General features: G+C 42.1%; 1 protein-coding gene across 1 annotated transcript; it reads right to left on the bottom strand.

Moving 5' to 3' along the window:
* Positions 1-47,985: 47,985 nt before the first annotated feature.
* Positions 47,986-107,258, bottom strand: ADGRG4 (adhesion G protein-coupled receptor G4). The gene is given in 30 exon segments (XM_070044654.1): positions 47,986-48,083; positions 50,361-50,563; positions 51,441-51,513; positions 55,576-55,756; positions 55,759-55,827; positions 55,985-56,015; positions 59,105-59,183; positions 62,357-62,625; positions 65,145-65,266; positions 67,318-67,414; positions 69,593-69,642; positions 70,038-70,093; positions 77,138-77,256; positions 79,004-79,136; positions 80,304-80,396; positions 80,399-80,466; positions 81,986-82,031; positions 83,214-83,260; positions 84,718-84,782; positions 85,209-85,263; positions 86,498-86,591; positions 86,943-87,246; positions 87,288-87,814; positions 87,817-88,565; positions 88,567-91,159; positions 91,162-91,487; positions 91,696-91,849; positions 91,852-92,167; positions 92,169-92,311; positions 106,634-107,258. Coding segments are annotated over 30 exon segments (7,785 nt in total).
* Positions 107,259-144,179: the final 36,921 nt, after the last annotated feature.

The following is a 144,179-nucleotide window of genomic DNA, read 5'->3' as shown; positions in this document are numbered from 1 at the left end:
AAAATAGTAAGTCCCTGGCTAGATGCTGTTGGGGGATGGCGAGGTGGAAGAGTCTCACCTGTGCCTGGATCAAGGCTGCTCTCGCTGGCACTGCTGCCGCCCCACCGGGCACCAGACTCTGCCCTGCAGCCCTCTGCCAGGACTAGGGCTCCTGCTTTGGGGAGATACAGAGATAAGTAAAACATAGCACTTGTCCTCAAAGAACTTAATGAGAGAGAGGAGGTAAGGACACAACCAGGAAACCTCAGTTTCTCGGGCACCTACACACACGGGCTCACGCAGGATCTTTTTATTTTTTATTTTTTTATTTTTTTTGCGGTACGTGGGCCTCTCACCGTTGTGGCCTCTCCGGTTGCGGAGCACAGGCTCCGGACGCGCAGGCTCAGCGGCCATGGCTCACGGGCCCAGCCGCTCCGCGGCATGTGAGATCTTCCCGGACCAGGGCACAAACCCGTGTCCCCTGCATCGGCAGGCGGACTCTCAACCACTGCGCCACCAGGGAAGCCCCGTCACGCAGGATCTTTAGCTTCTTGCAAAGTCCTCCACCTCAAGTATTTCTGGCAGCCCCTAAGGATGGGGGTCTTAGCTGTAGTTTGGGACTCAGGTTGTGCTAGAGTTGGTGGCAATCGTTTAACTCTTCAAGGTTTTTCCTAGTGTCTTCCTTGTGCTCATGAACATGTATATTCTCACAGGCGCTGTTGCTGCTCCACTGGGTGCCTTACCATCTCCGGGTCACTCTGCCAGGCCTCGTGGTCTTCTCCACTGCCCCACCGAGCACGGCAGTCCCTCTCCAGGGAGCACCACTGGTCTGCGAGGTTCTGCCAGTATGGTAGGGTAGGATAAGCCTGCACATTAAAAATAAGTTCTCCTATATGTATAACTGATTCACTTTGTTATAAAGCAGAAAGTAACACACCATTGTAAAGCAATCATACTCCAATAAAGATGTAAAAAAAAAATAAGTTCTCCTTGAGTCTTATTATTATTTTTGTAAATTTATTTGGTTGCACCGGGTCTTAGTTGCGGCAGGCGGGCTCCTTAGTTACAGCTCATGGGGTCCTTAGTTGCGGCTCCAGGGCTTCTTTGTTGCAGCTTGCTGGCTCCTTAGCTGCGGCACATGGGCTCCTTAGTGGTGGCATGCAAACTTTTAGTTGCAGCATGCATGTGGGATCTAGTTCCCTGAGCAGGGATCGAACCCAGGCCCCCTGCACTGGGAGTGTGGAGTTTTATCCACTGTGCCACCATGGAAGTCCCAGTCTCCATAAATCTTAAAACTGCTCATCACAAGAAAAAAAAATTTAAACTACACATAGTGATGGATGTTAATTTATTGTGGTGATCATTTCACAATATATCCAAATATTGAAGCGTTCTGTGGTACACCTGAAACTAATATAATGCTGTAGGTCAAAAATACCTCAAAAAAAGTCTCATCTTCCCATATCCAGATTACAATGGCATTGAGACCCCGCCCCCATACACACTCATTTTTTTTCCAGAAAGAATTCTAATGGTTCCCCTCCTTAAATTGACCCAAGCATCTCTAGGGTTGCTTCCACACATGCACGAATCAGTCGTCTACTTTATTTGTTTGGTCTAGTCCGCTGGGTTATTGGCAACCTAATCTTGCCTCTTGAAATGGACTTCACAGCTGTTAACAAGGTGGTCCCATTTGCTGCTCTCGGTTGACCGATTCAGTTCTCCCCATTTACATATGAGAAAGCTGTTGAACCCAGGTAGCTGGTTCCAAAGTCCTTGCTACTAACCACTACCCCCGTTAATCAGAGGTGGCCCCGACCAAACCACCAGCTTGAACTGGTTCCAGCACAGAGTGCTGACTTGGTCCATCCTCATCAAGATGGTTTCTCAAGGTGCCATTTCTACTCTGTCAGACTCAGCTCAGAAGGTCCTAAAGAAAGACTGCCTGGGCCCTGGAGGATTCTAACCCTTCAGCGGCTTGGGTGCAGCTCTTTCCTTTTGAGGAGCATTCACAGGATATCCAGAATGACTGCGTGTCCTGAACCAGATGCCCTCCAATGATCTGGACTCTGAGAGCCTGTCCACATTCCCCTTTTATGGAAAGCCTCCTCTCAGAGCACCCTCCTCGCTCCTTCTCAGCAATCTGACCTCATCTGGGACCACTCCAGGCCATTAGACATCGTTTATGCCAGGGGTTCCCAACCTCCAGGCCGCGGACATGTAGCGGTCTGCAGCCTGTTAGGAACCGGGCCGCACAGCACGAGGTGAGCGGCGGGCGAGTGAGCGAAGCTTCATCTGCCGCTCCCCATCGCTCGCATCACCGCCTGGACCACCCTCCCCATCCCGCCGCCCCCGCTCCCCTGTCCATGGAAAAATTGTCTTCCACGAAACCGGTCCCTGGTGCCAAAAAGTTTTGGGGGCCGCTGGTTTATTCGTTTGAACCTCAGTGGGCTGTGTTAGGAAGAGGGGGTTCGGATCTCATTCCCTTTGCTGCCATGACAAGCCTTCCTGGATACAAATAGGTCCCTGGATAGGACAGAAGCAGGCATCCAGGGAGGCTGGGCTGGGCAGATTCAGTTAAGAGTCTCCGCATTGTACTCCAATTCACGGCTTCCTACTACCGACTTGGCCTTTGTGCCTGAGGCAGCTCTGTCATGCTTGGTTATTTCCTCCCCTCAGGAGGATTTATCTCCTCAGAGGCCCTTAGCCCCACCACCGTTCCCTCAATTTACCAGACTGCCCAGTACGTCTCAACCCCAGCACCTAGGCTCTAGCTAGAATCCATGCCACAAGCAAAATAGAAAGTAAATTCTGTCCCGTTGGAGGAGAGCTGAGGGGTCAGGAAAGGATTCATGGGAGAGTCCATTTTTTCGGAGGGAGTCTGGAGGATTTCAGTAGGTAGTGATGAGGGACGGGAAAGAAGTCAAAAATAAAAATAAACAGGGGAAAGGGGAAAGGGGGAGGGATAAATTAGGAGTTTGGGATTAACATGTATACACTATATAAAACAGACAACCAACAAGGACCTACTGTATAGCACAGGGAACTATATTCAATATCTTGTAATAACCTATAAGGGAAAAGAATCTGAAAAAATATATATATATGTATGTATGTATAACTGAATCACTTTGCTGTACACCTGAAACTAACACAACATTGTAGATCAACTATACTCCAATAAAAAAAAAAACACCAAAACTCTGCAATAGAAATAATAAGATAAACAGCGAAGACACAGGGGTGGGAGTGTACATGGGCATGTTCAGGGAATAAACAGTCCAGTTTGGCTGAAGTGTGAGTGGAAAGGAAGCAAGGTGATAAGCCTGGCAAGGTAGGTTGAGGTTAACTTGTGCAAAACATTTGAATGCTGTGGTCTGAGACTGAACTTAATTTGAAAGGCAATAAGAAGTCATTTCAATAAGAAGTTATTTCAATGTTTTAGCCGAAGAGCGATGGCGTCAGATCCCCTCTCCACAATCTCAGACCAGATACTCCGGGAGCCTTCTTCTGTATTTTGGTTGACAATTTAGGGGTACAGCCACCACACTACACCTGTGGTTGAGAGAATTAAAGTGGGTGTCTGGATTAGCTTGGCTCCTTTAAAAACACCCGAGACACACCTTGTCCCTTAAGAGGTGCACTGAACCACACCTAAGGGGTGTACTAGGGCAGATTGGCTGTGACCCTGGAATCATTTCTGAACATCACCTTAACCTGCCCATACCTCATCTTATCTTTGACCACATTGTCTCCAAGTCTTATTTGGTCTGAAGATCTGGTTTTGTTTTGCTTTTCCAGTTCCCATTTTCCGGGCCCACCCAGTACAAGCAGGGCTGGTTGGAGTGCCGTGGGGGGCTGGAAATAGGAAGGAGGGGCTTCAAAACAGGGTTCCTAGGGCCATGCCAACTTTAAAAAGCCTGTTTGCTGGAGCCGATGCTGGGGGATAGAAGCCACGTGGTTGAGGAGGGAAGTGTTCTAGCTGGAGAGTCGCGAGGTTCAGATATGAAGAGCAGAATATGCACATTTGTCACGACCAGACTTCCGTGAGGCTCGATTGGAGGTGGAATAACAGCCACCATGGACTTGAGCGCCTACTGTGCGCTGGGTGCTGTAATGTGTTCTCCATGTACGTTATCCCGTTTAATGCGGAGCCAGCTCTCAGAGGTAGGTGATAGGCTTTTGCATTTTAGTGGTGAAGAAATTGTCTCAGAAGGTAAAGAAATGTGCTTAGGGTCACACATGTTTGTAAGTGGAAGAGCCAGAATTCAAATCCAGAGCCTCTAGTACCAAGGTCTATTTTCTTTTTATTCATCCCTAAGGCGAGACAGAAAAGGACAAAGCATAAGGACGAACTGGAAGAAAAGAATAAGATCAGATGCAAAGAATGCAGGCTGTTGCCAGTTGAGCATTGCCGGAGCACCCCTCTTCTGGGCAGATCCCTGGGGCATGGTGTAGGGGCAGCTGAGGCTGTTTAGATCTACTCTCTAAGAACCTGGCCTTTTTGATTAGAGACCCGGCTGCTCTTCAGTGGGGATTCCTCTGGCACTGCCTTGGGAACCCCAGGCCCTCGCGGGCAGCTCTGACTTGCGGGATCTAGCCTGGTTTCTATGAGTTGGGTTCATCTGGGAGAAGGAATGGACAATAAAGCTAAGTAGCTAGAGCTTCCTGAGTGACCGTAGGAGGAAGGGGAGGTGTGTAAATTAGAGAAGGTGGGTCCGTGGAAGCGGGGGGAGAAGGACTGGTGACCCGAGCTGTTTCAGGGATTCTTCCCGAACCTCACAGTAACTTCCAACCTGTGAGTCACCCACCTCTACCCTCCACCAAGAAACAAGAGAACTCCCCCGTGGAGGAAGGAAAATGAAGGGTACTTTGTAAAGTATTAAGAGAAGGACTTAGGCCCGAGTTTATATAAGGTAGGAAAAAGGTAACGTGGAAGGCCATCTAAACTAAAGGCAAACGCAGGGCCACAAAAAGTAATAAAGGAGCTTGAAGCCAAGTCCAAAATGCTGGCTGGAGCGCCTTACACACTCCTTTGCCTCAGAGCCAGTCCTCAGTCACATGAACTGGGAGTTGGAACTGAATACATAGTTGAGCGTCCTACAGTCCCAGGAATGGAGGATGTGACAGGATCTGCACTGCCCCTCTCACAGGCCCGAGGAAGTGCTTTAGCGTCTGCTACAACAGTATAGTGACTTTCCTGGGCAGGGCTAACCCGAGAACATCCATCTCTCAGGCGATAGACTTCAGGGTCTAGGGAGCAGGCCCATGGCGGCTTTGCTACTGTTATCCCATGCACCAGGGATCTGCCCAGAAGAGGGGTGCTCTGCATGCACTCAACTGGCAACAGCCTGCATTCTTTGCATCTGATCTTATTCTAATGATAGTTTGAAGCTCTGGAGATGCACGTAAATAACAACAAGAAGTAGACCCTGAACTCCTGACCAGCGAAACAGACTGCCATGGCCTTGTGAAGGCATGATGGTGCTTCAATTCCCGTTTTCTTTCTCTTGTTACTTCTGAGATGCTCTTCCTCCGTTTCAGACTATCCACTTTCTTTCCAGCGGGGTGCTGTGCAAAATAGCTCACTGCCTCACCTGGCACGTACAAGAGCAAGGGGGCCAGCCCCTTCCATGGGGTGGGGGTGGTGGTGGCGGCAGAGCGTATGGTCCTGGCACCAGCAGGGGGCAGTTAGGACGCAGCTGGGCGCTCCCCGCACAACTGGCCTTTCCGCTCCAAAGCCGACCTCACCCAGATGGCTTTCCCGTGCAGTTTGTCAGACGGACCAAAGTTCTCATTCTTCCTCCTTGTTTAGGATTCAAGTACGCCCGACACACCCTCAGAGGCACTGGGCAGGCTTGTTCCTTCACGTGGTGTGAGGCTGGGGAGAAACACCTGTGTCCCAGGCTGCTTATCGGGGTGGTCGCATGGACTTAGGTACCGAGTCTCTGAGTCTCACGGCCCTTGGCTAAGTAGGGGTCCATGATGGACATGAGGTTAGGGAATGAACATCCCCAGATTAACCTGAGGTTGGGTAACAGAGGCAGGATGAGAGAAAGGCTGCCAAAGCAAGACTCTCCTCGACCACCTCGAAGTTTCCTGTCTTTAAGGGTTATAACAAGCCTGCCTTAGTCATTTTTATGGCGGGTAATGAAATGAACTGTTTTATACATCTCTCTCACACACACCACACGTTTGAGTGCACATCAATACGCAGTTACTTACATAATCTCAAAGACGATCTCTTGGAAGACTTTGAAAAGATTATGTGGTGACAAGAATCCTGAGTACGGAAGGGGGAGAAGTCGGAGAGCCTGAAACAATGACTTGCCAACACAGCTGCTCCAGAGTCCTCGAGAGTCAAGACTCCGCTTCTCACAGGCCTGGCATGTGGAGCTGTCCGCCTCAACCCATTCTTTAGCTCCCTTGGAAATAAAACAACTGTGTTAGGGCCTTCACAGGGCTAGGGTAAGGGATTTAGGTAATGCTTTACTCTTTCAGCTGAATTTACTATGGGCAAGGGGACACTATCTCTCTCGGTTTCTAAAACTAATAAACCAAGACTAATCCTTGAATTTTTGGCAGTGACTCAACAGAGTAGAAAGGTGGATTTGTGATCATGGCTTTCAGGAGGTTAAAAGCAAAAGCCAGAAAACAAGGATTCAAACTTTTCCGAAACTGATTGACCCTCTTTACCCAAGGATCAATACACTCTCCACACGTTCTGCTCCACTCTCCTTTCCGCCCTGTTGAGTCTACACTGCCGGCTCTGCTGCCGTCTCCTCTGCCTTGGATAGACTGAGATGGGGCGGCTGCATTTGGGCCTTTACAGCGGCTGGGGCCAGGAAGCACCATCAGCTTTTCTATTTTCCCAGAGCCTGATCTATTTCCAGCAGAAGCAGTTGGGTATTGACTATTAAGGGGATAGGTCAAGAGTCATCTTCCCCTCGATTGATGGGTAGAACACAGACCAAAGGGAGAATTAAAGGGAGCTCTGGTCCAGAGAAAATAACTGACAGTGGAGGAAATGTTGGTGCCCCATGAGGTCTAGCGCCTCCTTCACAAGCCTCTGCTGCCGTGCGCCTGTGGTCTCTGCAGACCCCTCCCCTCTGAAATTGAACAGTTGCCTTAGGGACTCTGCAGGGGCCAGGAACTGGAAATAGCATCAGCTTTTCTGTTTTTCCAGAGTCTGATCTATTTCCAGTAGAAGAAATCATGCACTGGTTAAGGGGCATGGATCAGGAGACATCCTCCCCTTACTAGGCGGCTGGGAGGAAGCCCAGGGGGAGACTTGGTTGGATGGCCCAGACAAGGAGATTTGGTGTTAGTCAAAAAACTGGTGGCAACGGCAGGGACAAATCTGCTGCCCTGTCCACGCTAGCTGCCCCTTCCTAGGTGTTACCCCTATGAGAGGGAGGCTTAATGTGAAGACCCAGACCGGGAACTCTGATATTGGTCCTCTAGACTATGGTAGAAACAGTGAGAACACATTTTGGCCTTGGACCAGCGGGTGTGGGAGATCCCTTTTCTGGGCCACAGCAGCTGTGTGCCTGCCTTTACAGAGGCAGGTGCCTAGAATTACTCATAGCATTTCTATCATGTTTGAGCTTTAACTATGTGGAAGGGAGCAGTGTGGGTGGTGATTTGCAGTAGATAAATTTGCATCAGTAGTGATCCTTTCCTTGTGAGGTGGGCTGGAAGACAGCTCAGGCTGGTTTGCCAGAGCCTGGCCCTGTTTAGGGACCTCTGGAAGTATTCTGTGGAATGATAGGAACAGAAAGGGAAACATCGTTGCCCTGGTCCCACTTGCACAAGCTTTCTGGGCCTTTTCTAATATGCCAACAGACTCACTCACTCTACACCAGCCTGCCTTTCTCCTTTTACCGATACTTCTGGCTTTTCTCCTTATGCAAGTGGGGGCCTGCAGTCCCTAATGCCTGTTCTGCGTTCCTGCTTTACCTTTTCTGGAGGGAAAACTGTGTGCTGGTTCATAAGGGAAACGGATCAGTTAGTAGATGACGTCCTCTAGGGCTTTGAAAAGGGCCCAAGGGAGGAAGGAGCCTGGGGGTAATTGAGTATTGACCTCAGGACTAAATTGGCAGTGGTGGAACTAAAGTACGGACAGGTGGAGAAAGGATGATGGCTCTGTGACACGCAGGAGTCTTTTTAGAGTGCACCTCCAGCCAGACAGCACAGCCGTTTCTGATGCCAGCCGTGCTTAAGGGGGCTGTGCCCCTCCTTGTCCATCCTACCTCCTTCTCTCTCATCTCTGTCCCATTTTAACAGAGTCTCTAAAACTAAAACCCATCAGAAGTGGATGAGACGGGACTTCACTGGCGGCGCAGTGGTTAAGAATCTGCCTGCCAATGCAGGGGACACGGGTTCGAGCCCTGGTCCGGGAAGATCCCACATGCCGCAGAGCAACTAAGCCCGCGAGCCACATCTACTGAAGCCTGCGCTCTAGAGCCCGCGAGCCACAACTACTGAGCCCGTGCCCCACAACTACTGAGCCTGTGCTCTAGAGCCTGCAAGCCACAACTAGTGAGCCCACAAGCCACAACTACTGAAGTCTGCACTCTAGAGCCTGTGAGCCACAACTACTGAGCCCGCAAGCCACAACTACTGAAGCCTGCGCTCCTAGAGCCCGTGTTCCGCAACAAGAGAAGCCCCCGCAATGAGAAGCCCGTGCACCACAATGAAGAGTAGTTCCCGCTCGCCACAACTAGAGAAAGCCTGCGTGCAGCAACGAAGACCCAAAGCAGCCAAAAAAAAAAAAAGTGGAAAAGTGGATGAGCCACCGCTCAGAAGGACCGTCTTCTCTGGTTGCTGGGAAAGTCTCCATCGCCCCCACCCCCTCCCATCCCCTCACAACCCCTTCTGCCTGGAGCCTCCCACTATTTGGTTACTCCTACTTGGAAGGAGGTGTGCCCTGGGGGCCAAGGGCAAGGCCTCCCTCCCCTGATCCTACCCCACCCCTACTCCTCCCTTCTCCCATGCTGAGGCACGGGGGTCAGGAAGGGGAGCATTAACTCGGGGCGCTATGGGGTCAGGCTGAGGGACTAGCCTGCAGGGGCGCTCCTGCCCCCAGGTTTGCTTCACGGCCGCACTGTCTGCGAGAGGGACTCAGCCTCTTCTTCTCAGGGGGCCGCACCTCAGCCCCTGTTGGCTATCCCTGATGGAAGCGTTGGCATCTCACACCCCGCGGGCTGTCCTCCCCCCCCACCGCCCTCCAACAGCTCTTTCCTTCCTCCTGGCCACTCTCCTTCCCTCTCTTGCCTTCCTGCCCTTCTCTTCAGGTCTGTGAAGGTGACTCTCCCAGGAGAACAGGCTGTAGCTCAGGCTCTGGCCCGGGGACCAGCGGAAGGCCCCCGAGAGAGCAGCTCACTTTCCCTGGTAGGGGTGGCATGTGCGGTCTGCCTTAGCTCGGTGTTGGCGATGGCTGGTGGTCTGGTCACATGATCCCAGAGCTGGACCTCCTGCAGGTGGGTGGGGCCTTTATGCTTTAACGGGGGCCTTCTCCAGCTGGTTTCTTGCAGAATATTCTGTGTTCTCAGACTTGGTGCAAACGTGGGTAGGGGGTCTTGGTGGACCTGGTATGTGCTAACTTTCTGGGTGTGCTCTAGCTGCCCTAGGCTGTGAGGGCCTGAGGGGCACCATGAGGGAGACACAGTGGGATCAGGTAGGGCCGGAGGCAGTCAGCAGCAGGTGACACTTGGAAGGGTTTGGTGCCAACCCCTGGGCTTTTCTTTACTTCAGGCCTGGCGTAAAGGCCAGAGCAGCAGGTAAAGAATGACCATAACACGTAACTGGTGCAGGAAGTGGGGTCAGTATCTGTGCCCCTCTCCCCCCAAAACGGGAGGCTCTGGCAGATGGGGGAGGGAAGCACCACAGCAACAGAGTCTGATGACATACAAGAGCTTTCCATTGGAAGGAATAGGCAAGGCAGTGTAAGCAGGCTTAGGACTGGCTAGCTGGAATAATTTCCCTGGGCTCCAGGAGCTGTCCCTGCTTGTCTGGTACCTGGCCCTGGGGCCGTTAGGGCAGGTGGATAGTGGCTGGAGTGGAGAGTTGGGCGAGGGGTACTCTGGAGTGGTTGATTCACATTGAAATGACCTCACTCACAAGTTGTTTGTTATCTCTAGGAATTGGCTATCCTGAGGGGGCAGTCCCTCCAGGGTCAGCAAGGCCCCAGAGCCCGGATGTCAGAGCATCAAAATACAAAAAATAAAAGACCTGGTTATTACACAGGGGACAACAGGTCAGCAACTTAGTGTCAACTGAAGAAAACAGAAGTCTTTGCATTGTACTAGCAACTTTTCTCTAAGTTTATTTTGAAATTTAAAAAAAAAGAAAAGAAAAAGAGAGAAAAGACAAAAAAGGGCCCATCCAGAATATCATAGTCCCTGAAGGAGGACCCTATCTTTCCCTCTCCTACATTCTGTTTCCATGGCCAGACAGACAGCCCAGCCCACCCCACTGCAGTGAGACTCAGGCCTTAGTAACTAGAACTCACTAGAAGAAGGCAGACAATTGTTGAGTAGATTTGGTATGGTCCCATAAGTCTACCATTTTGGTGAACCCCTGGAAGGCAGAAATTGGGGCCAAAACTGCAAGCCCCCCAGCAGACCTGCTGGTACTGGAAACGTAGAGATTCAGCCTTCTGCAACAACTAAATCACAGGAAAAACAATCTTGGGACAACAGGACGTCTTAGAATTGGCCACACGAATAGCCAGAGAGGTGTAGCATCTAACTAAAACTCTTAACAATATAACTAAACTTTTACCTGAGGTGGTGGGAACTCCTACAGACCTTTCTCCTGCGCATCCCCTGCAGCCTGGGCAGACTGGCTGTGCGCCTTGTTCCGGGGTCCCTCCCGATGGCAGGTGGACTTTCCATACTCAGCTGGGTGTGGCAAACCAGCAGCACCTACATGCAAGTATACTTACAAGAGTCCTGGCACAGTGACCTAATGTCAGGGGGGAATTGTGGGAAAATAAAATTGAGCGCAGTAAGTCACTGCTAGCAAGATGACACTTGACCAAACCATTCACATTGGCCAGGTCAGGAACTGTCGGAAGCCCCAGCTCTAATCACTATGTCTGATAACTTCCTTACAAGAAACCTGTCCTGCTTCTTTTGATCTCCCCCCCAAACCCTGCAATGTGATGACTGCCCTGATATTATTAAAAATTCCTGCAGGTAGGCTCCTATCACGTACGTGTTTGTGTGTGTGTGTGTGTGTGTGTGTGTGTGTGTGTGTGTGTGTGTGTGTATCCCCACCCAGGGCCAGGTGTGCTCTCTCTCTTTCCCTCCACTTGAACATCAGAAAGCCCTCTAACCAGTGGGTCCACCCACCCAGGGATGGGCAAAGTGAGAGGAGTCCCTGGGAGAGAGAGAGAGAGAGAGGGTGCGGGTGGGCAGGCACCTGGTTCTGGGGACATATGTATAAAAATAAACCTCTGAATCACTTGAAAACATTGGCTCTGGCGTGGTGTGTTTTGACATCCAATACCTTTACGCAGGAGAGAGCAGCAGACCCAGCACTGAGCTGAGTCAGATCATAATGATGAGAGTCCTAGGTAGAACACTGGGCTTGGGGAAGAAGCATAGATCCAGTAACTAGAGCAAGGGACAAGGGAGCCTGGACCTTGGGACAAGGCATGTGCAAAGTGGTAAAGAGCATGACTTTGCTGCCTTTCTGTTCATTTAGAGCGTCCATCATGCACCAGGTGCAGGTGCTGGGCTACATGCTGGCTATACAGTGACAACTAAGACAGGATTGTCCCAGCCCTGGTGAAGTGGGTGAACAGAAATGGCTTCTGCTCTCCTGCTAGCTATGTGATCTTGGGAAAATCACTTCAGCGCCCTGTGATTTGGTTTTCTCAGCTGTAAAATAAGGATGATAATACCCACCTCACGTGGTTGTTTTGAAGCAGTGGCAGCTCCTGGATTTCCATACAGGAGTGACTCAGGCGCAGTTTAGTTGGAGGGGACAGTTTAGTTGGAGGGGACAACCTAAAAAATAGCTGGGTCACAGTGTGCAAAAAATACCAAGGAATCAGCAGTGTCTTTTCATTCTGTATATAATTATTTGGAGCTGTTTTTCAGAGATATGATGGAGATGGGAGGAAAGCTAAAACTTTCCTTCCCCCTGACATCCTTCAAGCCACCTCCTGACTCAAATACTTCATGAGGACAAAGCAAAATAATGTGTGTAAAGTGCTTACTACAGTACCTGGAACACAGTAAGTGGAACCTTAACAAAATCCAATTATACAATTTGGTCCACAAAGACTGGACTTACACAACCATAATCCAGCAGGTTGGGCTAGATTTACAGTAATTCTTAGTTCTCGCTACACCTCAGCATCATCTCAGGAGATGTTAAGGGATACCTGTGCCTAGGCCCCAGCCCCAGAGGCTCTGAATCAATTGCTCTGGTCTGGATCCCTAAAATCTGTATATATATATATATATATATATTTTTTTTTTTTTTTTTTTTTGCCGCACAGCATGTGGGATCTTAGTTCCCCAACCAGGGGTAGAACCTGCGCCCCCTGCATTGGAAGCATGGAGTCTTAACCACTGGACTGCCAGGGAAGTCCCTAAGATCTGTATTTTAAAAATCTCACAAGGTGATTCCTAATGTATGGCAACGGTTGAGACCAATATTAGGGCCTGGAGATGCTGCTAAGTCTGGAACTGGGGGTCAAATTATCATCTGGGATGATAGGGAGAAGGGAGACCTGAAGACCCTGGGAATGAGTCATGGCCTTTAAAAGTAGGGTTGCGGGGATGGTGACCACATTGATCAAACTACAGGGTGGGTGGCTGTTCCTTTTTCCTTTTCTTTTTGCTTTTATTATTATTATTATTTTAATTTTTTGCTTTCAAAGATATAGCATTATGTCAATAGAACTATAACCACAGTGTTCTTTCTCATGCTTTTCCCAATGTAAATGCCACATCATAAAACACTTTGGGAACTCACTGGCTAATTGAATGAGTAATTCAATCTTCAGGAAATTAGAAGCAGCATAAACATCCTTTTATAAAATTTTGACTTTGAGCTCAAGATGTTGCTTGGCAAATACATTTGAGAATATGTGCATCTTGTTTATTTCTGGGTTCACAGCATCTATTCCAGTGACTTTATACAGAGTAGGCTCTCAGTAATTGTTTGTTGAATGAATGAACGAAGGAAGGAAATTAACATGGCTCCCCAGACTGATCAATGGAACTGAGCTTAGCTGCTAAGACATATTCTAGTTTAGGAATGCATACATGTGAGACAAGTCTCTTGTCTTTATATTAGGAAGTTAATGTTAATTTTAAAATAAATAATTGTAACTAAGGATTCTCATATGTGCTGCCACCCTCAGAAGACTTAAGTGAGTGAAGGGGAGTTAGAGTTATGACTCTGAGCTTGTATATCAATAGTTCTGATACTTCCTCCTTGAATATGTACCACTAGATCACTGCAAACTTGCATCTTGATTATTAAAAAAATAGCTGAGTCACAGTGTGTAAAAAATACCAAGAAATCAGCAAAAAAAAAAAAAAGCTTGTAAAATTAATGAGCTAGCAAGGTTGCAGGACACAAGATCAACACACAAGATTCCACTGCATTCCTATACAGTAGCAACAAACGTGTGGAAGGAAATTAACAATACAACCATTTTAAATCACTCCTAAGGAAATGTAATAATTAGGTATAAATCTAACAAAATATGTATAGGATCTCTATGCTGAAGATTATAAAATGCTGATGCAAGAAATCAAATATTTAAATAAATGGAGAGACATACCTTGTTCATGGATTGGAAAACTCAACATAGTAAAGATGTCAATTCTCCCCAGATTGATTGATAGGTTTAATGCAATTCCTATCAAAATCCCAGCAAGATGTTTTGTACCTATAGACAAGATTATTCCAAAATATATATGGAAAGGCAAAGGAACTAGAATAGCTAAATCGATTCTGAAAAAGAATAAAGTGGAAAGGATCACTCTACCTAATGTTAAGACTTACTATATACCATAAAACCATAGGGAAGTGAGAGGTACAGTGCCCTTACAGATACACTTTCTCCAGCTTACTCCCTCTAGGCATCTTATCTGACCTCTCTCTAGTTTCTCTCTCTCTCTCTAGTTTCTAGATCACATGGTCTTGTTTTTCTAAAGAATGGATAGTATAATATCGCTTATATGCAGAATCTAGAAAAATGGTACAGATGAACTTATTTACAAAGCAGAAATAGAGACACAGATGTAGAGAACAAACTTATGGATACTGGGGGGGAAGGGGTGTGTGGGATGAATTGGGAGATTGGGATTGACATATATACACTACTATGTATAAAATAGATAACAAATGAGAACCTACTTATAGCACAGGGAACTCAACTGGGTGCTCTGTGGTGACCTAAATGGGAAGAAAAACTAAAAAAGAGGGGATATATGTATATGTATAACTGATTCACTTTGCTGTGCAGCAGAAACTAACACAACATTATAAAGCAACTATACTCCAATAAAAATTAAGATAAATAAATAAATAGGGGCTTCCCTGGTGGCACAGTGGTTGGTGGTTTAAATTTGGTGGTTTAAAACAACAGAAATTTATTCCCTCACAGTGCTGCAGGGCAGAAGTCAAATATCAAGGTGTCAGTATCTTTCTCTGAAGGCTGTAAGCAAAGGATTCTTCCTTGCTTCTTCCTAGTTTCTCATGGTTGCTGGCAATCCTTAGCATTCCTTGGCTGTAGATGTATTACTCTAATCCCAGCTTCCTTTGTCACATGGTGTTCTCCTTAAGTGTCTGTGCCCAAATTTTCTTCTTTTTATTAGGACACCAGTCATTGGATTAGGGCCCATCCTCATCCAGTATGACTTTATCTTACCTTGATTATATCTGTAAAGATCCTATTTCCAAATAAGATCACAGTCATAGGTACTGGGGTTTTGGGGGAACACAATTAAGCCCACAACTTAAACCATATATTCAAAAAAGGCCTTATATCCATAATATATAAAGAACTCTCAAAACTCAACAATAAAAACACAATCCATCCAGTTATAAAATGGGTACAAGACATCAGCAGATATTTCACCAAAGAGGAGACATGTGTGGCAAATAAGCACAGGAACAAATGGTCAACATCATTAGCTACCAGGGAAATGCAAATTAGAATGACCAGGAGTTATCACTACACACCTATTAGAACAGTTAAAATAAAAAATAGTAATAATACTAAATGCTGGTGGGGATGTGGAAAAATTGGATCACTCATGCACTGCTAGTGGGAATATAAAATGGTACAGATACTCTGGAAAACAGTTTGACAATTTCTTATAATTTTAAATATACACTTATCACATGACCCAGCAATCCCACTCCTGGGCATAAAGAAACGGAAACTAATGTCCACACAAAAAAGTGTACACTATTGTTCATAGCAGTTTTACTTGTAATAGCCAAACATTGGAAGTAATTCAAATATTCTTCAATGAGTGTTGGTTGCACAAACTCTCATATATGGTGGAACACAGTAAAAAAATAAATGAACTATTGACACACGCAACAATTTGGATGGATCTCAATGACATCATACATAGTGAAAAAAAATCTCAAAAGGTTATATACCGTATTATTCCATTTACATAGCATTTTGAAATGACAAAACTTCAGAGATGGAGAACAGATTAGTGGTTGCCATGGAACAAGGATGGGGGTTAGGTGCAAATCCATAGAGGGAGCACCAGGAAGTTATTTTGTGGTAATGGAAACAGCTCTGTGTCTTGATCGTGGTAGTGGTTACACAAACTTATACTTGGGATGAAAATGCATAGAGCTATACACACATGAGTGAATGTAGGTTTAAAAATTGTGGAAAATGAATAAAGTCTTTAATGATATTATACTAATGTCAACTTTCTGATTTTGATATTGTACTACAGTTATATAAGATGTCACCATTGGGGGAAGCTGGGGGCAGAGTGTGTGGCTCTTTCTACTAGTTTTGCAACTTCCTGTGAGTCTATAATGATTTCAAAGCTTTTTTAATGGTCTGAATGCCAGGTGTGTGTGTGGATTCCATTAAATTATCTTCATCATCTTTGCAGGATCATCAGAGTTATTATAAGCTCTGTGTAGTAATAATAAAGATTTATCAAGTACTTAGTATGTGTGAGCTACTGTGCTAAGCATTTTACATTCATTATCCCATCTGATTCATCCTCTAGCCAGAAGAAATAGGTAGCATTATGTCACCTGCCTTTTATAGATCAAGAAACTGAAAATCGGAGAAGTTCTGTAACTTGCCCCAGGTCACAGGGCTGTAAGTGGCAGAACAAAGGCTTGAACATGGATCTATCTGACTCCAAAGCGTGTGATTGAAAACACAATGCCATAATGACTCCATACTCGGGCAGTTGTGAGGCCAAAATGGGCCATCATATGTCAGTTGCCTAGCTCAATGTCTGGAACATGACTAACACCCAGTGACCAGCATGCTTTTACTATCATCATCTTCATTACAGATGAACCCCAACTTACAATGGTTCAACTTGAGGATGTTGCAAAAGCGATATGCATTCAGTAGAAACCCTACTTCGAATTTTGAATTTGATTTTTTCCCGGGCTAGTGATATGCGGTCAGATACTCTCTCGTGATGCTGAGCGGTGGCAGCGATAGCAGCTCCCCGTCAGCCACGCGATCACGAAGGTAAACACCCGATACCCTTACAACCATTCTGTACCCAGACAACCATTCTGTTTTCACTTTCAGGACAGTATTCAATAAATTACATGAGATATTCCACACTTTATTATAAAATACTTTGTGTTAGATGATTTTGCCCAACTGTAGGCTAATGTAAGTGTTCTGAGCATATTTAAGGTAGACTAGGCTATGATGCTCTGTAAGTTAGGTGTATTAAATGCATTTTCAACTTAATGAGTTTTTCAACTTACGATGGGTTTATTGGGACATAACCCCATTGTAAATGGAGGAAGATACGTATTATTTACTAATTGTGGTCTTAGCCTTAGCCCTGAGGAACATCTGGTCCTTATGCATAGGGCAATGTGAATAATGCTATAAGAGTCAGATTCTCATTTGTAAAATCATAAAAATAACGACCACACAGGGTGATTGTGAGTTTTGAGTAAAATTAAAGGTGATAATATACGTGAAGAGTGCTCTGTAAACAGCAAAGGTCCCCACACGCTAGCTGCAGTGCATTTTATTCTATTACTTAACCTGGAGATTGGCAGCTAAAAAGCTTTTTGCCTCTCAGCCATGCCACAATCCACACGCTCATCACCCTGCTCGCTCGCTATGTGTTTCTATGGCATCAATCACCATAGTTTCTAGATTCTTTGACAGAAATATTAGGTGAAAGGCAGTTTAATGGAAGGAATCTGTGAATCTGATTCAAAGAACTCCATCCTCTCCAGCTTGAAGCAGCGTTAAGCTGAGCAGCAGGTCACATATTCACTGATTTTCCATTCATTGCTTCCAGGTTCCTTTTGCAAAACTTAACGTGATGAACTTAAAGTTTTTAAAATTATTATTATTTTTATTGAAGTATAGTTACTGTACAATATTGTATAAGTTAGAGGTGTACAATATAGTGATTGAAAATTTTAAAGGTTATACTCCATTTATAGTTACTATAAAATATTGGTTAAATTCCCCGTGTTGTAAATCTATCCTTGTAGCTTATATTATACCTAATGATGTGTACCAAACTTAGAGTTATTTTTGAGGGTTTCAATAATTGATAGCTTTCCCCAAAATTGTCTTTCCTCCTGGTGTAGAATTTCATGGTCGTTCCTCTACATCAGGGGTTGGCCAACTATGACCCGTGGGCCAAATATGGCCTCCCATCTGTTTTTGTATGGTCCTTGAACTAAGTGGTTTTGTCTTTATATTTTTTATTGCTTGACAAAAAGTAAAACATAAGAGAATAATATTTCACAGCACATGAAAATTACATGAAATTCATATTTCAGTGTCCATAAATAAACTTTTGTTGGAACATAGATACTCTCATTGTTCAGGCAGAATTGAATAGTTGTAAAGCTGAAAATTTTCTTAGCTGGCCCTTTACATATAAAGCTTGCCAACCCCTGCTCTGCATGATAAGAACATCAATCATCCCAAATGAACTTATCTACGAAAAAGAAACAGACTCACAGACATAGAGAACAGACTTGTGGTTGCCAAGATGGGGTGCGGGAGGGATGGATTGGGGGTTTGGGGTTAGCAGGTGCAAACTGGTATATGTATTCGATTGGCCGAAAATGTTCGTTCGTTTTTTTCCATACGATGGCTCTAGTAGCACTTAGTTGTCTTTAAGTTCATTCCAAAACAATTTTGTTAGATTGTATGTGACAGCTGTCATATCAGCGTGCATTTATAAAAAGACATCAAAATCGGTGAATCTTTGTGTAGCCATTTTAATATTGAAGATGGAAGGAAAAAAGCAACATTTTAGGCATATTATGCTTTATTATCTCAAGAAAGGTAAAAACGCAACTGAAATGCAAAAAAGATTTGTGCGGTGTAGGGAGAAGGTGCTGTGACTGATTGAAAGTGTCAAAAGTGGTTTGCGAAGTTTCATGCTGAAGATTTCTCACTGGACGATGCTCCACAGTTGGGTAGACCAGTTGACGTTGATAGCGATCAAATTGAGACATTTATTGAGAACAATCAACGTCATACCACGCGGGAGATAGCCGACATACTCAAAATATCCAAATCAAGCGTTGAAAATCATTTGCACCAGCTTGGTTACATTCATCGCTTTGATGTTTGGGTTCCACATAAGTTAAGGGAAAAAAACTTTCTTGACCGTATTTCTGCATGCGATTCTCTACTTAAACGTAATGAAAACGTTCCGTTTTTAAAAACAAATTGTGACGGGAGATGAAAAGTGGATACTGTACAATAATGTGGAGCAGAAGAGATCGTGGGGCGAGCGAAATGAGCCACCACCAACCACACCAAAGGCCGGTCTCCATCCAAAGAAGGTGATGGTGTGTATATGGTGGGATTGGAAGGGAGTTCTCTATTATGAGCTCCTTCCGGAAAACCAAACGATTAATTCCAACAAGTACTGCTCCCAACTAGACCAACTGAAAGCAGCACTCAACGAAAAGCGTCCGGAATTAGTCAAAAGAAAACGCATCATCTTCCATCAGGATAACGCAGGACCGCATGTTTCTTTGATGACCAGGCAAACACTGTTCCAGCTTGGCTGGGAAGTTCTGATTCATCCACCATATTCACCAGACATTGCACCTTCGGAGTTCCATTGATTTCGGTCGTTACAAAATTCTCTTAATGGAAAAAATTTCAATTCCCTGGAAGACTGTAAAAGGCACCTGGAACAGTTCTTTGCTCAAAAAGATAAAAAGTTTTGGAAAGATGGAATTATGAAGTTGCCTGAAAAATGGCAGAAGGTAGTGGAACAAAACAGTGAATACATTGTTCAATAAAGTTCTTGGTGAAAATGAAAAATGTGCCTTTTATTTTTACTTAAAAACCAAAGGCACTTTTTGGCCAACCCAATAGAATGGATAAACAACAGAGTCCTACCGTATAGCACAGGGAACTATATTCAATATTCTGTGATAAACCATAATGGAAAAAAATATGAAAAAGAATGTATAACTGAATCACTTTGCTGTACAGCAGAAATGAACACAACATTGTAAATCAACTATACTTTAATAAAATAAATTTTTAAGAAAAGAACATTGGTGATCCAATATGGAGACCAATAAAAGCTAGCTAGTTCGACACTCAACCTACATTGAGCCCTATCCCTCATCCCTACACACCATTTTCCTCTTCCTTCCCCCCCACCCCCCATATTTCTAACCAAATCTATCTCCCACACTATATTGCAAGCTCTTTGGAGGGAAGGATCCATTTTTTTCTTCTTGTATCCTACAAGGTGCCTGGCACAGTGTTTTACTCATAATAGACAAGTGATAAGTGTGTTTTAAACAACAGAGCTGGATCAAATTTCCATAGCAACTGGGTTTCTGAAGCGTCACCATGCAGAATTCTTTATACCCAATCAATCCATTCAGTGCCTGAGGTCAGATGTAGAGATGTTACAGGTAAAATAGTATTTACACTCGATTGCAGGAAGATTCAGGAATCACAGTTCTGTTTCAATGTCTGTTGCTTTTACTCTTGGAGTGAAGACCTTCTCAATATGTCAGAAAACCCCCAAACCATAAAAAGATTGATACATTAGACTACATAGTAATAAAGAATTTATAAATGGAAAAACCACCTAAACAAAGTAAAGAGACAAATGAACTGGGGAGAAGAGGGATTTTCCTTCTAGAACTGGGGAGAAGAGGGATTTTCTTCTAGAGCAAATTTCCCTAAATGAACAGCTTTTACAAGTCAATAGGAAAAAGACCAACAAGCCTTAGAAAAATAGGTGAAGAAGATGAACAAACAGTTCACAGAGGAGCAAATACAAATGGCTATCGACATAAGAAACGATGCTCAGGGAGGTCCTAAGTGCAACCCTCGGTCCCAGCTAGTTCTTGCCCGTGGGAGGCAGTGGATCCCGGGAGAAGTCCAGCACGAATCCCTCCTCCCTCATCTTCATCGCTTAGGGAGCGGTCATCTCATTCAGCAGTCACTTACCACGCACCTGCTACAAACCAGATGCTCTGCGAGGTACTTATGTGCTTATCTTTTTTCTAAATCGAGGTAGCGTTCATACCCATCACCTATCAAAATACAGAACATTTTCATCTCGCCAGAAAAATTTCTTACGCTTCTTCCCAGTCTATCTCTGCCCCAGACCTTTATTTTGATTTCTATTATCAGGGATTAGTTTTGCCTCTTGGAGAACTTCATATAAAGGGAATCATACAGAAAAAATGAAGATGCTCAGCTTCGGTAATAAGAGAAATGCAAATCTAAATTCCACCACGATACCATTTTTCACCTATAACATCGACAAAGGTTAATGACATATTTCACTCATGAAAGTGTGGGGAAACAAGCACCCTCATGCACTGCCGGTAGAAGCATACACTTTCTCTGTATAAAAATACTCATGCCTTAAAAAAAAACAGAAAAGAAAACAAAAAATGCATGCCTTTTGACCAAACAGTTCCACTTCTAGGAATTTATTCTGCAGATATACTCATATATGTGTTAAATAATTTACACACAAGGTTAATCATTGCAGCATTTTAAAAAATAACAGGAAAATATTAGAAACAAGCAAAATATAAATCAGTAGGTGACTGATTAAATAAATGATGTTAAATCTATAAATAGAATACTCTGCAGCCATGAAAAGAATAAGGTATAACTGATTCACTTTGTTATAAAGCAGAAACTAACACACCATTGTAAAGCGATTATACTTCAATAGAGATGTAAAAAATAAATAAATAAAGTATACCGGAGGATGCGCATAAAAAAAAAGAATAAGGAAGGGTTTTACATGAAAGAAAGTGATAGAATTTTCAACGTATGTATACCTTCTTGTAAATTTTGAATTTATAGCATGTAATGCATTACTTATACAAAAGTAAATTTAATTTTTAAAATGTGTTTATTTCTTGTTTCTTGATGGCCGACATTCCGGGTTTGTTTCATAGCCATTCCTTAGATGTATGCTAGAAAATTCTATCTGTTCAGTAGTTAATAAAACCTATTAAATAAATGTTTGTTTGGAAGGGTAAGGATTTGCCGATTTAGGGAATACTTTAGGCTATTGGTCATGAATGTTAGCGCATAAAATTTGAGTCTGGGGTTTGGCAATGAAAATGAAGGTTTATGGAAATATAAACACATGTTAACTTAGTCACAGGCACTGATGGTGATGAATATAGGCAAAACCTCTCACTTATAGTGAATCATTAATTTTGACAATTGAAGTGTAAATAGGACCATAAATAGAATTCCCAATTATCCTCCTATGCCACATGCATCAGATAGGGTTTAGTCATGGCATATTTATAATGAGTGCTACTTCTTCCTTATTTTCTGCACCCTGTTCTGTGCAGTCTAGTATTGATCATGAGAGAATGAAGGACTCTGCCTCTTCCCGGGTCTGTTTTGCTTTGTTATCCTTCCGGACAAATGTCAAACGAATTGGGATCGTTAATGGCTCCTTCATAAGCTAAGCAAAGGAGAAAAATGCTTTCTTCTCTGAGTGTATTGTTTCTAGGGATGAGATTTGACTGAAAGCACGTCCATACACATATCAAATGAACTGTTATAATAGCAATTAATTTTGCTTATACTAACGACTGGATGTGAACATCCTCAAAGTGCAATGTAAGTCTTCAGTATCCAAATAATACACTATATGATTTTAAAACTCTAGGAGTAGTCAATGCTTTCCAACGACGCTAACCATACCACACTCTAGTGCAAGGGTTATTGCTTGTTTGCTGATCTGTCTCCCCCACTGGCTTGGGAGCTCTGTAAAGGCAGGGATCATGCATATTTCCATCCTTTTAGCTTCCTTCTCTAGATTCTCATAATCTTTGTCAGAGAATAGATGCTCAGTTGCTTGTCAAATGAATAAGTCCCCTCTCCCTGTTGTTATCTGCCACATTTAAAAAAGCAAGAGTAGAGACTTTATTGTGTATGTTTTGGGGTCAAAGTAATAGGTAGAGGGCAAGCAGGACTCCCCAGTCATGCTTTACTGTCCCTATGAGCCCCTGACCAACCATGCCCTAAGTCATATGGTCTACAACTACTGGCACTCATAAAGAATCAAGTGTAAGAACCCCGAAGAGTAAAAAAGCACTAACTTGGAAGCACTGTACTCTTGGTCCCCATACTGATTTGTACCTTGTTAATTTTAATTTAATAGTCTCTGCTGCTTGATTCACTTACCAACACGGATAACACAGGTCCAGACAACATCCAACAGAAAAGCTTAGAATTCAAATGAATTTGTTTATGGTTTAAACCTCTGTTCATTCGTTTAATGAAAATTAAATGCTTAAAATTCATTCGAGTACATGTTCCTAACTAGATTTATCGCTTTTATCCATTTCTGTCTCTAAACCTCTGGCTACCCTGTAAACCAGGAGTTGGCAAACTCTGACCCATGCATAGATCAGTCACTTATTTTTGCAAATAAAATTTTATGAGAACACAGACACACCCATTTGTTTATGCCTGGGGCTGCTTTCACAACAGAATTGAGTAGCTATGGCAGAGACTGAGTGGCTCCCAAGCCTAACGTATTTACTATTTGGCCCTTTACAGAAAAAACTTCACTGACTCCTGCTGTTACTGCACGATCATATGACAAAAGATCTAAAGGAGGGTACATTGCCTCAACAAATAACTAATATTTAACTGAACTCGAATGTGTGCCAGACCTTGGGAATTAAAAGACGATGAAGACCCTGAATAGTGTTTGTACAAGATACACTATCAGCACCAAGAAAAGTACATATTCCCATTCCAGGTGACAGGGTAAACAGTGGTGCATTTGTGATCTAAATGTTACAGTGAAAAGCCACCAGACACAAGATGAGGATCTGAGGCAGGCTAATCTGCTCTGCCTTTCACAGAAGCAATTATATACTTTCTAGAAACCTGGAGAAATTCATTCCAGTGGAGAAATACCTACCTCAACCAAGCAATGTGCTAGGAAACAACTTGGACTGAAAGTAGGAAGACTCTCAGCTCTATAACTAATAAATAATAATAGTTAATACATAAAGCACTTATTATATGCCAGGCATATATATTAACTTGTCTAATGCTCATAAAAACTCCATGAGTAAAGAGTTTTATTCATTATCCTCACTTCACACATGAGGAAACTGAGGTACAGAGAGGTAAAGTAACTTGCCCAAATCACACAGCTAGTAAGTGGGAGTAGGGATTTGAATCTATGTGGTTTGGCTTTGGAGTCTGAGCTCTTAACCATCCGTACTGTCTTTAACTGATTTGTGACTTTGGACACCTCACTCAATTTCCCTGAACCTCAGTCTCCTCATCTGTAAAATAAAAATGTTGGTCATAATCTCTCAAGTTTTTAAATTTTTATTTATTTTTTTTCTGTACGCGGGCCTCTCACTGTTGCGGCCTCTCCCGTTGCGGAGCACAGGCTCTGGACACGCAGGCTCAGCGGCCATGGCTCACGGGCCCAGCCGCTCCGTGGCATATGGGATCTTCACGGACCGGGGCACGAACCCGTGTCCCCTGCATCGGCAGGCGGACTCTCAACCACTGCGCCACCAGGGAAGCCCATCTCTCAAGTTTTTATAGCTATACTATTTCAAGATTCGTGGGATTAATAGACATTTACAAGTACCTAACACTGTGGGAATTACAAAAGACTATATAAGACATGTATAATTCATTCATTCAACAAATAGTTAATGAGTGTCTACTGTGTACCAAACTGTGCTCCAGGCACTAGAGATATAGCAGTGAATGAAACAGAAAAAAATCCCTGCTCTCGTAGTACTTGCATTCTATGCCATAATAATATGGAAGAATATTTGTAGAGCAATTGCAATGCACCTGACATTGTGCTGTGTAATTTACGTGGGTCGTTGTCTCCTTTAGTCTTCGCAGTGGTCATGAGCCCTATGGTACAGATGAGAAAACGGAGACTTGGAGAGGGGAGGGGCTTACCAAAGGTCACAGCAGAGCCCAGTTCTGTCTAGTTGCAGAGTTCATTTGTAACTCATGTTGCACTATTTTCCTTATAAGGACTTTATAACCAATGAACTGGCTAACATACAGTTACAGTGAACTCGCTTAAAAAGAACCTCTTGGTATTTTGATAGTTTTTTAAAAGTGAAGCAAGAGTAATGGTAGGAATCTAATTTGAAAAGTCACATGAGAAACTCTGAGCTGACAAGCCAGAACATAAGGATTCCTTATCTGTATGATGACCACTGGGCCTCTTGAGAAGAATCACAAAAGGGATTTAGAGATTGAGTCTCCCATACTAGGATTAAAATTCTGGGACAAAGTAGGAAAACAAAGAGTGCCCTAACCTCTGGCTGAGGAATGGGGGAAGGCCCCAGGATGACGGAAAATTCACTCTAAGGAAGAAGATAGAAAAAGAAGGGAAGGGGGACTTCCCTGGTGGCACAGTGGTTAAGAATCCGCCTGCCAATGCAGGGGACACGGGTTCGAGCCGTGGTCCGGGAAGATCCCACATGCTGCGGAGCAACTAAGCTCATGAGCCACAACTACTGAGCCTGCGCTCTAGAGCCTGTGATCCACAACTACTGAAGCCCGTGAGCCACAACTACTGAAGCCCGCGTGTCTAGAGTCCACGCTCCACAACACGAGAAGCCACCTCAAAGAGAAGCACGCGCACTGCAATGAAAAGTGGCCCCCGCTCACCACAACCAGAGAAAAGCCCGCGTGCAGCAACGAAGACCCAATGCAGCCAATAAATAAACAAGTAAATAAATAAATTTTTAAAAAAGGAAGGAAGAAGGGAAGGAAGGATGGAAGGGAGGGAGAGGGAGAGAGAGAGAATATACTTGTGTCTTTGGTCTTGACTTTGAAGTCATCAAAGAATGCATTTGGGACCCAGAGTGGTCTCAATCAAATGCTCTCTAGCCCAGATCCTAGAAGAACTTGTGCCCCCATAAAGTGTACTGCCAAGCAGGGAATTGACTCTCACAGTTTCAGTAGCAAAACTGTGCAAGGACTCAGAGCCAATTTTTGTGAATGTCCTAAAGTTTGGTGTGACCTTAGGGAACAACGTTTGCAAAACCTGAATGGATTCAACCATTCTAAAGTCCACCCTAAGGAGGTTTTATAAGGTCTTTGGGTTTTTAGTACTTGTGTTTATATAGCTAAAGTCAAGTCAAAGGCTGTATAACTATCCAATGAATTTAGAATATTCCACTGCCTCAACCATTGTACAAATGTCTTAACAATCGATTGCTACCTGGTGGATCCAGTTAGCTGGGTAGGTGCTAGGACTTGGCTCTGTCAATGGTGTGGGGAGTGGGGAGACTCATTCAGGTTTGAAGCTAAGCTAGGATTCAGACACGTCTAAATTCTCCAACTTCACTGAGCCCTCCAATCCATCAACCCATCACTTTCTCTCAAGTTCTTCACCTTCTCCCATCCTTCCTTCCTTGTCCAGCTTAGGTTCCATGAGCCATTTTTATAATCACTTCTTTGCAACTCCCTGGTTTCTCTTTCTCCCTCGCTCCTCTCTCTCTCCTCCCCCATAGTATTCACCTGGCAAAAGTCCAACTCTGATTGAACTCAGCATCGGAGCCACTAAATATTTCTGGAGATAATCACAGAACTGGGATGCCTGCCTTCACTTTCAGTTCATGATCACAAGGATCAAATGGCACTTCATACCACCAGGAAATCCTGGTACATTTCCCTGGTAAATTCATTTTATCACTCTCCAAAATAATCGTGTCACGTCTCTCCTCTCTCCTCAAACCTGCTATACTCCTCGTTCTCAGCAGATGACCTCACTTTATATTTCATTGAGATAATAGAAGCCCCCTTACAGGAATCCCCTCCTTACTTCAGTTATCAATCATACCCTTCCCCCAGCTATTCCTAGTCTTTCACTGAAGACTTCAGTACCTGAATTACCATCTTCTCAGCCCAAACTCTTGATATTCTTGGTGACTTCAACATCTAAGTATAGGATCCACCCAACACTCTAGCTGCTCAGATCCATGACTCCCTTTCTCTCTTTGTGATCTTTTCCTCCAACTCACTTCAGCCACTCATTCCCATAGTCATTGTCCAAAAATGCACCATCTGCAAAATTTTGACTTCAAGCATCTCTCTGATTGCCACCTCCAACCCTTCCAGCTCACTTCTTCTAGTTCCCTTATGCCAACCATTCTTTGACTCTTATCTAGACCTCCAATCCAGTAACCCTACCACTTTTCCACCAACCAGTTGAAACTCTCATGTCTTCATTTTCTTCCTTACCCAGCTTAGACTCCAATACTATGACCACCCTCTTGCATATATTCTCAAAGGACTGATCCCTTTCTTCCACCATCATTCTTGCCTGACAAAACCTCAGTGGTGGTTAAACCCAACTTTCCACCTACTCTGTCCTAGCTCCTGAGCAGATAAGCCTGTCTGAAGGAAAGCACGCAACCATACTGACTCATCTTACTTAATATTTTTGCCAAGACCTCAAGTGGGCTCTCAGTACTGGCTGGCTGGCCTACTGTATACATTTCTCTAGTTAAGCTACTCTCCTACTCTTCCAGATGATTATTTCACAGCTTCTCCTCTTAAATCTCCAAGATTCTCTTTACTTTTTCTCTCAAAAGATGACTTTTCTTCTTACTTTATTGAGAAAATAGATATGATAAAAAGAAAATTTCATATGTCTCTATCACAAAATCTACCAACTTACCTACCTCTCTAGCCATGTAATTCAATTGCACACAAACCAGAGGCCAACCCCTCTACCTGTACACTGGATCCCATCCTCTCTTGCCTACTGGAGAATACAGCTCCAACATATATGGCCCCATCCCCTGCATCATCAAGATTCCTCTTGTACTGGATTATTACCCTCGGCATACAAACACGAGTTCTATCATTCATCAGAGAAAAGCCAAATATCCTTTAAGGTACCACTTCTTTTCTCTTCTCCTCTTTACAGCAGAACTCCTCAAGAGTTATAGAATTTCACTGTCTTCAGTTACTTTCCTCGCATTCTCTCTTGAATTCACTCGAATCAGGATTTCATCTCCACTAGTCCACCAAAATTTCTCTTAATAATCTCTCCAGTGATCTCCATGTGTCAAATCAATAGCTCACTTCTCAGCCCTCATCTTACTCAACTTCACAGAAGCATTTGACACAGTGGTTCCCTCCTTCCCTCCCTCTTGATACAATTGACCCTCTGGAAACCACACTCTTCTGGTTTTTGTCCTACCTCGGTAACCACTTCATCTCAGCCTTTCTTTTTTTTAAATTGTTTATTTATTTATTTTGGCTGCGGCATGCGGACCTCTTAGTTGCGGCATGTGGACTCTTAGTTGCGGCATGCATGCGGGATCTAGTTCCCCAACCAGGGATCGAACCTGGGCCCCCTGTATTGGGAGCGCAGAGTTTTACCCGCTGGACCACCAGGGAAGTCCTGATCTCAGCATTTCTTGCTAGTTCCTCCACATCCTTTCAACTTCTAAGTGTTGGAGTGCTCCAGAGCTCATTCCTCAGACTACTTTTCTTCTCTATCTAATGTCGTTGTATCAATGTCCATAGTTTCAAGTGCCAGCAATCAGTTGATGACTTCCAAACTGATGTCTCCAGTTGTGACTTCTCCCTTGGGCTCCAGCCTCATCTCTCCAACTGCTGACTCTCCATCTCCACTTGTTGTCTAACATAGAGCTTGCATTTAACATCTTCAAAAAAAATCCTCTAGATTTTTCCACTAAAATCTATTCTTCTCCTAGTCATTCCCATCTCAGTTAATAGTACCACCATTTACCTATTTGCTCAGCCCCAAAGCTTAGGAGTCATCCTGGGTTACTCTCTTGCTTTCACACCAATCCATCAGCAAGTCCATTCAACTCTACTATCAAAATCATGACCAATCAACCTACTTCTCATCTTCCACAGCACCATCCCAGTCCAAGGTACAGTCATGTCTCACCTGGCTTACTGTAATAGCCTCCTACCTAGTTTCCCTGCTTCTTCTCTTGCTCTTCTGCAGTCCATTACCTACAAAGTAGCCAGAGTGATCCTTTATAAAAGTAAAGGCGTCTCATTGCTGTTAGAATGTAATCCAAAGTCTTTACCAAGGCCTATAAGGATGATCATAAACTTCCCATGCCCACATTTCCAGCTCTGACTCTATTCTTCTTTGCTAGGTTCTAGTAATACTTGCCTTCTTTCATCAGTGCTTCTAGCAGGTTTCTCCCCCAGGGATTTTTTGCTCATTGTTCCATTTCTCTGACACATTCTCCCCTCACATTCTTTTAGGGCTCTGCTCCTCAGAAAGGACATTTTTTGATTCCCTTTGAAACAATAACCACTTCAACTCCCCCATACACACAACCACCCAGTGACCCCTTATCCTATTTTATGTTTCCTCCTAACACTTGTATTTCTCTGAAATTCTATTATATATTCTATGTTTTTAATTCTTCATTATATGTCTTCTCCCTTAGAATGAAAACTCCATGATGTGAGAGGGGAGACTTTGTCTATTTCACGTTATCCTCAGATAGAGCCCAGAACTGTGCCTGGTATGTGTTCATTGAATGAATGAATCTTGTCATCATCAAATCCACAATTCTACCTTCATCTGTACATGTCCGCTCCTTCCTCTTGATACAGTGAAGACTACCTCCTTCTTTCAAACTCACTTCTTGCAAGCTGTTGCCCAACTCTTCTCACCCACTCAAGGCTTTGACTCCTTTATTTATTCCCCTCTTTCCTACAGCTTCAATCACTCCATCTCTACTAGAACATTCCATCAGCATTTGAACATAATCTATTATAATCTCCCTTCTTAAAAGATTCCATAACTCCACATCCCTTCTCAGATTTTCCTGCTCCCCTTCACAGCAAAACTGTTTTATAGTTGTCTTCACATGTTGTGCCTTCTCCACTTTCTTACCTACCATTCATTCCTCAGTTCTCTCAGATCTGGCTTCTTTACTTATCGTTCTATTGAGACAGCAATGAATATTTTAAAAAGGGATGTTTTCGAGTATGGGAGGGTTCTATAATTTTATCAAATGACCAATTAATTACCTGGGCCATACAAATTGCCCTCCCTGGGACAGAGCAGCAATCGTATATGACACAAACCAGTTCCAGTGCTCTTAGATGAAAGTACAATAGCTAGGGGACCAATCCTTTGTGCAGGAATCCAAGCATATAGAGACAACTCCCTTGAGACTATGCAGGCCTTAAAAGATTGTTTAAGTAACTCTGGCCAATGAAACAGGTGTTTCCTGTTTAAGTCTAGAATATACATTTTTCCTGAGCTTTTTATGTATACAGGGGGTGGGGAAAAGTTTGGGGACACATTATTGATATCTTTGGGCATCCATTGCTCCTGGGTTATCTGTTGGGGATAATCTCAAAGAAATTAATGGGAGCTTGATGGTCAATGGCTGTTCTCTAACTGATGTCAGTTACAGTACTGAACTTCTAAGTAGAGATAACCAGTGACCCTTATACTTACTTTAATCTGTAAAATCTCAACCATTCTGCCTCCTTAATATTGATTGCCTTGGAGATAACATTTTAAGAACATAATTGTGAATGAAGGTATCAGAAGAGGCACAATGAAAGGATAATGATGACAATAACAACAGCAAAAATAAATACTTACTGAATACTTACTATGTGTCAGGCACTGTTGCTGAATGCCTTATATGTATTACCTTATTTAATCTTCACAACATCCCTATAAAGTAAGTACTACTTGCTATCTCCATATTACAGGAGAAGAAGTTACGACTCCAAGAGATTAAATGCCTTGCTTGAGGTCACACCTCTAATATGTGGCATAGCCTGAATTCAAATACAGATCTGCCTTACCCAGACCCACACTATAGGTTCTTCACTCTGCTAACCTGGAAAAAAAGGAAAAGAAAATGAAGAAAAATGACAATGGATAAATATAAACTATTTCATTGAAATGCCTGAAGATATCAATAATGTGTCTCCAAACTTTCTCCCACCCCCAATATTACTGAAAAGCTCAGGAAAAATAACTATATTTAAGGTGAAAATTAGGCCACCTTTACTTCCCCTTCAATCATCCACATTTGCTTTTTTTCTTTTCCAAGAAGCCACTCACTGGTGCCACAATGTAGTGATATTTGTCCTTATGTTTAGAACCTTGAGTTTTCAAAACTCAATTTCCTAAAATATCAAATTAATTGTAGTCTTATTCTGCCTCTTGGGGGTATTCTTTGGTGCAAGAACGCCCCCTCCCCAGCCTCTAGCTAGTTAAGCTGCACAGGAAACTAGTAATCAGCCCACAGCCCTATGTTGCTAGCTGAGCTCCTGTCTGATCATATTGCTCTCTGACCCTCCTTGCAAGTGTAGGGAAGTTGGGCCTGGGGGCAGAGAATTAACCAGGATATAGGCCAAAGGCAGCTGGATTTGGATCCCAAGGACTGGAGGCTAAGATGGAGAATTACCCAAAGCAACCAGGAGTAGAAAGAGGCAGAAGTACCAGTGCAAGTCCTTAATGGGTATTGAGAATCATGCTAGAGAAACCAGTACAGTCACTACACCCCCACCAGCAGAAGTGGGGTGGAAAATGGGAGACAATGGGAGACAGTGACGGGATCAGGATGAAAGCAAGGTTGGAAGCATGTTGAGAAGGCCCCCGAGTGCTGAGTGGTCCTTACCTTAGCTTGGTATTCCAAGTGCTCCCACTTCCTTCCCGACCTCCTGTCTCATCATCTTCTCCCCACCTAACGACATGAACACAGAAAGTTCTTCCATACCTCTGAGGTTTCCCATAGACTGTTCCCTCAGCCTGGAATACCTTTCTCCTACGCCTTGGCCCAGAGAAACCAATTCATCTTTCAAGGTTCTACTTAAAAGCCACCACCTCTGTGAAGCCTTCCTCATCCTCCCCAACTTAAAATTAGTCACTGCATCCTCTGCATTATCATCAGCTTTACTTGTATCCTTCATAGCACATAAATTCTATGTAATATTGTAGTTATTTGTGAGCATGTCTGCATCTCTCACTAATGTGTAAGCTCTATGAGGGCAGTTTTGTTTCTCCCTTATACCTAGTTCCTTGAGGACAGGGATTTTTACTTTTTGTGTATCTTTGTGTCCCCAGGCCCTAGCAAAGGAGCTGGCACAAAGTGAGGCTCTTCCTAAGTGATTATTGAATGAATGAATGATGAATGAGGAGTTAATGAATGAATGCTGGAGACACACCGTAGCCTGTAAAACACTAAAACAGCAGGCAAGGCAAAACAAAACAAAACAAAACAAAAAAACCATTTTATCTGCACACCATCGTTTTCCCAAAAGGACTTGACATGGCTTGAAAGTCACGTATATTTAGATTAGGACAAATATAAAATTAGGACATTGCTGAAGAGGACAGCCAGCGAGTGATTTTTGTTGTAGCAACTAGTCTCTAGGTTTAAAGCAGTAAGAAATAAAAATCCATCTTCAAAAATCCCACTTTCTGCTTTTTCACTCTTGACAGACGCACACAACTTTCAGCAAAACAGTAATGTTCTTGGAAGAGCTTGAATACATGGGATACTAACACACATGTCCTTTCTCATTAATTTTTTGTTATTCTTTTCTCAGCACTAACTGGTAAAGTACATAGGTGAGAAAACAAATGTCAAGGAGAGATGAAGAAGAGAAGTGTCAAAAAAATTTAAAAAATAAAGATTCTAGGTAGAAGATGAAGGTAAGCTTTGCCCACTGGGATATGCTGTTGAGTCAGCTGTCCTTAAATCTAACAGCCAACGACTTCTAGAGAAGATCTGAAGAGGCTTACTGTGAGAGAGACAGAGGCAGAGATAGAGAGACTGGGAGAGAACATATTCCCAGGTAAGCTAAAGGAAAGATAAGGAGGAAAAATCAGCAACTCCATCAGGAAAGGAGGGACAGGAATGGACTAGGAACTGAAGATAGAAAGTTACTGCACCTGAAGGCTGAAATTGTCCTGGCCTCTCTGGCAATCAAGGAAATAATTCATGAAGTCCCGAGAGTAAGTCATCAACTCTGAGCTGTCTCTCCAGGAGCGAGGATGGCTCTGTTTGAAACCCTCCCCACTCTCTTGGCCAGTGCCCTTGGTGAGTTGTGACCCACACTGGCAGGCTTGGCTGTAACCTTGAGAAGAGGGGAAGCTGAGGGGCCCACAAGGTTCTGAACACGTGGAATTGTTAGCTCTGGGCTCCTACCCACTCAACTGCCCAACCATGGACTTTGACAAGTGATAGGTAAGAAATCTTCCTCCAAAGAACCATATTTTTAAAGTAAAGATTAACACTTAAAATATGAACATTTAGATTTATTTACCTTGACTTCCTTTCTAAAAGAAAACCGTTGAAGATTACAGTGATGGTTTATTTAACTCCTCAATTTGGAAAAGCTTTTCAGAACATAGGAAAATAATAACTAAAATTTTCTATTTGTTAATTAGCTTTTCCCATTGCCAACAGCTTAAACCTAGTCCCCTCCTCCCCAGAAGACAAGTTACAGCTAAGGCTTAAACATTCATCTCTCCCTCCTAATTGCTGTGTAGGAGTAATTCTGTGATTCTGGAAGGAAACTTCAGTGAATAAATGAACGACTCTCTCATTGCTATTTGGAAGTTATAAAAATTACAAGACATCATTCCATTATATTCTCTCATTTCCTTGTCATTGGAAAAGGTTCCAACCTTTCATCATATTAAAAAGCAATTATCAAAATGTTTTATTCTATAATAAGTTTGACTACTAGGAGGGAAAGTATTCAGAAATCAAAATAAGGGGGTTCTTTTTAGCATATAAACAGGTGAGTCAACCTTCCAAATCTGAAAAAAATGAAAGATTACCTTTAAAAGCAACTTTTTGGAATTTGGTGTCTTTACTTTGGTGTTTCTGTACAGACTAATTCCTGTGAAACCACTGTGATTGCATGAAAAGATGTTATCTTCCTGCTGACTCTGCAAGCTGATGGACTTGAGTTACAGTTCCTTCTAAATTTGGCACACAAGGCATTCGCCAAAGTCGCTGGGCTTTTTAGAGGGAATCTGCAGAGCACACTCCTGTGGAGTCAGCTGGTCGACTAGTAGTACGCTCTGAAGCCGCCACACACAGGTCACTGTGCTTCCGGGCTGGGGAGAATTACAAAGGGATTTAAAGATATGCCACCTAACCCCTTCGTAATAATCCTTAACATTTGTACAGAACCTTACAATTTACAAAGGGCTTTCCCCCAGGTTATCACTTTTGATCCTCACAGTAACCAAGAGAATCCGGTACAGCAGGTCTTAACAATCCTCATTTGATACATGATGAAACCAACGCTCACAGGCTTTCTGTGCCTTGCCTGACGTCATGAGGTGAGTAAAAAAGGAGCTGGGTCTGGAGCCCAAGTCCTGTGATGAAGAGTACGGTGCTTTCACGTCCTGTTGTTTCTCACGTATCAACAAGTGCAGGGGCACCCATGAAAGTGACAGAACAAAACCAAACTGTATACAGAACCAGCAACCTGAGTGATCAGTCAGAAAGGAGCAAAAGATACAGGAGCGGGGTAGGCTGGGTGTCACTCATGGCCGAGGCTGCTAGACTATAGGACAGCTTTGTGTGAATTAGAAAAAAGGTGCTCCCTTCCGATGGATGCAGTCCCGGAGGTGCACGGGGATTACAGAGCCTTTGTGGGAAGTAGAGAAAAGGTGGGGGGAAGGTGCCCCTTCCTGCCAGCAGATGTGGCCAGTGCCAGAGTGCAGAGCCTGGTAAGCACGGTTTAGCTTTCAACCCTCATTATCCTCCTCCGCTGGGTGCCTTGATGCTGGGCATTTCTACAAAGCTGTATGGGGTTGTCCTAACTTAAGTAACTAGCAGACCTAAGAATAGGGAAAGCTGGCTAGAGTCTTTGCTACTCAAAGTCTGGTCCTTGGGCCAGCAGCACGGGTTTCACCTGGGAGCTTATTAGACATGTAGAATCGCAGGTACCTCTTCCAGATCTCCTGACTGAGCATCTGCATTGTAATAAGATGTCTAACTGATTTGGGTGCACATTTAAGTTGAGAAGCACCGGGCTACAAACAGGGGGGCCAGGAACGGGATGTCTGGGTGTTGGAGACAGGCGAATCATTGCTTATTCATGGACTGGCAAGCAGGTTGTCTGGCTGCAGAAGAGGTCTCGCAGAATAAAGAAGAGCCCCCGCCCTTCAACAGATGGCGTTCTGCTTGGAACTCAGCGTGGCAGGAAGTTGAACTCTTCTTGTGTTACTTCGTTCGGCGATGTTTGAGCCATCTTGGATGCATTAAGCTCTACACGTCTAAAGCTCATAATCCCTGTTCTCAAGGAGGTCACTGTCTTGAGATAAGAGAGAATATTCAATCCACTGCAACAGGCACCCCAGTGAAGGTGTAAACAAAGAGCTAGGGGAGCACCAAGGAGCAGCAAACCCCTCTGCCTGTGATATTTGAGTGCTGAGTTGAAGCACGAAGAATTGCTCGCACAGAGGGGAGAATGGAGTCTCTCCAGGCAGAGATGTCTATCTCCCGCGCTGAATTGTGGACCTTTTGTGGGTTTCTGATTTACTTTTTTTAAAATAAATTTATTTATTGTTTTTGGCTGTGTTGGGTCTTCGTTGCTGCGCGCGGGCTTTCTCTAGTTGCGGCGAGCGGGGGCTACTCTTCGTTGCGGTGCGTGGGCTTCTCACTGCGGTGGCTTCTCTTGCTGCGGAGCACGGGCTCTAGGTGCGCGGGCTTCAGTAGTTGTGGCTCATGGGCTCTACAGCTCAGGCTCAGCAGTTATGGTGCACGGGCTTTGTTGCTCCACGGCATGTGGGATCTTCCCGGACCTGGGCTCGAACCCGTGTCCCCTGCACTGGCAGGTGGATTATTAACCACTGTGCCACCAGGGAAGTCCCCTGATTTACTTTATATCTTCCTCCCCTTCCCTTATTTCAGGGCCTAGCACAGTGGCCAGTGCACAACTGTTAATGAATCCTTGTTAACTGATGAACCAATAGGCAGACTGGATAAATAAGCGAATGGCTTTGGAAAGAGGAATCATGTAGACTAACATGGGAGGTGGAGAGACCTTATAATTGCTCAGGAATGACGTGGTTAAGATCTGCATTTGGTCTATGGCTGGAGAAATGAAGGAAAGATCTAAGAAATACTGTACTATGCTAGGATTTCTTGTCTGAAACAAAAATGTAACAATGTGACAGAGATATTCTTAAAATACACCTTTGTTAAATGTGAATACTCCTTTACAATGAGCTGAGAGAACTGCAATCAGATCCGTTCTCTCCAAATGGGTTGAGTGGAGGGCTCCGGGGAAAGACCACTACCAGGAATTAGGCCTACATTTTCCAGCTTACCGTGGGGTTCCATTTTGCTTTGGATGAGTGAATGGGCATTTTCCTTTTAGAGATCTTCACTGCACAGAATAAGGTAGGAGTCCCCTGAATGATATCTGGTCATTAGTTGATCTTTTCTAATCTGCATAATACTTCCAGAGCGGGGCAGAGGGAGGGGGTCACAGACCAGCCAGGGACCCAAAGGGCCCTGTTAATACAACAAAGCACGTTGTAGCCCATCAGCCCCAGAGCTTCCTTACACTGAATACTCAGTAACGCAGCATAATTGGCTTGGACCCTGCATATACTGTAGGTTGAACACAGATGGCATTTTCTACAATATAAGAAATACATTCGAGAAATATAAGTAAGTTAGCCTCTGCTCCTTAGTGGAAGACATTATTGCACTTTCAGGGAAGGCTATGCAGTTCCATGTGGTTGAAGCCAGTAGAGTTGGTGGGGGAGGAGAGACTTCATATAAAAGATGCAGAGACACTGAATCAAGTTCTTGGTACCTGGAGAAGAAGAGGGAAGTAAGGACTCCAGAGGCATTTCAGAACTGGGGAACAAATTGAATGTGGGTGGCCAGACATTGGAGAGACTTGAGAATGATGCCCAGATTTCTCATTTGGGAAGATGGGATTAAGTTAATGAGTTGGGGTGTGAACATGTTGACTTTGAGGTGTCTAGGAGTCATTTAGATGTCCATTAAGAGTTGGAAATATAGGGCTGGGGTTCAGTAGAGAGGGTTAGGCTAGAGATACAGACATGAAATTTACAAGCATATTATTTCTAACAAAAGCCATAGGAGTGAATTCTCTCTCCCAGGGAGAATACACAAAGCAAGAAGAGGAGAGGACTGAGGAGAGAACTCGGGGAAAAGCCAACAAGAGCCAGGACAGAATGGTGTCAAGGAAGCTGAGGCAGGACAAAGTTTCAGCATGGAGGGGTGTCAATAGTTTGGAATGTTACAAGAGGTTGAAAAGGATAAGTGCTGAGAGGAAATCATCAGATAAGTTAATTAGTAGGTCCTTGGTGATCTTTGCCCAAGCAGTTTCAGTAGTGCAGGGGAGGAAGAAGGTAGGTTGCTGGGGAGGAAGAAGGACTGAAAAATGAGAAACTGGGGATTGTGAGGGGTTTGGTGCTGGAAGAAAGCAGAATAGGGTGCTGGCTTGTGGGGGAGACAGATTCTGGGGAAGGAATTTTAGTATGCCAGAGGTTCGGGCACTGTGAGCAGAGGACAGATTTGGGTCATGGAGGAGAAGGAATTGATGGAGGCAGATCCCTGAGGAGGTGATGGGAGTGTGTTTCTTAGAAAGGAAGAACACCTTTTCTTGGAAACAGAAAGGAATTAACAAGTAAACAAACATGATAGAATGTGATGTTTTGGAGAACATCAACATCTTCGCCATTAATAGAAATATTAGTGCCTGGAAAATTAACAAAGAGGAAAGATGCAATCAGGCTTGGCTGTGTAACAGAATAACTAATTCGAATCACTCATGCTAATAGCTCACCACTTACGCCTAATTAACATACGGCACGCTAACTACTGTGTATACCACCATATATTCAATACTTGTCAGCTTAACTTCGTTTTAAGTTTTATTTTATTTCACAGATAAACTCTCTTCAGGTCTGCTCAGGCTTCACAACTTGTAGCTTATGTAATATCGTTTGTTCACCATCTTAAAAAGATTTTAGAAGGTGTATTGGCTTGGACAGGAGAAAATTCTCAGATGTCAGTTTACTTCTGTGACATTTAACTTGGCAATTAGGGGCTGAGAGAGGAAAAAATAACGTATATACAGGAAAAAAGGAGGCCAACTTTACGGCCTTGTCACACTTAAGAGATATGCTCACTAATGGAGATGCTTGTCCCATTTTGAGAGAAGATTGTGGTTTTGAAAGAAGCTTTTTTCCTAGGTCTCTGGTAGTTACATATAATTACTACATTCTAGGGAGCACAGATGTGATGAAAACTCAGCTGATGTGTTCTTTGGAGGTCATCTTGTGAGATGTGGTTTGATGTGCACTACAGCAAAACTTATTCTGAGATTTTTTTTTAACATCTTTATTGGGGTATAATTGCTTTACAATGGTGTGTTAGTTTCTTTTTTTTTGCTGTACGCGGGCCTCTCACTGTTGTGGCCTCTCCCGTTGCGGAGCACAGGCTGACGCGCAGGCTCAGCAGCCATGGCTCACGGGCCCAGCCGCTCCGCGGCACGTGGGATCCTCCCGGACTGGGGCACGAACCCGTGTCCCTGCATCGGCAGGCGGACTCTCAACTACTGCGCCACCAGGGAAGCCCCCCTTAGTTTCTGCTTTATAACAAAGTGAATCAGTTATACATATACTTATGTTCCCATATGTCTTCCCTCTTGCGTCTCCCTCCGCCCCTCTGAGATTTTTTTGTTCCCTCATACAATGACTCATCTGTTGGCCTAGGACACTAAAATATGTATTATTTAAAAAGGAATATGCTTTTAATTCTATTTTAATGTTTAATGGCTAATCACTATTAAAATAATAACTACCTTTTATTGAGTGCCAGTTATGTAATAAACATATTGCATGTACTATCTCAGTACTCAAAAAATTTGCATTGGATCTTCTTTAATTTTGTCGTTAATGTTGAGAGATAGACAATGCTATCAATCCCTTTTTACAGAGGAGGGGGCTAAGACATCATCTACCATCTACCACCCATTTCTTTGTTCCCACTCACAGCAAACACCATTAAAGAGTTGTCTCCGCTCTGTCTCCAATTTTTCCTTAGAGCTACTCCAGTCAGGATCTCGCCTCCACCATTTATAACACCTGCTCCAGCGAAGTCGCCAATAACCTTCACATTCCCAATCCATGGGTCAGTTCTCAGTCACGGTCATCCTTGACCCGTCAGCAGCACTGAAGACAGTGGATCACTCCCTCCTCCATGCACTTCCTTCCTTAGCTTTCAGGACACCTTGCTGTCTTACTTTTCCTCCAACTTCATAGATCACTCCTTAGTCTCCCTTGCTGGTTGTGTCCCATCTCTGACTTCTTGATGCTGTGGGGCCTCAGGACTCAGTCCTTGGAGCTCTTCTCTAGTTGCACGCCTTCCTCAGGTGGTCTCACCTAGTCTCATGGCCATCTCTATACCCATGACTCCCAAATTTGTACCTCCAGCCCAGACTTACCCCTTGAACTTCAGGCTTGTGTTCCTACTCAACATTATCTCCACTAGGATTTCTTTTTATTTTTTTATTTATTTAGTTTTGGCTGCATTGGGTCTTCATTGCTACGCGCGGGCTTTACTCTAGATGCGGCGAGCGGCGGCTACTCTTTGTTGCGGTGTGCGGGCTTCTCATTGTGGTGGCTTCTCTTTGTTGCCGAGCATGGGCTCTAGGCGCGTGGGCTCCAGTAGTTGTGGCACACGGGCTCAGTAGTTGTGGCTCGCAGGCTCTAGAGCACAGGCTCAGTAGTTGTGGCACACGGGCTTAGTTGCTCTGCAGCATGTGGGATCTTCCCGGACCAGGGCTCGAACCCGTCTCCCCTGCATTGGCAGGCGGATTCTTAACCACTGTGCCACCAGGGAAATCCTCCACTACCATTTCTAATAGACATCTCAACATGTCCAAAACACTGTTTCTGATCTTTCCCCACAATAAACAAGTAAGAAAGAAGGAAAACCTGTTCCAAACTCTGCCTTTCATCAGATGTGGGCAGTAACTATACCTTTCATCAGTTGCAGGCAGGATTTCCATCCCTCTGGTTGTTCAGGCCAAAAACCTTGGAGTCATTCTTGATATCTTATTTTTCTCAATCACCATACCCAATCTGTCATGAAATCATGATGGATCCACCTTCAAAATATATCCAGAATTCAAGCGTTCCTCACCCCTCCACTGCCACCTCCCTGTTCCTTGATCTTGCCAGAAATACCTCTGTCCACCACTGGTAGCCATATGGCTAATTTCCTTTCCTCTTTGCCCAAATGTCACCTCTCAATAAGACCTACCCTGACCACTCTATTTAATACTGCAACCTGCACCCTCTCCCCAGCAACCCAATACCCAAGTACACTTCTCAACTTTTTACTTAGTCCATGACATTTTCTACCTTCTAACTTATTTATTATGTTAATTGTTTGTTGTCTATCTCCCCCTTATTAAAATGTCAGCTCATGAGGGCAGGGATTTTCATCTGTTTTATTTGCTACTGTACCCCCGAGCACCTAGAACAGAACCTTGCCTATAATAGGTCCATGAATTTTTGTTGGATTGTATTAAACAGCTTAAGTATCTTGCCAAGGGTTGGTGACACAGTGACAGGTCTAGCATTTAAACCCTGGCCTCTCTGATACTAATAATGACTCCATTCTTCTGCCTTCCATTATAGCCTGTGGCAGTGGGGCTCAGCAGGTGTGCCCTGAACCCCTCTGGTGAGTCAAGAAAGTGATGTACTTTTACTATGACCAAACATGCAAAATGTCACGATGATGACTGTCGTAAAGAATATTGTGTTGAGTAGACCACGCAATATAGAATAGACTGGAGTTCAACCTGCAAAGGGGGAAGAGGCATAGGGCAACATCAAACAACATCAAATGGATGTCACAGAACAATATCACTCCAGATGTCCAGAAGGACTGCATGTTCACATGCCTCAAGGGTATATAAGTGAGGGTGGTCAGTGCAGGGAACTGTTCTACTCAAACCATGACACAGGGTTGACGTGTGCTGATAAACACGTAGATTAATGTCACCATGCGATCCCAGGCCCTGTGAGACGTAGCAGTGAAGTAGGGACTACATTATTATTATTACTGCCTTGTTTAGTAAACTTTCGAAAGCCCTTCAATCTAGCTATCATATCCCAATAAAAGTTTTTAAAAAGTGTGTCATAGGCTTTTTAAAAAATTGTTGAGAACCCTTGCAATTGGGATAAGTTTCACTGGTTTTAACCGCTCTTCCCCTGTGTAAGCAAAGCAGGGCAGTACACCTTTTTCCTGTTTTTATTTTTAGATTAAAAAAAAATAAACAGAAACCATAGGATGAAGTTGAATTCATTTAAGAGGCCAACGACAACAAAACAAGTGAGAATTCTCTCGAGTGGATATGCAGGGTTTAGGGGAAGGAGTACAGGGCTTGGGAGATCTGAATCTAGTCTAAGTTTTGCAACTGAGAGTGTGACTTTGGCCAAGTCATTTCCCTTCTCAGAGCCTCAGTTTCTTCCTCAATAAAAATAAATGGTGAGGTGAGGGGCAGCCCTAGATGACCTGCACGCTCTCCCCCAGCTCTGATCCTGTATGAGTCCATTATTCTGGGTTGGAGATAAAGGTGTTGCTTGAAACAAAGTCTTCAAGAGATTAGGAAGTGTTTGGATTTATTTACCTCTGTATTTAGTTAGTGCCTTAGGTGCAGAAGGTTGAGTTAATCAAACACAGAATTTATTTATTCCCGGCCATCCCAGCATGTCATTCACACTCTCCTCCCTCATTGGCCACCATTCTCTTCTGGTTAATTACTATATTTTTGTTTGTATGTATTCTTATAAAATGCGTATTATCATTTTCAATGAATGTCTTTAATTTCTGTAAATGATATTACAGTAAATATTATTGTTTCTTGTTATTTTTTTTTTACCCAGTATTGTTTTCAAAATCTATACGTGTTGTTCTATCTACATCTAATCCCTTGCTTCTAATTGCTGAAGACGACTCCCAAACGTGTGTCCACCACATTTTGCCGCTCCAACTTCCTGTCACCATAAGTAATGCTGCAATAAGAAACATTCCAATTTAGGGCTTCCCTGGTGGCGCAGTGGTTGAGAGTCCGCCTGCCGATGCAGGGGACACGGGTTCGTGCCCCGGTCCGGGAGGATCCCACATGCCGCGGAGCGGCTGGACCCGTGAGCCATGGCCGTTGAGCCTGCGTGTCCGGAGCCTGTGCTCCGCAACGGGAGAGGCCACAACAGTGAGAGGCCCGCGTACCGAAAAAAAAAAAAAAAAGAAACATTCCAATTTAGAAAAGTACTGTTGGTGAGGGTGCGAATAGTAAAGGCAGCTGCTTCTGAGCTGTGACTAGAGTAATGAGGTGCTACTGTTAAGTCTCCTTTTCTCCAACATGCTATAGAGCCTCTGGTGATGGAATTCAATCCAAATGCTTCCACTGGGGATGTAATCATGATTTGGGCTCTTCTAGTGCCAAGTAATTATGTTAGCAGGTTTCCTTCACTGAATTAACTAGTTGTTTGAATCAAGTAACCCAGTTGATCAGAGATCTTGACATTGTGTAGACCCTCCACCTCTACCCTCACTCCCAGGAGATGAACTCACACCATCCCCCCGATTATGACCTCAAGTGGAGCTTGAAGGAGGCCTACAAGTTCTTCTGTTTCCTCATTCAGCGCTTCCTCCTGTTCTCCATAGCAGCTATTTTAAACCTTCTCCATCTTATCACTTCTCCCCTCACTCTCAGCAGGTAACATCACCTCCTACTTCAGAGAGAAAATAGAAGCTATCAGAACTACCTTAAATTCCTATTACCACATCTATAAATTTGCCAGCATCCACTCCCACCGTTTCCTCCTTCCTTCCTGTTACAATGGAGTGTCTCACCTTCTGTCTAGGAGGTGTCTGTCCATCTGGGCTATGGACCCCATCCCCTCCTTCCTTGCTCAGTTGGCTAAATCGTACCCTCTCCCCCTCAGTATTTCAATCTCTATACTTCAACTAGCTATTGATACTTCCCATCACCATGTAAATGTGTTCAAGTCTTTCTGATTTTAAAACTATATTAAAAAAAAATCTGTCTCAACCTCAATCCTTTCCAGTGACCCCCATCTCCACCACCACCTCCTGCAACATAGCAACTAAATTTATTGAAAGGGCTATATTTTTGAGCAATCAATGTAGGTTTAGAATCCGCCCACTGGCCTCATCCTTCCTAACTATGGATGGGTCTTTCACCAAAATGCCTGCCAGCAACTTACCACACTGATCGCAGACTCAAGTAACTGAAAAAGCACTTCAGAGCAGCTTCCCATGAGACCATTCTCTAAGAATTAGTGAAATGTTTACAAGAAATAATAATAACAGCTAGTGAGGAGGGGGGGGTAGTGGCATTTGTTTCAATAGTTTGACTCCCATGAAAAAATTCTATATTAAAAAAAAAAGTTGGGCTTCCCTGGTGGCGCAGTGGTTGAGAGTCCGCCTGCCGATGCAGGGGACACGGGTTCCTGCCCCGGTCCGGGAAGATCCCACATGCCGCGGCGCGGCTGGGCCCGTGAGCCATGGCCGCTGAGCCTGCGTGTCCGGAGCCTGTGCTCCGCAACGGGAGAGGCCACAGCAGTGAGAGGCCCGCGTACCGCAAAAAAAAAAAAAAAAAAAAAAGTTTCCTTAAGCATGAAAGAGCTACATTTGTCCCCCTACACACTCAACCTCCTGATCTCACTAGTTTCCTTGTCACTAAATCCTGAAGAGATATTCCTCCCCTTTTCATATCTCCACTCTCCGCAGCATATTGTCACTACTTTGTCTGTTGTGAACCTCTCCCTTTTTGGCTTGCATGACCCCTCATACTTTTGGTTTCCTTCCTACCTCTCTAGCCATTCCTTCAAGATGGCTTTTGCAGGCTGATCCACTTCTGTCGGCCCCTTCGTGTTCCTCACGTCTGGGCCTCCTTGCTTCCATTATTCCGCTATATACTATCCCTCAATAATCACATTGATTCCTACAGTGGCTTTGATCGCCATCCATACCCCCCAAATCTCTATCTCCATCCCTAACTGATCCAGACCTACCTATCCAACTCCTTTCTAAACATCTACACCTGAATGTCCTGCAGGCATCTCAAAACCAGATGTCCAAGACTGAATTTGTCATCTTTCTCAACAATCCCCCTTTGATTACTTCTACTGTTACTATCTCAGTGAGTGAATGATAACAGCCAAGACAGGGAAACTCAGGGCACTACACGTATTTGATCATTACTAAAATTATTTATTTATTTACTAAAATTACTAAAATTTTATTTTTTTATTACTAACATTTTAAATTACAAAAAGTATATAGGCTTTAATTTTATAAAAATTAAAACAATCCATAAGAATATAAAATAAAAAGTGAAAGTCCCCACCAATCACTCTCCCCAGAGGTAAACCACTGTTAACAAGAGGGTGTGTATCCTTACAGACTTTCTGTGGACCACATATATATGGATATGCATACCCACACGGTTTTATTTTTACACACATTTTATCATACTATATGTACTATTTTGCAATTTGCTTTTTAGCACAAAGTATATTGTGGACATCTTTACATTATTAATCATATTGATGTAACTTATTCTTTTTATTAGCTGCATATTATCTCATATTATATATAGCCCACATTTATTTAACCATTATGATATTGCTGGGCTTTAGTTTCTTTTCAGTTTTCACTGTTCCAGGGTTGCTGTAAAGAACTTTGCCCATACATCTTTATATTTCTATGCTAGGATAAAATGCTAGAAATTGGATTTCTGGGGATAAGTACATGTACATTTAAGTTTGGGTGGATACTGCTAAAGTACCCTCCAAAAAGTTTTTCCCTTCTACTTTTCAGTTGAGAGACAGCATACATAAAGTGGATAAAAGGCTCTATTTTAAGTGTGCAGCTGGATGAACTTTTATATGTGTATTCCTTTGTAACCAACATCTAGATCAAGATATATACCATTTCCAGCACCCCAGAAATTTCCCTCTTGCACCTTCCCAGTATATACCCTTCCCTCAGAGATAACCTCTATCCTGAGTTCTAGAATCATCAATTATTTTTGCCTGTTCATATAAATGAAATCATACTGTATATAATCTTTAATGTCTGGTTTATTTGACTCAGTATATATTTTACATTTACCCGTGTTGTTCTGTGTATCCATAGTTCATTCTCTTTTCACTGTCATGTAGTATTACTCTGCATGAGCCTCCCACAATTTGTTTGCTCCCACTGCTGATGAGTATTTGGGTTGTTTCCGTGTTTTGGGCTGTTACGAATACCAAAAGGCTATGAACATTTGTGTACAAGTCTTTTTGTGGACATATGTTTGCATTTTTCTAAGGCGTATACCTAGGAGTGGAATTGCTGGGTCATAGAGTTGTTTAATTTTTTATTAGAAACTACGAAACAGTTCTCCAAAGAGGCTGTATCTATTTGTCCTCCCACCAGCTGTATAAATTGAAACCTCCAGTAATAGTGTATGACAGTATCACACACAGTATTGTTATTGGACATTTGGTTTCCTGTCTCCCCAGTCAATTGTAGGAATTGTATCTGTCTTATTTAGCATCTCAAACATAGTGGATTCTCAGTAAGTATTTGAGGAATTAGATTTATAATTAAGTGACTTCTGTATATTATGCCTGAGGGTCTCTACCACACAGTTTGAAGGGTGAACATTTGTTACTACAATTTGTTACTGGTGTGGGTGTTTTATTACCCCAAGGACAGCTCCAGTTTCTTATGGGTAGCACTGTGGCTTATATATCACTACATCCTCTGTGGTGTTTGGCATAGGGCTGGGCCCAGAGGAAGCACCTGTAATGACCAGCATGCTGTACTTGGTCATATAAACAGCTTAAAAGAATGTCAGACCTCCCTGAAACCTTTACTTGCTCACATTTCTGGACTCAGTCAAAAGGAAGCAGTCACTAGCTGTATGGCCACTGGTCCCAGTGTTAGGAAATAGTCCCCCAACCTCAAGTCCACAAACCTATTTCTTTTTTGGGGGACATGTACAAGACTATTTATTGCAGCATTCTTTTGAAATAGCAAACATTTGGAAACCATCATTAGGAAACCTGTTTAAAAAGTTATGGTATAGCCATACAATGGAATACCATGCAGTCTTAAAAACCCTTCATGTTCTGACATATTGCTAAATGTAAAACAACAACAGTATCAAAAAAGCCAAGATGCAGAGGAGTAGGTATATTACACAACCATTTTGAGGTTAATAAAGGATGGGAAGAAGGACTGGGAGAATATTTTGGGGGTGGAAAACAGCTAGAGGACAATCCAACTCACTGTCAGCCTTCACAACTTGATTTTTTAGGTCCACCAACTGGGGAAGTCTGATCCACTATAAAGTATACCCCTCTGTCTCTACCCCTGAAAGGGCCAGTGTCGAAGATTTGATGGAGGTTGTAGGTCTAGGTCTTTATTCTTCCCCTACAATTGCTCTAAACTTTTCCATTCCTCTGGGAATTGGTGGGCTGAAGATTTATTTTTTAATCTTTTTTTGCATGAACTAGGCCTTCATCAAAATTCACTGCAACCCAGATTCATTTCTATTTCTAGTCCCCTTGCTTCCCCAAACCAGCTAAGCACGATGGATGAGCTGGCTAACATTCTGAAGGTGAAAACTATCTATCTATCTAACTATCTAACCATCTGTCTAGTACATCCCCCGATTTGAGTGCCTTCCCCCATTAATGTAGCACATCCTTCAGGCTTGCCTCCCCTCCCATCTAAGTGATAGGAGGTATGAGCAAAAACCTTCCACCTGTTTCTATGATGAATACTAGGTTCACATAAGTAAATCTTGAAAACTTGAGAATTTGCCAGTCCCAACTTTTTGTTTAATTCACATAAACATTTGCATAAGACTACATATGTTAAAGAAACATCTGTAGCTTTCTTATGCATTTAGATGAGATGAATTTTTTTTTCAATATTTGAAGTTACCACTTACTATTGATTTCTTTGGGGGCTTTTCTTAATACTCACACCAGAGTCCTCCAATGCAGGGCCCTGAATGCCATATGCCTCCCCCTTTTCTATGAATCTCACTTTGTGAGTATCATGCCAAGAGTATGGTAAGATGGGGAATATAAGCAGATTTCCTTCTCCCACAACTGAGCCCTCCCTATTCAGAGCTGAAGGGTCCTAGAAGATGGGATCAAAATATATTTTCAGGACTTCCCTGGTGGCGCAGTGGTTAAGAGTCCGCCTGCCGATGCAGGGGATGTGGGTTTGTGCCCCAGTCCGGGAGGGTCTCACGTGCCACGGAGCGGCTGGGCCCGTGAGCTATGGCCGCTGAGCCTGCTTGTCCAGAGCCTGTGCTCCGCAACGGGAGAGGCCACAGCAGTGGGAGGCCCGCGTACCGCAAAAAAAAAAAAAAAAAAAAAAAAGGCCACACATCATGCTTAGCCACAGAGTGTAAGGCAGGCAAAGTTCATCCTCGGGGTCACTCCGTTGCCTTTGGATGAGTCTTCTCTCTTCCATCCCTTACTGTTGCTCACCCTGACCTTTGCTCCCTAGGAAAAACCACCAGCTTCAGACAGCTCCTGTTCTGTTCCCTTCCTCAGAACCCTGCCTCCTGTGCCCTCAGGGGCTGTCTTGGTTGAGAAGTTCATCCCCGCTAAGGAACTGATGGGTGTCTGTGGATTGATGAGCCACCGTTTTCACAAAACATGTTGACATTTTAACAAGGGGCTTCAATCAAAAGAGTAACTTTAGTAAAGCGGATTTCAGGTGCTTTGTCATGACAAGCCAACAGGATAGCATCTTTTTTTCCCCAAAAGGTATGACCTTGTGACTTTTCTTATCTACTGCCTGCGTGGGTGTCAGGCCAACTGGGTACCTGGAAACTTCTGCCACCTGAAATTGTTTGACTCTCAGCACTGTAAGGACCCTGATCACGATCTTTTTTTTTTTTCTTTCAGGATGTAGACACAAGAGTTTTCGAAACAAAATCTCCAACGCTGTAGACAGCTCTCGCCTAACATATCATAACTATAGGCTCATATCTTCTCTACAAAAAAAGTAAGAAACAACTATTACAATGAATAGGAGAATTATTCTGGCTTTAATATTCACTAAATGTTATCTCATTCTGCCCCTTCCAAAATAATATTTAGAATACAAAGTTGAAGCAGATGCTTTCACAAAATCAACATTTTCCCCAATCTGGGGGTAGGGGAAGGTGGGTATCTCGGCTGGGATTTATTGAAGAAATCTTTGTTTGTGAATGGAATTCATTTTGATTTCCACAGCTTCACAACTCAAAAGAGAGAAACAGTTGAGATCTTCATCAAAGTTGTCTGCATTAAAGAAAAAAAGAGGGCTTCCCTGGTGGCGCAGTGGTTGAGAGTCACGCCTGCCGATGCAGGGGACACGGGTTCGTGCCCCAGTCCGGGAAGATCCCACGTGCCGCGGAGCGGCTGGGACCGTGAGCCATGGCCGCTGAGCCTGCGCGTCTGGAGCCTGTGCTCCTCAACGGGAGAGGCCGCAACAGTGAGAGGCCTGCGTACCGCAAAAAAAAAAAAAAAAAAAAAAAAGAGCATTTTCAGCTGTGGCATTAGGGACTTTGCACATAGTAGAATCATAAGACATGTTTATCAAATGAAGGAATAAATAGAAGAATTAGAAAGGAAGTAAAAGTTGTGGCGCTTTCCTCAGATAGTTTAATCTAAATTTGGGGTGAATTAATTCATCCTGACAGTACTGTTAAGCAATTACAAGTGCATCTGTTCTTCCTGCCTTGTGAATAACAGGCTATGTTATTCACAGTAACCTTAACCTAGAGGAGGCTAGTCATGGACAAACCTTGGAGGCCTTCAGGAAAAGACAACATAAAATGATAACACACCTATCTGTATCCCCTATGAATTTAATATTCCTGCTCTGAAGGTTCAGCTGTTTCTCAAGTTTGAGAGTGCCTAGTGGTACAGAGGGTGCAAGTTTTCACTCAGTGCCAATGGAATCGAGTTTCTGGCTGCCATATGTCTGATGGCAGCATCCAGGTTGCAGTCGTAGAACCTGTGGCCCAAGAGGCTGGACTACCTGCCCCACTGGCTGAGTTACTGTCATAACTGACAAGCATCTCAGTGCTGGCTGCAGGCCCCTGGGCTCTCCAGGTCTATAGCTTGGTCCAACGACATTAAAATCCTGGACATGGTATTTACTACTACTCTTTCAAAGAAAAGTATGTCCATTTGGGCTGTATATTTGCTGATGAAACAATATCCCTCAAGGACAGCAGGGGAGCCAAGCCTAACTCACCCTCTTGAACATATTCCCCAATCAGATCCAACTATTATCCACTAAAAACCTTCCACAGTTCGTGCCTCTATATGCCATGGCTCCCCAGTGGCTCCACATGGGCACCAAGGTATCTGCAAGTTAGCTGGCCAGAAATTTGATGGACGCTTGTGGCCACGGAAAGATTTTCTTCACATGCACCGACTTGCCCATGTAGAAATGGAGGCAGAGACTCCAACACTAGTCAATGAGCCTAAACTGGAAAATGGTGTGGCCTCACACAGTCCTGAAGCTGGTAGGCCCTTTGGAGATGATTCATCCTGCCCCCCACACCCCACCATGTTGAAGGTAGAGGGAATGGAGTTCCGAGTGGGGAAGTGATGTGCCCAAGGTCATGGAGTTAGTGAGTTGAGCCAAACTCTTCTGACTCTAAGTTTGGTGCCTTTTTTCTTAACCCACCATACTGCTTCCAGATTGACTACAGCCCTTGGAAATAGAACTGCTGATGGAGCCAATAGAATGAAAACTACAGGGGGATGAGGCCATTCTACCACCAGCACCGAGATGGAGAGAATGACTACAGCTAGGCCACCAGAGGTGTTCTGTGTGTGAACCGGAGTCTACTCTGGTCTTTAAGAAAGGCAACCAAAGGCCACTGCACTATGGTCCATCTGGAAGCACAGAACACGGAGTCATCATAACATCACCTTGAAGTTCTTAAGTTTTTGCTCTAGTTTGCCTTTCTGCTTACTTTAGGCCTTTACAGCAATCCTTTCCCTACACTTTCCCTCCTAACACCCATCTCCACCTCACGTCTGTCTCTGTACCTAGAAGCTTGGCTTCCTGTGGAAGAAGGTGAGCCTCTAAGAGTAATGTGCAGCTCAGCCGGTATTCTCGGTGGGGTGCGATGAGCACTAGCTTGGGGGCCACGAGCTTCTGGCCCCAATTCTGCTGCTGACGGGACTGTCCATAAGGCGTTCTCCTCTTCCTGCTTAAGGTTCCTCATCTGTAAAATGAGGGGATTGCACTAGACAATGTATGAGGTGCCTTCGGATTTTAACAGTTTGTGACGATTGTTTGCAATTACCCATGCAATTTTTTTCTTTACCTCCAGTCTCTTCTCTCCTCCGTGAATCTGATAACCCACTGATTTGTACATACTAAGTTCACTAGGTGCTTCTATGCACACTTTCTCAGTCCAGAGTAAGCCCAGGTGTGCACATGCACATGTGCATTTCGTTTTGAGGAGGAATCATTTCCCAAGACCACGTCTGTGGCCTCACACTAATTCAATACCTCTGGAATATAAGTATAGACAGTGTAGCCTTTTCTCTCACCATTTGGGGAGCTTGTTTTTGAAGGAGTGCCTTGGGCGGAGCCTAAAGATTTGAAAATGGAACTAGTTGCAGTTGACTTGACGGACGGTGTCAACAAATTGTGCGCAAAGGTTTTCTTCAGTCTTTCCTGTTTCTGCCCAACATCGAGCTCACACAGGCTGCTGCCATCTGAAATGACTCCCCAAACAGTTAAAAACAGAAAACTCATCAAATTCTACACTTCAAATGGGTAAATTATACCTTAAGAATCCTGTTAAAAATATAAAGCCCAATGTACTGTCTGTTCGTTCTGGGTACCTCAAGGAGGCAGCTTTTCTATGAAGTTGTGAGAAGTAAGTTTGAACTATAATGTGTGGTACAGGCAGGGCCAATTCACTTACCAAGGAAGACCGCTTTCCCTAGAGCCCAGCACAGGGACCAGCAGGTTACTGACATGCCCAGCAAAAAGGAACTGGATCTCTGTGCTACTTATAGCATCTTCCAGCTCAAGCATCGCCTTCCCTAAAGGCAATAAACTGAGCTTTGCATTGAGACTGGGCGAAGCTACCTGAATTGGATGGAAGAGCATTTTGATGCATAGAAAACCAGTTTGCCTGAACTGGAGATATTCTCAGAGGCAACACCAGAGTCCACTATACCTCCCGCCGTGCAGGAAGGGCCACTGGTCCATCTGGGCTGCCCACCAGCCAGGCATCTTGGGATGCTGACAAGCTCTCTCCTCCACCATGACTTCTTGCTCCCCACATCTGCTCAGTCAACTGTTGGCTACAGGCCAGAAAGCCCCTGTGACCCAGTGCCCGGAACACCGTAGGCACTCAATCAGTGTTCTTTTAATTGAATTGAGACTTAAGTGACAGCAAGGACAAGCAGTCCAAGGAATTTGGGCCAAAAGTGAAGCTTCATTATGTTAAAATATGGCCGAAGTCACATCCTTCACCTGACTTCATTCATCTCCGCACAAAAGCACAAATCTTTTTCCTGACATGGAAACAGCCTCCATTTGATGCTGATGGTGTATGAACTCGTCAGGAGACAAGTAAATCTCATCAGTTTGGAAAACCTGTAAATTCAATACCTTACCCCAAATGGCATCTTACCAGTATCCACTGGGCATGCTCCTTCATCACCCAGTGGAACACAAAAATGAGGAACCCTAGCCAGGAGAAGAAGGTCAGTCTTTTTCAGGTCCTTTCACTCGCTGTCACCAATGCCTAGACTCAAGCCTACTCTTGTCACCATCAATACTCCTTCTAAGGAGCCCCAAGGCCATTACTAGCTTTCTGAGGTCACCTTTCTAGCCTCCCTCTCAATGGCAGTGCTAGCAAGAAGGTCTGTATCAAGGTTTCATGTCAACCACAGTTTTCCTCCTGGGCTGCTGTCTGTCCTAGAGCTTGAGAGATAAGGTCTGCAGTGGGAACCAGCCTCTGAGATGGCTCTCAGTGATACCCATATCCTGTCATTCACATCCTTATGTAGTCTCTTCCCATGTTGTACCAATAGAATATGGCAGAAGTGATGGCATGTCCCTTCCAAGATTAGGTTATAAAAGATGTTGTTCTCTCTCTCTCTCTCTCCCTCTCTCTCCAACCCACCCCCCGGGGAAAGGATGACCCAGATAAGATTCAGAGCTGATTAGAAGCGACAATGGCAATTGTATTACAATATACAATGTATCAAATCAACACGTTGTACACCTTAAATTTACACAATGCTATATGTCAAATATATTTCAAATTTTAAAAAAGAGACATTAAAACTAGTGGTTACCAGTGGAGAGAGGGATGGGTAGGGGACTAAGAGGTACAAAGTATTATGTGTAAAATAAATAAGCTATAAGTATATATTGTGCAACACAGGGAATAGAGCCAATATTTTAAATAACTCTAAATGGAGTGTAACCTTTAAGAATTATGTAACATACATAATTGTATGTTACACCTGTAACATACGATATTGTACAGCAAGTATAGTTCAATTTAAAAAAAGAAAGAAAAGAAAAGGGACGTTAAACGCTCTGCTTTATGGAGTGCGGAGCTCTCTGTCTCTAGGAAGTTTCAAGTGGTGGCTTGTGACTTCCTGTCACTTGAGGGGAAGTTGGATCGGGAAGACCTGGCTTTCCTGGCCCCAGCACTGAGACTCTCTGATTCCAGGTGGGAGGCAGCAATCTGGAGGCTAAACGGTGACAAGTGACAAGCCCCACTACCTCCCCTGAGGGCTTTATCTCCATTTGTAACCAAACAGCAGTGGAGAGGAAGCCAGCAGCCTTCACTCTTTTTCTGAGCAGCAGCTGCCTGGAAGGTGGTCCAGCAGCCTGATGAGAGCAAATCCCAGTCTCCAAGCAGGTAAAACTCCTCCAGCTTCAGCAGGAACAAGGGGCCACAGTGACAACCAGCCACTCTTACTGCTCTGATTTCCTGCATGGAGTTCAGCTAGTTCTCAGACTTAAAGGTTATTCTGTGAATTCCAATGAGCTGCCTGCCAGCTCGCCCTTTCTTCCTGACAGCCTTCCTTTTTCTTTCCAATAACAGATTGATCTGCTTACTCACTAGCACATAGGCAGGAGGGAAGATGTCAGGTTTTTGTCACCTGCATTTTTATTTGTGCATCCCTCCTTCAGAAATGGCTCAGCAAGAGCATCATTTTTTCACACGACCACAGGGCAACCCCCTTCAGCCAGAATTACAAACTTGCCATCTGCTTTTTTTTTTTTTTTTTTTGCGGTACGCGGGCCTCTCACTGTTGCGGCCTCTCCCCTTGCGGAGCACAGGCTCCGGACGCGCAGGCCCAGCGGCCATGGCTCACAGGCCCAGCCGCTCCGCGGCATGTGGGATCTTCCCGGACCGGGGCACGAACCCGTGTCCCCTGCATCGGCAGGCGTGACTCTCAACCACTGCGCCACCAGGGAAGCCCTACCATCTGTCTTTTAAATGGCTAATTTGTTCACTTGTTTCATTGTATTCTTGTTTTGAATATTTGAGACCTCTGTGTGTGTGTGTGTGTGTGTGTGTGTGTGTGTGTCCATGGGACTAGAGTTTGAAACTCAGAGCTCTGAAAACACCCCCTTCTGCAAGATGGCGCATTCTACCTTGTAGGCGGGACTAGGAACTAGCAAGTCTTGGTGCTTGATTGACATAAAGTGCATCTGACAGACGCAGACAGCTTGGCTCTGTTGATGTTGGATCTGGGCTTTGGTTTTCGTCCTCAGGAGATCTCCCATTGGATTCTGCATCTACCCATCCAGGCTTCCCACTTAGACACGACTCTCTCCTTCCACCACAGGAATGGAGCACATGCTGTTTTTGCAAAACACCCCTCCCCCGCTTTAAGCTCTAAACTTCTTTGCTTTCTGGTTCTTTTATCAGCTATTCCTTTAACCCCTCTTTCCATAAGGTTGAGTGTGTTTCTCCTCAGAACTCGTGAGCCCAAGAGTAGCCTGGAGTTACTGCTTAGGAAGAAATCCACACAGGCACCTAGTTTACGAATCTACCTCTGTCCACATTCTAGAGCAAGGCAGCTTTGTTCTCAAAGCATCATGTTACTGAGACCAGGCTACCTCAGTGGAGGCCAGGTAAGGTCAAGAGGTAAAGTGTAGAACCATCATCGGGCCCTCGTTTGACGATCTAAGATACAACCAAGCGCTGGTAGCCTCAAAGGAAACCACGTGACAGTAGTGTGGAGAGCTCCTAAAAATTCTGGCCCTAGTGTCAGAAGGAATAAAGACGGCACACGGACGGAGAACAACATATCTTGTGTCTCTTTATATTCCAATCAGAATTGGCTGTGTAAGGTTGGTGGAATCCAGTGGGACAAAAGTTCCAATTGATACACTGCATTGCTCTAAAATGAGATGGTTTCTTGAATCACAGGACTTGTCGTCAAAGAGTATACTTTACTTTGGATTTTTCCCCCACGCCCTGCAGCACCTTGCCAATGCCTGGCCTATATTAACTGCAGAGCAGCTCATATTTCCCAAGGTTCCTCAGGGGTTAACAACCACAATAACAAAGGACTCTGAGGTTTTAAAAAATGTTCAATTTAAAACAAATTTTTAAAGTTATTTTCCCCCAGCAGAATTTCTCAGAACTTGTACCATGCTAGGGAACATTGTGTCATTTCAAGAATGGGGAGGGGTAGTTTTGTGCATTTCCCAAATTTCTTTGACCATAGAACTCTTTCTTGCTGAAGCACCCTATGGGACCACCAGTTCCCTGTACTCTGGTAAAAGGGTTTATTGAATGAATAAGTAGTTAAGAGCAATAAGGGAGACCTTAACTCAATGGACTGCCCAAGTCGACTCACAGCCTGCCCCAGTACCCCAAATGAGCTGGCCCACACTTGAGGATAAGAGCATGGGGTGGACTTTGAGACGCCCAGGAAATCATTCTGCATGCCTCTTCCTGCCAAGATGTTCAGATAAGCAGATTATAAGAATTCAGATTATAATGAACAGCAGCAATTACTCAGAAGTGTATTAACCAGAGCCCTACCTTTTACTCCTCATGCCATCTTTGGCCTACCATTGAATAACTTCATTAATCCTTTGTTCCTCTCACCAGAAAACAGACAGGAGACTAAAGAGCTATAGAGTCATTCGTTTAGGGTCATCTAATTCAACCAGCTGTGGTGACGTTTTCAAGACTGATTTGTAGCAAAACCAAGACCAGAACCTTGGCTTCTTGCCGTGGCCCACTGCTCTTTGCTCTCCACGTTCAATCCTCTATGGCTCTACAATTTCCTAACCTGGCTCCTTCCCACAGTATGAGGATATCTGATGCAGCCAGAGTCTATGGGGTCAGCAGTTTAATGTTTCTACTGTCCAGTAATTGCTATGTTCCATGGGATTATGTACTTCAAAATGTCAACACAGGTGTGAATCTGTACACTTACGAGCACAATGTGTTGATGTAATGAATACTGTAGGGTGTACTGCCTATCAGTGTTCGATAGAGACATGGCCAACTAGCTGCAGTTGAGTTAGCTATCTGGATTTCTCTCTACATCCCTGAGTAAGAGAGAGTGGTCTCGTTTAATGAAGCCCTAACATCTAGCCAATGTTTCTAGTGGTTGCCTGTCAGTCATTGACAGCAGAGGCCCCTTGGATTATTTTTTCCTCCTTTGAAAAAATACTGAATACTAAAGGTAAGATTTTCCAAAGCAGCAAAAACCTTGATGGAGGTTTAGCTAGCCAGAGAAAGTACAGAGAAGCAACAGTTACCTTGCAAAGTGTTAAAAATGGCAAAAAGATACAAGAAAAGGATCCTCACAGCTCCCCAGGCAAAAAAGGCAAACCCCCAGGTGAGGCCAAGTAAGGATGTCAGGCTGGTTGTGCCTTTGAGGTCATGCAGCATCATCTTCCGTCGAGTCTTCTGGCTTTGGGATTTCATGGAATTCGGTTGAGCAAAAGAACAGTGCAGAATGTGGAGAGATTCATGAGAAATATGAGGCAAAAATCAGCCACCACTGAGATGTAAAAGACAGGATCATCTTTTTTTGTGTGTGGTACGTGGGCCTCTCACTGCTGTGGCCTCTCCCGTTGCGGAGCACAGGCTCCGGACGCGCAGGCTCAGCGGCCATGGCTCACGGGCCCAGCCGCTCCGCAGCCTGTGGGATCTTCCCGGACCGATGTAAAAGATAGGATCATCTTTAATCCAACAACTGGAAGAGACCAAGGAGAGAAGGCCATTGTGAGGTAGAGAAACATGAACTCCTATTTTTAATGCTACTCTGATGATCACTGAGTCAGTTTCATTTCACACGAGAACACCTAGGCCTAGAGTGTAAACCAACTCGACAGAGTTCTCTCATGCTCACTGCAGACAGAGCTGGCACCAGAACCCCAGTCTCCTGAGCCCCAGTCCAGGGTTCTTCCCAGCGTCAAGTTAAAAATCCTAGAGGATATTTCTGCCCTACACATGCAGAAACCTCTCAGTCCAATTCCCTGGGAGGCTATTCTCTTCCTCAATAGCAGAAAAACACATTATGTAATTCCCCCCGAAGTGGCTTACACCTGAGCTTGTATTTGCAGGATAAATTCTGCTTCACATGATAAATTTCACAGTGAAAGGACACGGGTAATGACGGGCTTTTTGGACTGCTATATCAAATAGCGATGAGATCATCAGAGTTAATGAAAATTCAACAAAAAGAAGACAGCTCTAACTGTATTGCTTTCAAATATGATGTTTATTTTCAACCCCGCACCACAGCTACAGGTTTGAATTCCAAAAGGCAACACTGGTCACTGGATTGATGAACGGCTTTACAGTTTCTATTAAAGAAGAATTATGCAGTGATTTATAGGAACAGATACTTCATCTCATAACATTTCCAATTACTACATGCATTACCTGTGATTTTTGAACATAGACAAGCTTCACTAATTTAACTGTGTGTCAACTTAGCTGAGACCTCTTCTCCAGAGCTAGGAATATCCCCTGTGGTCATATTGTTCACGTTGGTGTGGATACTTTCATCTGTATGTGAGTTCGTGTGTGTGTGTGTGTGTGTGTGTGTGTTTGTGTGGGTCTCAAGGGAGTAGGGGTAAAGCATTTAATTTCCCTAATAGAATCTAATACTTAGGGTTCCCCAGATTTGTAGTTGCCAAGGGGGATGGGGGATGGGGGAGGGATGGATTGGGAGTTTGGGATTAGCGAATGCAAACTATTATATATATGTATAACTGAATCACTTTGCCATACACCAGAAATTAACACAACACTGTAAATCAACTTTACTTCAATAAAATAAATTTTCAGGACTTCCCTGGTGGTCCAGTGGGTAAGACTCCACGCTCCCAATGCAGGGGGCCCCGGTTTGAGCCCTGGTCGGGGAACTAGATCCCGCATGCGTGCTGCAACTAAGAAGTCCACATGCTGGAACTAAAGATTCCCGCGTGCTGCAACTAAGACCCAGCACAGCCAAAATGAATAAATAAATATTTTTTAAAAATAAATTTTCAAAAAGATTTTAGATTTAATAAATATTGCTGCTGCATTCCTGCACATGCTTATTAGCCAATCTGAAGTGCAATGAATTGGGCATTCATTGCAAGATGTCTGTGGCTTATAACAATAAAAACATTCAACTTCGTGGTCAAAAAAAAAAAAAAACCAGAAAAACTTAAGTTTCCCTGAATATCATCTTCAGCCTTAAAAGAGGCTATAGAAAACTCTTTTAAAAAGGCGGCGCTATATATTTGGTTAGAGAATCATCTCCAAGACATACTGTTAAGTACGAAGCAGTGTATATGTACTATTTGGGTGACGAAGTGTACAAGAGAATATCTACACAAATTCGATTGTTGGCAATAAGAGTTGCATCAAGGGACGGAAACTGGGAAGCTTGGTGTTGGGAGCGGACTTCACTTTTCATCCTCTACCCTTTTGTACTTTTGAATTTTCTACCGTATGCATGTATTACTCCTTCAAAATATAATTATTTTTTAAAAGCTCTTAGAGCAGTCTGCCTCTTACTGACCAATTCACACATGAAAGGGCTTTTTCAGGGGGAGTGGAGTTGGTTTTGTTCTGGTTTTGCTTTTGCTTTTGATCTTTGAAGAAGAATCACCATTAGATACACACACTGGGGACACTTTAAGTCACAAAACAAGCAAGGAGGGAGGATGGAGGAGGAGATGAAAAGGAAGGGAAGAGAAAAGGGAGAAAGAGAAAGGATAAGGAGCAATTATAATTACAAGGCATCTGCTGGCAGGGGCAATATAATTTTGACCCTCTGGAAACTGTCATCTCAATATGAAAGACGAAGAAGTTTGGAGGGCAAGACCTTGTGCATTTGATTCCAGTCTAGTGGGAGAGGAACTCTATAGTGAAAAAGAACTTGAGAGGCTATGATACAGAGAATGGATATGGGTAAGTAAAAAACAATCCAAAGTGTAAAGTGAGGTTGTGCAGTCTGAAGGACTGCATGATAACTATCTACAGGTCTGTAAAAGAAGGTTCTGGAGAGGTAGAGCGACTTGAATAACTACTCTCTGGCACCTGTGGTTGAGAGAACCAAAGAGATGGGCTTTATATATCAAAAAGAGCAAAGAAAAAGCAAGAAAGAAAAGTACAACCACAGGACAACAAAGCTGAGCCAATTTACAGAGGAAAGTGGTGGAGTCTTCTTCAGGGGAGACCTTTGTCGTTGAAATACAGAAACGTTTTCCAACCCGTTTCAGTATTTCGTTATAGTGGCCACTCCAACTCCTAAGTTCTGCAAGCTTTCTAATCATGATAGCTGCCAGATGTCTATAATGCTGATTTCTTTTATTTATTATGTTTTCTTGCATGGTATTTACATCATTATTATAGTCCCATTTAATAAATTTGAGAGCTCTTTACCAGTCAAAAAATTAAATAAATAAATAGATAAATAAACTACTCATTAATTAATAATCACTACCAGATATGTATCACCGATGGGACAGGCCACATGCTGAGCACTTTACATACATGGTGTCATTTTAATCTGCACCCAACACTGAGAGCAAACATTATTATCCCCGTTTCCCAGAGGAGGAAATGGAAGGAAGAGGTAAAGTAAGTTGATTGACCAAGGTCATACTGAGCGCAGACACCTAACCATTATATCAGTGCACGCATGACTTTGTTAGGGTAAAAAGGCTGAGACCAATTTCCTCCCTGAAGCCAGTGTCAAGACCAAGCCCCAGGCCAGGGAGCACCTCACCATACCCTGATGGCCAAGAGCATTACCACTGGAGAAGCAGACATGCTGGTACTTACAATGGAGTCGTTGAGCTCAGAGTCCCATACAGATCTTTTTTCACACCCAGTATAATCACCACCACAATCGCTGGGATTCCTAGAGTGAGAAAGCAAGCCAAAGGCATCCCATTAGGAAGTGGGAGAGCTCCCGATCAATGACTGTTGGCACTGATACATTGAGACACTTTAAATGAGCCACAGATGTGTGGGCATCAAAATACCATTGTTTGCAAAATGTTTGTGAATTCTTCCAGGTTAAACATTTCTAGGAGTTCTCTAATCTGCTAAACTAAACAGCATGCCAATGGCTTCAGTACAACACCCACTGGTTATTAAAAATAGCACAAGTGCCAAAAATCAACTTGGCACATCTAGTTCATGGGAATGCAAGTTCGCATAAAGCATTTCTTCTCGGAGGATTTGCTGCCAATGTGTCTCTCTTTCAACACTGCCCCTTAGTTCCCGGTCTCTTTTTGTCTAGGCCACCTTGGAGGAAGGGCACAGGCAATCAGCTGCAGCCTTCAGTGCTTTTCTGACAGGGGAGCCGTTTCCACGCTCGTTACTAGTTTGACATTTTGACTAGATCGACCAGTTAACGATCAGTCAATTCAGCCCAAGTATAATAAAGCAATCAGTTCAGTCCAAGTGGTCAAACGTGACATGAGTATAGACACAGGGTTTAAAAATCCAATTACCTGTACATTTGCAAAACTTAGAAGACTTCTTTCTTTCTCACAAAGTATTTCTCCTAAACTAGGAGCATAACACCTGCACACATTTTAGGGGTTTTGTAAGATACTTTCCAAAGCTGTTTCAAACCCCAGAGTGCCAAGCATCTTAAGAAATCCTCCATCGTCCTATCCTGTGATTAACAGGACAGTCCCTTCTGCTCTGTGTGTGGCACACCAGGCACAGGGCCCAGCACGATGCAGATGAAAAAAATACTAGTTTGGGGCTGGAAGGGAGGGATGGAGGGAGGTCTCGCATTTAGAAGAAAGTCGTGAGACAGTCCCCAAGCTGTGTTAACACTTTGCTAATTAAACCAAAAAAGATGCCTACTGGTTATTAGAAAATGTGGACAAATATATCTACTGCCTTCGACAGGGATTTAAATAAAGGAATGAAACCTTTTCAACAGGTTGTTTTGGCATTAGGAAGACAGAACTTCAAACACAAACAGAGACTAATGTTTATTTTCCTAACAGTTGATTGCATCTGTCTAATATTTAAATGCTCTGAGACTCCCTGTAGCGGGCCAGCTCTGCAGTGGCTCCCTGGCCGACCTTGCAGGGAGCCAGAGACCAAGCAGGCAAAGGCTTGTACCACGACTGATCTGAGTTTGGGTGGAATGACTTGTGATCCTCCACGAATTCGAGAAGACGAGGCAGGCCTGTGAGGAGGGGCTCCGAGGCCATCTCCTACTCTTCTCCCCAGAAGGCTGTCACGATGCAGCTTCTCATCGCCTCCCAGGCTCTGAGGCAGGGTGGGGCTTTGCACCCTGCGCCCTCAGAACAGAGCTGCACAGTAGAAACCACAGAGCTTCACCTGAGAGCTGGCTCGTCAGCAGCAGGGAATCCTGCGACTCGTGTGGCAGCCACCTGCTCTCTCTGGTTTGGGTGTCATTCTTTATAGTGTGGGGAGAGAGGACCTGGGAGCTGGCAGCTTTAGCTACTTGTCTTTTCACCGTCTACGTAAGTCATCAACTGAGTCTGAAAGCGGCTCGTTGTATCTTTACTGGTTGAGCCGGTCAGGCCTTCACCATGGCTTGACCTTGGCTTGGGTGTGTACTTGACACTCCTCAAGTTTTTCCTGCCTCCAATTACCAAGCCTTAGCCTTGCCTGCCTCCCCCCTGCACCCCAGAAAGCGTGTGTGGAATGTGCAGATCAAGGAGATGAGAAGCCAGCCCTGGGGAATACCAACACGAAGGAGCAGGTGAAGGAAGAAGGGTCGGACGAGGAAGCCGAGAATGAGTGATGCCGGGGGAACGAGTGCTATTCCCAGCCCCTGCACAGTTAGCCAGATGTGGGATATCCGCCTTCTCGGTTATTCATGAAGCCTCTTCCACAACATTTTTCAATCTTCCAGTTGACTCGAGGTGAGGGTTGCCAGGCACAAAAGGGAGTGCTCTGACTGCTTTTGGCTTTGTATTTCTGATGGGTTCCAAACTATACTCAAACCACTTCTTAGATCATGCTTTGTTTAGCATTTGCCCGTCTCTGCTCCCCACATTACCATGGCTAATAGCACTAACCGTGTATCCAAAGAAAGCATGTACTACGTTAATGAACTCATTAAAAGGATGAGTAGCTAATTGCAAAGCTACTGTCTTCACCAAGGCAGTGGAAGATAAAATCTATCTTCCCGGGTATCCTACGCATCTCACTTAATACACATCCCTTATGGATCCGACACATTTTCTGAACCTCAAAGCCGGTTTGAATAGGCAAGGGGTGGGGAAGGGCTGAGCTGTCCATGTCAGTTAGAAATGCAGGAAAGCCAACCAATGAAATGACATTTAAATTAGGAACTGCTCATGCTGAGTTCCTACCTGGCTTCTTCTATAGGGCAGCAGAACGGTGACAGTCATGAGGCGTGGTGTGAATGGGGGCATGTCTGAGCCAGCACCCTCTCACATCTTGCAAGTCTTTTCCCTGGCCCTTAAACAGTATGACTGGATCCTAGAGGTCAAAGTCCAAACTATGGAGACAGACCCCCTGGTTCAAATCCCAGTTCTGCCACTTACTAGCTGTGTAAACTCTGGCAAATTACCTAATCTCTTTGTGCCTCAGCATTCTCATCTCTTAAATGGGAACAATGATGAAACCTTTCCCAGAGAGGTATTGTGAAGATTAAATGGGTATGAGACACTTAGACTAAACGAGACACTTCAAACCGCATCAGGCACGTGGAGCGCTACCTCAGTGTTGGCTGTTGTATCCGTGTGTATTTGCTGGGATTGTAACTTGAGTAAAGGGAAGGATAAAAGCTGACAGGTTCACTACTGTAGATCCAGCATTTAGCACAGCACACAAGCAGGTGCTCAGTAAATATGTGTGGACCGATTCCTCACCATAGAGGTTAAAAGTTGAATTTATAGAGTAATACAGACAGAAAAGGAAATGTCCACCCAAATACCAGTGAAGCAATCCTTAACTCCTTACCTATGATAGTAACAGCATTTGGTCCCAAATAATTTGTCTAATGGAGCTAGAATTAGACAGACACAGGCTTGAAACAAAGACATCAAGGACCATGGCAGATATACTTACCCCAACCGAACAGACAAAATTTAAGAATATAATTTGGAATGTATATGTTGAAGACTTTGACTAGAGCAAAATACATGTGGACTGCCTCCAGACCCATCCAAGTCAAAGAAACGAGCAGGAAGTAATGAAGTGCCACAGCGGCTGTGATACAAAGGCCCGATTTCTGAAATGATGATGACCAGGAATTGACCAGAAATACCAGGTTTAGCATCAGTAGTGCTGTGCACAGGTTGATCAGGATTTTGGAAGGATGATCTTTTCGAAGTTTGCTAAAGGAAAAGGCACAATGTTAGGTAGGGTCTCTGTTTTTGATTAAGCATCGCCATGTTTTATCTGCATAATAAGTGAAAGAATAAAAGAACTGCCTATTAAAATTAAATTATCCATATTATCTTATATGTACTGAATTTTCGAGTCCCCCACTCTCTTTCCAGGTAGAGTCAAAGTATTCTAAACATGGTGACCTTCACTGACAGGAATTATAATAGCTTCTCTCAGCTAAGCAGTCCCCTTTTTTCTGTTTCTTTTTCTCTTTTGAAGAGAAGGAAGGAAAGAGTTTCCTGGATACTACAGTTCTCCCACCACTCCTTCAGCAGACTCAAGGCTGGATCTACATGTGACCAAATAGCGGGATGACTTATGGAAACCATTTCAAGTAGCTACTTGGGTATTTCCAAAGATCCAGACATTTAGCATCATGGAAATATGACCTTACGTTTCACTAAGTGATCACAATTGTACTTGTGAAAACTGATCCTGTATTTTCCAAATTAAAAAAAAAACTTTCCCTTTGATTCTTTTTCATTTCTATTATATGTCTATTGATTTAAATTTTGCAATTTTCATTTTGTGTGTACGTGGGTTTTTTAAATTGGGGTAAGTACACAAGTCCTAAGAATGCAACTCACTGAATCTTTACAAATGAATACACCCGTGGAACCCCCACACAGATCAAGAGGTAGAGTATTTTCAGTGTCTCAGAAGGCTCCTTCATTCCTTCTCCCATTAAGTACCCTCCACTAGAGGTAACCAACAGTTTCACTTCTATCCGCATAGGTTTAGTTTTGCCTGTACTTGAAACTTCAAATAAATGGAACCATACAGCACGTTCTCTTCTTTTTCTTGCTTCCTTTGCTCAACTCTCTGTCTATGAGATTTAGATATTACATTATATTATGTAGAAGTATAGTTGAACCTTGGGGGTTAGGGGCACTGACCCTCCGAGCAGTCGAAAATCCGCTTATAACTTGTAGTTGTCCCTCCTCCTTATTCACGGTTCTGTATCCTCGGATTCAACCAGCCCAGAATCATGCAGTCCCCATAGTATTCACTATTGAAAAAATCTGTATATAAGCGAACTCTCACAGTTTGTTTGAACAACAAACCCATGTTGTTCAAAGGCCAATGGTAGTTTATTCATTTTTACTGCTGTGAAGCATTCTATTTTATGAATATACTACAAGTTATTCAACTAGTCAACTGTTAATGTACATTGGGGTTGTTTCCAATTTGGGGCCACTATAAGTGAAGCTGCAGTGAATATTCTTGTATATATCTTTCCGTGGACATATACAATCATCTCTCCCTAACAGTGAAATTTCTGGGTCAACAGCTGATGGATATTTATCTTTAGTAAGTACTGCCAAAGAATTTTCCAAAGTGTCTGTGCCATTTGTAGTTTTCCATATCCTTGTTGATCCTTGCTATTTTCAGTATTTTTAATTTTAACCATTCTGGTGGGGGCATAAAAGTATAATTGTGGTTTTGATTAGCATTTTTCTGATGAGTAATGATTTTGAGAACCTTGTTGTATGCTTGTTAGCCATTTGGGTAGAGGTTAGGACTAGACATGGATATCTTCTTTTGTGAGGTGCTTGTTCAAGTCTTTTGCCCATTTTTTTTTTTTTTTTTTTTTTGTGGTACACGGGCCTCTCACTTTTGTGGCCTCTCCCGTTGCGGAGCACAGGCTCTGGACGCGCAGGCTCAGCGGCCATGGCCCATGGGCCCAGCCACTCCACGGCATGTGGGATCTTCCAGGACCAGGGCACGAACCCGTGTCCCCTGCATCGGCAGGCGGACTCTCAACCACTGCACCACCAGGGAAGCCCTCTTTTGCCCATTTTTAACTGTATTGTCTTTCTTTTGCCTTTTGCTCTGTAGTTTTTATATATTCTGCATACAAATCCTTCGTCAGATATATGCATTGTGAATATCTTCTCCCAATCTGTGGTTTGCCTTTTCACTATTTTCATGGTATCTTTTGATGAAAAGAAGTTCTTAATTTTAATGAAGTCTGATTTGTCAACTTTTTCTTTTATGGTTAGTGTTTTTGTATCCTGTTAGAGAAACCTTCTCCTATCTCAACCCTCTTGCTTATTTATTTATTTATTTATTTATTTGAGTAATTCTGATTCATTAGATTTTTTTAAACATCTTTATTGGAGTATAATTCTTTTACAATGGTGTGTTAGTTTCTGCTTTATAACAAAGTAAATCAGCTATACATATACATATATTCCCATATCTCCTCCCTCTTGCATCTCCCTCCCACCCTCCCTATCCCAGCTCTTGCTTTCTTAAAATTTAATTACAATCTTTTTTCTTTTTCAGAGAAGCCTTGGTTGTTTTGTTTTGTTTTTAACCTGCCCACTTCATAATCTAATGGATCTGGCCTCTCCCTATTGTGATAAGAAACTTTTTGTGAAACTAACATGAAATTAACAAGGTTACAATGCCAGTAGCATCCATCAAACCAAATTAAATTTAGAGTGAGACTCTACCAGCTTACTGAAAAGCTATGTATGTCACTATTGCAACTCCCAGGAAAATGGAGGAGATTCCACATCCGGTGTATGTTATAAGCACTAATATCCGTTCATTCACTGCATCCACTGCAGACCTGGATAAATCCTAGGGAATGCAATGTGTTGTATTTTATACATTTGCCAGGGCAAGTTTATGGTAAAACACTTCCAGTGCTCACTAACAGGAGGTTCCCAGGATGCACAGCATCTCTGTTAAAGCTCTTACAAAACCAGAGTATGTACATGGATATATGATAACACTGTATATTGTTGGTTGAGTATGCCTAGTGCAACTTACTGTGTATAGGGCATGGAGACCCATCAACAGTACTGGAAGAATATTTAGTCCTTGGTTTTATTGTCATTAACATGTTTCACACTTCAAATATAACCAAACTAATAGATGTGAATTTGGGATACAAAGTGAATTATTATCTGTACTGAGCGTCCCAAAACACTGCACAGAACATCAAAAAATGTACCTTTCCCTTAGACCTTAAATAATTTTCATAAAATTAAGTGACAAAATGGACCTTAGAGATCACATAAACCAGTAATTTCTTAACCTGAGGACCATAAAAGACCTGAAATGGTATGCAAAATTATTTGAATGGTATGCATCATACTGGGAAGACGGTCCATAGCTTTCATCAGATGGTAATGGAGCTTCGTGACTCATAAAAGGTTAAGAAGTGCTGGTCTACTCTGGTAGTTCTCAACTGGACACAATTTTGCCCCTGCCCAGGGACAGGTAGCAACGTCTGGAGACATTTTTGGTTGTCACAACTAGAGAGGGTGCTACTGGCATCTAGTGGGTAGAGGCCAGGAATGCTGCTAAACATCCTAGAATGCACAAAACGGCACCCACAACAGAGAGTTATTTGTCCCAGAAGAGCAATAGTGCTGAGGTTAAGAAACCCTGGTCTATTCCAATCTTTCACATTTCAGAAGACAAATGTAAGGTCCAAACAAGTGAAATAACCTGACCAAGATCACAGAGATAGTTAGTGACAGAGCTGGACTGTGGGCCCTGGTCTTTTGACTCATGCCATAATGTTTTAACCAATTTGCAGGGGAGTAAACAAAATTCTTAAAGTTCAATAATTATCAGTGGAGCACCTCTTATTTGTTGAATAGATATGGTAAAAAGAAAGAAAAATATAAAACAGACTCTCAGCCCTCAAGGAGTTTACCATTAGTAGAAGAAACAACTCATACACAACACATTCAGATACTAGTATATACTATGTACAATAAAGTAATTTAGGAGAACTAACAAAGTGCTCAAGGGTGGGTAGAGAAGAAGGAAACACATTTGAGAGCCATTTTGAAGGAAAACGCATCAAGTCCTGATGTTAGGGAGGACCATAGGAAACGAAGGAGATAGAAAGGTTAACAGTGACTCCGAGGCTCTAAGCCTGGATATGCGAATTGATCAGATAACTCTTGTTTGGTTAAGTACCACAAGCACTAAAAAAATATGCACTTCCCTACAGTGCAATTAGACAATATCTATTACAATTTAATATTTTAATTGGAAGCAATTCTACTTCCATCGATTTATTCTACAGAAATGCTTACACCAATATTAGAAGACAAATAAAAATGCATATTACAGCATTGTTCATAACGGAGAAAAACAGTAACAACTCAAATGCCTACCTATAGGGGATTGGTTAAATTCATTGTGTTAAATCCACACAGTGGAATACTATACATGTATTTTTTAAAAATTAAGTAGATGGATATGTATTTGCCTGAAAGCTGTCCAATATATATGGTTAGGTGAAAAGCAAGTGGTAAAAACAGTATGAATAATTCGACCCTATTTTTATAAAACAAAAACATATATTAATATACACACAGGAAAAGAACCTGAAAGAATATACATAAAGATGTTAAAGGTGGTGATCTCTTGGGAGGGGGATTATAGGGACCTTTTCTGTAATGTTTGAATTTTGACAAGCAGGCATTAATTTTATAAGGAGAAAAATAAATATTTGTTTCAATTTGCTCTACTTTGAATGAACAAGGTAGGGGGCTGTTTTTCCACTTGCGTGGAACTTTTCCACAACTTAGTTCACACATATATTTCTGGTCTGTAATCTAATAAAAAGTTGTCAAAATTCTATAAGGAGTGATTGAGAGACAACTCACCATTAAGACTCCAAAATGGGTGAGATGGTCACACTGACAGATTGTGTAATTTAGGTTTGTTTCCTTTACTTTACAGCCTGACGTCCACCTTGCCCATCTGCAAGCGACAGAAGGGAATTTCAAAGCAATTTTGCTTTTCTCAGAAATGTTTAACTTTTCATTATATGTACCTTTCCAAAGTGTGCTATAATTAGTATTGTTTGTTAAGGCAGCAGGATAGCCGTATAATTGAACACTGAAATTAAATTAAGTCTAATAGGCAAAAGTGACTTGTGGGGAACTTCGTAAATGGCATAACTTCTTTGGTTCTCACTTTTCCCATTCTTCTACAGATTAGGAGACAGACTTCAATGATGAACAACAGTTCTACCACCATGCTGGAATGACAGAGTAAGGACTGTTTTTTCAAGGAGCACAAAGGGGAAACGGGTAGATCTAGAACTTTTTGAAGGGCATGAGCTATGGAATATAGGCTGACACGTGGGCTTCCTTGGTGGGACTGGAATAAACATCTGAAACAGCCAGCTCAACCCAGAATTCAAATGGTCTCAAGTGCTTTGCATTTAAGCCAGATGATGGTCTGGAACTCCTCAGGGCCAATTAAAGCCTCTGGTCTATTTGCCACCTGCCTAGTTTCTCACTCCTAAGCATATTCAGTGTTCTAGAACTAACCCACATACCTCAAGAACCTGTAGAGCTTGCGTACTAGACCAGGTTTAGAGTAAAACCTCCAGAGTAGTACCAGACCAGAGGGGTTATCCTAGGGCAGGCATCTAAGTGTGGTCAAAATTTGTCCATCCAGGATAATGATAATAGATCCCAGAAGTTCTGGATCCATGGACAGAGGGGTAGGGGCCAAAGATGACCTGGGAGGAGCCCAGCAAGAGGCATTATGAACACACAGATCAACTTACTGAGGCTGTGGGGAACAAAGTCTACCATTTTACGGAAATCTTATCCTGGGCGACTTGGAGGGGACCAGAAAAGGACAGCGCTATCTCTGTTATAGGAAAGCAGTAGTATTCCACATGCCAGGGAGTCGAATGGGAAGAGAATTTCCCCCTTTTTCCCCCAGAACTCCGAGGATACTAAAAAAAGGAAAAGTCCCAGGCAGAGCTTCCACAGGTGGAAGGCCTGGTCCCAGAGCCACTCCTGACATTCCAGGGGCAATTGCTTCCGTGTGGAATTCTCTGAGATTTGGCTATATCCCTGGAGATTCCAATGGCAATGACAAGCTTAAGAGGAACCCATTCAGCAATCCCCTTCCACGACCCCTTCTCTTTTTTTTTTAAATTTTTATTGGAGTGTAGTTGATTTACAACATTGTGTTAGTTTCTGCTGTACAGCAAAGTGAATCAGTTATACATATACATATAACCACTATTTTTAGATTCTTTTCCCATATAGGTTATTACAAAATATTGAGTAGAGTTCCCTTTGCTATACAGTAGGTCCTTGTTGGTTATCTATTTTATATATAGTGGTGTGTATATGTCAATCCCAGTCTCCCAATTTATTCCTCCCCCCTTTCCCTCTGGGTAACCATGTAAAAAATCAAATTTTTCACATCCGTGACTCTATTTCTGTTTTGTAAATAAGTTCATTTGTACCATTTTTTTTAGAGTCCACATATAAGCGATATCATATGGTATTTGTCTTTCTCTATCTGACTTACTTCACTCAGTGTGACAACCTCTAGGTCCATCCATGTTGCTGCAAATGGCATTATTTCCACGACCCCTTCTCTTATGGTCCACAAAGACTCATACCCAGCCAAGCAGGAAGGACCCTTCGAGATCAACTAGAAAGTCTTATCCCCTTCGTGAAAAGATAAAAAGATTGAAGCCCCTAGAGAGTAAATGGACCACCCAAGGTTACACAGTCAATGTAGAAGAGAAGAAGGAAAAATGTGGCCAGTCTAATGGGAAAGACAGATAAAGAGAGCCAGATCTTCATCCCTTAACTTTCTTCAAACAGCTCAGGACTGCTCTGTACTGGGTCTTGCAACTTTGTTTCTTCCAGCTTGCTGAGTTATGTGATTTTTTCCCCTGATCTCCAAAATAAGTCTCTTCTCAAAAAGAAAGTTTTACAAAAACTCCCATGCCCTAATTAGATATGAAACTCATGTTTGTATCTTGGTCATTCAGAGTCCCCTATAGGGTCTGATAAGACAGTAACTTCAGTACAACTCGCTCCCATGTAACTGCCAGATAGCAACATGGTCAGGGGCAAAGTCTCATTGAGAACCAAGGCCAAAGCTTGCTAAGAAAAATACTTACTGTTATTCTCAAGGTCCCAAAAGGCACAGTGAACTTGATCATAATTCTAGAAAAAAGAAAAATCAGAGGCAAATACCTTTCCTTGTGATCGTTACCATACAATGACAACTACACACAAGTGTTTTCTTCTCAATGTTTTCTCAAACACTAGACACACACACACACACACACACACACACACACGGACCATTTATGAGTTGGTTTTAAAACGAACCCCAAGAATCTTGGGGTTTACAAGTGAGAAAATAGTATGTTACTGCTGCATGGTGAACTGGTATGTGTCCTTTAAAGCATTTGGTAACATAAGAATTTGCCAGGTCCTCCTGGTGCAAAGTCCAGGAGGGGACTGTAGATGGTCAATGCAGGTCTGATGTGAGGTGGGTGTTTCTTGTGGAACTGTGGAATTTGAGGCTCACAGTTTAGGTCAAGCCTTATGGATACAAGATTGAGCCGCCTATCATTAGGCCTAGTGAACATTCCTGAAACACTCTTGCAATCTCCAAGGAAATGGAGGGCAATGAGAAATTGGTTATGGGGGATGCTTGGAGAGCTGTGGCCCCAGCCAGAATGAAGAGATCTTACCCATTAAACATGCTTCATTTCGTATCTATTTCTGTTTAAGTTCCCTCTCCCACTCTTCCTTCTTCCCTTCTAGAATTAAGGTCCATGAAAAATGTGCTGTACCATATGATCTTTTAGATTGGCAATGAAGGAAGCTATTAAGACTCCACACTGGACATACATTAACATCAAAGAATGGAATAGTAGTTCATTCTTATACCACGGCTAAATTTGATCATTTATTAATATATTCTTTATGTTATGCCATATGACTATGGTTTTAATCCTTTGGTGATAATTAATACATATTTTAATGCTCTTCATGGAAAATCAAAGGATAAAAATGTTCCATTATTTTGAATGAAGTGGTTTGCCTCCCTCAAAAATAAACGGAATTAAGTATCATTTAGAGTGATGGGACAACCAAAAGATCCACCTGCCCCCCCAGTGACTCCCCTGCCAATCTGCCATTGTTCTAGAAACCCACTATATTATTTATCCCTTTAGGCTAAGGCATTATTTCTAGAAGGCCCCAATTACAATACACGTCTGCTACCTGGAATGGGACAATTTTCATTAAGTCTTGGAATCACATCTGTTAAGTAGCCAATGTTTTTTTAAAATATTTATTTGTCTGCGCAGGGTCTTATTTGTGGCACACGACAACCCTCCCAACTTAGTCTAAGAGATGTAGTTTTCTGTAGTGAAAAGGCCAAAGTTGGAGAAACACACTGCGACCCAGGATTGAATTAACCTGCTCTCTGGCTTTATTTCCTTGACTTACAAAATGGCGGCTGTTCAGGGAAAGGAAGTAAACCATTGCTCACTCTTCCACCTTCTGGCTCTAGGCTCCAGTTGTACCTATTTCACTTCTGAACCTTTACAGAAGCAGTGTCCTCTGCCGGAAACACTCCTCCCTCCTTTCCTCACCCTTTTTCATCTTCTAGCTGGTACTCAACCTCGGGTCTCAGCTGATGCCTCTCCTACAGCTGGCCTTTCCTGAGCTCCCACACAGGGGTAGATGCCATCCCCGCGCTTCCAGAGCCCCTGTGCCGTATTGTACTTGCCTCGTGCTTTGTCCCTCTCCCCGAGGACTGCCCGCGAGTGGAGGGGTGGAGGGGGAGGCACGTGTTTTCCAGGAGTGGTGTCTTATCAACGATCCTTAAGGTAGTATGTTGTAATGACAGTTAAGATTTTGATTAAAAGATGTTAGAAGAAGCAGTGTGAAAGCAGGGCTGTGAGACTCAGAACTTGGGGGGGGGGATGGGATGTAGTTAAACGGTGGCATCTCTTGTAAGTGCTTACTCCCCCAAAACAGTGGCCCAGGTCCCAGCCTCAGGTCACCCCCTTCCATGTGAGAACCTCCCCCCACCATCCAGCACCACACAAGACACACAGTAGGAATTTAATAAATATTTCCTAACTGAATAAATAACTGGGTGAATAAATGAATAAACTGTGTCACCTCCAGCAGGTCCCTTCCCCTCTCTGGGTCTCAATATCCTCATTGGTAAAATGAGGAGATGGGACACGATGAATTATAAGGACCCTTCCGGTTCTGAAATTGATGGTAGGCTACTTCTAATCCTCCTTCATCTAGCACTATGACGTCTGAAGGCTAATTTTGGCAAAGATCTTTAATCTCTTTCAGTGGAAGGTGTTAGTGAATAAAAATGACTTATTAGGTGTGAAATCTATGCAAAACAGGTTTATCTTTTATTCTACAAAACAAGCACAGCTCTCTGAAGAAAGGAGAGAAACTAAGACTAAAATAATGGCATCTGAGATGATACAGAGAAATTACAAGCTCACCAAAATGGCCTGAGTGCTATGAACCACATTCTTAATTTTTATTAAAATTATTTGTTCATTAACTGGCCTGTCCTGGGTCCAACCTATTATTTCCATTAAAAAAAAGGTCTAATAAATATATAGTTACTGAAAACCTGTTGGGTACCTAGCCTTGTGCTAGGTGCCATGAAAATAAAACATGCCTGAGCCATGATATATGCCACAACCTCCTTGGGAATACGAATCTAGAAGCTAGGCAGAGGTGTAAGACAAGAATACAAGCAGGGGGGTGAGGACAAGAGCAGGGACTAATGAACTCCAGGCAAACTTCCTGGGTGGAATTTGAGCTAAGCCCACAGGAACAAATAGAATTTAGATAGAGGGGGAGCAGTTACGGAATTCCAGGAGAACTGAGCATCATACAGACATAGCTAGAGATAATGTGTTATATTTGAGTTGGTATGTGGTATGTTTAAGCTGGCTCAGTACAACCTCCCCCAAAATAACTCTGAAAATTTGACCATTAGAAATTCATTTCTTTGGATAGCATCCTTAGAAAATGCAAACACACCCAGGTATTAACGTATGAACCTCTTAAATACTTGAACTTTGGAGTCAGACATCCTGGGTTTGATTCCTAGCTATGCCACTTCCTAGCTGTGTGACCTTGGGCAAAACTACTTAACTTCTTTGTCTTAGTCTGTTAGGGCTGCTATAACAAAGTCCAGATTAAGTGGCTTATAAACAACAGAAATTTATTTCTCAAAGTTCTGGAGGCTGAAAGTCCAAGATCAAGATGCCTACATGGTTGGGTTCTAGTGAGGGCTTGCTTTCTGGTTGATAGATGGCACCTTCTTGCTGTGTCCTCACATGGTGGAAAGGGTGAGGGTGCTCTCTGGGGCCTCTTTTATAAGGGCATAATTCCCATTCATGAGGGCCCCAGCCTCACGACCTAATCACTGCCCAAACAACCCACTTGCTAATACCATCACCTTGGGGGTTAGGATTTCAACACAAGAATTTTGAGGGGACACAAACATTCAGATCACAGTACTCTTTGAGTCTTGGTTTCTTGTGAGAAGTAGATGAGCTATTAAGTGTAAATAACAACAATTAATAGCGATTATCAACAACGTCATGCAGGGGCTTCCCTGTTGGCGCAGTGGTTAAGAATCCGCCTGCTGAGTCTGTCCTACAGAGTGAAGTAAGTCAGAAAGAGAAAAACAAATACCAATGAATTTGGTAAAGTAGCAGGATACAAAATTAATGCACAGAAATCTCTGGCATTCCTATACATTAATGATGAAAAATCTGAAAGTGAAATCAAGAAAACACTCCCATTTACCATTGCAACAAAAAGAATAAAATATCTAGGAATAAACCTACCTAAGGAGACAAAAGACCTGTGTGCAGAAAATTGTAAGACACTGATGAAAGAAATTAAAGATGATACAAATAGATGGAGAGATATACTATGTTCTTGGATTGGAAAAATCAACATTGTGAAAATGACTCTACTACCCAAAGCAATCTACAGATTCAATGCAATCCCTATCAAACTACCACTGGCATTTTTCACAGAACTAAAACAAAAAATTTCACAATTTGTATGGAAACACAAAAGACCCTGAATAGCCAAAGCAATCTTGAGAACGAAAAACGGAGCTGGAGGAATCAGGCTCCCTGACTTCAGACTATACTACAAAGCTACAGTAATCAAGACAGTATGGTACTGGCACAAAAACAGAAATATAGATCAATGGAACAGGATAGAAAGCCCAGAGATAAACCCACGCACATATGGTCACCTTATCTTTGATAAAGGAGGCAGGAATGTACAGTGGAGAAAGGGCAGCCTCTTCAATAAGTGGTGCTGGGAAAACTGGACAGGTACATGTAAAAGTATGAGATTAGATCACTCCCTAACACCATACACAAAAATAAACTCAAAATGGATTAAAGACCTAAATGTAAGGCCAGAAACTATCAAACTCTTAGAGGAAAACATAGGCAGGACACTCTATGACATAAATCACAGCAAGATCCTTTTTGACCCACCTCCTAGAGAAATGGAAATAAAAACAAAACTAAACAAATGGGACCTAATGAAACTTCAAAGCTTTTGCACAGCAAAGGAAACCATAAACAAGACCAAAAGATAACCCTCAGAATGGGAGAAAATATTTGCAAATGAAGCAACTGACAAAGGATTAATCTCCAAAATTTATAAGCAGCTCATACAGCTCAATAACAAAAAACCAAACAACCCAATCCAAAAATGGGCAGAAGACCTAAATAGACATTACTCCAAAGAAGATATACAGCCTGCCAACAGACACATGAAAGAATGCTCAACATCATTAATCATTAGAGAAATGCAAATCAAAACTACAATGAGATATCATCTCACACCAGTCAGAATGGCCATCATCAAAAAATCTACAAACAGTAAATGCTGGAGAGGGTGTGGAGAAAAGGGAACACTCTTGCACTGTTGGTGGGAATGTGAATTGGTACAGCCACTATGGAGAACAGTATGGAGGTTCCTTATAAAACTAAACATAGAACTACCATATGACCCAGCAATCCCACTACTGGGCATATACCCTGAGAAAACCATAATTCAAAAAGAGTCATGTACCAAAATGTTCATTGCAGCTCTATTTACAGTAGCCCGGAGATGGAAACAACCTAAGTGTCCATCATCGGATGAGTGGATAAAGAAGATGTGGCACATATATACAATGGAATATTACTCAGCCATAAAAAGAAATGAAATTGAGCTATTTGTAATGAGGTGGCTAGACCTAGAGTCTATCATACAGAGTTAAGTAAGTCAGAAAGAGAAAGACAAATACCATATGCTAACACATATATATGGAATTTAAGAAAAAAAATGTCATGAAGAACCTAGGGGTAAGACGGGAATAAAGACACAGACCTACTAAAGAACGGACTTGAGGATATGGGGAGCAGGAAGGGTAAGCTGTGACAAAGCGAGAGAGAGGCATGGACATATATACACTACCAAACGTAAGGTAGGTAGCTAGTGGGAAGCAGCCGCATAGTACAGGGAGATCAGCTCGGTGCTTTGTGACCGCCTGGAGGGGTGGGTTAGGGAGGGTGGGAGGGAGGGAGATGCAAGAGGGAGGGGAACATATGTATATGTATAACTGATTCACTTTGTTATAAAGCAGAAACTAACACACCATTGTAAAGCAATTATACTCCAATAAAGATGTAAGAAAAAATGTCAAGAAGGTATATCTACATAAAGTGTAGTTACTACAATAAAATAAAATTAAAAGAAGGAAGAAAGTAGATTGGAGGTTTCCAGGGGTTGAGGGGAGGAGAGAATGGAGACTGACTGCTAACATGTATGGGGTTTCTTTTAGGAGTAATTAAAATGTCCTAGAATTAGTGGTGATGGTTGCAAAATCTAGCAAATAGACTAAAAAACACTGAATTGTACACATTACATGGCTGAATTTTATGATGTCAGTACCTCCATAAAAAATTTTAACTACATTGAGATTAACTTATACTTATCAAATCAAGATCCTAAAAATCTGATAACATGCTGTGTCGATTTGAAGATGTTCTGAAACAGGCACTTTCACACTTTGCAAGTGGGAGTATAAGTTGGTGCAATTATTACAGAGAGCATTTTGACACCATCAGAAGTATGATTTATTTGAAAAGACACATGCACCCCAATGTTCATAGCAGCAGTATTTACAATAACCAATACATGGAAGCAACCTCAAAGTCCATTGACAGATGAATGGATAAAGAAGATATAGTATATATATAATAGAATATTACTCAGCCATAAAAAAGAATGAAATATGCCATTTGCAGAAACATGGATGGACCTAGAGATTGTCATACTAAGTGAAGTAAGTCAGACAGAGAAAGACACATACCATATGATATCACGAATATGTGGAATCTAAAATATGACACAAAAGAACTTACAAAACAGAAACAGACTCAAACTTAGAAAACAAACTTATGGTTACCAAAGGGGAAGGGGGAGGAGGGATAAGTTAGGAGTCTGGGATTAACAGATACAAACTACTGTATATAAAATATATAAACAACAAGGTCCCTCTGTATAGTGCAGGGAACTCTACTCAATATCTTTTAGTAACGTATAATGGAAAAGAATCTGAAAAAGAATATATATATTTACACATGTATAACTGAATCACTTTGCTGTACATTTGAAACTAACACATTGTAAATTAACTATACTTCAATTTTAAAAATACTAAAAGAAAAAGGAAAACCATTAAAAAAATTTAAAAATAAAATAAAAAATACTAAAAGAAATAAGACAAATAAGAAAAAAGTGAAATGATAATGTAAAGTCTAGCTTTATCAATTCAAAAAAATTTTGGCATAGCAAATAAAAGATAATTTATCTTAAAGAAAAGTATGACTGACCCAGCAATTCTACTTTTAGGAATTTATGCTTCAAGCATACCATACTTGCACAAAATGACACATGCATGATATCCATTACAGCAGTATTTTAAAAGTAAAGTGTAATTATCAAGTTAAATTACCATCCGCAGGCAACGGTTAAAGAAATCAATTGTAGCATATTCATGCAGTTAATACAACTCAGTGAAAAAAAGAGTGTATATTATATTATCATATACTAGTATGATAATATCTGCAATATAATGTTAAGAGGAAAAAGCAAGGTGCAGAACAGCATGTATAGCACGCTCCACTTTGCATACAAAAAGGGAAGAAGAATACACACACACACACACACACGCATTTCCTTACAGATGCATAGATATCTCCTTGGATACTAACTGAATGGCTGGGGTTAGCAGTGGGAGGGAGAGGTTTCACTGCATACACTTCTTTATTTTTTCAATATTGAACTATACGAAGTATTGCCTATTAAAACTTTTAAAAAATTAAAATAAAACAAAAAATAATGAGCCAACAATTATAAAATAAAAAACATTATCAAACAAAAAACACTGACCGTTCTGACTTCTCATGCTCCACTCCCACCTCCACCAATGTAACTACCTCGTTTCTGAAATTGGATTGTTGTCAGGTAGGTTTTTCTGTGGGTGGTTTGCCTGTACTCTCTCTGGTCTCAGGTCAAGTAGACAAACTAACTGAGTTCCATTATTTCTCTAATGTGTACAGAACAGTCTTACCGTCACTTATTGTAATATTAGCAAGGTCCACAATCTTATTAGGAAGCGCTTGAAGCAATTTGCATTGTTTAAACTTTGGTTTTTCCCAGTGAGATTTGCCAGTGTTGATACTGATTGAGCTGAAAAAGAGAGGAGAGATAACAAAAAGCTTCATGGTTGGAAGATGAGGCCAGAATACTTTGAAAGCGAATGGTGAAGGAACACGGTGTGTCCTTGGCATGCCTCCCCTTTGCCCATTCCCAGCCTCCTGGCTGAGATAGCAAAGGTGGTAGCCCAGTGTTTGTACAGTGAAGAAAACTTTGCTCCTGGGGAGCAAGTGAATCTAGGGTCCCCATGCAGGAGGTATAAACAGGCAAGAGAGGCTGAGATGGAGCAGGGCCACATCCATTGGACCGAGAGTCAAGGCAGAGATTTTTGCCTCTCTGGACATGACTCCTACCCTCACTTTTGCCCCTTACCCTCATTTGAAGAGGGAATTCCTGTTAGAATTGTGGTCTCTATTTCAGCATATTAATTTACTCAAGGCAGTTAGTATAGCACCCTCTGTGACTCACTGGCCTTCATCATCCACCCTCCACTATGCCCCATCCAATTCAAGCCAGTTCATTTCAAATCAGCTAACACATTTATTGGGAACCTTCTGTGTTCTAGGACTGGTAGTAGGTACTGCAGACAAACAGGGCAAGGTCTCGTCCCTTGAGGAGCTTGTAACTTGGTGCTTTGAGACTGTAAATGTAACCACATTTATTAGGCAAGATATGAGATGGAAAAAGTGTAGAAACAAAACAGAATCTGTTGAACCATCAATCAAGGAGAACTTATTGGCAACTTTTGAGCTGAGCTGGACGCTAAAAGGACGGAGATGGAGAAAGTGTCCCCCACTCCTCCAACCAAGCAGAGCAAATAGCACAAGCAGAGAAAGAGATGCAAGTCCAGAGTGGCAATGGCCCTTGTTGGCTGGAGTGCATGTTAGGGAAAGGAGCCTGCAGGTCTTGAGTACGTTAGGGGTTTGGACTTAATTCTTGAGGCAATAGGAACTGGAGTGGGAGATTGGAACGATGACAGCCATACGTTAGGAAAATCACGCTGGTGGAGTGTAGCTGGGGGGTAGTGGGCAGTTAGAAGGCAAGGGGACTACTTTAATCGTAGGCACCCAGGGAGTGGCAGTGGGGTAGGAGAAGAAAGGGTAGATGTGAGCTCTGATTATGACCACAAAAGCTGCATGACTTGCTAAGTGATTAGATGCAGGCAGGAAGAGGTAGGACCCTGTCCAAGATGTCACCTCCAAAAGAGAATTTTTAAGCTTTTGTCAAAACCTGCTGCCTCTCTGGCCTGCCCACTTAAGTTAATGGCATAAACCAGTAGCAGAGAGTAGGAAAAGAGGGGCTGATGATTTCAAAAAGGAAAATGTTAAAGTCAACGATAGAAGAGTGATTTAGTAAATTATTATGGCCCATCAACGAGGTAGCTTCTGAGGCAGGTTTTTGAAAAAGTCATTAAGAAGATGAATGTAAAGCATGGAAAACGTTTGATAAACCATTGAGTGAAAGGGTGAATGACATTAGTGCTATAAGGACGGTGAATACCACTACATACAATTTAAAGGGCATACGGTGAAAGGCCAAATGGAAAAATACAACTTAAAAAGAGCTGTGTTCAGGTCGTGGGATTATGGGAGATTTTTTTTTCTCTTCTGTTTTGAAATTTTTTCTGGAATGTTATTATATGGCATGTGTATGCTTAAGTAGGTCCACAAGGTAAAAGAAAGAAAGGGAGGGAGCATGCTCAAATGACATGGAAACATGCTCCCAATTAAGCAGACCTTTATGTATCTGAACTCTCAATTAGAACTCGGCTGGTACGTACCAGATTCTAGTAGCATTTCCATCCTGATTTTTTCTGCATCTAGTTTGGGCTGTCTCGGTAGGGTGGGTTAAGAGCCACTTATATGTCCCTTTGTATTTAGAGGCTGTTTCTTCAGCTTTGCACTTTCTGGGCTCTACAGAGAAAATGTATGCACATTTGAAAGGGCAAAAGGCACTTAAAAGTTTCATGAACATCCATTATCACCCAACATTATTACCCTGCACATAAACATCAGCTAATAAAAGGGGAAAGTTTTCTACCAGTCAATTTAAACCAGGCTGAAAATAACATTAAATGGAATCTTTTTTTTTTTTTTTTTTAAATAAGGCTCCCAGTACGATCTCACATTTGGTCCTTTGCCTTAAAACTACCACTTGATGGGCCAGTTTTTCTGCTTTGGCTCTATTAAAATGGTACATAGGCATTGAAAAAAATCAAGCCACGCAAAGGGATGTAGAGTGAAAAATCAAATCAGTCCCCAGTTGTTAATAGTTTGAGGTGCAGTGACAGGAGGCTAAAGGCTGGCTTCTTTTTCTGGTGGCGCCTCCCTTCTTAATGGGCTCTGGGGTGGATTCGGTTTTAGTAAACTCAGTGTATTCGTCATCGGTAGTACAGACCAGGGTGCTCTGTTCTCTTGTTGATGCTGACGGCAAGGTTTTGCTGCCAAGTGTTGTCACATCAAGGGAGACATGTCCTGAGCTAAGTTTATGTGGTAAGGTCCCAGGTTTTTTTTTTTTTTTTTTGCGGGGGGAGCTAGTTGTTTTGGCCACGCCACGCGGCTTGCAGGATCTTATTTCCCCAACCAGAGATCGAACCTGGGCCCACGTCAGTGAGAGCATGGAGTCCTAACCACTGGACCACCAGGGAATTCCCAAGGTCCCAGTTTTTACTGACCACCCACGAGGTTTATGACCCTGATTCCAGAAATCAGGGTGGCCGGAGAAGCGGGCCAGCCAGCCTTGCCCAACCATCCCAGTTTTCTCTCTGAGTGAGGATGTAAGACGCCTTCTTCTCCCTCTCTGGTGTATTTAAGCAAGAGAAACAGTCCGCCCACTCCATTGATGAACTGGCCGCTGCTAATATCCAGAGCGGATCGATGGTCTCTGGTAACCCCTCTGGCACTCGTTTTTAAAGCTCTTCCAGGTGGAAAGGTTGCCAGGGCAAGATGAGCACTGAGGCTGTGGAAAGGAAATTGAAGACAGTTTCTCTCCCCCTCTGAAGGCAGAATCTCTTACTATGTATGCATTTGGAGCTTTATAACAAAGAGTGAATTTATATGGAAATACCCAATGGAAATTACCTCGTTTTTTCACTGCAACGTGTTCAGACTTTACTAATAACGTCAACTGATCTGGTGTGAAGTTTCCATGAGTGAGGTTGCCATGTATTTTCTTTTGATCCTGCTAATCAATTTGGTGGGCACTAAAGAAGAGTTGGCCTTTATGATGAGCTGACAAGCACAGCTAAAAAGAAGAGCAAAAAAAAAAAAGATGTTGGAGTTATGGCCACAGAGTGCAACTTGGCCTGCGTTGCAGATGACTTAATTAGTAGTCCATAAATGTCAAGCATTTTACAGCTGTTAAGTGGCAAATCTTAAGAAATGATGGAAGACAGCATATTGAAGTCATCTGATAAATTTTCTCGTATCCAAAACAAACAACTCAAAACCCATTTTCAAAAGAAGAGTCAGCAACATTTGCATTATGTTGAAATTGACTAGCCATGCGATTTCTAGGAGTTTGTGATAATTAATAGGGAAGATGGAGTACTCAGGATTTATTACTTCAGAGAAAACCTTTTACCCTTCTGGTCTCTAATTTACCCATCATTACCGCAATAATAAGGCAAACAGGCACATGCTCAATTAGTCTATAAAGCTGCGTTCTGAAGAAGGCCTATTTCTATAATAGAATAATAATGATAATAACAGTAGCCAGCATTTGTAGAGCTCTTGTTCTGCATGTTTTAATTCATGTTATCTTCACAAGAACTTTATGAGGTAGTGCTATTATTATCCCCATTCTACAGATGAAGGAACTGAGCCTTAGCCAAGGTCACAAAGACCTAATATTTCATTTCGGAATGTTCTGTCTACTAAAAGATATGTTATGAAAGAATAGGGCTGTCCTTAACCTCGATCTCTATAGCGAGGTCCTCAAACATTCTAAATTCCTCTACTCCTCCATTACTGAGCACATTTCAGATTCATAAACTTACCTATGCCTTTTCTCCATTTCCATTTGTAGATACATCTTTTGGAAGAACACATTTCCTATATTTCCTATCAGCTCTTGAAAGTCAGATGCGCCTGTGTTTACCTAAAATTTCTCTCTATGTCCAATCGAAGCCATGCCCCCCCCCCGCGACTGATCCATATTTGGTGAAGTCCCTGTTCATCCTACCCATTCCACTGGTACCTATCTTCTCAGCTTTCATCTTCTCAGTCTGAAGAGGACTCTTCTTTTTGAACCCTCTCCTCTTGCTGCAAGAGTAGAGCAGACCCTCTACCCTTAGCACCCTGAACATTTTAATGACCTTTCCATGAGCCTCCTATGGCTATATGTCCTTCTTGGGCTGCATCGAGCAGACCAGCAATAGCCAGTGTTCCGGGAGGAGCCAGACCACGAGTCTGAACAGGACCGAGGCTGCTTTCCATGTTGTTTTTCAATTTCCCTGCTCAGTATTTCCTGGACTTTTTTGATGACAATAAATGCTTTATTGACCTATCCCCAAATTATGACCACTTTGGACCCCATTTTCTCTTCACTACAAAGAGGCAGCAGGCAGGCTGTTAGGCTGTGCCGTGACCAACAAAAACAACTTATTTCGTGAAGGCAAGAGCCCATTTACAGCATCTGTAAAATAACCACCAGGTACTTTGATCTCCTTCTGACAACTCTGACCAACAGGCTACACATACAGAATTAAATGGAAGGAAAATCAGAACTAAATGTACCAGCTACGAATAAACTCAGCTCCTACCTGTATGGTACACGGGAAATTGTAGCCATTCCTTGCCCTTCTCTCTGTTTCAAATAACACAAAAGAAAAGTACGTAGTCACTGAAATCTTTAAACAAACGTCACAATTGACTAGGGGGCTTATCGTTAACAACCACGATCGTAATTATACTTTACATTTATGTAACCCATTGCCATCTAAAAATCACCTGCAAAAACATCAATGCATTTAGTCCTGACACCAACACTGTAGGGTAGGTAATGCAGGGGTGGTCACCCCATTTTCTAGTCTCACAGAACTTAAATGATCTGCCCAGTATCCCACAGCTGATGGCTCACAGGATTTGGATCCAAACATGGCGATGATAATTTTAACACTAGCAAGATTTCACTGTACTCTATGTCCTGTGCTAAGCACTGTATGTAAGTTATCTCGTTCCATCTTTCCAACAGCCCTGTGAAGAACGGTGATATTATTATCCTCATTTTACAGATGAGGAAACTGAGGCATAGGAAGTTTAATTAAGTTGCCCAAGGTCTCACAGTTAGGAAGTGGAAAAGCAGAGATTCTAACCCAGGCAGCCTGACTCTGGGGACCATATTATCACCAAAAGGTTTTTACATCTATTATTTGACAGGAATTTTACTTATGTGATGTTATCTATACTGTGTTCAATCTTTAAATTCTGACTCAGGTATTTACAGAGTGTATTTTAAATGATGGCAGATAATTTGGAATGCACTGTAGGCTTGACTGTATTTTGTATAGTCAAAATATTTGTCTCAGATTTAAACACCTTAAACCCTGGGCGCATACTAATTCTTTCAGAATCTAACATTGTAAAGCTTTGAGGCACTGGAACAGATGATGGAAGATAGTTTTGTCACACTCTGGATTTATTACGTGAATGCCTGTCCTGCAAACAATTGTGTCACTCTTGGAAAAACCAGGCTTTCTTGCCAGATGTCTACAACCAAGAAATTCCATTTATCATTTACAATCCCCAAATCATTCCATACTACTGTAGCCCCCAAAATGTGCCTCAAAAAACTACCACATAGACAGTTCAGAAAAGCAGAGGATGGCTTTCTTAGTGGCTTCTTGTGCAGATCCCAAAGAAAGTAATGTAATTTGACCCTCAGTTATCACAACTGAACTTTGCCTGATAATATACACTTGAATGGAAGAGCTATTTAGCTATATCTAATCAGGTATAGGATGGGTCGCAAGTAGATTTGTTTTGAAAAATTACTTACAAACGTTCGGTCCATGGTTATTTCTTCCTCAGTAGTGTCTCTGTACCAAAATCATCAAAAAATTATAGAAAAATGAAATATAGTACCAAATACATGAGGGAACAAGTTCAGGAGAAAGACAACTCAGGCAGAACAGTAACATCCACCAGCTTGGAATTCTCATAATACTAGGGCTCTAAGGAGACACTTTAAAAGAGCTGGGTCATTATTTGCACTCCAAAATGGTGGTAAGACTTTGCTTCAGCGATCCCACTTCTAGAAATCTATACCAGCCGGGGTGTATAAAATATATATACTAAAGTGAAGTAACTGAAATGTCCATCACTAAGGTAATTGGATAAATACACCAAGGCACACACATACAAAAGAATTCTACGCAGTCATCAAAATGAATAAGCTAGATCTGTATGTATTGGCCTGAGAGGATGTACATGAGGTATTCTAAAACAAGAAAAGAAAGTTGTAAAACAGTGTGTAGAGTGGGAGCCCATTCTCTTAGTAAACACATGGCAACAAATCTAGAGAAATATATAAAATAAGCTGTTAACCAGAGTAGGTGGGGAAAGGCAGGTTTCTGAAGATTTTTGCTATCCATGCTATATATTTCTGTAAAGCTCTAAGATTTTACAATGACCACATATTACCTTGGTGATAAAGAAAAATCATAGACACAGTTCTTTAAAAGAATGTTGTATACTCCAGACATTTCCAATTTTCTTTTAATAACCTATCGTGGATTTACTTCCATTACATTCTATGAACCTTCTTGAACCCATTTGTGTTTGAACACGCAAAAGAAACCAAAATCCCAGGGTATGGAAGACAGGCAGTCACATTCAATGTTTTAAAAAATCAGCTTACTATGGTATACCAGAACCATGCTTATTTTTCAAAGGGATTCTTCTGGATGTCCCTTTGACAGGGGGCTAGTATATGTGCAGGGCAGGAGCAGAGAAAATAGTTCTCAGATGACCAGTTGCCTTTGTCATGGTCTTCTGGATACTACTCAGTGCCTGCCAATTTCACTGCAATCACCTCTCCAAATCTGTGCCCCAGGCAGGTCTTGAACTAACCAGCGTTCCTCACTCACTTTAAACATTTCAAATTCCCTTGGAATTTCTAATTCCTGAAAGTGCATTATCCAAAAGTAAAAGGTCTTATAAATCCTCATGCAATGGCCATCCCTAGCCTTTCATCCCTTTAAGACATGATTTTTTTTCCCTTAAGTCACACAATCATAGCATATTAAAGCTAAAAGTGGTATTAGGGGTAACTGAGTCCAATTCTACTGTTTCCCCTATTTACTTTCTTCTGTTTTGTTCTCCCATTGGCTTTATACCCTACAGTAATAATATAAACTTCTTTCTCATTCCAAAGAGAACTTACACTCAGAAGCGAAGATGAAACTCAAAATGCAGCAGTCTCTAAATCTCAGAGAAAAACAAAGGAAATCCCCTCGGGATAGAAACAGACCCACAGTGGATGACACTCACATACCTGCTTTTAATTTGAACAGCCAGATTAGCAAGAACAGATTCACTGTCCTGAAATATAGAAGTCAACTGTAAAAGATAAGACATATCAGTTTGAGGACTCCTGCTGCTCTTTCTTAACCCAGCAACGTTACCTGAGATGATGTGATCATTAAGCTGCATTCATTATTTCAGTTGGTTCAACATCTCCATCTCTCCACTCAGCTTTTCAATTTACATTTTACCTATTGTTATGGGATGAACTGTGTCCCCCCCCCCCAAATTCATGTTGAAGCTCTAACCCCTTCATGTGACTGTATTTGGAAATAGGGCCTTTAAGGAGGTAATTAAGGCTAAATGAGGTCATAAGGGTGGAGCCCTAATCTGATAGGACTGGTGTCCTTATAAGAAGAGGAAGAGACACCAGAGATCTCTCTTTCTCTGCGTGCACACACACAGAAAATGCCATGTGGGAGGACACAGTGAGGTGGCCATCTACAAGCCAAGGAGACACGCCTCACCAGAAACCAACCCTGCCAGCACCATGATTTTGGACTTCCAAGCTCCAGAACTGTAAGAAAATAAATGTCTGTAAAATAACATACACATAACTGAACCACTTTGCTATACACCCGAAGCTGACCCAGCATCGTAAGTCAACTATACCACAATTAAAAAGAAAACGAAAGAAAAGCCTGTCATTTAAACCACCTAGTGCATCATATTTTGTTATGGCAGCCCTGGTGGATGAATACACCCCCCCCCCATTTTCAAGCACTTATAATCATGTCGTATATACTTGAAAATAAATGCTGATGGGGAGAGAGGGAAAACAGACATCATCGTTTACTGTTGGTGGGAGGTCACTTAGTGATAGCTATTAAAATGTGAAACATTCATGTCCTTTGATCCAGCTATTCCAGTTCTAGGAATTTATCCTACAGAAATACTCAAGTGCCCCCCAAATTTATTGCAAGGGCATCATTGTCAGCATTGTTTCCAAATAGAGAAAAAAATAGAAACAACTTAAATGTCCACAAAAAGATGCCTGGATTAAAAAGAAATACTACAATACAACGATCCAGTGAAATCCTGTTAAAGTATATGCGGTAGATCTATATTTACCAGCATGAATGTGCTCAAAGATACAGGGTTAAGTGAAAAGAAAGCAAGTTGCAGAATAGCGTAATTACTGATTCTAATTACTTTTGTAAAGGAACACACATGTATCACTGTTATTATATGTATAGAAAAAATCTGAAAGAATATACTTTAAACTGGTAAGAGGAGTTAATACAAGAAGCAATATCAGGGAGGATATTTACTTTCTGGGTTTCAGATTTTAGTCTCTGAATTTTTTACGTATTACTCTTATTATCAGAAAAATGTAAGGATAACTGAAACATCTCTTATGTAAAAGAGAGAAGAAATGAAAATGCAGAAAACAAAAATATTTTAAGTATAATGGCATACGCTATGTTATCACGGCTCTCCTAGGTTCCCCAAATAGGGAAATTTGGCAAAGACCCAGAATTCATGTCAGTGGAGGGAAATGCACAGTTCTAAACCAATTAAAATAATAACATCCCATAAAAGCTTTTAGCATTTGCACTATGAAAGAGAGACCTCATACATCCTCATGGTGTTGATTACAGAGTGGATAAATTTGCAGCAAAAATAATCAAAACCAATTTGCTGTGAAATGTATTATGGGTAGAAAAAAAGTGTAGCCTAGTTTTAATCTACTCAGTCATATTTTTTTCACGTATTTTTTATGTAGCACAAATATTCAAAAGATTATTTACCAATTTTTTGCAAATTCTTTTACAACCCTGGTAATAGGGATCCTTAGCTCTTCATCAAAGACAGAGAAGCTCATTTCAATATTGTAGAAGGAAACTGTAAATAAAAATAAGGAGATTAGGGCTTCCCTGGTGGCGCAGTGGTTGAGAGTCCGCCTGCTGATGCAGGGGACACGGGTTCGTGCCCCGGTCTGGGAAGATCCCACGTGCCGCGGAGCAGCTGGGCCCGCGAGCCATGGCCGCTGAGCCTGCGCGTCTGGAGCCTGTGCTCAGCAACGGGAGAGGCCACAACAGTGAGAGGCCCACGTACTGCAAAAAATAAATAAATAAATGAGAAATACCTGTACCCTTCTTTTTACCTTTCTGCCTTCAGAGAACTGGCTCCCTTGGAGAACACACATCCCATTGTGCATGCATTCTGTGATGCCACATATATTGCGGAACATACCTTTGGACTTAACAGCAATCGGTGAAGTCAAAGTTTCCATAGATAAAAAGGAAGGTGTGGAGTCAGGCCAGGTTGTCTCAAAAGAGGAAGACGTTAGTGAAGACACACTTGCTGTAGAAGGATGTGTTACTCCAGTGGATATGAGTGGAGATGGGGCTCCAGTAGCAGTGGATGTAGTGGTGGCTATATTTAGAACGGAGTCCTGTGTGGGCTTAGGAGGAACTAATGTCGGGGATGCTGATGCAGCTGGGATTCTGCTCCACGTAGATGTTGTTGTAGGGCTAGGTAGAAGCATAGCACCAATAGACCGGGTGCGGTCAATTCAACCATTCAACCATTATTAACCATTTGGGATGTAGGAGGAAAAGAAGTCTTTGGAGTAGAGAACTCGGCTTCAGTACTTTGAGGTGAAAACAGAAATGATGTCAAAGAGGGTGGAGCTGTACTGGATGGAATCCAGGGAGGGTATGAAACAGGTGCATTCACAGACGTGGCACCTTTTGTCCCGGCTGTTGAAGTATTTTCTGACAAGGAAGTCATCTTTTCTGTACTTGAAGAATGGTAAGTGGTGGCTTTTACACTTTGTGTGGGTCCAGGAGTGCTCTTAAAGCCAGTCAAAGAGGGGGAAACCTGAATATTCAAGGAAGTGTGGGGATTTTCTGAGGGAGTAGATGAAAGCACACTTTCAGGGGTGGCAATTCTGGAATAAGTATTTGTGAGAACCGTTACTTTACCACTGCTTACAGTAGACAGAGAGCTATTAGTAATCCCAGAGAATATGCCCAGAGTGGAGGCCTCATATCGTTGTGATGGTTGTCGTGTTGTTGATAGAAATGGTGAAAATGTGGTCTTTGGAATGGAAGAAATAGCTTCATGTTCTTAGAACTGAATAGAGGAGAGGCAGGCGTGCTTACGAATGTAGTCACTAGCCCAGCCATTATAGTGGTTGGAATAGTTTTCACAGAAGGAGAAGTTGGCTCTGTTGGGGAGGATAAGGATGTAGGTGTGATCCTGGAGGACACCTCGGTTATTTCTGAAGTAGTGAAAGCACAGGAAGCCACAGTGCTTTTTGAAGTAGACCCAGCATATGTCACAGGTGTGACATCCAATGCCGATGTTTGCACGGTCATAGAAGGCCCTGGGGGTAATTGAAGACAATAAGTATAGAATGATCCAGCTGTTGTGGAAGCATCAGAAGAAACAGCAGAAGGTGGAAGCGCAGAGTCATTAGCTGACATTGAGGACATCTCAGCCACAGGCCCAGAAGTGGCTACAGAAAGACTTTTCAAACAATCTGCGAGCGCTGTTTTAGAAGATTCAGTCATTAGTACCGTGGGAGTGTCAGAAACGCTTTTGGAGGTGAAGGCAGTGACACTAACTGGCCGTGGGGACCTCTGGTAGATGGGAATGGACGTTGCCATAGCGGTTTTCCCAAGAAGTGCTGTAGGTACATTTGGAACAGAAAGGGCTGTAGCGATCCTGTCAGGAGACATCATTGTAGAATTGGCATTAGATAGTCAAGCTGTGGAAAGAGACGGAGTCTCAGGGGAGGTCTGTGTGCTTTCAGAAATAGGAGAGGCAACTGAAGACACCTCGGGTTGAGTGCTAGATGAAAGCAAGTGTGAAGGAGCTGTTATTGTTTACAGGATTTGATGTCCTGGTTGTCCCAGAAGTTATGGTATCTGCAGATGAAGTATCCTGGCGGTGTGAGAACGAGTGAGTCACAGAGGTTGTGCTTACTACCTTTTTCTCAGTCCTGGGAGTATATACTGAGAGGGCACTCATGCTCTCTTTTTCAGGAGACAAAAGCGTGGTCATTGTCAGAGCTTGTGAAGGGAGAGCTGTTTCCCCAAGACTGGGAGGCGTTTCTGAAATGTGGACATCTGCTGTTGAGGTAGGTGGAGTGTGCGCGCTCCCAGAAGTGGGAGATGAAGTTGGACTCTCATTAGGTGGAGTCACAAACGGAGTCTCTGAAAGTGAATGTGTTTGGTGACTGGAAATTTTCGTGCCCTCAGCAAATCCTGTGTCTGTCATTTCCGAGGATGAAGTACTGTGGGAGTCTGAAATAAAAGGATTCTTTGATGAGGACATTTCTGTCACCTTCAGAGTTCTAGGGGTCTTTCCCAGGGAGGTGGTCATCCGCTCCTTGTCAGAAGATAAGGTAGAAATGTCAGTCACTAATAAGGTGGGGACCAGTGTGTTTACAGGATGTGTGGAACATTGAGAAATGTGACCGTAGAGTGAGGTAATAAGCTTGTTGGCGGAGGTGGGTGAGGGCATAGTGTCATCAACAATGGAAGTGTCTGTGGTGCCGGTAGCCAAGCTAACAACGTGTCCACTACCACTGAAAGTGTATGGAAAGCTGAGAGCAGGGGTAGAAGTCTCCTCCACTTGAGCTACGGGTTGGGTTGCTAATGGTGTAGACATAGTTGAGGTTACATGAGTGGAGGACACAACGGGAGTGTTGTCAGGGAGAGCTTTAGAGCAGCCAAGAGTGGGTGTGGAAGGGGTTACTGTGTCAGCTGACGGGGACAGAATGGTGGTCTCAGCCTTAGTTGCCACAGGAGTGGGAGGCCTCAGCGAGGGGACTCGAGTTTCTGCCAGAGAGGGAACCGCCGTGGGTGTCATCCTGACAGAGATCCCTGTGGCCTCTGAAGTGGTGTGGATGGAGTCTCTGTGGGAAGGCACGGTACCGCTGGTTGTGGAAGTGCTCTGATCCAATGGCGGCATCGATGCTGTGGTCACTGCAGCTGATGACAGAGTTGAGATATCTGAGGGTAGAGATGTGGAGGAAGCCCTGGCCAATGTAGAAGGCCCAGGCATGGTAACCTTAGTCTCCTCAGACAGCACCATAGAGGTGACAGCAGAGACATTAACCGGCAGTGAGAACACAAGGGTAATAGGCACAGGGGCTGCTGAGGAATGCGTGGCTATAGGCTGTGGAAACAAGGCACCAGCAGTCAAGGACATAGCCGTCCTGTCTGTAGGGATAGTGGCAAAACTCATCCTCAGTATTCTTGTGGTGGAAGCACCCAGGGGTTCAGAAAATGTCTCTGTGCTCCCACAAGTGGGAGATGGGGCTGGATTCCCCTCAGGTAGAGTCTCTGAAGTCCAATGTGCTGTGTAGATGTGGGTGGAATTAAAGATTTCTGTAGTTCCATGAGGTGAATTCTTAGGTGTGGTTTTCACCGATTTTGTAGAAAGCCAACTTTCTCTCGCTTCAGTAGTTGCAGTTGTATTATCCAATTGGGTAGTCAGCTTCTCCATATCAGGAAGTGGGGAAACAGATTCATCTGTTGCTTCCAGTATCGTTGCAAATGGAGAAACCTCGGTTGTCGCTGCTACAGTCGATTTTCCCTTAAGAAAATGGGAAGTGGTTTCTTTCCTTGTCACAGCAGTTCTGAATCTTTGTGCTGTTGCAGACTCTGCAACAGGGGCTATTGTCTCTCCAGATGCAATTGTACCATTTGTCTCTGTTTGCGTGTTCTCAGAAGCACTCTCCTCAGTAGAAAAATTTGGTTCAACATAAGCAAGGGTAGATATTCTATCTACTGGTGGAAAAACTGTCTCCCTTGGTGTTGAAAGAAGTTCATTTCCAGCTACTGTGGACATAGAGGTGGGTTTTAGTAGTAAACTGGTAAGTTTACACTCAGGCAGTTTGGTTACAGATGTGGCTCCAGAAACTGTGGAGAAATTAGCAAACCACGGAGATGTCAATTTGGATAGAACTGCTGTATATCTGTCGGTAGTAACATCAGCGGTGGTAGTGGCCTCACTCTCTGTGGATGCTTCTGGTTGGACGATAATATTAGCAGTTGTGGATGAATGCTCTGTATTAGAAGTACTCCCATGGAATGCTGATGTCAACAGGGTCTGTTCTGGTCTGGAAGTCCAAATGATCTCATTGGTGGAGGATAGATGGTTACCTTCATCAGTTACTGATGTGGGACCAGACTCAGACACCTTGGATGTGGAAGCTGATCTAGTGGAAATCAGAGAAAGCATGTTTTCACCACCGGGGGGTGTATTCTGGGTATATACTGGCCCAGTGATTGTGGGGTAAAGCATAGTTCCAGCCACTGTAGGTGCAAGTGTGATCCCAGTAGTCAAGGCTGCATGTGTAGTCTCAGCATCAATAACTGTCTGTACACTCTGAGCTCTGGTGAATGGAGAGGATGTCCTAAAAGAAAGGGCCACGGAAGAGGCCTTTTTGGCACAGAGGTAGATATTGTGCCCTCCACTCTGGGTGAAGAGACATCCTGGAAATTTGTAAATGCCGGCTCTGTTTCAACTGTTCTTAGCGCAGGTGTCATTTCAATAGACCTAGTTGAATAAACTGTAAAGGGTATTTCCATATCAGTTGTTGCCAATGTGGATGCCGTCTGATTTCTAGGAAATACAGAATCCACTGGAACAGCTGTGGAGAGGAGCACAGACTCAGGTGGCAGTGCTGATGCAGTCCCTACGTGAGTAGTTGTAGCTGAAGTCTGGTCCACCGTGGACTGAGGTACACTTCCAGCAGCTGTAGATGCAAGAAACTCCTGGCTAGGGCTTCCCTGGTGGCGCAGTGGTTGAGAGTCCGCCTGCCGATGCAGGGGACACGGGTTCGTGCCCCGGTCCGGGAAAATCCCACATGCCACGGAGCGGCTGGGCCCGTGAGCCATGGCCACTGAGCCTGCGCGTCCGGAGCCCGTGCTCCACAATGGGAGAGGCCACAACAATGAGAGGCCTGCGTACCACAAAAAAAAAAAACTCCTGGCTAGCTGTGGAGATAGGGAGTGCCCCCATACCTGTGGATTTGGGTCAAGATGTTGTAGACATGGATATCGACTCAATAGATGAGAATAAATAATTTGTCCTCCTAACAGCCGACTGAGATCCAGTCACTGAAGTTTTGAATGTAATTAACTCTTGGTAAATCCAGATGTGTACAGAAAACTAGTAGCTACTGTTGGATGAAAGGTCTCAGTAGCAATGGATTCAGCCATTTTTGTTGTCCTTGTGCTCTCTGAAGATGGGGATTTACTTATTTTCATGGAATTGGCAGTAGGGCCTATGGAGGTACTCTTGGTAGACAGAGCAATGGCTGCTGAAGTAGACGAAATGTCTGCTGCGAATGTAGCTGTCTCAGCTATGGATGTCTTTTTAAAAATTGGTGCAGTCATTGTTTCCAGAGGTGGAGATGTTGTATTGGAATACGATCTGGTTGTATAATCAGTTGCAAATAACAGGCATGCTTTTAGACTCCACGGTAGAAGAATATACCGTCTTTTGTGGTTTTAGTCCAGTAACTTGGAGTGGTGTTGTCAAATCTATTTGCTGTGAAAGAGTTGTAGTTGTTTCCTGAATTGCTATATTTTCAGAAACAACTGAAAAATTACAAAGCATGTGTCACTTTGGATTCAACTTTAGAAGTCAGAGACAATTTAAGAAACAGCTCTATAATGGTTTTTCACATTTTTAAGAGGAGATAAGTATCAGATATAAATCAAATCATGTGATTACAGCTGACCCTTGAATTATAGGGTTTGAACTGTGTGGGTCCACTTATACGCAAGTTTTTTTTCAATAGTAAATACTACAGTACTACACAATCCACGGTTGGCTGAATCCTCAGATGTGGAAGAGCGGATATGGAGAAACCACAGACACAGAGGGCCAACTATAAGTTGTAATGGGGGGACTTCACTGGTGGTCCAGTTGTTAAGTCTCTGCGCTTCCACTGCAGGGGGTGCAGGGTTCGAATTAAGATCCCACATGCCACGGGGCGCAGCCAAAACAAAAAAATTGTAACGTGATTTTCCCTGCTCTGGAGGGTTGACATTCCTAATCTCCACATTGTTCAAGGGCCAACTGTACTTGATTTTTCTTTCTTTCTTTCTTTCTTTCTCTTTCTTTCTTTCTTTCTTTCTTTCTTTCTTTCTTTCTTTCTTTCTTTCTTTCCTTCTTTTTTTATTTCTTTCTTTCCTTCCTTCCTTCCTTCTTTCTTTTTTTTTACTTGGTTTTTCTTAAGATGATTTTCTACTTTCCAAAATCTATATATGGTTCTCATAATGCCCTGGTTAAGTAACAGGTAGAAGGATATCCATTCCATCGTGTCTCCATAAAAAAATATAGGCACTCCTAAAAGAGGGGTGCATACTAGAGTAGCACACTGAGTGAGAGGATTAACTTTGGGAAATGAACCAATTTCTTGAAAGACAAGTGGTCAAACTCGCTTAAGAAGAAATAGATGACTTGAATGGTCCTATATCTATTACAGAAATTGGATTGTGTGGTTAAAATCTTCCCAAAAAAGGAGGACCAGCTTTGGATTCAAATAGATGTATTTTTAAATCCTGGCTCCCTCATTTATTCATTATGTAATCATGGACTAGTTAATTAACCTCTCTGTGTTTCAATTTCCTCCTCTGTAATGTGAGATAATAACACCGACCTTAAAAAATTGTTTTGAGAATTGAGTTAATGCATGTAAAATACTTAGCATAGCACCTGGCATATAGGAAGTGCTCAAAAAATGATTAACTGTTGTCAAATGCCTATTATTCATCTCAGTACTATAAACTGAAAATGTTTTGATCTGGGACCCCAAGATTAAAATTTCTTTAACATATGCCATTTATGTATATATATTTACCAATAATGTATACATATGTGTAATAAATTTACATTATGTACATTATAAACATACTCAAAATATGCCAAAAGAATATGATAGGGCTTCCCTGGTGGCGCAGTGGTTGAGAGTCTGCCTGCGATGCAGGGGACATGGGTTCGTGCCCTGGTCCGGGAAGACCCCACATGCCGCGGAGCAGCTGGGCCCGTGAGACATGGCCGCTGAGCCTGCGCGTCCGGAGCCTGTGCTCCACAATGGGAGAGGCCACAGCAGTGAGAGGCCCGCGTACCACACACACACAAAAAAAAGAATATGATAAAAATAAATATAAACAGAAGTTTCACAATATTTTCTTCCTGCATTCTAATGTAATGATGGGCACAGTCACACAGGAGGACGAATTAGTATGTCTATATATTCATGATCACCAACTTCAAATAAGCTTTTCACACTGCCCATCCAGCCTACCACTTTTCTCTGGTCAATTTATGCTCCTACTCTCTGCAATAATTACTGAAAACCTTCTCCATTCTCAAACTTTACCCTCACATGTTTATCAAGTAACCTTTTCCTCTTATTTCATAGGAAAAAACAAAGGAAGTCATCAGGTAGAAACTTAGCTGTGCTGCCGTCTCAGAAAGCTGACACCAACAGTCATCCCTCCTTTCCCTAAGGAGCCTTCCCCTTCCTGATTTAAAACATGTTCCAGTCTGTTGCAATAAAACATAAAAAACCCCGGGCTTCCCTGGTGGCGCAGTGGTTAAGAATCCACCTGCCAATGCAGGGGACACGGGTTCGAGCCCTGGCCCGGGAAGATTCCCACATGCCGTGGAGCAACTAAGCCGGTGTGCCACAACTACTGAGCCCATGTGCCACAACTACTGAAGCCCACGTGCCTAGAGCCCGTGCTCTGCAACAAGAGAAGCCACCACAGTGAGAAGCCTGCACACCGCAACGAAGAGTAGCCCCCGCTCGCCACAAATAGAGGAAGCCATGCACAGCAACAAAGAACAAAAGCAGCCAAAAATAAATAAATAAGATTTAAAAAAATCCACATCCTTCTGCAGGTACTGCCCTGTCACTCTGCTCCCCATCACACCCAAACTTCTTTAAAGAAAATTGATCTCTACTGGCTGTCTTCATGCTCCCCTGACCCATTCTTTAGCCCACAGTAATCTGGCTTCTGCCATCATCATTCAACTGAACAGCACTCACCAAGGCCACCAATGGCCTCCATGTAGACAGATACAATGGATACTTTTTCAGTCCTCATCTCACTTGACCTTTCAACAGCTTTTGATAATGTTGACCACTCCCTCCTTCTTAAGATACTCTTTGAGTTGACTTCTATGACATAACGCACTCTTGGTTTTTCTCCTACTTCTCTGGCCACTCCTTCTGGCTATCACCTTTGCAGACACATCCTATTTCACCTGGCCATTAAATATCAGGGTTCCCCAAGGCTTGGTCCCAGCACCTCTTTTCTTCTCACTCTATAATTTCTTTTTTTTAATTAATTAATTATTTTGGCTGCACCAGGTCTTAGTTGACACATGTGGGCTCCTTAGTTGTGGCATGCGAACTCTTAGTTGCAGCATGCATGTGGGATCTAGTTCCCCAACCAGGGATCGAACCTGGGTCCCCTGCATTGGGAGCACAGAGTCTTGCCCACTGCGCCACCAGGCAAGTCCCTCTATAGTTTCTTCACATCTGGGATTCCAACTTACACATATACACAGATGAATCTCCAAGTTATATCTCTAGATCAGATCTCTATTCTGAGCTCCACATTTACATGACTAATTGCTCACTTGACATCATCTCTTGGATATCTCATTAACACCTCAACTCAATATGCCCCAACTTGAACTCTCTCCAAACTGGGTTCTCTTTCAGTATTCCCACAGTGAATCATACATTTAATTGTGTAAGCCAAAACCCTCTCCCTCTGTCTCCTTCATTTCCTCTCACCTGCTATAGCCAATCCATAATCTTGTCCTGTGGATCTTACCTGCTGAATAGCTCTTTACTCCACCTGTTTATCCCCACCTTTATCACTTACCACTCTGACCAAGCCACCATCAGTCTCTCACCTGGACTACTACAGTAGCTTCCCAACTAGATTCTGCCTCTACTCTTGGGGCCCCTCCAATCTGTTCCATAATGCAATCAGAATGATCTTTTTGACATGCAGATTTGATCACGTGTCTCTCACACATACACACACACCTTCACATACTCAGCTCCCGTTAGTGGCCTTGTATTACTCATAGGATTAAAAAAAAATTTCTTAATAGAGCCTAAAAAAACTATGCATGGTTTGGTCTGTACCTGCCTCTCCAGCCTCAGTTTGTACTAAGTTTCTCCCTTGTTTTCTGGGCTTCAGCCCGGCAGCCTCATTTTAGTCCTGCAATACTTGGCATTATTTTCCCACCACAAGACTACTGCATGTCCTGTTGCCTCTACTTAGAACGATCTTCCCACCCTTCTTCATCTGATTAACTTCTATTCTTCCTCCAGGGTCTCGCTCATGCATCACTTTTTCAGGGAAGACTGCCTTCCTTTGCCTCCATAACTAGGTCAAACCAATCTATTCTAGGCTCTTATGACATACCTCTTATGACAACCCTCATATCTCTTCTTCATAGTACTTGTCACAGATGCAGTTTTTCATGTGTGTGTGTGCTTATTAATACCTGTCTTCCTCACTACACTTTATGGGTAGGGCCTTCATCTTTCTTTGCTCACTCACCATTACATCCCCAGTGCCTAGTACAGGGCCTGGCATGTGGTAGATGTCCAATAAATATTTGCAGGCTAACTGAACAAGTGGAAATGATGAAGGCTTGGAATGAGATGAGAGTAGTGTGGGGAACCCTAATCCTACAGCTATTGGAAAGGAAGAATTGACATGACAGTTTATGTTAGTGAAGAGGTTTAAGAGATGCAGACAGAGAAATGTCAGAGAACTTGACTTTTGCTTTTGGGCTACTTGGAGAACAGTGGTGATATTCATAGAAATAGGAAAATTGGGAGGGCAGCCTCACTCGGAAGAAAAACACCCGCTTCAGGCTCGGATAAGTGGAATTTGGAAAGATGGTGGAACATCCAGGTGAAAATGGTGCATAGTAAAATTCAACACTGAGTCATAATTTTTTACCAGTTCAAATCACCCAAAATGAAATCATGCATATTTGCCATTGGGAAATTAGCATTTTGAATTTATCTACCTGGGAAGCATAATACCTATGATGTAGGAATAATTATGGTGGTAGACAATCTACTAACTTATTTCACTGTCTCGAGCATTAAAATTACTTTTAATTTGCATATATAGAAATTCTGAGATGTGTGGGGGATATCCTTTGGGATTTTGTGGTCATTAGCAAGTAGAATGAGTGACAATCAGAAACCTGCAACTAACTGTATAGATGAGTAGACAAAAGTTCACACATTTATAAAAAAAAAACTCAAAGTGATATAAGAAGTACTTTTTTACTTAATTTTACAGCATTGTTTCAATTATCAGAGATTCACATCCTATTAGGCAGTATCAAGAAACCGGTACATTTCAGCAGCACAATATTTATTTCAAGCTTCTGCATTCAAATTTTTCCATAACTGCAAGTAAAAAGAGAATTGTCAGGATCTTGGTTCCCATTTTTGCAGATGGCTTTACCACAGCCAACTGGCTTAGCAAACCTGTTACAGTGTCACTTATATCACATTTGAGGAGTGTGGCATCCCAGGGCCTGAATCACTCCCTATGAATGCACTAATTGTTGAGAGAAGATTTCACAATTCCCATTCCTTTACAAATGATTAATGATTGAGCTGCGTTAACTTTCTAGGAAGACAATAAAACACTACATAACACAAAAGCTTAAGTAATCTTCTTTGTTCCAGCATTCAAATAGCACTGTTAGAGAAATCCATAACAAGTAAACTCTTTTAGAACACGGAGGATGGGAGTTAGGCATGATATTTTTATCTGGAGAGGGCTGAGCTATAGATGTTAATTGTTATTGACACTTCCTGTAAGCATCTCAAAAAGAAGCATAAGACTGAGAAAAAGAAAAACAAATGAGTTGAACAAAATTGCCAAACAGGTGGCATTTTAAGTACCAGATATCTCCTAGGAATGAATGCAACTTTCATTTTAACTTAAAACCTGGATTTGTATAATTCAGCAAACCTCCCATTGAATCTTTCAGATGAAAGTGTTTTTTTTCCAGAGACGTTACTGTCTCAAGGTTTTTCCTCTAAAGTCTTTATTAATAAAAACTCAAATCTTCCTTAATTAAATCACAGAATTTTAGCACTGTGTTGGAAATTGTATTCAATCCCCTCATTTAGAGATTAGGCCCAGAGAGGTTCAGTGTTGAGATGAGATTTCCACCGGTGACATATGTAGAGAAGAAATAAGACAGTGTGTGCTAGTGCTTCAATTATCCAGTACCCATAAGTGCATGCCCTCAATTTACACAGAATCATCACAAACCCTGGAGAAAGAAGAGACTCTACCTAAAAAAATCAAGAATTACCAAATTTAGATAATAAAAGTCAAGTTCTGCAAATGCTGAACTGCTCAAGAGAAAGCTATCACCTAAAATAGTCAGACACAAACTTTAGAAGAGAGAATCACAGTGCTAAAGCAAAACATGAAGGCACCCTTGCAAGCCTAGGCATTGAAACCCATGTGGATCCCAATTACAGCCATGCCCTGAAACAATATTCCTTAAATAATCACTCATATCCCAAATAGAGGTAATCCAATCAAATGTCAGTAGCTTTTTAACCAGGATCCATAGGGATTAAAGATCCATGGAGGCAACCTAAGTGTCCATCAACAGATGAAGGGATAAAGAAGATGTGGCACGTATATACAATGGAATATTACTCAGCCATAAAAAGAAACGAAATTGAGTTATTTGTAGTGAGGTGGATAGACCTAGAGTCTGTCATACAGAGTGAAGTAAGTCAGAAAGAGAGAGACAAATACCGTATGCTAACACATATATATGGAGCCTAAGAAAAAAAAAAGGTCATGAAGAACCTAGGGGTAAGATGGGAATAAAGACACAGACCTACTAGAGAATGAACTTGAGGACATGGGGAGGGGGAAGGGTAAGCTGTGACAAAGTGAGAGAGTGGCATGGACATATATACACTACCAAATGTAAAATAGCTAGCTAGTGGGAAGCAGCCGCATAGCACAGGCAGATCAGCTTGGTGCTTTGTGACCACCTAGAGGGGTGGGATAGGGATGGTGGGAGGGAGGGAGATGCAAGAGGGAAGAGATATGGGAACATATGTATATGTATAACTGATTCACTTTGTTATAAAGCAGAAACTAACACACCATTGCAAAACCATTATACTCCAATAAAGATGTTAAAAAAAAAAGGCATTGCAGATTATGTGATTGTCCATGTAGAAAATCTCAAGGAACCTAAAAAAACCTAAAACACAAAAAATCTCCTGGGACTTAAAAGTGAGTTCAGTAAGGTTGGAGGATACAAATTAACACCAAGCAAAGAGTTCTTAGACTTGATGCCAAAAGCATGATCCACAAAAAGAAAAATCAATAAATTGTACTTCACCCAAACTAAAAGCTTTTGCTTGGTGAAAGTCCACGTGAAAAGGATAAAAGAGTAATCTACAGATTAGGAGAAAATATTTGCAAAGCATATATCCAACAAAGGACTAGAATATATAAAGAACTCTCAAGACTCCACATTAAAAATAAAAAATCCAATGAAAAAATGTGCAATGAATTAGGAGTTTGGGATTAACATACACACACTACTATATATAAAACAGGCAAACAACAAAGACCTACTGTATAGCACAGTGAACTATACTCAATATCTTGTAATAACCTATAATAGAAAAGAATCTGAAAAAGAATATATACATGTATAACTGAATCACTTTGCTGTACACTTGCAACTAACACATCATAGTAAATTAACTATACTTCAATAAAAAAGAGAGAAAAATCGGTAAAAGACATGAATAGTTCACTGAAGAGGTTATACAGATGGCAAATAATCACAGGAAAAGATATTCAACATCATTAGGCATCAGGGAAATGCAAATTAAAACCACAATGAAGGGCTTCCCTGGTGGCGCAGTGGTTGAGGGTCCGCCTGCCGATGCAGGGGACACGGGTTCGTGCCCCGGTCTGGGAAGATCCCACATGCCGCGGAGTGGCTGGGCCCGTGAGCCATGGCCGCTGAGCCTGCGCGTCCGGAGCCTGTGCTCCGCAACGGGAGAGGTCACAACAGTGAGAGGCCCATCTACCGAAAAAAAAAAAAAAAAAAAACACAATGAAAATCACTACACACTTACCAGGATGCGTAACATTGAAAAATAGTGACAACACCCAATGCTGGCAAGGATGCAGAGAAACTGGACCACTCATACTTTGCTGGTGGAACAGAATATGACACAACCACTTTGGAAAACAATCTGACAGTTTTATATAAAACTAAATGTGCAACTACCATAATGCCCAGCCATTACACTTTTGGGCATTTATCCCAGAGAAATGAAAACTTATTCTCACACAGAAACCTGTACAGAAATGTTCATAGCAGGCTTTTTTTTTTGTAATAGGCAAAAATTAGAATCAGCCCAGATGCCTTTTAAGAGGTGAATGGCTAGACAAACAGTGATATATCCATGCCATAGAATCCTATTCTACAATGGAAAGAAACAAACTATGGATACATACAACAACCTGGATGACTCTCCAGAGAATGATGCTAAGTGGAAAAAAAAGCCAATCCTTAAAGGTTACATATTTCATGACTCCATTTATTAACGTTTTTTAAATGACAAAATTTTACAAACAGGGGACAGATTAGTTGTAGTTGTCAAGGGTTAGGGATGTGGGAAGCAGAAGTGGGGGAAAAGGGAAGGAGGGAGGTGGGCGTGTTTATAACAGGGCAACACCATGGATGGTTGCAGTGTTGAAACCATTCAGTATCTTTTTTTTTTTTTTTTTGCGGTACGCGGGCCTCTCACTGTTGTGGCCTCTCCCGTTGCGGAGCACAGGCTCTGGACGCACAGGCTCAGCGGCCATGGCTCACGGGCCCAGCCGCTCCGCGGCATGTGGGATCCTCCCGGACCGGGGCACGAACCCGCGTCCCCTGCATCAGCAGGCGGACCCCCAACCACTGCGCCACCAGGGAAGCCCCCATTCAGTATCTTGACTGTGGTGGTGGACACGTAAACCTACACAGGTGATCAAACTGTATAGAACTCAATACACACACACACACACACACACACACACGCAAATGAGTACAAGTAAAACTAGAGAAATCTGAATAAGATCAGTGGGTTGTATCCATGTCAATATTCTGGTTGCTATACCATAGTTTTGCAAAATGGTACAATTGGGGAAAACTGGGCAAAGTGTACAAGAGATCTTCAGCTGCATGTGAATCTACAGTTATCTCAATAAAAATTCAAGTTAAAAGAAGCAAATGCAAAAGCCCACACCGTGCAGGTAGTTGAATGATAACTGAATGTCCATTTGTACTGCAGGGACCACAGAAGCCACGGAGTCTGGCCTCCATCTTTGAAGGGCTTACAAACATGTTTTGCCGCATTCATCTTGTTCCCATTTGTGAACAAGTGATCACTTGCACAAGTGATCTGCATGAGCTTTGCTGTCTCTGTATTTTAAAGCGGTGATAATCCATGCTAATTCGCAGGGGCCTGTGGGCTTAATTGCCATTTGCTCCTTCACTTTAGACCAAATTGTATTATTGTAATCATTGGGAGCTGGAGAACAGAGGTATAGAGTAGCTGCATATTTATGAGGCATTTTGTTGCGGATGTACCTGCCAACAGAATATTAAGTAGAACATTTGCTAAGGTACCGAATTCTGCTTGTGATTTGGGTATATCACCTCATATTAAATCTTTGCGTTTTTTGAGCCCACATTTTGCATCTGATTTTTCTTTCAATCACGACCTCTGGAAATATAATTCAGAGCGTGTTTATTAGATTTGTGAGAGATAATGGTGACCAGAAACTGTCACAGACACATCTGCCTGTGGGGTAGAAAAAATATGAAATGAGCATCTTTAACATGATGAGAAAAAAAAATTGTTTTCAAAATGTTGTCTGTATTCAGTTTCCAGGCAAGGACATGAAAAATGAATCCTGCAATAGAGAGAGAGACAGGCTAGAAGCTTCCATCTCTGAATCCATAGGCGAATGTCACCCTGTGCAGGAGACTACAAATTAGGAGGTTTGAATGAACTACAAACAGCTCTTGCTTATCTTTCGTGATGAAAAATGAGGATAGCACAGAGAACTGATGTACAGGGGCAAAACCAAATTGCCTTTTAGCTAGAAGAGCCCATCACAATGAAACCTTTCCTATCAGAGCTGATAACTGGATAGAAGGCTTAATAGTGGGCCAAAGGCCTTAGAAAGTACATAAACTATATAGTCAATCTCTGCATATTTTAAGAATGGTTAGTTCATAAAGTAATTCAAAGCAGCTGGAGCATTAGATTAATTAATAAATCTTAGTAAATCAATAGCTACACACACACAGGGACCCTATGTTTTGATACAGGGTAGATTTTGCAGAATGGACTCAATTCATGTTACTTCATTCTTTCCCAAGAAGGGATTTCTCAAATGCATTAACTAAGAGTGATTTAATCTACATACCTTTAGGAAGTCAGAACAAATCCTTTGTTGGATCATGTGTCTGAGCTGAGATTAGGAAATTACTCTCAATTTACCTAGAGAGGAATTTTAGCTTCTCATCAGTCCCTAATGATCACATCAAGAAATTCCAGTCACCATCCATACCTTTTAAAAATACATTAGATTTTTGTCACAGCTAAAACCTGGATACAACTTAAAAGTCCTTCAAAGAAAGATCATTGAATAAATTATAGCATAGCTCTATCATAACCCCTACACCAAAAATAGTCAGGTAGGTCTATACTTTCTGATATGGAAATATCTGCAAAATATACTATCGAATGCAAAAAAAAGATACAGAGGACTATGCTTATGATGATGATCCCAACTGAGAAAAAGAAAAACAAAGAATATTTACACACAAACCCAAGTTTTAAATTGTTTCTGCAAGGATATATAAAAACTTTTTAATCATTACTTTTAGAGAGAAGCACTTGGGGTAAGGGGATTGAAGAGAAAGGAGACTTTTAATTTATATCTTTATGCATTGTTTGAATTTTAACCATGCATGTCTATTACTTTTACTGTAAAAACTAAATCAATTTTAATGAATAGTTAACTTAATAAAATAACTAGCAAAAAAGGTAAACCAACTTAAATTGTAAAAGCTTATATCCTTTTCTCTTAAAATTGTACATTTGATAATGTGTCCTATGAAATTACAAGCCCATGTATACGGAGATGTGTGTACAAGAAAATTCATTGTAGCATTACTTGTAACTGCAAAAATTTGGAAGCAATTTAAATGCTCAACCGTGGTGAGTTAGTTCAATAAATTATAGTACATCTATAAATGGATATATGAAGCCCCAAAATGGATGAGCTGGTTATAAACCTACTGATGTGTCCATGATAATATTAAGTTAAAATAAATCAAATTGTAAACCTATATGTACATATGCATATATTATTTTTATTTTTTTAACTATACACATCCATACACACCCATGCATACACACACACATTATAAATCCATAGGAAAAAAAATTCTAAAAAAAAAATAGACACCTCTGTGGAGAGGACGCAGGGTAGGTTTTACTTTATGCTTCACGTATTTTTGCATTGTTTGAGTTTGTTTTATTCACAATCATTTATTGCATTTGTAACTTTTTTAATAAAGAAAAAAGGCTTAAAAACTACTCCAAAACTAAATTACTAATGACTAGCACCTTTGCCATGATTATTATTTATCACTGCACTGTTTAAATACTCCTGAGACATCTCCAACTACAGTGAATACTTGTTTACTAAACTCAGGTAGCATTCATGGTTTTCAGCAAAGTTTCCCCCAAAGGCTTGTTCTCATGAATATATAGATATACACATATATAGTTTATGTGTAAATAGATTTATTGAGAATTGTAACCTAGCCATGTGTTCATTAAAATTTATTTTTGAAAGGTCATAATCCTTCTATGGACCATAAATAGCAATTTATTAGGCAAAAGCTGAAGCTAGACATGTAGTAACCACTCCTATCTATTCAGATAACTGCCTTCATTTTCCCCAGATGTCAGACAGCAAGATGGAGGTAGAAGAAATTCTATGGTGTTACAGCTCCTTCAGGGGTGAACAGGCAGCGACCATAGCTGGTAGCTTAATTTCCCCAGGTGGATTAACAACACCAGCAATTCTCTTCAAAGGAAGCTTCTAAGAGAGTGGCTCATGACCGTTTTGGGGCCACAGACTCCTTCGAGGCAGTCCTGCAAGGTGTGTGGGGTGAAAAGAATGGGCTTTGCAACAGGACAGATCTTTGTGCAAATCCCAGCTCCTCTACTGATTTGATGGGTGACTTTAAGCAATTTATTTAAGCTCTCAGGGGCTTTCTTTCTTCATCCATAATGTGCCTGACACACGGCAAGGACCTAGTAAAAGGCAGCGATTATATTATTTTAGAATATGATGAAGACTATAGACTGTCCTCAGGAGGAAAAAATTCATCTTGCATTTTTAGAATGGTGCGTACCATCTCAAGGGCTTTGCTCACCTGTCAAGGCCATTCTGGACCTCAGGTTAGGAAACCCTGTCTAAGGTTTGGAAAGAACATTTGAAGGAACCTGAATAGTAGAAATAACATTTTCTACTCCTTTTACTGATTGTCATTTTAGGTTATGTTTTCTTTGGCTTGTTTGTTGTATTGGATTATTTGTATATTATGCCCACCAAGACTTAATCAGACCAAGAGGATAGATTGTACATTAAAAAGTGTACAAAAGAGCGAAATAAATGAGGGTCATCTAACACTTTATCACTTCAGTTAGATTTAGTCATTTACCAGCAAAGTGGTATGAAAGGCCATGGCAATTCACTGGCCAGATTAGGATTTAATAGAGCCATACTTCTGGTTCCTTCCATCAATGATAAAGTTACTTTAAACTGCTTTGAGTGAGCTGTTCAGGCTTAACCTACTAGCTCGCTTTTGTAATCAGAGCCAGCTAGGACTTTTCTCTTTCATTTTCAAGCCTTCAGAAAGGAGAAAAACCAAATGCCTTCAGGTAGTAGCTCAAAGGAATGGCTTTCCTGTTCCTCTGCATTAGTCTGAGCTCAAAGAAACACAGAAACCCTCTGCCATTAACTCAAACAGCATCCAGACCGTTGGTGAAAACCTATCTCCATAGTCTGCAGGAGTCCTATTAGGCATGGATCTAGCCCCCCTTCCCTCGCTACCCCCTCCCAAATCCATAAGAACAGTAAATACTATTCCTCTAAGAATAAGTGAACATTTCAGGAAATGAGAAAAAATTCTATCTTGATGCTGTTATCAGTGACTTTACCCATGCTTCAGGACTGCAGCTGTTGACAATGGAGAAGATTGGATTTGACGGGAGAGTGGGGTTGGACAGAGAAAAACAACCTTATATTTCCTCCTAAAAACTGGAAAGAAGGAAGGAAATACATGTGTAATTCCAAAAACCCAGTTTTCTTACAAGAATTCCATCTAACAGTTCTCCCACAACGTCATTGCTCTCAAAAGAAAAATGAATTGGTTTATCAATATCATTCCCCACTAAAAGGGACTGGGGCTCTTTGGTAAAATGGCTGATTCTTGGGCTGAGTGGGAAGACTACAAGATGAGCCTGTAACATCTTGTTGTGCTAGAAAGTACGGAAGTGCTTGAAAAATAATGGGAATGTGTCAAAAGGACACAAGAGCCAGACTGAAGGACTCCCACTGGCCAAATCTGGGCCAATTTGAGCAATAAAATAAATGACAGCAACAGATTGTAACCCATTGAATAAACTAAGAGTCCATGAATTCATGCTGATATAAACATATAAACAACTGAAGGAATAAATAAGTAAATGTAGAAGAGAACACTCTCCCTCACAATAGAATACTAACTAATAAATGTAGAAAAATGATGGAGTTCTAAAAATCGTCATTTGGCAATCATCATAGTAATAAGTGATTGAGGCAAGAATCGTCGATAGATATAAAACTACTGGGTGAAAGTTTGATAAGAACAGGATATTGATATAGCCTCCTAATATCTCTCAGGAAATTACTCACTTATAATGGAAAAAGAGTAACTTTGCAGTGGAGAAATCTAACTATCATCATTAGCATCAAGTGATCAAAGTTACCGTCACCAGTATTGAGACAAATTGGCATCATGAAAGACAGGGAAAAACTAAGGGTCTGTTCCAGATTAGAATCTAGAGAGACACCATAACTAAAGGCAATGTATGATCCTGAATTGGATCCTGGACCAAGTAAAATATAACTATAAGAGAAATGATTAGTACAATTGGCTAAATTTGAATATGGACTATGAATTAGATATTAGTACCATATCAATGTTAAATTTCCTGATTTTGACAACTGTACTGTGGTTATGTAAGAGAATGTCCTTATTCTCAGGAAATTACACACTGAGATATTTAGGGGAAATGAGGCCCTATGTCTGCAACTTAATCTTAAATTATTAAGAAACAATTTGTGAGTGTGTGTGTGTATGTGTGTGTGTGTGTGAGAGAGAGGGAGAGAGAGAGAGAGAGAGAGAGTGTATGGAGTGGGGAAAGAGAAGGGGACAGAGAGAGAGGGAGAATGATAAAACATAGGAGGAAAATGTAACAGTGAAGCTGGGTAGAGAATATATAGAAAATTTTTGTCCTATTCTTGCAATTTTTCTGTAAGTTTGAAATCATATCAAAATACAAGACAAAAAGTACTATTTGCTCTACGTTAAAAAGTAGACGACAAAACTGTGGCAACCTTGGGCCCCTCTGAGGAAGACAGAGCCTGGGCCTAGGAGTGGGTTATTTATAGTAGCGAGCAGAAGAGTTCTGCACCACCACTACCCTTGCTAAGGAAGACAATTCATCAGTTTCTCACCGCAGCGCACTCTCATGTCAACGGTTGGAATGATCTTGTTGATGAGCCAAACATCTTCTTCCCAACTAACCATGTTTCCGCTCAAACGCTTCATAAACTCTTCATTTCCCAGGATGTGGTCCCAGAGTTGAAAGTAGTACAAGCTGCTGGTGAACCTAGGAACCATGCCTTTAACATGGTCGTCCACTTTCTTGCGAAAATGTCCTAGAACCAGAGTCCCATTAGGCGCCAGGTTTTGTGGCTGATCCATCATTACCAGTATCCTTTCTTTACTCAGGAAGAGCTCTAATCTGCCTTTCACACCATCCCATATCAAGCATATTGTGTGCCACTGAAATGGAGTCAGGTGGTAACGGATGTAAAAGGTCTTGCCCAAGTTGTACACAATTAGCTGCTGATGGTCTCCTGCAAGTCCAAGGTCTATGTCTCCTCTACCCAGGAGAGTAGTTTTAGTAATATAGGAGAAGGCCATCCAGTCGCTTGATCTGGCACCCACAAATCGCAGGTCAATGCGTACTGTGAATCAACTGAGTTCAGGAATGGTGTTGGTCAGGCTTACATATGTGTAGGCTCTGCCCTAAAAATCCAACATTTTTCCTTTTAGTGAAAGTGCATCTGTCCACATTTGGGGAAGGGAAAAGAGAAAACAAATGAAATTTTTTGTAACAAAAAAATCAATTTTAACATCTTTTTTAGCCATAGAGCCAAATCCAGATTATACAATACTATTATGAGTCAATACCGGTGCAAGTAAGCCAAAATAGTTGATGTACAAAAATCATCTCTATTTGACGTTAGCATGTGACTTGACTTTGGCAGAAGAGCTTCTTCCTAATTATATTTTGCCTGGGCTAATAAGAAAAGTTAGATTAGTGTTCCCAGAGCACACACCAACTGAACACTTTGAGGGGGCAGTTAGAAGTGGGGTTGGGGGGAGACCAAGGAAAAGGTAGCTTGGACTTAAAATTTGCTGCACATAATCCTCACTCATATAATCAAAAGATGACTATTTCCATCTACCTAACTGCCTTCTTATATTCACGGTGCAACAGCAGTTTATTTCTCCAATGCCTTTTCCTGAGCCAAATTACCTGATTTATTCTGTCTCTGGAGACGGCTTCTCACTGAGGCACTGACAGGGGCCTGAAGGATGGACAACGCTGAAGCTGCAGGGCTTCCGTTTGCGTTCAGGAAAGGGAGAAAGGGCGCTGCCCGGAGTGTGTCCTGATTCCTCCCTTCCATTTCCTCACTAAGGGGGCTGCAGCTTTAAGAGGCTCGAGATGGCCACGTACCTGGTTACCGCTGGCTCTGCAGTCAGGCAACCTGGGTTGGAATCCCAGCTCTGACGCTCATCAGGTGGGTCGCTTTGAGCAAGTGACTTAACCTCCAGATGCCTCACCGTTTGCTTCAGTAAAATGGGAATTCAGGGCCGCAGTGTTGCATGAATGCACAACCCAGGGCCACCACTATAGTCTACGCCAAATAACACCCCTACCTGCTGTCCTTACAAGATTGTTTGAAGATTAAGTGACATGATGTGTGCTCTCAAACGTTGCAGAAGGACATGCGCATTGGTACAGTCTTTTGGCGGGCAATTTGGCAATATCTATGAAAGTATAAACTGAGTATGCCCTTTGTTTCATAGGTAGCTATTAATGAATCATGATACTATCACCATCGCATACCTCACAACCCGGGGCACTAGGCAAATATCTGAGGCTTGCCGAACATCAACCTAATTCCACTCCCAGCATAGCCCAAGACAAAGCAAAAAGAGCTTTATGGCAGAATGGAACGTTAACCTTTCCCTGAATTAGGGGTGTAATGTTGGGACCGCCACTCTAGAACTGACAGCTGTAACAGCACACTACACAGGCTGGCAGGAAGTGACAACTTCCCTGCTTTGGGAAGATGTCCCCATATGAAAGCTTCTAGATACTCCCTAGCCCTACAGAATTCTCTCCCTCCATTCCTCCACTGAATATCTTCCAAAAGCAAATAAATACATGTCTGCCTACACATACTCGCCTGCACACACACACACACACACACACACACACACACACACACACAGAGAGAACCATACGCCAGAACTCATAGCATCCACCTGCCAGGGAGCTATTTCTGAACCATTCATGGTGGATGAGCAAGTGCTCTTTTCTGTCCTTGGCTTATGTGATTATAGTATCATCATCTTTCATGTGGCTAATAAATCAAGAGCTAATCCCACATGGCAATAATTGCTATGAAACCCAAGTCTCAATTATGGTTGGTTAACATTGCTTTTCTGTCCAGCCCTCCAAAATGACGTCAAATACAACACTTAAGAATGGTTATTATGGTGAACATAAATCTCCAGGGCTTACTTGTCCCTTAAAAGAGAATGTATCATAATTTCACATGCTCTACAAGGGCCTCTGCTCTCTGCAGTATGATAGTATAAAACCAGTTGCCAAAGGACATGAACAAGCAAGTAACTAAATCAGAAATATAAAAAGATGGGCTCTCACTATTTTTAAAACACAAGTTAGAACAACAATAAGATATCATTTTTTGCCTTTTAGGATGATAACACTTTAGATTGAGAATATCTGGTACTGACTAGCCTGTGGGGAAACAAGTCACTTTAAAACACTGCTGGTGGTCGAGTACAATTAGTACAGTCTGTCTTTTTTTTTTTGAAGGGCAATTTGCCAATATCTATGAAAATTTTAATTGTACATAATTGTGCATATGCTTTTGACCCAGCAATTCCATTTCTATCCATTTATTCTAGACAAACATACATGTGTACAAAGCTGCAAGTACAAGAATATTTATTGCAGCATTGTTTGTAATTGAGAAAAAAAGAGGAAAATCTCTATGTCTCAAGAAGTTAATTGTCACCTCTATACACTGGAATAGTAAAACAAACAAAGTAGATGTATAGAGTCATGAGAGATTTCCAAGGTTTATTATTATGTGAAATGGGAGTTACATAAGTATGGATATAGTATTATCCTATTTCAAAAATAAGAGAAAAATGTGTGTGCTGGCACACACTAGAAAAAAATCTGAAAGAATACACTCCAGATAAGAATGAGTATCTTCAGTTTTGAGATTTAGGGAGATTTTTACTTTCTATGTTATTTCAGTAATATTTGCGTTTTTTTAATAAACAATGTGTTACATTTATAATCAGAAAAATAAGGATGGATAGATGATAGGTAGATAGATAGATACATACATACATAGATACATAGGACAGATAGATAGAAACCACTTGTGGCCATCCTTAAGGTTCTGCAGACAGAGGTAAGTCTTGCTTAGATCTGAGCAGAAGTGTGGTGTAGTGGAATCCAAAAAGGCCAGATTCAAGTCTTAGTTCTGCCCCTTCCTAGCTGCGTGAACATGGGAAGTGAATGCAGGTAAAAGCATTTAAAATTTAAAAAAAAATTTTTTTCATGAAATATAGCTGATTTACAATGTTGTGTTAGTTTCGGGTGCACAGCAAAGTGATTTGGATATACATATATAATATATATACATATATAATATGTATATTCTTTTACAGATTCTTTTCCGTTATAGGTTCTTACATGATATTGAATATAGTTCCCTGTGCTATACAGTAGGTCCTTGTTGGTTATCTATTTTACATATAGTAATGTGTATATAGTAGTGTGTACATGTTAATCTCAAACTCTTAATTTATCCCTCCCCCATGTGAAAGCTTTTAAGACAGCGTCTGGCATACGGTGAGCACTATATGTATGTTAAACTCACGTCACTTCTCTGAACCTCATTCCTCCATGGTAAGATGGGCGTAATAATTACCTACCTAGTAGGGACGTTATGAAAGCTGATGCAATAACTAACAAACTGATGCAATAACTAATGTTTAGGTCACGTTTGTGAGAAAGTTGATAAACTGCGAAGCCCCGTGTAAATGTCAGCTGCCGTGTTTGCCATTGTCGTTATTAGAGGCCTCTTCTTCCACAACCTCCTCTGCGCCCTCACACATGCAAGCACGTCTGCGCTGAGCCCTTGCTGCAGCCTCCAGGCCCTGAGCAGGGCTTGGAGGAGGCTGGGCTGTGATGAGTTGGGACAGAAGCTTTGCCCTTCTGTTTGGCCAGGCAACCAGTGTTCTCTGGCGGGCCTCTCCAGGGCCCACTTCAAAAGCCACTTGTGTCTTTGCATATGATTTAACTATCCATTGCAGATGTCTGCTTGAACGCTGCCATCTGTTCCCTGGCAATTTTCAAGTTCAAATTGCATGATTGCTCCCCTGAAGCAATTGATTTGGCCATCCTCTGTGTCTCTTCGCCTCTATCCTCTGTTTCCTTTTGTTTTAAATTACATGTATTGTTTCCCCCACTTTAAAAAAAAAGAGGTGTTTTTTCCATTATAAAAGTGATACTGTACACGCTTTTTAAAAGAAAAAAATGGAAAGTATTAGAAAGTAAAAAGATGAGAACGAACTCAGCCAGAGTTCCACCACCCAGAGACAACCACCATTAACATTTTACAATATTTCTTTTGCTGTTTGGTTCTGTGCATGGGTTTTGCTTGTTTCTATGTGGCTGAGATCATATTGTATGAAAAATGTGGTACCCTGCTTTCCTCACTTAACATTATGACATAAGTGTTTTCCCTGTTGGGAAAACCTTATCATAAACCCCATTTAAACGACTATGTTACAGCCCCCAGGAGTGCAAGGCATCATTGTATTTGTATCGAGAAGATACACGTAACATAAAATTCACCATTTAAATCATTTTAAAGTGTACAATTCAGTGGCATTTAGTACATTTACGATGGTGTACAATCATCACCATCATCTAGTTCCAGAACTTTTCATCACCCCCAGAGGAAACCCTGTACCAATTAAACAGTCACTCCCCATCTGCCCCTCCCATCAGCCCCTGGAAACCACTAAGCTGCTTTTTGTCTCTGTGGATTTGCCTATTCTAGACATTTCATATAAATGAAATCATACAATGTGGCTTTTTGTGTCTGGCTTATTTCACTTAGTGTAGTGTCTTAAACGTTCAGCCATGTTGTAGCATGTGCCAGTACTTCGTTCCTTTATATGGCCGAATAATTTCCATCGTATGGGTATACCACATTTTAAACATTAATTCATCTATTAATGGATATTTGGGTTGTGTCTACCTTTTGGCTATTATGAACAGTGCTGCCACGAACATTCATGTTATTCATTTTGTTTGAACACATGTTTTCATTTCTTTTGTGTATATACCTAGGAGTGGGTCATATAGTAATTCTATGCTTAACTTATTGAGTAACAGCTGACCTGTTTTCCACAGTGGCTGCTCCATTTTACGTTCCCACTAGCAACATATGAGAGTTCCAACTTCTCTACCTCCTTGCCAACTCTTGTTGTTTTCTGGGTTTTTTAAAATTAGTATTATAACCATCCTCGAGGGTGTGAGTGACATCTCATTGTGGTTTTGATTTGCATTTCCCTAACGACTAATGACATTGAGCATCTTTTCACGTGCTTGTTGACCATTTGCATATCTTCTATTCAAGTCCTTTGCCCCCCTTTTTTTTTTTTTTTTTTTTTTTGCAGTACGCAGGCCTCTCACTGTTGTGGCCTCTCCCGTTGCGGAGCACAGGATCCAGACGCGCAGGCTCAGCGGCCATGGCTCACGGGCCCAGCTGCTCCGCGGCATGTGGGATCTTCCCGGACCGGGGCACGAACCCATGTCCCCTGCATTAGCAGGCGGACTCTCAACCACTGCACCACCAGGGAAGCCCCCTTTGCCCATTTTTAACTGGGTTGTCTTTTTATTGTTGAGTTGTAAGCAGTCTTTATGCATTCTGGATACTAGGACCTTATGAGATATATGACCTGCATATAGCTCCCTTTCTGTAGGCTGTCTTTTAACTTTCTTGATAGTGTCTTTTGATGCACAAAAGTTTTTAATTTTGATGAAGTCCAATTTATCTGTTTTTTCCTTTGTTGCTTGTTCTTTTTGTGTCATTTCTAAGAATCTATCTACTGTCAAATCCAAGGTCATGAAGATTTACCTCTATGCTTTCTTCTAAAAGTTTTATAGTTGTAGTTCTTACATTTAGATTGTTCATACATGTTGAGTTAATTTTTATATATGGTGTGAAGTAGGGGTCCAACTTCATTCTTTTACATGTGTTTACATGTATTTGTATGTATACATGCATATATGTTTACATACCCAGTTTTCCCATCACCATTTGTTAAGTAGATTATTTTTCCCCATTGAATGGTCTTGGCACCCTTGTAGAAAATTAATTGACCATACATGTATGGGTTTCTTTCTGAACTCTCAATTCTGTTCCATTAATCTATGTCTATCCTTATGCCAATAACACACTGTTTTGATTATTGTACTTTGTAGTAGGTTTTGAAATCAGGATGTGTGAGTCCTCCAACTTTGTTCTTTTTCAAGGTTGTGTTGGCTATTCAGTGTTCCTTGCAATTCCATGTGAATTGTGGGATTGGCTTTTCCATGTTTGTAAAAAAGACCATTGGAATTTTTTTTATTTATTGAAATGTTTTCTTTTTGGCCACACTGCACGGCTTGTGGGATCTTAGTTCCCCCACCAGGGATTGAACCCAGGCACATGGCAGTGAAAGCACTGAGTCCTAACCACTGGACCACCAGGGAACTCCCTAAAAAAGACCATTGGGATTTTGATAGAGTTTGCCTTGAATCTGTGGATCTCTTTGAGGTATATTGCCATCTTAATATTAAATCTGTAAACATGGGGTTTTTCTCATTTACTTAGGTCTTCTTTAATTTCTTTCAGCAATGTTCGTGGTTTGAGTGTAGAAGTCTTTCACCTACTTGGTTAAATTTATTCCTTGGTATTTTATTCTTTTAGAAAGTATTGTAAATGAAATTATTTCTTAACTTCATTTCAGATTGTTCATTGTTAGTGCATAGAATGTACTACTAATTTTTATGTGTTGATCTTGTATCCTGCAATTTGTTTGTTAACTTAATCATCTGTTTTTCAGATTCTTTAGGATGTTCTTTGTGTAAGATCGTATTATCTACAAACAGAGATCGTTTTACTTTTTCTTTCCAGTTTGGATGTCTTATTTCTTTTTCTTGTCCAATTGCTCTGGCTAGAACTTCCAGCACAATACTGAATAGAAGTGGCAGAAGTGGGCATTCTGGTCTTGTTCCGGATCTTAGGGGAAGATTTTAGCTATTCACAATTAAGTATGATGTTCACTATTAGGTTTTCATAGATGCCCTTTACAGCTTGAGGAAGTTTCCTTCTATTTCTAGAGTGTTGAGTGCTTTTATCATGAAAGGGTGTTGGATTTTGTCAAATGTTTTTTCTGCATCAATTAAGATGATCATATGTTTTTTTCCCTCCAATCTATTAATGTAGTGTATTACATTGGTAGATGAATTTTTATATGTTGAAACACCTTTGCATTCCTAATATAAATTCCACTTGGTCAGGGTAGATAATCCTCAATATGCTGCTGGATTTAGTCTGCCAGTATATTGTTAAGAATTTTTGCATCTAGATTCATATGGGATATTGGTGTGTAGTTTTCTTTTCTCATGATATCTTTATATGCCAGCTACCATTTTATAACTCTCTAGCAGATTGATATAGCAAGAGAATGTGCCCCAGGTCTTTCTCTGGCGGAGCCAGAGGGAAAATAATACTCTTGCCATATTGCCACAATACTCACTCAAGATGTCATTCTATTTTGCTTTTTGCTAAATTCTAAAGCTGCTTTGCCTGAGGATGCCAAGTTTAAGCAATTTTTAAAGCAGAATTGAATTCACTGAGCATAAAACAATGCCAGTTTTTCCCAGAATGCTCCAACTTTTGTATTATCTGATTTTCTGGGCAGTAGTATAACTGGAGTCTTGGCCACTATTGCCAGTTTCCAGTGCTCAGCATAATGGTTGGCACATAGTAGGTACTTTATTGCTATTTACTGAATATAATCATTGTTCCCTATTATTAGGGTACTGAGTTGGAAGCTGACAGGTGAGCATATGGTGGGCTGTCCCTTGTGCAAAAGTATCAGTGCTGTGGGTGAAGCATCTGGCATAAGATGACAAATTCTGAACTACAGACTGAACTTGTGCCCTGCCCTCTGTTTTAGAGAACCTTTGGCAAAAGATCAGGAGATAGTTCCCTCTCCCCATCAGACCCCAAAAGTAACAAATACATCCATTTTAAAAGTCAGTGAGGTTGGGCTTCCCTGGTGGCACAGTGGTTGAGAGTCCGCCTGCCGATGCAGGGGACACGGGTTCGTGCCCCGGTCCGGGAAGATCCCACATGCCGCAGAGCAGCTGGGCCCGTGAGCCATGGCCGCTGAGCCTGCGTGTCTGGAGCCTGTGCTCCGCAACGGGAGAGGCCACAACAGTGAGAGGCCCGTGTACCACAAAAAAAAAAAAAAAAAAAAAAGTCAGTGAGGCAAATCTGCAAAATTATTAGTGATTAGTAGTCCAAGGTCTGGCCAAAAGACTTGTAAATTGTGTCAAGTGTTCATTGAATTGAATCAGTGTTCACTGGTGTCTCCTCAGTGAACAGTGGAACGTACAGATAGAGAAGCTCTTTGTAGTTGCCAGATCAGCTCGGCTCATAAGCCTGAGTTTAAAAAGGCATCATTCTCCCCTCACACTTTAATACTGTACAGTCCAAACCCCTAGGACTCATGGGCAGTGCTTTGAGCCACTTTTTTGACAAAAATGGCTCCATTTTTCCACTCTACGGTTTTCTTAAAATAGCTCAGTGTTTTCTAGTCACCGTAAAGTAGTGTTGATTTCTAAGCTATCACATTTGACTTTATTCTTCTACTCTGAAAAATTTTGACTTGTTTGAGTGTATATAATATATATAAAGGGAGCCTTAATGGATTTGTTTTCATAATTTAAGATTTTTTGTATTTGCTCTTGTATAATTGTTTTTAAAGGAAAGCATTACAGAATTGAGGGTGGAATTCTTAGAACCAAAGTTGCTCTTAATAAAAATCACCACATACTTGGACCATGGAAAAAAAATAAAGGTCAGTGAGGGAATTCTCTGGGGGTCCAGTGGTTAGGAGGCTTTCACTGCCATGGCCCGGGTTCAATCCCTGGTCAGGGAACTAAGATCCCGCAAGCTGCGAGGCGTGGCTGATAAATAAATAAATAAACAAACAAACAAATAAATTAAATTAAATTAAAGGCAGTGAATAAAACGTTTAGAACTCTAAGAGATAGATAATTTGCATGATTTTTTTTCAGTAAAGTCCCTTTATTTTCTGAGGCAGCATTAGTAATCATCAGATATATTCTATACTTGTTTTCCTGTCTTCTCTTGGCAAAGATTCTCCTTGAAATGTGAAAGTATTTCAAAGGTTAGGGGACTGAGATTCTAGGTGCACTGCCCTGCATCGTCTTAGGAGGAGTGGACGAATGAGGTTTACCCCTGGTCAGGCATTGTGGGCATGATCTGGTCACTGTTTCTCCCCCATGAGGTGACCTGTTTCCTCTACTTTACCCAAGAGTTCTGATCCAGGGAACCTGACTGAGCATCAGAGTCTGAGTGTAATAGTTGCTAGGGCGTTGTAACAAAGTACCACAAACAACAGGAATGTATTGTCTCACAGCTCTGGAGGCTAGAAGTCTGAGGTCAAAGTGTCAACAGGGTTGTTTCCTTCTGAGGACTCTGAGGGAAAAATCTGTTCCAGGCCTCTCTCCTAGTTTCTGGTGGTTTACTGACAATATGTGGTGTTCCGTGGCTTCTGCTGCATCACCCCAATCTCTGCCTTTATCCTCACACGGCCTTCTCCTTGTGTGCTTGTCTGTGTCCAAATGTCCCCTTTGTATAAGGACCACCATCATATTGGATTAGGGCTCCACACTACTACAATGTGACTCCATCTTTCCTTGACTAATTACATTTGTAATGACCCTATTTCTAAACACGATCACATTCTCAGGTGCTGAGGGTTAGGACTTCAACATATGAATTGTGGGAGGGAAACAATTCAACTCATAATACTGCATAAGGCTCAAGGCCCAGCTAACCACCTGGCAATACCTTCTATTCAAGGAGGGAGAGGGAGCAGAACAGATTTGGGGGATGGATCCCACTGGAGTCATTGGCTGTTTCAATCCTGTAGAGAATCTGCCCACTGTGAAGGTAAGCATTCTGCCAAGGGCACACCATGCCTGCCTCAACTAGGAAATGTCATTACTCACTCATAAAAGGGCTCTTCTGGCTCTTACTATCACAAATCCTTGCAAATGAATAGCCAGGAGCATTGAAACACTTGGTAGACCAGGTGCTGGCAGACCCATGGCTGTCTGAGTGGATACAGTAGATTCATGTTTGATACTGGGAAGCTTCATTACCCACATCACCATGGCCAACCTGTGGACAACCACAGAGGCCCAGAGCTACTGCCATCTATTGCCTATACTTCCCACTTGTCTTGTGAGTAACCAACTAATCTTTAGATAAACCCTTGTACATTGTTGGTGGGAATGTAAATTGGTGCAGTCACTATGGAAAACAGTATAGAGGTTCCTCAAAAAACTAAAAATAGAGTTACCATATGACCTAGAAATTCCATTCCTGAGTATATATCTGGAAAAAATGAGAACTCTAATTTAAAAAGATATATGCACCCAACAATCAAAGCAGCACTATTTACAATAGCCAAGATGTGGAAGCAAACTGAGTGTCCATCAACAGATGATTGGATAAAGAAGATGTGATATCTATATCTATATCTATATAATGGAATATTACGCAGCCATAAAAAAGAATGAAATTCTGCCATTTGCAGCAACGTAGATGGACCTAGAGAATATTCTGCTTAGTGATATAAGTCAGACACTGAATACAGTATATCATTTATATGTGGACTCTAAAATGTAATGCGAATGTATATGCAAAACAGAAACAGACTCACAGGTATAGAAAATAAACTAGTGGTTACCAGTGGGGGAAGGAGGGGGGAGGTACAATAAGGGAGTAGGGGATTAAAAAGTATACACTATTATGTACGAAATAAGCTACAAGGATATATTGTATAGCACAGGGAATTCTAGCCATTATCTTGTAATAACTTTTAATGGAGTATAATCTGTAAAAATACTGAATCACTATGTTGTACACCTGAAACTAATATAATATTGTAAATCAATATACTTCAATAAAAATTAATTAGTTAATAAAAACAGATGATATATTAAGCCTGAAACATTGTATATGGAAAAAATTTCCTACCATCAATGAATAACTTTGCCCTCTACAAATGTAAAAAAGACAAAACCGAAAAACCAGATCTGCCATATACAGAAGCATCCAACTTTGAGCCTCATTTCTCTCACCAGTCACCAGTTACAGAGTTATCCACATGTCCCCTCCTCCAGTACCCAGGTTGCTGACCACGCATGTGGCCTGCCAAGAGTTCTTGTTGGAATGGGAGGCAAAGGAATTACCCTCACAAAGGTAATGAGATTGCTCCTTCAAAACTTGGGCCTAAGGCCCATGTCTCACCCAACAAAATGGATGCCCTTACTCATAAAGCCAGAAGTACCCTGGACCATTCATTTACTTGACACTGATGATCACTGAGGCCCAACTATATGGCAGTGTTGGAGTGCAGTGATAGAGCGAACACATGTCCACACCAGGTGCCTGGCCTTCGTCAGTTTAACATTCCAGAGAGAGAGAGGCAGTCACTCAACAAGGAGAGAGAATTACAAATTGTGAACAGTACTCGGAAGGAAATTAACAGGCTGATGAGCTAGATAATGCGAGGGGCAGGGATGAGGGGAACGGGAACGTCTACATTCAATCAGATAGTTAAGGAAGGCCTCTCTGAAGAAGAGTTATTTGGGACTTCCCTGGCGGTCCAGTGGTTAGAGGTCCACGCTTCCACTGCAGGGGGCACAGGTTTGATCTCTAGTTGGGGAACTAAGATCCTGCAAGTCAAGTAGCCAAAAAATAAATAAATAAATACACATTTTAAAAAACTTATGAAGAAGAGTCATTTTAGTTTAGTCCTAGGAGATGAAAAAGAGCCAGGGTTACAAAGATGTGAAGTAAGAGTGACCCAGACATGGGTAATAGTATGCGCAAAGGCCTTGAGGTGGGACTATGCTTGCCATTCTCAAGGACTAGGAAGGAAGCTGGTGTGTCTGGAGTGAGAGAGAGGGAGAGGAAGCATAGTAGGAAATGAGGTCCAAGAGGCACTGAGACCAGATAGCGCAGTGCTTTTTAGGGCTAATTAAAGAGTTGGGATTGTATTCTAATTGTGATGGAGACATATTGGCAAGTTTTGAGTAGAAGAGTGACTGATCTGACTTAATACATCAAAGGATGGCTCTGACTGCTGTGTTGAGAATAGGTTATCGCAGAGCAAGAATAAAAGCAGGGAGCCCAGAGGCTATTTCTGTTTTATTCCTTACCTCTACCCTTTCTTCCGCCCTCCCCCGCTCCACTCTGCAACTATTCAGTTCCTGACCTCAGTCTTCCTCCCTTCTTTCTGGCACTGCTCTCACCTTTAGACTTTACAATGATTTGATTTCTTCTTCTTGACCCTTGGTATTTCCTCCATGGGCATGGTTTTGCTCCACACTCTGGCCTCATCAAGCGACAGCATCTGAATCACCCTCTGCCTGATCTAGGCTTGGCCCTCGCCCTGTCTCCCACGATGACCCTCACAGTTGGGAGGCTGGTGACTCTTCTGGAGCCTGAAGGGGACTGAACCTTAGTCATACTATTTTTTTCAAGAACCAATTTTTGTTCCAGGAAGAAAATGATGACTTTCTCACCAACTGAAGGACAATGAAAACTGTTTAATAACCTAAAAGAAACACTGCCTTGCCTCATGGATTTGAAGGTTTAAAATCTGCACATCTATCATAATTTCCATTGACCAATGACATTCCTCACAAAACCCATTCTAACCTTCCAGTATCACACACTCTTCCACTTTTTCTTCCATGACTACACTAAAGACTTCTAGATCGCTCTATTCCTAGATCCCTCTTATCCATGCCCCATGCCCTGCCCACACACACACAAATCCACTTAGAGTTTGTGTCACATACACCACCACCGTACAGGTGTTCAAGGTTTTATCATTTCAAACTGCATTAATTTATTAAATCAGCAAATATGTACTGACAAGCTGTGTGTCAAGACCTGTGCCGGATGTTTTGGATAAAGAAATCGAGGAAACACAGTTTCTTGCCTTTGAGGAAATAGTCAGGGAAAAGAGAAATCAACATCCTAGCAGGTAGTCAAGGCCAGGCGACACAGTTGCCACTGTGCCCCCTAGATCCCATTTCAAGCTTTATGATAAGAAACATGGTTTCCCGTCAGGCTCTGCACACAGTCAGTGCTTGTTGTTGATGGCGATGATGATTTGGTATTTTTCCAGAAGATCAGCTCTCAAATCTGAGGGCCACTCAAATCAAACCCCACTTCTGTTTCATCAAGGAACTGTCCCTCATTGGCATGTATGGCCTTTTAGCTAAAGACTGATGTGCTAAATGAGCAATGTTACCAACTGAATTCACTTAACATGGACAAGATTGCAGTCTTCCAAGACAACCTCGTTCTTATGTCTCCAAATTACCAGCTACTTCGGTTCAACTGTCTCCATCATCTATTTGCTGCAGAATAGAAACAAAGACAGAAGCTATCTCCATTCTGATCAGAGTGTAGGCAAGGGCTGGGCCTCCCAGAACAGATGCCTGTTCATCACACCTCAGCTTCCCTGTCTATACTCTATGATTGTTGATATATATATATATATATCATGGAGACAGAAAGATGATATCATAATGCTCCAGGGAGCTTTAAATAAAGCATTATGCATAAGAGAAAACAGCCTAAAACAGCCTCTATGATTGTTGATATATATATATATATATATATATATATATATATATCATGGAGACAGAAAGATGATATCATAATGCTCCAGGGAGCTTTAAATAAAGCATTATGCATAAGAGAAAACAGCCTAAAAGAAAACCCAAATCTTATGTTAGGTGTGTATTAGCCACCAAATGGCATGTCAGAGTTTCATTAAGATATGTCAAAGACAGCAGTAGTCCAAGCTACTGTCTACTTGGGGCCAGTTCTCCACCAGTCACAGGGAATCCTGAGAGGGTGGATTCACTTGCTGAAGCTCCAGCTTGTCCTATAGCCATATGGACCGACAGGAAGCCATTGAGAGGCAGCCCAGCAATTTTTCAAATGGTTTATTTCGGTAACCTACTGTCCATGAGATATTGAAAAAGATAATAAGAATACATTTTCTTACCTGAGAGAAAGATAAAACTCAACATGAGAATGGTTCCATAAAGCCTCTGATATATGATGTGTTCTTTCATTGTCTAAACCTGCGTTCAAAAAGTCAGAAATATGCCCAGTTCAGATTCAGAACAAACGATCTCCAAGTACATGTGACTATACTTTTCCTTCGCATCCCACACAAGACTTTTTCCTCATGCTCAAAGCCATGGCAGCAGCCACAGTATAGACCCTTGCCTGAGTTATGCAGCCTGGCTGCAACCTCACCGACTGATTTTTTTGCATATCCGTTTAACACATTTTATTGAGTGTCTACTATGTATCAGACACCGTGTTGTACACTGGGAATACAGTGCTGGGAAGACAAGACAGAGATTCCTGCCCTCACGAGGCACTTAGTCCAGAGGGGAAGGCAGCCATTAAATGCATAATTACAAAATGTGATGTATTCAACATTAATGCACACAACTTCAACCCAACAACTTGCTGTTTTAATGATCCTAAACTTTTTGGAGGAAGCATTATGCAAGATCTTATTAACAAAAGTAACTCATCAAAGCATTGCTATTTTTTAATCTTTTTTGTTGTTGCTGTTTTTTTTGGGGGGGGGGTTGGCCATGCTGCACATCATGTGGGACCTACCAGGGATCAAACCCATGCCCCCTGCAGTGGAAGCACAGTGTCCCAACCACTGGATAACCAGGGAATTCCCAAATCATTGCTATTTTTAAAAAGCAGACCTGTTTAGAGAAACCTGACCACCTCATTACATTTATCCACCTTCTCTCCTTAAATAATCGTAACTAAAGCTACTTATTTGGGAAACACACTGGAAGTCCCCCTTTCTCCAACCAAAACGGTATTGAAACTACAAATCCTATGGAAACATATTACAGAAGCTTGGCAGTAAGATGCTGATGGGTATTTTCTGATTTTAAATAAAATACACTTCTGAATGATTTACTACTGATTTAAACATTTTTTTATAGGATAATGCAACATATTGTATTTCTTTCCACTTCTAAGCAGGGTTTGGAGTGAATAGACTCACTTTACATTTAAAGTAACAGAAGCCAATTAGGAAACCAAATGAGTCTTGGGCTTGCTATGAGCGCCAGCCATTAATAAACCTCTTCAAATTTACCAAGTGTTCTACTGCCATTCTCATTAGAATAATAAGGGAATTTGTATGACTTGGATGGATTTTCTAAACTACGAGCTTAGAAGTAAGGGGATGTCTAAATCTTTTATAACTTGCAAGATGAAAGGCAGCTTAAACTTCCAGTGCTGGAAGAGGAACAGACTGCGAATCCGTAACTAGCTTTGAGACCGTATTGCTGTTCCTTCATTTTCCTGGGCCTCAGTTTCCTTATCTGTAAAAATAGAGATAATAATCTGCCTACTTCCCAGAACTGCTATAAAAGAGGATCAAATGAGGTTATATTTCAAACGCAATTTTCAAAGTATAAAGGGCTATAGAAATGAATATGATTGCTATCTATAAAATGGAATTTTCAGCAGCAAACAATCTAATTTATACCTTTCTTGAATTTCCTCTAAACTTTTATAACAATTTCACGGTATGTTTCAGAAACTTACCTCACACCCCATAAATAAATCATGGGACATTCTCACTACAGAATACTATGCAGTCATTGAAAGGAATAAGGTAAGTCTCTGTGTCTATCAGGCATGAAAAGGTGGGTTGGTAAAGGGGGCAGGGACTGAGGACTTTTCCTTTACATACCATACAATTCTGTACTGCTTGATTCTTTTATAATTATCATACGTTACCTATGTGATTTTAAAAATTGAAGGAAAGGAGAAAGAAAGGGAGGGAAAGAGGAAGGGAGGGAAAACAGGAAGGAAGGGGACGAGAGAGATAGGAAGGAAGAATGGGAATGAAATCAGTTTCCTGTATGCCTCATACCATTCTGTACTGCTTGATTACTTTACAGTGAACCTGTATTACTCCCATAATTTTTTAAAAAATGAAGGAAAGAAGGAAAGAAAGAAAAGGGAAAGAGAGAAAGGGAGGGTAGAGATTAAGGACCTTTATGCCTCATACAGTTACATGCAATTTGGTTTTGTATGATGAATATCTGTTACTTTTATAATTTAAAGAAATTTAAAGGAAGGAAAAAAAGAAAGAAGGAAGGAAGGAAGAGAGGAAGACCCTTACCTGAGAACTAGACTCCCTTAGCCTCCCACCCCCGTGTCACCGTGGGGTCCAAAAGAAGAGTTTGCTTTGCCAATGACCAGATCTGGTCTCTGAATCCCTATGTTTGATGTGAAATGAAACGAGCAAAAAAAAAGCAAGAGCTTCATTATCTGCTGGTCATGCCTCACTCACCTTCCTTTGTGGATCAGACCAGCCTCTCTGCTCTTAGCTTTATGGGGCTTGTTGGTCGGGCACATCCTCTTTTCGTGGCTGGTAGCACGTCATGGGGCTGCTCTCCCAAGCATGAAATCAGCATGAGCAAAGTTCTCAGGTTATTATACACCCGCAATAACCCATTAATTTGAGGGCTCTTTCCCAGTTTTCACTAACGATTATCTTCAGTCGCTAGTTGATTTTGGCTTTAATTAAATTAGATCTATTAAACAGGTACTTGCTCACTTAACTCAAGCTCATTTCACTTTATTGAGAAAGTGGGGAGGGGGCGTGGAGCAGAAAGCAGAGGCCAAGAAAGTATTAATTTGTTCACATCTCACACTGTCAGTATGGGGGAGCCAGCAGTTTACCGTCACTGCAGATCCATCCTTCAAGTTGCCTTGAAAAGAAGTAGAATTACTGAGGGACTTGCCTGGTGGTTCAGTGGTTAGGACGCAGCGCTTTTACTGCCCAGGCCTGGGTTCAATCTGTGGTCCAGGAACTAAGATCCTGCAAGCCGCTAGGTGTGGCTAAAATGATAAAAAAGAAGTAGACTTACTGAACTGGTTTGTTGGTATCATTCTCAAGATGGGGGATGTAGTTTTTACCCCAGAATGTGTCATTACAGCCCTTTGGGGATGATGGAAATGTCAAATCCCATCAACCATCCAGAGATGGTTCCTGCCACCCTCTGCATTTCCAAGCTCAGGACCCTGAGGTCCACAGGGTAGAATGATTTGCTCAAGGTCATGGACCTTATGAGAGGCAGGGCAGGAACTAGAACCGAGGCTCCGGACTCCCAGACCAATGTATTTTCCTTTCCACTTCACACCTTAAATGGAAAAAGTCAGTCTAAAAAGAGGCTGAGTCCAAAAAATAAAATAAAATAATAAAATAAAATAAAATAAGAGGTTGAGTCAACCTATTATCTGTAGGTACTCCATGGGGGGAGGAGGGGAGAAGGGGTGTATCAGAATCACGCATTACTCACCCCCAAGCCCAGAAACTGTGATCAACATGGTGGATGAGAGCCCCGGTTTTGCAGAAGATAGACGAGTTTGAATCTCCATTGTGTGATTTAGGGCCAGTTCCCTAACATCTCTGGAGCCCTCAATGTCCTCGTTTGTAAAACATGAATAATGGCACTCACCCCATATCACTGTGAAGATTACGTGAGATGGTGGGTGTAAAGGGCTTAGGCCAGGGCCTGGCACGGGTGTCAGTGCCCCCTGCTCTGCATAGAACTCCACCGCTTCCCCTTTTCACTAGCAACAAGGCTTAAGCTTTTGAGGTCTGCTCCCTACATGGGGCCATGCAGCTTACAAGAGGATGTGGGGCAATTGCTAGGCATCTTGGCGCCCCCTGGCGGTGGTTTATATTTCCCATCGTGCTTGCTCATTAGTCCGTCTCTCCCCGTCCCCCAGGAGTTCTGGAAGGGCTGGGGCTCCATGTTATTCAGTGGTTCACACATTGCCTGGCACACATGGAGCACTCAATCAAGATTTGATGAATGAATGACTACATCTTTCTCCCCTCCTAAGGACAGGAAAACACATCTCTCCTCTCGTGCCCCAAGAGTTAGCACAGTCCCTGGCACATAGTACGTGCTTAACGAATATTTGCTGAATTGAAAAAGAATTTAGAGGAGAATATATTCATACATACTTGGATATGTTTTTAAAAATCTCTGAAAGGAGACCCTGGTGAGAATAACTGATTCTAGGAAAGGAGACTGAGAGGTCTTGGATGGGAAGGAAACTCACTATTCTCTGCATATACTTTTGTACTATTAGAATTGTAATCATCTGTATGTGTTGCTTTTTCAAAGAAAAACACTGGGTTTTTGTTAATCCAGTGTAGTGCAAATGAAATAATTGACGGGAAAACGAAATGTGCAAAAAAATGAAGAGGTCAGAACCCTTTGGTCAAGAAAAAAAATACCACCTGAGGAGGAAGGGCTTCAATGGCTATCTTCCATTCTCAGGAAGGTTATAAGGAGAATGTTGACCATCTGTTCTCTGTATCTATAGAGTAATAGGAAATGGATTAAAATTGCAGTGGGAGATATGAGTTAAACATAAATAAGTCATTATTGACGATAGGGGTTGATAAACACCAGGAAAGGCTATCATGGGATGTTATGAGCCATCCATCCCTGGAAACTCGAAGGTCTAGATAGCCATATGGCTCTGCTGATTGAAGTATCCTCCCACACAGAGTGCTGAGCTTGGTGAGACTTTGTCCCCGTTTCTGACAATACAACAGACCCTTAATCTGGTGAAGGTCCAGGCTGTCATTGTTCCCCCTTCTCTTTCCTGCTATGAGCATCCCACCAGACCAATTAGGAGTCTGATGATTTCCATACAACATGTCCCCCCAACCACAAGCACGCTATTGAATTCAGGGCTCAACCATAGAAACAGTGGAAGTGTTGGTGACTACCTAAGAGATTTTCAAGGACAATCTTGATTATATTTGATTGCTACCTCAAACACTACCATCCAAAAAAATCCCTGCTGGTAGTGGTTTCTGTGCGTACCTTCATACTTTTGCTACATATGTAGGCATCCCTTGACAACATGTAATATTATTTTTAGGAAAATGCCAGCTTAGGTATTTGGGATAAAGTGTTCTTACATAAGCACAGTACAATCATCAAAATTAGGAAACTTACCTTGATGTACTCTTACCTCCTATACAGTTCATATTCACATTTAGCCAACTGTCTCACTAATGTCCTTTATTGGTTTTCCCCTCTGATCCAGGGTCCAATCTAGGATGACACACTGCATTTAGCTGTCATTATTTTTTAGTCTTCTTTAATGTGGAAATATTCCTCAACCTGTCTTTGACTTTCATGACATTGACCTTTTTGAAGTGTACCAGCAGCTGTTGTATAGAATGTCCCTCAATTTGGGTTTGTCTAATCTTTCCTCATAGTTCAGGTTATATACTTTTGTCAGGAATAGCACAGAAACGATGCTGTGTCCTTTGCAGTGCATCACACAGGACACACATGATGTCATTTTGTCCCGTTATTGAGAATGTTAACTGTGATCACTTGGTTAAGGTGATGTCTGACAGATTTCTCCATGGTAAAGTTATAATTTTTCCATTTGTAATTTGTAAGCGGTCTGTGGGAAAATACTTAGAGTCTGTGTAAATATCCTATTCGTCCTTGTCTTAGTTCATTCAGGATGCTAGAACAAATTACCATAGACTGGGTGACTTATAAACAAGAGACATTTATCTCTCACAGTTCTGGAGGCTGGGAAGTCCAAGATCAAGGCACCAGTAGATTTGGTGTCTGGTGATGGCCCACCTCCAGGTTCACAGACAGATTTCTTCTTGCTGTGTCCTCACAGGGCAGAAGGAATGAGGGAGTTCTCTGGGGCCTCTTCTATAAGGTCACTAATCCCATTCGTGAGGGCTCCACCCTCTTGACCCAGTCATCTCCCAAAAGCCTCACTGCCTAATACCATCACATTGGAGACTAGGTTTCAACATATGAGTTTGGGACATAAACATTCAGTGTATAGCACTCCTCAAACCTTCAACCATTAGTTTTAGCAGTCATTGTTAATTTTTGCCTGATGGTTGCCAAATGGCAATTTTCTATTTCCATCATTTGTCTTGCATTTATTAGCCAGCTTTCTACAGAAAGGGTTTTCCCTTCTCCCATATTCATTCATTCATTCATTTTTATCAGTATGAACTCATGGATTCTTATTTTATTCAGTGAGTTGCAATCTATTATTATTTTGATGTTCAAATTGTCCTAGATGGGACAAATTTCTCAACAGGAGCCCTTGAAAGCTGGCTTCTGTGTCCTTTTTGACACATCCCTATGATTCTTTGAGCACTTTCTTACCTTCTTGCACAAGATACTCCAGGTTTATCTTGCATTTTCCATGCCTCAGATCTAGAATCCACCATTTCTCTTAGGACCCCTGGTTCCATTTAGTGCGTAATAGTGCCTAGAAACCAAGATCTGGGTCATGACAGAGTTTTGAGTAGAAGAATAACGTGATCTGACTTTTTTTTTTTTTTTTTGGCAGTACACGGGCCTCTCACTGCCGCGGCCTCTCCCGCCGCAGAGCACAGGCTCCGGAAGCGCAGGCCCAGCGGCCATGGCCCATGGGCCCAGCCGCTCCTGACCAGGGCACGAACCTGCATCGGCAGGCGGACTCTCAACCACTGCGTCACCAGGGAAGCCCTATCCCCTTTCTCTGCATCTACTGAGATGATCATGTGGTTTTTCTCCTTCAATTTGTTAATATGGTGTATCACGTTGATTGACTTGCGTATATTGAAGAATCCTTGCATTCCTGGAATAAACCCCACTTGATCATGGTGTATGATCCTTTTAATGTGCTGTTGGATTCTGTTTGCTAGTATTTTGTTGAGGATTTTTGCATCTATGTTCATCAGTGACATTAGCCTGTAGTTTTCTTTCTTTGTGACATCTTTGTCTGGTTTTGGTATCAGGGTGATGGTAGCCTCGTAGAATGAGTTTGGGAGTGTTCCTCCCTCTGCTATATTTTGGAAGAGTTTGAGAAGGATAGGTGTTAGCTCTTCTCTAAATGTTTGATAGAATTCGCCTGTGAAGCCATCTGGTCCTGGGCTTTTGTTTGTTGGAAGATTTTTAATCACAGTTTCAATTTCAGTGCTTGTGATGGGTCTGTTCATATTTTCTATTTCTTCCTGATTCAGTCTTGGCAGGTTGTGCATTTCTAAGAATTTGTCCATTTCTTCCAGGTTGTCCATTTTATTGGCATAGAGCTGCTTCTAGTAATCTCTCATGATCTTTTGTATTTCTGCAGTGTCAGTTGTTACTTCTCCTTTTTCATTTCTAATTCTATTGATTCTATTTCATTTCTAAATCTATTGATTGAGTCTTCTCCCTTTTTTTCTTGATGAGTCTGGCTAATGGTTTATCAATTTTGTTTATCTTCTCAAAAACCAGCTTTTAGTTTTATTGATCTTTGCTATCGTTTCCTTCATTTCTTTTTCATTTATTTCTGATCTGGTCTTTATGATTTCTTTCCTTCTGCTAACTTTGGGGATTTTTTGTTCTTCTTTCTCTAATTGCTTTAGGTGCAAGGTTAGGTTGTTTATTCAAGATGTTTCCTGTTTCTTAAGGTAGGATTGTATTGCCATAAACTTCCCTCTTAGAACTGCTTTTGCTGCATCCCATAGGTTTTGGGTCGTCGTGTCTCCATTGTCATTTGTTTCTAGGTATTTTTTGATTTCCTCTTTGATTTCTTCAGTGATCACTTCGTTATTAAGTAGTGTATTGTTTAGCCTCCATGTGTTTGAATTTTTTACAGATCTTTTCCTGTAATTGATATCGAGTCTCATAGCATTGTGGTCAGAAAAGATACTTGATACAATTTCAATTTTCTTAAATTTACCAAGGCCTGATTTGTGACCCAAGATATGATCTATCCTGGAGAATGTTCCATGAGCACTTGAGAAAAATGTGTATTCTGTTGTTTGTGGATGGAATGTCCTATAAATATCAATTAAGTCCATCTTGTTTAATGTATCATTTAAAGCTTGAGTTTCCTTATTTATTTTCATTTTGGATGATCTGTCCATTGGTGAAAGTGGGGTGTTAAAGTCCCCTACTATGAATGTGTTACTGTCGATTTCCCCTTTTATGGCTGTTAGTATTTGCCTTATGTATTGAGGGGCTCCTATGTTGGGTGCATAAATATTTACAATTGTTATATCTTCTTCTTGGATCGATCCCTTGATCATTATGTAGTGTCCTTCTTTGTCTCTTCTAATAGTCTTTATTTTAAAGTCTATTTTGTCTGATATGAGAATTGCTACTCCAGCTTTCTTTTTGTTTCCATTTGCATGGAATATCTTTTTCCATCCCCTCACTTTCAGTCTGTATGTGTCTCTAGGTCTGAGTGGGTCTCTTGTAGACAGCATATATATGGGTCTTGTTTTTGTATCCATTCACCCAGTTTGTGTCTTTTGGTGGGAGCATTTAATCCGTTTACATTTAAGGTAATTATCGATATGTATGTTCCTATTCCCATTTTCTTAATTGTTTTGGATTTGTTATTGTAGGTCTTTTCCTTCTCTTGTGTTTCTTGCCTAGAGAAGTTCCTTTAGCATTCATTGTAAAGCTGGTTTGGTGGTGCTGAGCTCTCTCAGCTTTTGCTTGTCTCTAAAGGTTTTAATTTCTCCATCCAATCTGAATGAGATCCTTGCTGGGTAGAGTAATCTTGGTTGTAGGTTTCTCTCCTTCATCACTTTAAATATGTCCTGCCAGTCCCTTCTGGCTTGCAGAGTTTCTGCTGAAAGATCAGCTGTTAACCTTATGGAGATTCCCTTGTGTGTTATTTGTTGTTTTTCCCTTGCTGCTTTTAATATGTTTTCTTTGTATTTAATTTTTGACAGTTTGATTAATATGTGTCTTGGCATGTTTCTCCTTGGATTTATCCTGTATGGGACTCTCTGTGCTTCCTGGACTTCATTAACTATTTCCTTTCCCATATTAGGGAAGTTTTCAACTACAATCTCTTCAAATATCTTCTCAGTCCCTTTCTTTTTCTCTTCTTCTTCTGGAACCCCTATAATTCGAATGTTGGTGCATTTAATGTTGTCCCAGAGGTCTCTGAGACTGTCCTCAGTTCTTTTCATTCTTTTTTCTTTATTCTGCTCTGCAGTAGTTATTTCCACTATTTTATCTTTCAGGTCACTCATCCATTCTTCTGCCTCAGTTATTCTACTATTGATCCCATCTAGAGTATTTTTCATTTCATTTATTGTGTTGTTCATTGTTGTTTGTTTCATCTTTAGTTCTTCTAGGTCCTTGTTAAATGTTTCTTGCATTTTGTCTATTCTATTTCCATGATTTTGGATCATCTTTACTATCATTATTCTGAATTCTTTTTCAGGTAGACTGCCTATTTCCTCTTCATTTGTTAGGTCTGGTGGGTTTTTATCTTGCTCCTTCATCTGCTGTGTGTTTTTCTGTCTTCTCATTTTGCTTATCTTACTGTGTTTGGGGTCTCCTTTTTGTAGGCTGCAGGTTCGTAGTTCCCGTTGTTTTTGGTGTCTGTCCCCAGTGGCTAAAGTTGGTTCAGTGGGTTGTGTAGGCTTCCTGGTGGAGGGGACTAGTGCCTGTGTTCTGGTGGATGAGGCTGAATCTTGTCTCTCTGGTGGGCAGGTCGATGTCTGGTCGTGTATTTTGGGGTGTCTGTGGACTTATTATGATTTTAGGCAGCCTCTCTGCTAATGGGTGGGGTTGTGTTCCTGTTTTGCTATTTGTTTGGCATAGGTTGTCCAGCACTGTAGCTTGCTGGTCATTGAGTGAAGCTGGGTGCTGGCATTGAGATGCAGATCTCTGGGAGATTTTCGCCATTTGATATTATGTGGAGCTGGGAGGTCTCTTGTTGACCAGTGTCCTGAAGTTGGCTCTCCCACCTCAGGCACAGCACTGACTCCTCTGCAGCACCAAGAGCCTTTCATCCACACGGCTCAGAATAAAAGGGAGAAAAAGTAGAAAGAAAGAAAGAAAGAAAGAAAGAAAGAAAGAAAGAAAGAAAGAAAGAAAGAAAGAAAGAAAGAAAGAAAGAAAGAAAGAAAGAAAGAAGGAAAGAGGATAAAATAAGATAAAATAAAGTTATAAAATAAAAAATAATTATTAAGAAAAAACAGTTTTTTAAGAAAAAAAAAACGGACGGATAGAACCCTAGGACAAATGGTGAAAGCAAAGCTATACAGACACAATCTCACACAGAAGCATACACATACACACTCACAAAAAGAGGAAAAGGGGAAAAATAATAAATCTTGCTCTCAAAGTCCACCTCCTCAATTTGGAACGATTCGTTGTCTATTCATGTATTCCACAGATGCAGGGTACATCAAGTTGATTGTGGAGCTTTAATCCGCTGCTCCTGAGGCTGCTTGGAGAGATTTCCCTTTCTCTTCTTTGTTCACACAGCTCCCGGGGTTCAGCTTTGGATTGGGCCCCGCCTCTGCATGTAGGTCGCCAGAGGGCGTCTGTTCTTTGCTCTGACAGGACGGGGTTAAAGGAGCCGCTGCTTCGGGGGCTCCGGCTCACTCAGGCCGGGGGGGAGGGAGGGGCACGGAGTGCAGGGCGGGCCTGTGGCGGCAGAGGCTGGCGTGACGTTGCACCAGCCTGAGGCGCGCCGTGCATTCTCTCGGGTAAGTTGTCCCTGGATCCCAGGACCCTGGCAGTGGCGGGCTGCACAGGCTCCCGGAAGGGGGGTGTGGATAGTGACCTTTGCTCGCACACAGGCTTCTTGGTGGCGGCAGCAGCAGCCTTAGCGTCTCATGCCCGTCTCTGGGGTCCGCGCTTTTAGCCGCGGCTTGCGCCCGTCTCTGGAGTTCCTTTAGGCAGCGCTCTTAATGCCCTCTCCTCGCGCACCAGGAAACAAAGAGGGAAGAAAAAGGCTCTTGCCTCTTCGGCACCTCCAGACCTTTTCCCGGACTCCCTCCTGGCCAGCCGTGGCGCACTAGCCCCCTGCAGGCTGTGTTCACGCCGCCAACGCCAGTCCTCTCCCTGGGATCTGACCTCCGAAGCCCGAGCCTCAGCTCGCAGCCCCGCCTGCCCCGGCGGGTGAGCAGACAAGCTTCTCAGTCTGGTGAGTGCTGGTCGGCACCGATCCTCTGTGCGGGAATCTCTCCGCTTTGCCCTCCGCAGCCCTGTTGGCTGTGCTCTCCTCTGCGGCTCTGAAGCTCCTCCCTCCGCCACCCGCAGTCTCCGCCCACGAAAGGCCTTCCCACTGTGTGGAAACTTTCCCTCCTTCACAGCTCCCTCCCACTGGTGCAGGTCCCGTCCCTATCCTTTTGTCTCTGTTTATTCTTTTTTATTTTGCCCTACCCAGGTGCGTGGCGAGTTTCTTGCCTTTTGGGAGGTCTGAGGTCTTCTGCCAGCGTTCAGTAGGTGTTCTGTAGGAGTTGTTCCACGTGTAGATGTATTTCTGGTGTATCTGTGGGGAGGAAGGTGATCTCCGCGTCTTACTCTTCCGCCATCTTCCCCCAGAGCTCCTGATAAGGTCTTTTTAATTGAGGCTCAAGAGCAGTTTTTCTCCAGTGTCTCTTCCAGGAGACCAAATCCCCAGAGCACGCTGAGGCTGCTCAGGCAGATATTTTGGAAATGTGACTGGTACCTGTTGGTGATAAAGTCAGAGGTATTGTATGCGTCCCTTGCACTAACTAATCATATCTGCTTGTAATAGGGTAGAATCGAAGGCTGAGGGTGAGATTCCCAAACACATAGGGTTTATTATTTTATTAACCCTTATTAATTCATAAGCTAACTTGCAGGTCCCTGAGGGAGTTGATCTTACGGACATTAAAGCTAATGGTAATACTTTAGGTGATAGAAGTTTTAGGGCTTCTGACAGCATTGCCAGCTTTACTTAAAAGTAAAATACTAAAGTATTCCATTAATTCTCTCTACTTTTTACGAGGACTCTGGGTGATAAGGACAGTGGAAGTTTCTGGGTAAAAGGGAGAAGTTTAGAGCTCTTTAATAACGGTTCTGGTAAAATGAGTTCCCCTGTGACTACAGACATAATTTGGAATGCCCCAGGTTGGCAAAAAATGAGATCAAGTTTTTATTTTTCCAGGATTTCCCTGGTGATCCAGTGGTTAAGACTCCATGCTTCCACTACAGGGGGTGTTGGTTTGATCCCTGGTTAGGGAACTAAGATCCCACATGCCACGTGGCGTGACCAAAAAAAAAGCAGCAAAAAGATTTTATTTTTCCACAGTTAGGGCCTATTATGTGTTGACTTGTGTATCCCCCCCCAAATTCATATGTTGAAGTCCTAATATCCAGTACTTCAGAATGTGATCTTGTTTGGAAATAGCCTTTGCAGATGTAATTAGTTAAGTTGAAATGAGGTCATCAGCGTGGGCCCTAATCCAGTATGAGTAGCGTCCTTATAAAAAGGAGAAATTTGGACGCAGAAACAGGCACACAAACAGGGAAATTGATGTGAAGAAACACAGAGAAAACAGCCAACCATGAGCCAAGGAGAGAGGCCTGGAACAGATCCTTCCCTCACAGCCTCAGAAGAAACCAACCCTGCCCACACGTTGATCTCAGACTTCCAGCCTCCAGAACTGTGAGACCATCAATTCCTATCGTTCAAGCCACCCAGTTTGGGGTACTTCATTACAGCAGCCTGAGCAAACTAATCCAGGGCTGTAGCTCTCTGACAGGAAAAGCTTTAACCCACCCTGAAAATAAACAGTAACCAGACATATTTATAGCCTAGAGAGGAGACATTTGCAGTTCACTTGGAGGTATTCAAAGGGCCCTCCAAGCTTCCGTTCCTCTCCATGACCCACCTTTAGAGTTTAACCAGGATTGTGTTGTTAGCAGGTACGGCATGTTGTGCAAACATCTTTGACAATGCCTCTAAAATTACCTCATCCCACCAATGTTAAATGTGACATCATGGCCAATTTATCTCTGCTGTTGTGGTTAATATCATGAAGAATTCTGGCTAAAATCCATTTTAAAGGATTTGGTGCTACCAGTTAGCCATACTGAGAGTGCCAAATACTATCTTCATGCAATGAGCCTTCAAAATTTCCCAGTTATCTTTTTTCCAAATTAAAGGCTTCTCTCTGACAGTTAACAACAGTTTACAACAATCTTAGAGGAATCTATTAATTCCTCTAAGGCCTCTCCTTTCTGAGTGATTACAGGAACAATTATCTTGGTGAAAGCTGCTTGTTTAGTAGTGAAACCGTCCGCTAAGATTTTATCGTGAGATGCTGGGTCCTTGCACTTTGAATGATGCTCCACCTTTATTATAGCTATTTCCTTAAGTTAACAGCATCTAAAGGTTCTTTAGTTAGTCCATTTTTATAACTGTTTCGTCAAGGTCAGAAAACCTCTCTGTTTCAAAGCATTTTGAAGTCAGATTAACCTAAAGGCATATACTTACAACAAATATAAGTATTTTCTTTTCCCATTTGTCAGTAGGTAAGTCTAGGTGAGGGCAACCAGTTAAGCTATATGAACTGATTTAATTTCTATGAGAGCTTTATATTTTAAAAGTAAATGTAAGGGGGTAGGATAAACTGGGAGATTGGGATTGACGTATACACACTACTATATATAAAATAGATAACTAATAAGGACCTACTGTAGAGCACAGGGAACTCTACTCAATACTCTGTAATGGCCTATATGGGAAAAGAATCTAAAAAAGAGTGGATATATGTATATGTAAAACTGATTCACTTTGCTGTACACCTGAAACTAATGCAACGTTGTGAATCAACTATACTCCAATAAAATTTTTTTTAAAAAGTGAATGTAACTCTGTGATAGCGTACCCTGTTTGTCAATTTTGGTTTTACTTTTTATGTGTGAACAATTAACAAACACAATTAAGTTAGTGTTACTCAAGGAAGCCTCTAGAAGTTCTGTGCAGTGTGTGGTGTTGGGGAGGGGGAAATTTCCCCCTCTCTCCCTCTAGAGTTCTTGTGGCTGGACTAATAACAAAATGATGCAAGACAGAATAACAGGAGAAAAAGAAACAAATTTTAATTTGTGCACATGAAGGTCTCTTAGAAATAGGACCCAAGAAGTAGCCAAAGCTAGGCAACTTCTATACTTTTTAGACAAAGAAACAATAAACGTGTCAGGAATTGACAGGACAAAGAAAGGCAAATTTGGGGTGCTCAATTAGAGAAGAATCTAAACAGAGTATGAGCTTGGGGTAGTCAATGAAAGAAGTGAATTCCCCATCTCTGGTGATAAGCCATTTCCTAAAAACTTTAATTCAAAATAATCAACATGCCAATAAAGCATATTTGGGGGCAGCCTGTCCTGGGCCCCAACAATGAATACTTTTTTGTTGTTGCTATTTTGACAGAGGTTATGAGGTTTTCGTTTTTTCTTTTTTCTTTTTTTTTTTTTTGAGGTTTCCTTTTTTTAAGCAAGGGAAAGAGGCTGGATTTACAGTGTTGCAGGAATGGACAGTGATGCTTGAAGGAGAAAGCAACAATATTTTACAGGAAGTAGGTAACAAGTTAAAAAGTGGTGAACAGAAAAAGCTTTTGACAAAATTCAACACCCATTTATGATAAAAACCCTCCAGAAAGTAGGCAGAGAGGGAACTTACCTCAACATAATAAAGGCCATATATGACAAACACACAGCCGACATCGTTCTCAATGGTGAAAAGCTGAAACCATTTCATCTAAGATCAGGAACAAGATAAGGTTGCCCACTCTCACCACTCTTATTCAACATAGTTTTGGAAGTTTTAGAGAAGAAAAAGAAGTAAAAGGAATCCAAACTGGAAAAGAAGAAGTAAAACTGTCACTGTTTGCAGATGACATGATACTATACATAGAGAATCCTAAAGATGCTACCAGAAAACTACTAGAGCTAATCAATGAATTTGGTAAAGTAGCAGGATACAAAATTAATGCACAGAAATCTCTTGCAGTCCTATAAACTAATGATGAAAAATCTGAAAGATAAATTAAGGAAACACTCCCATTTACCATTGCAACAAAAAGAATAATATACCTAGGAATAAACCTACCTAAGGAGACAAAAGACCTGTATGCAGAAAACTATAAGACACTGATGAAAGAAATTAAAGATGATACAAATAGATGGAGAGATACACCATGTTCTTGGATTGAAAGAATCAATATTGTGAAAATGACTATACTACCCAAAGCAATCTACAGATTCAGTGCAATCCCTATCAAACTACCAATGGCATTTTTCACAGAACTAGAACAAAAAAATTCACAGTTTGTATGGAAACATAAAAGACCCCGAGTAGCCAAAGCAATCTTGAGAAAGAAAAACAGAGCTGGAAGAATCAGGCTCCTGGACTTCAGACTATACTACAAAGCTACAGTAATCAAGACAGTATGGTACTGGCACAAAAACAGAAATATAGATCAATGGAACAGGATAGAAAGCCCAGAGATAAACCCACGCACATATGGTCACCTTATCTTTGATAAAGGAAGCAAGAATATACAGTGGAGAAAAGACAGCCTCTTCAATAAGTGGTGCTGGGAAAACTGGACAGCTACATTTAAAAGAATGAAATTAGAACACTTCCTAACACCATACGCAAAAATAAACTCAAAATGGATTAAAGACCTAAATGTAAGGCCAGACGCTATAAAACTCTTAGAGGAAAACATAGGAAGAACACTCTGTGTTATAAATCACAGCAAGATCCTTTTTGACCCACCTCCTAGAGAAAGGGAAATAAAAACAAAATTAAACAAATGGGACCTAATGAAACTTCAAAGCTTTTGCACAGCAAAGGAAACCATAAACAAAATGAAAGGACAATCCTCAGAATGGGAGAAAATATTTGCAAATGAAACAACTGACAAAGGATTAATGTCCAAACTATACAAGCAGCTCATGCAGCTCAATATCAAAAAAACAAACAACCCAATCCAAAAATGGGCAGAAGACCTAACTAGACATTTCTCCAAAGAAGATATACAGATTGCCAACAAACACATGAAAGGATGCTCAACATCACTAACCACTGGAGAAATGCAAATCAAAACTACAATGAGGGATCACCTCACACTAGTCAGAATGGCCATCATCAAAAAATCTACAAACAATAAATGCTGGACAGGGTGTGGAGAAAAGGGAACCCTCTTGCACTGTTGGTGGGAATGTAAATTGATACAGCCACTGTGGAGAACAGTATGGAGGTTCCTTAAAAAACTAAAAATAGAACTACCATACGACCCAGCAATCCAACTACTGGGCATATACCCTGAGAAAACCATAATTCAAAAAGAGTCATGTACCACAATGTTCATTGCAGCTCTATTTACAATAGCCAGGACATGGAGGCAACCTAAGTGTCCATCGACAGATGAATGGATAAAGAAGATGTGGCACATATATACAATGGAATATTACTCAGCCATAAAAAGAAACGAAATTGAGTTATTTGTAGTGAGGTGGATGGACCTAGAGTCTGTCATACAGAGTGAAGTAAGTCAGAAAAAGAAAAACAAATACCGTATGCTAACACATATATATGGAATCAAGAAAAAAAAAAGGTCATGAAGAACCTAGGGGCAAGACAGGAATAAAGACACAGACCTACTAGAGAATGGACTTGAGGACACAGGAAGGGGGAAGGGTAAGCTGGGATGAAGTGAGAGACTGGCATGGACATATATACATGACCAAATGTAAAATAGGTAGCTAGTGGGAAGCAGCCACATAGCACAGGGAGATCAGGTCCGTGGTTTGTGACCACCTAGAGGTGTAGGATAGGGCGGGTGGGAGCGAGACACAAGAGGGAGGAGATATGGGGATACATGTATATGTATAACTGATTCACTTTGTTATACAGCAGAAACTAACACAACATTGTAAAGTAATTATACTCCAATAAAGATGTTAAAATATATATATATATAATATATATATATATAAATAGAGGGCTTCCCTGGTGGCGCAGTGGTTGAGAGGCCGCCTGCCGATGCAGGGGACACGGGTTCGTGCCCCGGTCCGGGAAGATCCCACATGCCGCGGAGCGGCTGGGCCCGTGAGCCATGGCCGCTGAGCCTGCGCGTCCGGAGCCTGTGCTCCGCAACGCAGAGGCCACAACAGTGAGAGGCCTGCGTACAGCAAAAAAAAAAAAAAAATATATATATATATATATATATATATATATAAAGGTGAGCATTTTTTTTTATTGCAAGAGGTTTTACAGCATGGAGATCCATGAAGTTTAGTTAGAACTAAACTCCCTGAAAATTTCCCATCTTTTGCTACTGCTGTTACAGTTTTTAAAGAAGTGGGATATGTCTTGGCTACAGGGTCTAATCAAAGGCTGAAATAAGCAATAGGCCCTCTGATGAGTGCCGTGGAGATTACGCAGTATTCCTAGTGCCTGTTCACACTCTTTATGAATGAGAGGGGAAGTGGGTTTGTGAGTCTAGAATTCTGGAAAAGATTTTTGTGGTTAACAGTTATTGTATTAGTCTTTGTGCTTATGTATAAATATGTTTCTTCTACCTTGAAAAGTATTCAATCACTGAAATATATTCATATATAGCCTAGTCCTGGTCCACTTACGTCACAGTTCAAGCCAGGTCATAGTAGGTTGATTAGCACAGAGTAGTGCCATCTGGGCAGGGCAGGGTATAAATACAGACTCACTCCCTGAGACAGCTCAGACTCTGGAAAAGAGCCTAGGTGAAGACATCAGAAACCCACCTTCGTGGCGAGGCTCACATCCAGAGAATTACCAACATCCATCCACCCACCAGGAGAACACTTGCACTTGACATCTATCAATTCCCATCAGAAGCAGCAGGCTTGCCCGAAAAAGAACAAGGTAGTGGGAGGGATGGTGGATGGGGTATATAGAACAAGCAGCAGAGTGGTCATCAAGCTACGGTTTCGAGGTGAAACTCTCCGAGAGACTATATATTTACTATTTATTCTATTTGCTTCAAAAAGATTTGGAGACAGCTTATAAGGATTCATTCAATAGAGGCATCTAAAAAAATTTTAAATAACGTAAGATAGAGGGCAAAGGACTAAAGGTACTAAGCAGGTAACCTAGTCCAGGAGCAAGAGACACTGGGTCTCAATTCAAACTAGCAGCAAAAGGAGCATTTAAACTAGAGGGTAGAAGGCTTCAAAGGAGATAATGGACCTGGACTTTGAAAGATAAGTGGGCTTTGTAGGGGTGAAGATGAAGTAACAAACATTTCAGGCCGAGGGTGAGCTCTAATACTGACTCTAGTTCTAGGTAAAATGCCTAGAGCAGAGATGATGGGGAGAAGCCTTCGGAGATGGATGGGGCTGGAGGGGGAACAGCTACAAGTCATACAGGGTCCGGAATGCCTGCTAAGGAGCAGGGCTGGGCTCCTTTTCAAGCACTCAACAGTTTTCAAAAGTTCTGAGGTGTGGAAAACTTAGATATGACTCAGAAAATACATTGGATAATTCGATGTGAGTGCACCTAGGCATGGGAACCAGCAGGGACAAGTGTTTTTACCAAGGGTTACCTGTGAGGGAGGCAGACTATGACATTACAGAATAACAGCTGGGCAACTGGGTGAGGATACGAGGGGACGAGGGGAAAGAAAAGGGATGAAGGGAGAATTCAGGGACCTCCTAGTAAATAACTGCCTTCTATATTTGCATTTCTGCCCCAAGGGAAGTTGTTCAGAGGGAGAGACACATTCCCTAACATCAATATTCGTGTGTGCGTACAAGGTGTCCTCTGAGTGGCTGAGGGACCCACAGGCCGGCAGGGGGCGGGTGGGGGGAGCCATGATGTCTCCATTGTGAGGCGTTGATAACCCCTGAAACTAGGTCTCCCATTGGTGGAAGCTGGCCAGTGGCTGCCTCCTACTTAATCACATATCCTGTATCAGCAGCCGAGGTGCTGTTTAGCACCCCAGTGCCCCAAATCATAAGGTCTGGCCATTAAGACAAATAGGGGTGGTCTTGGAAGGTAATGCTCCTCCTATCACACCTCCACCTCTACACAGCGCAATCCACCTTGGGAAAGGAGTTCAGAGGGTTCCCAGAAGTCATCCCTGACATTACTGTGCATATGTCTTACCAAGGTTCTCTCTAATTGGCTGAAGGGTCCCATGGGGGGAGAAGCCATGATGCCTCTGCTGTGAGATGTCAACTGGCCTCTGGAGCTACATATTCCCATTGGTGGGAGCTGGACCAATAGCTGTCCTCCTACTTAATATAGTTACACTCTGCCAACCACGTGGTGGTTTCCGTTAGACCTAAAGGTGAAAAGGTCTCTCTCCCATTACCACTCTCCTGAGTATACAAAAAGCATAAGCGAGTTTTAATGAAGGGATTATTATATCTTGAAACGTTAAGAGATAAATGTCGATGAGAGTTTGTGAAATAGGATATACAGTATTACACAAAATGGGAAAGGAATTTTTAAATCTTTCTGCGTAGTTATATGGAAATGTACATAATATATGGTCTATATAATTTATATACTCTATAAACATATAATGTAAAAACATTTCCAGTCGGAAAAGGTATAGGCCTTTTCCTGACCCCATTTGAATCTTCTGGAATTGATTTTAATTTGCGTTGGGGGTATATATGAATTGGGCCACCGTTGCTATGGAGATCTCAAAGCTCATCCTATCTTCTCTGTGGTTCTGTCTAAAATGATGTCTTTGGGGAGATTCAAATTATGAGAACGAGGACTGTGGGTGTCTGCCTCTGAAGATGCCACTTGTTATCAGCTACCGTCATCTACTAAACTAGAAAGACTCATAGATTCCCAATCTTAATAGATGATTACATTTCATAGTAGATCTTTTATCCTGTCAACCATCCTGAATAACACACCAAATTAACTTGGGGGCATAAATGGATGTGCTTTTTAGGAGAGTTTGGCTCTATTTTCAGCTGTGAATTATGCATTAGTAAGAATTATTTGGACAGCATTCATCATCATTTCCGAAGTTAATGAAATTCCATTACACTTCAGTACATTTTCATTTCACCCAGTGGTAAATTAATTCTCCTTCCCTCTTTCTGTCTCAAGTCTCTCTCTCCTCTTTTGCATCATTTACAGTAGTTACAGAGTGGGAACATGGAGAGGTTTCCTAACTCGAGTAAGTTAAATAAAGGCCAGGAAAGACAGATGTTACTGATTCCCTCTATAATGATGATGTTCTCTATAACTCAATGCCAAGATGAGCAAGGCTGCATGTTTTCACAGCTGTCACTGCCGTTTCCATTGCTCAAGAATTCAGGGCAGGGGCCGGGTTCAGGGGCTTAGCTGGGCTACAGCTTAGAAGTCTGGCGCATGTCTCATCTTAACACAGCAGCAGCCCAGGCCACCCAGTCACCACACTGAACAGATTGCTTGACCTGGGGAAGCTCTTTGAGCAAATGAGAAGGCCAGGAGCATTGCCAGGTCCAGCCTCTCTGAGACGCAAACCTGGAGCTCTCCTAGGTGCTGGATATTTCCCTTTCATTGTATTGGCCTTGTCCTTCCCTGGTCCTACCCTGCCTCCGGCCCTAGTCGCTGCTCAGACCAAATGGGTCCCCTGACCAATGGGCAAGAAACCTGTTTGTCTGGTTCTGTAGCAGCTGACCCAGGTGTACCCTGGAAGCTACTTTGACCCTCCCTTGTGGGAGGCTCTGTGCTATTCTAGACGCTTCTTCCAGCTAATAGTGGTTAAAAGGGAGTTCTGGCTCTGAACTCAGAAAGCCCAGGGTTAGAGGGCCTTGGACTTGTGTGGGAACGCTGCTGAGTTCGGGACCAACCTGAGGCCTAGCTTCCACAGCATGAAATGGAGGTGAGATCTCTCTTAGAGACTGATTATGAGGAAGACATGAGATAATCTATGGGAAAATATTGAGCATGGAGCCTGGAACTTGGCAAATGGCGGTTATAGTGATCAGTACTAGGCCATTGCTTTCTGATCCCCTGTTCCTTTCCCCTTCTGTTGGCTGTGGAGAACAGCCTCCTGTCCCCAGTGAGGCTCAGAGGGATACTGGTAGATAGCCCCACTCTCATAATACCCCTGGCTTCCTAGTCTGGGGCAACCTGGGCATGTGATTTGCTTCCTTCCTCATTCCCCCATTCATAAATCTGCCCAGATCCTATCGTTTACACAGGCTATTTAGGGGTTGGCATTCTGCCTACAGAAAGTTTGAGAAGTATAGGGCTTCTCTCTACTCTGTTTCATTCAGCCCAGCCCCGGGTCCCATCAGGCACTGTGCTGGACAAAGAAATATTTAGCGAGCACCTGTTCTATTCCAGACACCACACTAAATACTAAAGATTTAATGATCAGCAAAATTAGACATGGTCCCTGTTCTAACAGAACTTAGTCTACTAAGCTAAAAAAGCTAATGAAGCTTCAGGTAAATGTCAGGGCCCCTCATTTGAACAGGCCCCTGTAAGATGCTGGGAGTCACAGAGTGTTCTAGATGGAGAAGAGATATAGATAATTAAAGTCACCCCCAAGATGATGCAGGACTGGAGGTAAAGAGGAAGATCATTTTCAGAGTGTTTAGTGATTTCATTATACAAATAATAGGTGACATATCAGAAACTTTCAGCCTTCAGGCAGATGTGTGTTTTATTTTAAGAAAAAGAATGGAAGTTTTGAATCCTTTATAGAGGGAAGGGACTCCAAATTCCTAAATATAAAGCCATACAAAAATGTCTGTTTCTGTGACTGAAAAAGTCCTCAATTCTATCAGAAAGATTAGAAATGACCACAGTCAGATGAATTGTTTTCTGGTCGATGGTATTCAGCCAAACTAACTGGAATAAAATCAACCAGGTGGCAATCTCTAGTCCAAAAAAATGACCTCCACACGAGCAACCCAGGGATGTAATAACAACACAGACTCTTGCTTACATATAGTAGTTGTCACTTTAGATCACTCTGCAGCTGGATTTAGTTGACCTGTATAACACAATGTATATTTATTCAGATTACCTGATGGTCTCTACTTCAGTTAACTCCAGACAGGTTCCTTCCAGGGGTAAAGGCAGAGAGCGTATTTATTTGACTACTTAAACCAAATCGACAGGTAGTCAGGCAAACACAACCGTGACAACATCTGTCTAGTAAGCTGCCCCGAGCTCCCAGGCCAGGAGGGTGATTTGAGTCAGGTGTAGACAAGCAGGTAACCTTGACAACCTTCATAGTTGTCAGGGAAATGACAGAACGGGGGAAGTGCCCTACTGTTGCTCAATGAAAGCCGAAGCCATCAATGAGGGGAAGTAATCACTACTGATAGTGAAAGGTACAGCAAATCCTATGACCACACGCATCCCTTTATCAGGAGATGTTCTCCAACACTCACCGGTCCTGGGAAGCTCAGGGTGCTGCAACTAATTCAGGACACAGCAAATTTGTACATAAACCTGGGGACTAAAAAAGGCAGCATGACGCAGTCATTAGAGGGAGCACTGAATTAGTCTGGCCCCCGGAGACCCTGTAATTTTAATAGAAAGAATGTCAAATAAACTCCCCACTTTGGACCAGGCTTCAGGCTGATATAATGAACTTAAGTCTTTCTCTAGGGTTCTTCATTGTCACTCTGGAATGACTTAGTCGCCACATAACACTTGGCCATTACTGTTTTTAGCTATTGCCCCTGCTCATAACAATACTTCATTGTAGCTCCCGATAAAAAAAGCTCCATTCTAGACAAGAGACCAAATATTACACATTTTCATCCTGCTTCTTTGAAGATTTCTCATCTCATCAGCAATATACAAGAGGTCCAGATACTCTGCATCCTCATCAGCACTTGATAGTATCAGTTTGGGGGTTGCTTTTTGTTTTAGCCATCCTGATTGGTATGCGGTGGTATCTCACTGTGGCTTTAATTTGCATGTCCTTAATGACTAATGAGGTTTGAGCATCTTTTCATGTGTATATTTGGCACATTATGCTTGGCACATAATCATTGCTCCCTTCCAAGATTTCAGGTGGTTTCTACCCCCTTCTTCCCAAATACATGATTTTAACAGAGGTCATCCAGAGACAAGACCTTACCTACGCCCTCAGGATTTTGAGGAGAAAAGCATGGGAGAGCTAGGGAGAGAAAGGGTTGTCTTTGGGAATTTCTCACACATCACACCATGTAAGTGACCACAGACTTCTGGTAGTAAGAATTGCCCTAGTCCTAAAAATGCTTTTCAATATTATCTTCTTTGGATTAAACAACACACACACACACACACACACACAAACACACACGCACCACGGAGGGAGTTTTTTTGGAGGGAGTTTTTTTTAATCAAAAAATTATTTCACTGAATCGTACAGTAAAGGTAACAGCTAAATTGGAAGGCGGCTGTAACAAGTCACTGAAAA

This window comes from Globicephala melas, chromosome X, assembly GCF_963455315.2.
Source record: "Globicephala melas chromosome X, mGloMel1.2, whole genome shotgun sequence".
NCBI lineage: Eukaryota > Metazoa > Chordata > Mammalia > Artiodactyla > Delphinidae > Globicephala > Globicephala melas.
This window is presented reverse-complemented; position numbering and strand designations above follow the sequence as displayed.